Source organism: Lingula anatina, chromosome 5 (genome assembly GCF_051362555.1).
Source record: "Lingula anatina isolate TDL-2025a chromosome 5, LinAna3.0, whole genome shotgun sequence".
Classification (NCBI taxonomy): Eukaryota; Metazoa; Brachiopoda; class Lingulata; order Lingulida; family Lingulidae; genus Lingula; species Lingula anatina.
This window is the reverse complement of record NC_141771.1, coordinates 81,464-225,642: the sequence shown is the minus strand read 5'-3', so window position 1 is coordinate 225,642 and position 144,179 is coordinate 81,464. Positions and strand designations below refer to the sequence as shown.

The 144,179-nt window shown below is 38.9% G+C and overlaps 9 protein-coding genes across 18 annotated transcripts in view; 3 read left to right on the top strand and 6 right to left on the bottom strand.

Moving 5' to 3' along the window:
* Positions 1-4,038: 4,038 nt before the first annotated feature.
* Positions 4,039-8,658, bottom strand: LOC147761421 (uncharacterized). The gene has a single exon (XM_087014244.1). It carries the CDS (start codon positions 6,751-6,753, stop codon positions 4,414-4,416), a length of 2,340 nt encoding a protein of 779 aa, XP_086870370.1. The 5' UTR covers positions 6,754-8,658; the 3' UTR covers positions 4,039-4,413.
* A 23,272-nt stretch (positions 8,659-31,930) lies between these two features.
* LOC106181612 (testis-specific serine/threonine-protein kinase 3) lies at positions 31,931-36,192 on the bottom strand. The gene is made up of 4 exons (XM_013566064.2): positions 35,812-36,192; positions 34,678-34,826; positions 33,962-34,169; positions 31,931-32,781 (listed from the first exon to the last, which is right to left on the bottom strand). The coding sequence occupies exons 1-4, from the start codon at positions 36,082-36,084 to the stop codon at positions 32,356-32,358; spliced, it is 1,056 nt and encodes a 351-aa protein (XP_013421518.2). The 5' UTR covers positions 36,085-36,192; the 3' UTR covers positions 31,931-32,355.
* Positions 36,193-38,136: 1,944 nt separating this feature from the next.
* On the bottom strand, positions 38,137-41,211 carry LOC106181610 (testis-specific serine/threonine-protein kinase 1-like). The gene is made up of 4 exons (XM_013566062.3): positions 40,439-41,211; positions 39,551-39,699; positions 39,166-39,373; positions 38,137-38,976 (listed from the first exon to the last, which is right to left on the bottom strand). Exons 1-4 carry the CDS (start codon positions 40,709-40,711, stop codon positions 38,746-38,748), a joined length of 861 nt encoding a protein of 286 aa, XP_013421516.3. The 5' UTR covers positions 40,712-41,211; the 3' UTR covers positions 38,137-38,745.
* Positions 41,212-41,355: 144 nt separating this feature from the next.
* On the bottom strand, positions 41,356-74,448 carry LOC106181615 (uncharacterized). 3 transcript variants are annotated; one of them, XM_013566065.3, is made up of 13 exons: positions 74,235-74,442; positions 69,950-70,044; positions 60,360-60,459; positions 58,828-59,492; positions 54,243-54,338; positions 52,729-52,806; positions 51,882-52,041; positions 51,423-51,544; positions 48,249-48,323; positions 47,852-47,998; positions 47,494-47,604; positions 46,754-46,852; positions 41,356-46,327 (listed from the first exon to the last, which is right to left on the bottom strand). In XM_013566065.3, exons 2-13 carry the CDS (start codon positions 70,034-70,036, stop codon positions 44,903-44,905), a joined length of 3,165 nt encoding a protein of 1,054 aa, XP_013421519.2. In that variant the 5' UTR covers positions 70,037-70,044; positions 74,235-74,442; the 3' UTR covers positions 41,356-44,902. The 3 variants fall into 3 exon arrangements, with proteins under 3 accessions (XP_013421519.2, XP_013421520.2, XP_086868823.1); XM_013566066.3 differs by lacking the exon at positions 54,243-54,338 and having other exon boundaries at positions 74,235-74,448; XM_087012697.1 differs by lacking the exons at positions 69,950-70,044; positions 74,235-74,442 and adding an exon at positions 62,282-62,763.
* Positions 74,449-75,811: 1,363 nt separating this feature from the next.
* On the bottom strand, positions 75,812-83,592 carry LOC147761420 (uncharacterized). Of its 3 annotated transcripts, XR_015334547.1 has the most exons (5): positions 83,374-83,592; positions 82,998-83,072; positions 76,419-82,846; positions 76,043-76,117; positions 75,812-75,891 (listed from the first exon to the last, which is right to left on the bottom strand). XR_015334547.1 is itself a non-coding variant. In XM_087013429.1 (3 exons), exon 3 carries the CDS (start codon positions 82,150-82,152, stop codon positions 76,831-76,833), a length of 5,322 nt encoding a protein of 1,773 aa, XP_086869555.1. In that variant the 5' UTR covers positions 82,153-82,846; positions 82,998-83,072; positions 83,374-83,592; the 3' UTR covers positions 76,215-76,830. The 3 variants fall into 3 exon arrangements, 1 of the variants encoding a protein (XP_086869555.1); XR_015334546.1 differs by lacking the exon at positions 75,812-75,891 and having other exon boundaries at positions 75,898-76,117; XM_087013429.1 differs by lacking the exons at positions 75,812-75,891; positions 76,043-76,117 and having other exon boundaries at positions 76,215-82,846.
* Positions 83,593-83,995: 403 nt separating this feature from the next.
* LOC106181609 (pre-mRNA-processing factor 40 homolog A) lies at positions 83,996-102,515 on the top strand. Of its 5 annotated transcripts, none has more exons than XM_087013194.1 (24): positions 83,996-84,018; positions 84,327-84,371; positions 84,916-85,006; positions 85,587-85,673; positions 87,884-87,952; positions 89,398-89,498; positions 89,743-89,853; positions 90,163-90,283; positions 90,786-91,146; positions 92,553-92,655; positions 92,946-93,083; positions 95,602-95,693; positions 95,924-96,032; positions 96,350-96,500; positions 96,685-96,818; positions 97,087-97,293; positions 97,782-97,898; positions 98,232-98,288; positions 98,660-98,740; positions 99,223-99,447; positions 100,094-100,205; positions 100,879-100,946; positions 101,249-101,356; positions 101,704-102,515. In XM_087013194.1, the coding sequence occupies exons 1-24, from the start codon at positions 84,016-84,018 to the stop codon at positions 101,794-101,796; spliced, it is 2,784 nt and encodes a 927-aa protein (XP_086869320.1). In that variant the 5' UTR covers positions 83,996-84,015; the 3' UTR covers positions 101,797-102,515. The 5 variants fall into 5 exon arrangements, with proteins under 5 accessions (XP_086869320.1, XP_086869321.1, XP_086869319.1 ...); XM_087013195.1 differs by lacking the exon at positions 83,996-84,018 and adding an exon at positions 84,027-84,056; XM_087013193.1 differs by lacking the exon at positions 83,996-84,018 and having other exon boundaries at positions 100,882-100,946.
* A 936-nt stretch (positions 102,516-103,451) lies between these two features.
* LOC106181617 (ceramide kinase-like protein) lies at positions 103,452-119,531 on the top strand. 2 transcript variants are annotated; one of them, XM_087013338.1, is made up of 13 exons: positions 103,452-103,755; positions 104,227-104,505; positions 104,735-104,866; positions 106,697-106,760; positions 108,275-108,417; positions 108,847-108,921; positions 109,799-109,979; positions 112,242-112,325; positions 113,757-113,947; positions 114,405-114,616; positions 115,191-115,526; positions 115,933-116,120; positions 116,516-119,531. In XM_087013338.1, exons 1-13 carry the CDS (start codon positions 103,560-103,562, stop codon positions 116,607-116,609), a joined length of 2,175 nt encoding a protein of 724 aa, XP_086869464.1. In that variant the 5' UTR covers positions 103,452-103,559; the 3' UTR covers positions 116,610-119,531. The 2 variants fall into 2 exon arrangements, with proteins under 2 accessions (XP_086869464.1, XP_086869465.1); XM_087013339.1 differs by having other exon boundaries at positions 103,453-103,755; positions 113,835-113,947.
* Positions 108,964-109,704, bottom strand: LOC147761419 (uncharacterized; the record flags this gene model as incomplete). The annotated part of the gene is given in 2 exon segments (XM_087012402.1): positions 108,964-109,029; positions 109,552-109,704. Coding segments are annotated over 2 exon segments (219 nt in total), but the record flags the coding sequence as incomplete, so codon positions are not given.
* Positions 119,532-133,991: 14,460 nt separating the features above from the next.
* Positions 133,992-144,179, top strand: part of LOC147761418 (uncharacterized) — a 66,177-nt gene continuing 55,989 nt past the window's right edge. The window contains exons 1-4 of the mRNA XM_087013143.1: positions 133,992-134,091; positions 134,938-135,018; positions 135,619-135,826; positions 137,054-137,277. Coding sequence (XP_086869269.1) covers positions 133,992-134,091; positions 134,938-135,018; positions 135,619-135,826; positions 137,054-137,277 — 613 coding nt within the window. The remainder of the gene's footprint in view (positions 134,092-134,937; positions 135,019-135,618; positions 135,827-137,053; positions 137,278-144,179) is intronic.

The following is a 144,179-nucleotide window of genomic DNA, read 5'->3' as shown; positions in this document are numbered from 1 at the left end:
TGATGTCCCACCCGTACTAGTGTACTGCGAGAAGGTATTGTGCAGTAAAGGTGACCTCCTATGACAAGGTAAACAACACCATGTAAGTCTACAGGTCAGACTGAGATCGGTCGGCCCAACTCCAGTGGGAAGACGCCTGCAGTGTGCACGTTTAACCTACTGGTACATGTATTCCCACATGTACTTTTATTTTGTTATCAGGAAGCCGAGCACTTTAATTAAGGCACCGTCGTGTGATTTCTACGAATCAATCTTACTGTTACCGGTCATTCATTCACGTTTTTTTTTTTTCAGTTTTTTCTTTTAGTTATTAATGTATCTTTTAACAATAACTACTGCGTCAGGGGATCTGGTGACAGATCTCACAAATTTTCCCTTTGTACATTTATAGTTAAACAAGGCTAACAAGACTAGAGAACAAGACTAAATCCTGATTATTTTGACCTAATACAACAACTGTCTTCGTATTTACTAAATCAGTAAAAAACATCCATTTCTTCCTCTCATTTGTAAACTTTTAAGGTTTGAGTATACTACCAAAGACGGTTTGAGTATACTACCACAGAAAGAAAGAGAGAAAGATAAAAAGATGGAATAAAAGAAAAAACTTAAAATAGCAGTGAAGTAGAAACTCATGTATATCCCTCTGCTGAAAAAATCTAATTCTTTCAACTTGAGTTCAGCTTTCAGTAACCTTTCTGTCCGTCATACGTCGGAAGCCAGATCTCCACACGTAATAAGACACGAAAACGATTTTAACTTATTTGATACGAATCACTGGTTTCAGGAAGTAAAAGGATCGTCCGCTTGGTCAATGCATGTTCACATCAGAGCAAACGTAGACCAACGATAGACTAGTTGACGTCACCTGGAGAATAAAGAAAATAGGAACCAGCTAGCTATTTGAGTGGCACCATATAACATATATCAGGTTGAAGTCAGCCAAAGGTTTTTAAAAAGGAAACATTTCTGTTGTTGCTTGTACGCTTTAATTTTTTTCCAAGATCTTGGTTGCTTAATTAGGCTCCGAGTTATGTGTGAAGGCAATACGTTATAAAGATAACATTTCGATGTCGCCGTCACTTCACAGGATGCGCCTACCACAGGTAAAGGAAGGTGAATATATCTTTCTTCACTTAAACATATGTTTTCAGTCGTTTCCATTATGCTGTATTTCATCGAAAACGCACACGGACACGAGCAAACAAAATCAGGTGCACACAAACGAATAATCACAGACATGCACACACACACACACACACACACACACACACACACACACACTGCTGAAGACAGAAAAACATTGCCAGTAAGCATATTGGAGCCAAAGAACATCCTTAGCCCCCCCCTCCTCCCCCCCCCCTCCTCCCCCCCCCCCCCCCCCCCCCCCCCCCCCACTCCCCAAACATACACTGCCCCTATGGGCCTCGGTCAACCAGTAAATCACTGAAATCAACAAACTTTCGCAGTCCTCTGTGGCATTTGTCTGATTTGTCAAACATCTTAGTTAATCAAGTCACCGTCACCCTGTGGTTAACACGGATTAAGCCACAATCCCAGTATGAGGAGGGACGCAGGTGGCGCAGGGCTGATCTTCTCATCAATCTCTCCACATAAACCGTGTTCCAGAGAGTTATTTATAGCTATGACTAAGAACAGAGTTAATTAAGTGACGGTTTTGGTCTCATTGTTTGCAGGGTTGGAGCACAGCCATGCTCATTTCTGAGGCAATTTAAAATAGAAACTGACTAAATAACTCTGATACTGACTAAACAACATCATGAAACAACTCGATAGCTATTTCCGGTTTAATTTTGAAACTGGTGGAACCCACCTCGAGCGAATCCATCGAAGCAAGGTGGGTTAATTACTGTATCACTCATCTGAGTTTGAAACTTTAATCAGTCTTGGACCAATCTTCAGAAAAAGACAAAAAAGGTAAACGGTCCTAAAATTCTAGTGTGTATTGTCGGCTACAGCACCCTGCCATGAGGCGGAACATCGTGGAACACCGTGGAAGAACATTAATTGTGTGTTGTGTGTGGTATATGTGTGTGATGTAAGTGTGTGGTATATGTGTGTGGTATATGTGTGTGATGTAAGTGTGTGGTACATGTGTGTGATGTAAGTGTGTGGTATATGTGTGTGATGTAAGTGTGTGGTACATGTGTGTGATGTAAGTGTGTGGTACATGTGTGTGATGTAAGTGTGTGGTATATGTGTGTGATGTAAGTGTGTGGTATATGTGTGTGATGTAAGTGTGTGGTATATGTGTGTGATGTAAGTGTGTGGTACATGTGTGTGATGTAAGTGTGTGGTATATGTGTGTGTGATGTAAGTGTGTGGTATATGTGTGTGATGTAAGTGTGTGGTATATGTGTGTGATGTAAGTGTGTGGTATATGTGTGTGATGTAAGTGTGTGGTACATGTGTGTGATGTAAGTGTGTGGTATATATGTGTGTGATGTAAGTGTGTGGTATATGTGTGTGATGTAAGTGTGTGGTATATGTGTGTGGTATATGTGTGTGGTACATGTGTGTGATGTAAGTGTGTGGTACATGTGTGTGATGTAAGTGTGTGGTATATGTGTGTGGTATATGTGTGTGATGTAAGTGTGTGGTATATGTGTGTGGTATATGTGTGTGATGTAAGTGTGTGGTATATGTGTGTGATGTAAGTGTGTGGTATATGTGTGTGATGTAAGTGTGTGGTATATGTGTGTGGTATATGTGTGTGGTATATGTGTGTGATGTAAGTGTGTGGTACATGTGTGTGATGTAAGTGTGTGGTATATATGTGTGTGATGTAAGTGTGTGGTATATGTGTGTGATGTAAGTGTGTGGTATATGTGTGTGGTATATGTGTGTGGTACATGTGTGTGATGTAAGTGTGTGGTACATGTGTGTGATGTAAGTGTGTGGTATATGTGTGTGATGTAAGTGTGTGGTATATGTGTGTGATGTAAGTGTGTGGTATATGTGTGTGATGTAAGTGTGTGGTACATGTGTGTGGTGTAAGTGTGTGGTACATGTGTGTGGTATATGTGTGTGGTATATGTGTGCGGTGTATGTGTGTGGTATATGTGTGCGGTGTATGTGTGTGGTATATGTGTGCGGTGTATGTGTGCGGTGTATGTGTACAGTGGGTAAAGGTAAGATGCCAGAGGCGTAGTCACGCTTGTACACGGTTCACACACGAACTTACTAAAAAGCCATTAGAGACAAAAATAAAAATATCTGAAAGTGAACAAACATTCAAATATAGTAATCTCTTCAATGCATCTCCAGATGGTACGTCTGGCTAAGGGATGCATTAAGGATCATTTCACCAGCGGCGTATCACCATGTTTTCTTTTTGCAGTCTTACAAGACGATTTCAATGGTTATTTTTACATATCTCTAAATAAAAAAGTCATCAATCAACATGGTGTCTTTGTGTTGCAAATGTAAAAGACAAGTGTGACAATGGAATGCAAATAGTTACATTAAAAAAAAATCCCAATCTGATTTACACGTATTGAGACATACAGGGCGTATTTCCCGTTGACTGATTATCTCTATATGTTCTTAGCATGGCAGGACAATTGTACAATATCATTAGACGTCAAGTCAACGATATTCAAGATCGTACGTGGGGACTTGTGTTCTAACGACAGTTAATGTTCAACATTCGTTTGACATAAACCGAAAATCTCAATAACCGTTTTTCCTTGGAAGGCAATGGGGAAGACGGAATATACATTTATCATGACTTTGGCATCAATAAATAAATTAATAGATAGATAGATAGATAGATAGATAGATGGATGGATAGATAGGTATAGCGTTTGGAATGAATTTCAGAATTGAAGTTAACATTGCCAATAATATGTAAAAAGACGAATCATCCCATATCTTTCAAGAACGACTGGTACTTGGCTCTAACATCTCGTCATCTATACATGTCTTTAAAAGTTTTACTTTAACTATAATTTGAGCAATTACTGAATGTATCTGAAAAAAGCTCATATATAAAGGAATGTGCAACCAGATTTTGTCTTAAATAATTCTTTATTTTTATTTCATTGCTATATTTATATTTCCTTCTCCTCGATGTGACATTATATATACATGTTTTAACGATAATTTTCTACAATGTTCCATTCGTGATGACTGAACACCATCTGATTCACGTTTACCAAGTTCAATCATTCTGGATCAAAGTTTGAGGTTTAGTCATTTCAACATTTTCCGGCAAGCACAATATACACGTCCTCAGAACATTTCATATCACAGAAGAAAAATTGAAGTGAAGCGATACAACCTTAACTCAGTTGAATTCAATCAATTAAAGTAAATATGACGGGGAAGGGAATGTGGAATAACGAAGGGGAAAAGTATGTATATTATTAAGGCCCCGTTCTATACATCTCGTCACCGTTTCCTGCATCCCCCCAGAGCACGCACTCTGCGGACGAATCTCTTGCAGTCGTACTTAAATTTCGAGTGAATAAAAGTATAAAGTATTGGGTTCACCGCATTGTTGATATAAAACAGGTGGTTGAGTAAACGGTCTATCATCCGCTGCCACCAGTCCTCTAACAAGAAGTCTTCTTTGATCACGCGTGCGAATCTCAAAAACCAAAATGGCAGCCAAGACACGATGAAAACGAGCGCGATGATGAACAGAAGCTTCGTGCCCCTTGGCCCAAGAGATTTGTTGGTAGTTTTGTTGATCTTGAGGATTTTTGTTGTGGAGTTTGTTCTGTTTAGGGATGCCCTGTGCTCACTGCAGGGACTTTTCAACCCGTTCTGTGCGTCATCTAAGGGACACGGCTGGAGAAAAGTGAAGTCAGGGTCAGTTTTTATACTTTCTCTTCTCTTGATTTTGTCTCTGTCAACAATACAGCAGCCACGGCTCGAAGTAATTGAAGCACAGGTTTGTTCTCTTCTGAGGTTATTTATACTACCATTCACAAGCACAGAATCAGAGTTTCTTTTCTTTAAGGTGCCCTCAATACTAACGTCGCCGTCATGGGCATTGTGAGGACATTCTTCAATGAACACTTGGTCGTTTAAAACCCCGGCCATTTCCTTTGGAAACAGAGCCTTATATTCATTACTTTGCCTCATATTTCTGTAAGACTGATCGCTCTCGTTTTCTTGCGAGATCTCGCGGTATTGTTCATCCACAAAGTCACGTGTGTCATCTTGAAGGGTAAAATTCACGTCCGCGTTTGTTTCACACTTAAAATCTCCGTAACAAACGTGTTCAGGTTTATCGTTGCTATCCAAAATCTGGGGAACGGATGTTCTAGAATTATGACAAAGTCGTTTTAGGGCACTATTTATACGACCCGGCACAAAACGATTTTCGTCAGCCATTTCCGTGGCGCTTCCTTTGTCATTTGGATTCGGCTTTTCTGAACCTTTATCTGGCACATTCATCGTGTGCGTGCGAGTCCCGAACTGTTTCTCTTGTGTTTCGGGAATTGGGTTCTTTATGAGTTTGTTCTTTGAAACATTATCTGAACTTTCTATGGAACATGTATCGTCCTCTACTTTGTTAGAGTTGAGTCTTTTATCCCTTCCGCTTACCAGCCTCCTTTTAGACATGGAGGGAAAACGAAAGAAAGTGAACGAAGCTCTGCCTCTTACAACCTGTGTATTATAACCATTGGAGTCTGCAGTTACCTCGATTTGTTTTGGATTGTTTTCGCACGTGATAGTTTTCCCATTGGAGGTGTCGTAACCTGCAGGGGTCGGGCGCGTGTTCTCCAATTCCTGTGATGAGGGGAGAGGGGGAGTAACAGTGCCGTTAGACATCAACGCAGCGTGGCGCTTAACTTGGGGTTTGAAGTTGGAGGAAGTTGAGTTAAGCTTCCACGATGTTCTCTTAAGATTGATAAACGGAGAGTCGACGTCAGCGCTGCTGTAACTGCTGGACGACTGATGCTTGCGTCGCACGGTCACGCGCTGAAGATCCTCTACTGACCGCACGCTGCTCTTCTGTAACTTTTCATGCCGGCGCAGAAACATTCCAATTTTGGTGTATATCAAGCAGGCAAGACCAAAGCACGCCACAAACACGGTGGTCTCCAGGGAGTTATAAATGGTGGTAGAGATGTCATTGTGATATCGGTCACTAAAGTCACACATGTACGCCTCTACCTGAACGTGGCCAAAATGACCATCTAGACGGTAATAGACGGTGTGGATGCCATAGAACTCCAATATGGGGAGACTGGCCACCGTGCCCACCACCATACTGACGTACAGTAATATTCGCGTCCGTCTGATGGCGGTAGCAAATTGCATCGGTCGACACACGGCGTAGAACCTGTCTATGGAGACGCATGTGAGCACGAACCCTTGAGTGGTGACTGAGGAGTGCAAGAGGAACTCAAATATCTTACACAGCACGATGTCCGTCTGGTAAAAGCCTTGGAACTGTTTATAGATGAGATAGGGGTGAAGCACGAGGCACGCCATGAGGTCAAGGACACCTAAGGTAAACATATAGTAATTGGCCGTGGACTTATGTTTTTTGGCGCCATATACAAGGACTACCACAGTGTTTCCTATGGCCCCCGTCACCATGATGAAGGCCATGAAGGCCACTGCTGGCATGTAGCACGCCTCGTCGATGTGTTCCGGTTTGTGGCCATGTACTGAGGTGTGGTTCCCGCCCAGCCAGGAAGAACCGCTGCTGTTTTGGAGGGAAATGTGACCCGTGTTTTGAACAGTCCCAGGAAAATGGTGCAGTTTTGCCATGCTTCGAGTGTAAAATTCCCAGAGCTAGAGAAGTTATTGCTGTCTCTCAGTCAGAAGGTAACGGTAGAAACGTACACTGAGCTATGTGTTGAGCAATTACTGAATAATGTACACTTGCAGGTCTTTTTCCATGTTAATCTATGTAAACTCTGCATGTCATTGGTTAACAAAATCCTGGTGATGGCTCTGACGTCTTGCCGATGTCCATTTTATAAGATATTGTTCAACATGGTGAGGAATGTCATTAAAGAAGTAATAAATGGGAAACCTTTTATTAAAATCTGCCAGTCAATTGCTGGTTTTAGTCTCCAATGTTCATTAATGAAAGTGGCCTCAATTCCCTCTGATGTGAGTTTATGAAATCGTCAAATGAAATCGTCAATGCTTTCCCTACAAAAATACCAAATACGGTGATCCACAGAACCCTACATATTATCACTGTTATATACACGACTTCCAGAAGTGATAATGAAGGGAAAACAATTTTTTGCCTACCTTAAAGTCAATAGATTAGTTTCTTAAATAGCCATCAGTCAACATCTGTTCGAAGTTCAGAGAGCAAGAATAAATAAGTTATAAAGTTAAAGAAGTTGACGTAGTTATGTCACATCTATGACGTAATTTAAGTCTTGGTGTCTGAGACGACGCAGGAGCAGGTAGATGTAACAGTTGAGTCATATATATCGTGGTTGATTAGGAATGAACTAATGCCGTTTTTCTTGTAGAGCCGCTGAAAATGTCCGCTGTGACAGTCAATGATAATTTTCTCATATTTTATCGACCTTTTATGACCCGCTGCAGTGTTATTTGTATTTAAATCTTATGTCCCAAGTCTGCAGGTGCCCTGTTAGTCCTCCTAAACAGTTTTACCACACGTGCCCCTCTCTCCTGTTATCTTATAACGGATGTCCAGTGATGGCGGACTAGAGGCGGAGGTACCGTAACTGCTGTCTGTTACAAAGTTTTCTATCATTGTATGGGTCTCTTAGATACATTGTCGTAAAACGTCATATACGGTCCCGATTGTAGTCTAACTGCTGTCTACCAAAAACCTCGTCTTTCGTCCGCTATTCCCCGACTTTGTAAATTCGTTGTCGTGGAAGTGAGCGACCTTCCTTTACAGAAGCAATGCGTAAATGAATGTTCCAAAAATATAATAGAGAAGCTGCCACTTCCCCTGCGCAAAATTACTTTGAAAATGTCATCCACGGTTGTAGCATTTAGGTCTTTCCTTTTTATTGCATTGAATCCTTAGAAGCTGCCTCGGCGTTCGTCGCTTTTTCTGCAGGAACTGTCGTCAGTTTAACAGATATCGGTAATTGGTGTATCACGCGGTAAGAAGGTGTTTTAATCAACGGAGAAGCTGACAAGAAGAAAGGATTACAGGTTTTCAATTGAGTAACTGACTTGTAACTGATGATTGGTTGACAACAGTGGTGATGTATTCGACGTCTCAGTTCAATGTAAAGATGGTCCAGTCAGGAGCCGGAAGTGATGTGCTGTGCTGTTACTAAGAACTCAATAATGACTGGGTGTTGCTTCATGAGGAAGATATAACATCTGAAAAAAAATGCAGAAACAAATGTCAGTATCGGCACCCAGCAATAAACATTTTTATTTCAGATATCAAGAAAATATATATGACAGCCACTATAATTTATTGTTCTTCAAAGCATTTGAAAGGGAAAATAGCAATCTGTGTACGTATAAGTAATTTTAAAAAATTAAGAATATGAAACATACAGGACAGCGCCAAGACGAGCATACAACATGAAAACATTGCAAAATTAAGAAAAGGGGAGCAAGATTTAGAAAACCAACGAAGAAGTTGAAAATGAAATATATTCTCTGCTGAAATGCCTCATTCACAAAATGCATAGGGAAGGTTTAGAACTAGGCCCTACATCAACCAGCTGACTTGAAACAATGAGAACGTCTCCCATTATAATACGATATGCATCAAACGAAGATTAATATTCTAAACAATAATGTGAAGAAAACACCACCTCAGTAACTAAGGTAAATAACCATACACGTATACTGTAATGAAGATAATGTTTGAAAGAAATGTTTGCGTAAATCTTTTTTTAACGTTGGAGTAGTTTTATTACCTAAGTTACATAATATATTGTTAGGTCATAGTTATTGTAAAATGTACTCCAAAAAATAAATGAATAAATAATTAAGCAAAGCGTACACTGGTATTTTCAAATGCCAGAGCGCAACTACATGTATAGGAGTATAAATTGTATACCCTTAACTTTCATTTCTATTTTATAACCTTCTTTTCTATCAAGCAAAATCTGAAAACACTGACGTAAAGCTTTTCCTATGACGGGCGACACCAATGGCTCTTAACATTTAAGCTGAGGGAGAAGTCCTTATAAGGTTGCCAGCATAATTCAACAAAATTTCACTTGGCGCTACCTTATTGAATTGCCTCCAGCACATATTAGTTCTGACCAGGGAATTATATCGGATATAATTCCCTGTTCTGACGAAGCAGTTGGTATTATGGCCAAGTTGTATCCAATACAATAACTCTATAATATACTATGGATAGACAGTGGCGGGGATCTCAAGCGTTCAGTCTTCATGCTGACTGCTATAGACTCTTTCCAGTTGATTAATTATCACTTTGGGACAACTGCCAGGGGCATTAAACACACATGATAGCAATATGAACATTATATCTTAATTCATAAAAAATCTTTGTCATGTACCGTTTGTTCATTGGGGTCTGCTTAGCTTTCAGATATAGTTTCAGTATGGTGGCGGTGGTAGTGACAATGAAAGCTTATAAACTGATCATATATTAGAGGTCTTAGAAGATATATTTCTACCAGAAGCCAAGACATGTTTAAAAAAGCAAGAAAGACACTGACAGCAGTAAACAAGGATGCAGAAGAAGACAACCTGCCATTCACAGTAGTTTTATCTTACAACTGTTCTTGGTTTTAGAGATGTATATAGTTGTTAAGGGATAATGTAATCCTTTATTCTCATCCAGGTACCGAAAATGAGTTGACGTCACATTCAGACCTAACGTCAGTTAGTCAGCTGTAAAGAAATCAAGTAGATGAAGCATTGCCCTGCGTCTTAAGTGCTTGACCGTTTGTACCACCGGTTTTAAATGGGAAATACATGGCCAAAATACGGAAGGGTACATGACTGACCTGACCAAGCTGCCAAGTGTTTGGACAGCGTTTTGTAATCATGAAGTGAAACACACTTAACGAAGAATAAACCGACAAGCCCAAAGCAGACGCGGGGCAATCATCGTCTGCAAGTTGCTGTTTCATTGCTATTAACAGTAACTTCTGCGTTTTAAGTATCGCAATGTGGAGAAGAAATACAGAAGTGATTAAAAGTTTTAAAAGACAGATTGAATGTGTTCCACATCCAACATCACCGCATGGTTTTCTCTGTATCTTCCCCAGCATGTGAACTGGTATAATTTCTATAATGTATTGAGAATGCATTGGTTTTATCACATTAAGCAAAGACCGTAGAACGGTAAATTAACTACATCATATTTAAGCATGGACTTGTCATATATGGGAACCGAAATCGTAACATAAAAAGAAAGATAATAAAGAATATTATGGGATCAATAACAGAAACATCGAAGACTGAGAGTCGGGAAACTTCCATTGTTTTGTGTGCCAATTTAGGCATTATTTCATTAGTTTGCGAATCACTCGAGCGTCCTAAGATCTTTCATTTAAGCAGCGTTTATGGCTTCTTACGGTAGACCAATTTAGATAGAGTGAATGGAAAGTATGCACCGATCAATACGAGTCTATACGCGATGAAAACGTAGACAAAGTACGTATTATGTATAATCACAAGCTCCCAGTATTAACGGTATTGACAGTATTGCCAGTTGGAACGAAAATTGCAAAAAAAGTTTTTTTTTTAACTCGTTAACTCGTTTTTTACGACATTCATATTCTTCTTATCTTTACATATTTAATTTTTTATATATTCACCTGAAAATAAGGGAGAAATAAGAATCTTTTTCACCTAAACACGAAATATAAGTTTGTATCATGCATAAAAGAAACCATGCCACATTATATAAATAGTTGTTCAGTACATAATTAGGACTGGTTGTTTACCGACCTAGGATGCAAAAAGTGTAGGTGAAACCAGAAAATGTTGGTTTAATTTCCTTAAATCTTAATATACTAAAGAGAAGTAGAATGTTCGCTGTTCTGAGATTGATTCAATCAAAACTCTCTCATTTTTGTAGAAAACGTACATGATTATCCTCTCTGTTATAATGTCAGCAAGTGTTGTTTTTGCTCTTTTTTTATTAAATATCATTTCTTGTTATGAAAGTGTGCTGATGAATGTTTAAATATTTTAACACAAGCATAGGAGACTTTATAGTGTGACTCTTATTCTTTATAGATTTCATCAGTTATAGATATTATATTGCGAAATTCGAAACCACTCATTGCGGCTTATAATAGCGAGTGTGGGCAAACGTTCAGCATGTTAATGCATTAAGATAATTTTAAGGGAGTGGAAGTTAAGATGAAACGGGTTTAAGGCATTAAGGGTAAATAGAATAAGATAATCAGTCCATTCGATTCGAAGAGGTTCCTCAATCATTAAGCCCCATGTCTGGAGATGTTTCTGATTTCCCCATCCTGTCTCTAGATGCACATATTCGGCGTTCGCAGTAGCAAATTAGCGGGTCAATGTCAAAATCGGCAATTTTGATAATAAGGTCTGCATGTGTAAGATAGGTTTATAAGGCATGTAGTTAGAAGATACGTTAAGGGTCTACCCAGCAGGCAAATTATGTTGTTTTAACGTTGAAACAATGTTGAACCATAACGTTGAGAAGACATTAGATAAACGTTGAATTTGAAAGTTGTGTCAACCTCAGATAACAACGTTGTATCAACGTCAGAAAACAATGTTATATCAACCCCACCCAACAGGAAATTAGCCTGGATGTGTTTAGCAGTAGGACATGTTTGATGGCTAAATATATGTGGGGTATAAATTTCCAAGGTTTAGATTATATAGGCCCTATAAAGTTCTTTATATATATATATATATATAAGAAATATTATATATATATAAGAAGATAACTACAACCATATATATATATATATATATATATATATATATATATATATATAACAAAGTCACAGTCACCTCAACCTGTCTATCTATAACAGGTTACCAAGAACTGTTAACTCCATCACATTTATCACATTTACAGCAACTTATTCATCCTAGTGTTAGCTGACCTTGCAAGGTATTCAGTTTATTGGAATGTCCCGCAAATGACCCACCGTAACAGCTAAAAATAGGTACTTTTTTAACATATAATTGGCTATATCTTTGTAAATTGTAATCCGATTATTATAATTCTTTTTTTATTTTGCTCCTATACGTACGTATTTCTGAATAACAAGTTAAGAAAATTCACTAGTTAACTAAAGACACAAAACAACTGTCACTTTTACTTTAAAACCCTTTTGTTATTCTTTTGATAAATTTTGTTACAGTATTGATAAACAAAGTATCACGTTTTCAATTATTAATATTTTAAATTACAATCCATAACTGCAAGGTTGTGTCATTGACCAAAATACAACGTTGAGTCAAGGTCACATTATGACGGTGTTTCGACGTGGCTGGATCAACGTTGATTTTACTTTGAATTTAGGTAGATCAACGGCAATTCAACGTATCGACCTGTTTTCAACGTTGATCCAACGCAACTATGCCTGCTGGGTAGGTAAAAGGTTGCTCTTTTGATCAAAACACAAGTGTATTTCGCTCAGTTAGAGGTACATGGATCACCCCCCTTCCTCTAAGAATCCACCCCTGGGATGAATCACTCAGAGACCTGGTCACTAAGCTAGTGACTACAATGTACCTTATGCTTCAGTTGTTTTCTTCGTGTTTTAAAAAGCAAAGAAATGAGACAATTATGTTGTTCCTAGGTCATCCTGACCTGACTTCCTGACAGCTTCAGCTGACTGAGGGAAATATACACTGTGTATGAAAAAACACACCACGTCTTCAAGTACATCAACATAGCAGATCAGTAAGAGCATTCCTTAATCACTGCGATATACCTACAGACGTCCCGCTGCCCAGGTGCAGGTGTCTGCGTCTGCCGGCAGGAAGCCAATTCTCAGAGATACATTAATTCCATTAGATCGTCGCTGGATAGCCTTGGTTTTAGGTCTTGCTAACTATAGGCGATTGTATAAGTAAGAAAAGACAGCGCGGCCAATGTGACATGTCTTAATGTTGAAGATTGGCGTGTCGTGGTTAATGTTTAACGTGATGATGTTTTAACTATAAAAATAGTTGCGTGCCGGCAACCAGCAATCAAAGAACTTCAAGATCATTAGAAACACACGCATCGCAGATTTTGTTTGAAAAAAAAAGAATTGTAGTCGACAACTTGTCTTTACCTAAGGCAATACCTTTGTCTGTGTTGAGTAGAGTAATATCTTTGTCTATATTAAGTAGAGAAATAACTTTGTCTTTATTGAGTAGAGCTCCATTAAAATGTAAAGACTTTTGGAGCCATTGTGCTGTTTCACAAAGACGTCGAAAATCAGCTTTCTATGAGCATTCAATGAATCTACCACGAGAGTGTGAGTGCATAGTATCTCCTGCCTTGTACAGACTAAGAAGATTTCAGTGTAAATCTTAACTAGCAATTTTCATGTTTTAAAATCAATGCAGTGACACAAAACTAGTGGACCAAATTTTAACTGCCTTAACACTTTGTTTTACTCCTACTTACTTATAAAAACAGCAAATTACGTTAGCTTCACGTCATGAGATGCAATAGTTCGTAAAACGCTCTAATTTACACCACGAATACAGCTTAATGCAGTCGGCTGAGTTAAAGATAAGCCATTGGGATTGAGTTTTATTCTAACATGGAACAAACAAATCTTTGAGAAGAGCACTGGATGCTAATTTTTGAGAAATGTATTCAGGTCTAAATGAACAGCGTCAAAACCTCCATGAAATCTTATCAGTCGATACTGTATATTCTGGCATACAAGATATAAGAAACATCATTTCCGCAGTACAATACTGACGCATCATTGTCTGTCGCGGCACAAAGTGCAGACACATCGTAATCTCGGCAGTGAGGAGTATGTGGATCTGTACGGACTGGTTTTATATCTTTATTTTAACCTTCTGAACAGCGGGTTTCCACGTGTTTAATAGTTTGCCGATAGCACAATATTTCTTTTAAATTTAAGTAATGCTTTTAACGGGTTAAGGCCTATTTAATTAAGCCTAGGATTTGATTGCACCTCCTCCCTGTAACCCTCCTTCCCTCCCCATACCTCCCCCCCACCCACCCACCCACCCAACCCGGCACCGCTGCATTGCAATAACTCTGTAATCCAACTAAAGGCCATCAGAACCGCTGGTCAGGGTATTTCAGAGGGGGTGGTTGCAATCAATCAATTATTCCTGCATTAAAGATTATTAACATTGTGTAAGTGATAATTGGTGCAGGCAGAACTGAAGGCATGGCAGTACATGTGGTGTACATTTCTCAATAGAATGAACGATAAATGTATTCAAAGTGATAAGTTGTTAATTTCATAAACCAGTTGTAATTGGCCAGGGTTCTCAGCCAGACAGAAGTAGAGAGCCACTGTGGAACTGGGCAGGCAGTGAGGTGTACGTTAATTATATCTGGTCTGTAACGTTACAGACAACAGCCTAACAACTTCCCCAGGCACCATTCTCAGTGTACTGATCACTGACGCTAGATCTGCTTGACTGCCGCTTGTTGTCCAAAGCCAGGCGTTTGGGCTTTTATTAGTCACCTCCTAGGGTCAGTTCTCTCCTTTCCACATTGATTTCCTTTGATGTTGAAGTTAGCAGTGACTTGAGTCAAACTAGAGCGAGACTTGTGATCCGTTTGCTTTAATTGACTTCTCTATGCTACAATACATCTAGGAAACAGTTCTATTGTAAATGGCTAGCTCTACGTGTGCGAGAACACCATGACTGTCAGTGAGAGGGTGCCAGTGGATTATTTGGTATACATACTGAGAGAAAGTACTCGCATTTAACTGAAAAATACCCCTAAAGCGTATATTGCCGCCTGTTAAAAAAAGTTTACATATTAAAGTATTAGCAATACAATAATGTTGTAACATACAACTAGAGCACCTTGGTGTGAGAGTGTAATATCTCTAGGTATGTATGGACAGGTACATGAAATGCAACGATAGCGCACATGTATATAAAAAACGCACATTTCCAAGTAAAATACTGACATAGGTGTTAAATTGAGATCAAAATTCTACTGATTTCACAGAGAAATACTGGAATAAAACAACTTGCTTTGTTGCACTCAGTCTGGATTCTTCACTATGCAATCTTATAAATGGCTTACGGTGGGGTTTGGTGTCCGACGTCATTTGACATTGAACTAGATACCCTGGGTGTTGGTTTTAGAAACCCTGCTTGGTGTTGCTTATAGATACCCGGGGGCTCGTTATAGATACCCGGGGGCTCGTTATAGATACCTGGGGGAACGTTACAAGGTGATAAGCGACAAAGTAAGTACAGGACAGAAGAGGTAACCTTATAAGATAAAAGTCATTTTTTAAAATTAAGTGATTAAATTTAATTTTAACATTTTTTCGGAACTACACATCTGCGTTGTATGATTATCAGTGATAGGTGGTAGGATAGCACAGATCCTACAAATATATGCACTCCCTCTAATAAACCATATTATGAATGTAGTGTGTATGACAGAAATATTAAGGTAAATACTTAGTTTAATAACACGACCACAATGTATTCACCAAACTGATTCACTACACGCCGGCTTGGAACGCGTGAGAAGACAGGACGCATGAGGGATGAGAGATAAAAAAATATCAGGAAAGATTTATAAATGACGGTTAACCCTACAGAATATCGCTTCGCCCTCTTAGAGGCCTTTTTTCCTTTCTTTTCTTTTCTTTCTTTGGTAATGCTTTAACTTACCTGCGTCTGCTCGGCTTTTAATTCCTTTAATAATATCCCTGAACTCTAACAGCCACTGCAGCAGAATGCCGAGCCCACAATAGTTTCCTAGGAATAACTCTCGATATGACAAGAAACTCGTTACTTTACATGACATATAGCCTGTGTTCTATACTAATTCTATTACGTGGTCTCCAATAGCGAGCAATCCAATAAGCCAGCCGCCCTGAGCTGTGCTAGCTCACTGAGCAGGAGGGTGCGTTAGGGATGTATCAGCTGGCGCATGCGTGGAGAGGAGAGTGCGGGGATATTATCATATCAAAGCGATCAACATTTTTCCCAGGGCGGGCATTTTGATTTTGACAGGGGTACATGTGTTGCCGACGTTGTGTCTATACGTTGTGATGAAGGCATAATCATCTAACTGGGTAGGTGATAGAGAATACTGGGTAGGTGGTAGAGAATACTGGGTACGTGATAGAGAATATTGGGTAGGTGATAGAGAATACACGGCGAAGGTAATCAGGTACCTCATGATCTGACAGGTACGGGCTGTGTGTTCTGGTGACGCTTGTACACACAAACATGCACACACTCGCGTGCGTGCGCGCACGCACACACATATATACACGTGGACACTCACACGTTTGCACTCTCTCTCTCTCTCTCTCTCACACACACACACACACACACACACACACACACACACACACACAAACACGGACATTCACACGTTTGCACTCACACACACACACACACACACACACACGTACACGAACATGCACACACACTATCTAGCCCCATCAGAGCACGATTCCCAAAGCGAAGATTATATCACGCTCATTTTCCCGATGTTGACACTTCGATCGATTTCACGATTTCTATAATAGAAAACATACGCCAGCAGCCTGCACGGGAGGACTAACTTTGTCCAATTTCCGAGTTCTTTTAGATTTATCAGCCCATATTACACGGATCTAGAGTAATTTCACAGGACCTAAAGGTCAGAACACTTTCCATCTGCTCCAATGTAGCCATTAATTAAGTCGCTTGTCAATAGCGACGCCTCAACGCGATATTTGCCTGTTGGACCCCGGAGAAAATCTCTACAGACACCCAATTATCCATGTAAACGGCGTAATGTGGCCTCCATCAGGTTTCTTAAAGGACAGATGCGCGTTCTTGAAAGGTTGGGGCACTTGGGAAGCACATCGAAACAGTGGTATAAAAAAAAAGATTTTCTCTTCATTTTTTCAGAACTCTCCTCTCTCTATAAATTCTCTGATTTCCCTCCATTCCCTCCTAATGTATATTGGAATCACCTCTATACACTGGATTGGAATCGCCTCTATACACTGGGGAATTGAATACGTGTCTGGAGGTTATTAGTTTTTGTTTTAAGATATGAAAAAACATACAGTGTTTTCCTTTCGTAATTTATAAACCTAGCTCCATTTCTTGGTAAGTATGTATTTTTGGTTTGACTTCTGTTCTGCCGTGTCGTACTTGTAAACTTTCATCAACAACGTCATTTGATATAATCAAAACATACTCCATAAAAAAGTATATGGCAGAAACAAAGTATTTTCTATGAGGCCGGCTTAGCTGATTAACTTCTACAATCAAAAAATGATGTGAAGATACTGAGGGCCAAAAAGATGAGCTATAATGCCTCAAAATGCGTACTTTTTGTCAAACATTCTATTTAACAAAATTACACTACACTTAACTATAGACTACGTAGAATACTCAAGTTCGTTCGATAGTTTGGAGTTCGTAACAGTGATGGTAAGACGAAGTTCCACCTGTTTCCATCCACTTGGAGCACTTGCCTGAACCCTGCCATCTGGAAGAGGGGCAAACACGGAGAATTCTGGCCCACTTGATCCCGGATGACCCCGACAACATGCCAGAATTTTTCTCATTACAGGGTGGCTGGTGCGCCCCAGTGGTATTATAGGGGTTAGAGTAAGGAATGCGTGCCTAGTTTTGATATGTTCTCTTAATTCACGGATCATGGAAAGGAATATGCGACCCTTCTCACCTTATACAATTTCAGTGGCATTTTGGTAGTTGATACAAAAATGACGCACCAATCTCATGGTACTGTGTTCATTAACTACTGTGCTTATGTACAGCTTCTCTTTGAACTGACATACCATTGTGACTCCAGTATATATAAATATATCTGGTGTTTACAGCCGGGAGCAGCCTAAGATTAGCCGCATTATGGCTTATGCCAACAAAGTGCATGCAAACATGAATAGAGCTAGAAATCGTTCAGTTAATCATGGTGAAATAAAGTGATAATAGACCTCATCAAGGACGCCATATCCTGACGAGAATCATTTGTCCGGCAAAATCATTCACTTTATGTATACTTAAAATAATTTCGAATAATCTGGAATATAAAAAACACAGGTATCTGCCTCTCGCTCTCCTCGGGTGTCAAATATGCTGGGGATTAATATAATGCAGGCAATTATTTCCAGATACGTAACATACGACACGATCTGCCGGCCTTGTTAAAGTCTCCTACATTAAATAACAAAGTGAGAAGTGAGGGAGATGATAGAGAAATGGTCACCCTAGCGGAAATTGGCCAGCAATCTCAAAGAGTCCTTTAGGGCGTATGTTTCCCAAAGAGATTCCCAAAGAGTCCTGTATAATTCCTCTAGCACCAGAACAAAAGTGCTTTCACCCAGCTTTACATCATCAAAATGATGATCTAAACAGCAATATTAAGTATTTAGGTCTAGACCCTTTTTTTCTGCAATTAAACCAATTCATTTTCTGCCTGCTGGTTCCTCCTCAACAGTTTGAATGCGATCCTCAATGTCGTTTGTATTAGACATCGGACACATACATTATTGAAGGAGTCCAGAGAGCAAGATTCGACTGCTGAAGAAAACAATTATATAATACACACACACACACACACACACACACACACAGCGAGAGTTCATTACAGATTACGTAACAGACAGTGAGGTCACTTTCATTTTACATATATTAAAATGCTAAGCACCTTCTCCAAGGTCAAATAAAGAAGAAACAAATATCCAGCCTCATCAGTATCGGCTCTAAATGTACGCTAGGAAAAAACTCTACAAGGTCATTTTCACAAAATCTACAAGGACCGCAAACCAGAACTGATTGCAATATTAATCCCATTTTAACTTGTTTGTGACACTGACTGCAAACCGCAGCGCTGTCCATGGACACGAAGGAGACTGGTAGGTTACAAGGTAAGAACATGCTTCCCTTCAAACCACAACTGCCTACAGCTGGCCTTGGAAAAATACAACATGACATATCATCAACAATTATTTCATAAACTGACGTCAGTCAAGGTAGCCACAACTGCCATTTAAGATATATTTGCCAAGAAAACAATAAGCTCTGGGCCTTATTACATTTCTTCAACAAGGTTTTATTCAATGAACGCGTTCGATTAACGAGTATTGATTCTCACCACAGCTACGGAAGAGATCTTGTATGGGAAAGAAATACTATTTACTAACTTCCAAGGAAAATATATCGAGATTTGTCACAGTCTCTACAAAATGCAAAATCCTCCATTGTGTGTCGCCTTAACTTCCTGGGAATGAAGAAATTGCAAATTATAATGTCAGTATATTTGTTGCAGTCTATGCCTCAACCTGTAATCAGCAGTCTTTGATATGGTTCTTGCGGAGTAGGCTTTAGAAATAACCATAGCCATTGTTGTTGGAAAGAGTGGGAAGGTCCAACAATTAACTTTTATGATGATTTTCGATAAATCACTTTCTAGAATATCGAAAAGCACTTCTGTTTATTAGCAGCATTTCCACATGCCATATCCTGGCCATATCCTCTTTACACGCTAGTTATTTAGACAGATGCTTTACTGTCCACGACTCAATAAATGAAAAGTCCACCAGGAATCTCGACTTTATAGATTTCAACCTGGTAATAACATACATGTAGTATGAGAAACAGAAGCTCATTCACAATAAAATGTTTGTCAATTTTAAATGCAGTGGAAGCGTTTTTAATCAAAACATAGCAAGTCCATATCGGCATTTTATGATTTGTATAAGACAGCACCATTAAACTGAGTTAGTGGTAAGACAATAAGTCCAAATTCAAGAAAATTGGTGAGGGTAACAGTCCCCAAAGATTGCATGACTTTTGTTCGTAGAGAACAAATATCAGAAGAATATAAAATATAGAAGAATGCGTCAGGAAAGTGCTGAATGAATGAAATAAATGTAGTTACCATTGAACTTTAATGGAATATTTCGAGCCAGGCAGATAAACGTGTTTGAACAACATTTTATAGACCAAACAGGGCTGTTACTACATGTAACAAACCAGACGCCTGGTAGTTTTAACTGAACTGTCAAAGAGAGAGAGAGAGAGTTTACTCACCTTGTTTTTCTTGAGCACCCACTGGAAATAAAGCTGGAGTAAATCAAACCATTACATATATAGCCAATAGTCTATTGATACGCCTTGAATAAACTAAAACCACATGTCATTTCACATTTTCTTACTCGTGCTGTAATACACACTACAATCGATTGAGTTCTGTCCTTAAATGATTCCCCTTTGTGAAGCGGTCTAGTTACGTAGGGAATAAGTTGACGTACCGCAAACTTCCCCCTGGTTATGTGATGATTAAAAAAATATCTTCCTACAGGTATGTCCTTGCCACCGATTGTGGACTTTTAGATCAATTATAGAATGTGGCGTGAGTTTTCGGTGAGGCGTCACTGATTTCCGAGATTTCTGCGGAGTCGAAAGTAATTTTGCTAATTAGAATAGCGTTCGTGTATTTTGTTAAGCCGCAAGCAAAGATTATGTATGGAATCGGTTGTCACGCCACAATGGTTCAGTTTACACCACGCAAGGAAATGTCAAATTAAACTTTAATAGTGAACCGTGCTTAAAGTGAACATAACCTGGTGGTCTTGCCGTGTACTTTAGACGACAGTTTTCAATAAGTACATCACGGTGCTTGTCACACACACAACTGAATTCTGGCAACACAAGAGCAATTACACCACAGAATACGAATCTTAAAAAGCTGTCGGTATATCTTAATATCAGCAATAACAACGGGAAAATGTTTTTAGACATATTTTATTACTTTTGTATATAAAACTCTGTGCTAAAAAGAGGAACCAGATTCCTATCGTGAATAAAGTTATGTTAATTGTGCGATATGCCTGACTTGAGATACAAAATGACACAGTTGTTTTGTATGCTGGAATATCTTTATTATGCTTATTATGCTATACCACTGAGTTGGCTTCATTAAATGACTGGCATTGTCAGCCCTCCCCCCCCCCCCAAAAAAAAAAAAAAAAATAGATCATAAAACAATCAAATCTCATAACAGGCCATCTTTTAGTAGATCCTGTTATACATGTATTTCTCCATCGTGTAAAACGTCATTCTGAATCCACCCGAGGACGCCGCAGTAGAGAGCTACTGGTTAATTGCTGCTCCCTCAGTCACCGACTTGGTACAGAAACCATCAAAATAATGTCTGCGTAATAAACCAGGCTAATTTACGATACAATGAAAAGAGTAGCAGTGTGTGCGTTAGAAGTCACCTCTTTTTTGCCAACTTTATTGAACTATTGATCATTGTATCAACTCCCCTAATAAGGTCACCTTTGAGAAAGAGACGATTTCCGCTATGAATTATTGGCCACAGTTGGCACGGGAATGTAAATACAATATAGTTCACCATGACGTGGTAATTGCGCTCAATTTGTCAATTAACTGCTACAGAAAGTGGAAAACGAACTTCCCACCTTATATTAGGTAACCACACAAGATACAGGCTGGGGTTCGAAGATGGGGTTTTGGTTAACCCGATAAGTTATTTTATTTCATTTTATTTTTGTTTTGAGTCAATTTAAATTCACAATATTTATTAAGATAGAGAACCTATGTATAGAATGTATCAGTGTGATGTTAAATATTGCTATCATACATATATGTAGATGTAAAGGCCCGCCAGTATACATGTATATGCAGTTGATTAAAAGTACTATTAGAATCAAATAATACACTGCTAATTGGTTGATATAGGTGATATAGTATGACATAGATATAAGTTTAAACACTGCTCATTGATTGTAGTAGGGGAAAAGCATAGCTCAGTACTAGTGTTATTAAAAGTTTTTTTTTTTTTTTTTTTTTTTTGTTTTTTTATCATAAACAAAAGGTTTTCATTCAACTCCAGTGAGTCCACACCATACATACCACTATGCTTACATTGCCCATTCACATGTAATAATAACATAGATTTTTGCCCCCGGTATCAGAACACGTACATTGCATATAAGTAAACGTCAACAAAAGTAGTTAATTACCCTGTATTGCGTCCTCTACGTGACTCTGCTGCGTCTGTGTATCAACCCATCAATCAATCAATCCAGTTTTTGCCACTCTGCCATCATGCAGGTTGAAACGAAACTAAATATAAAATCAGATTGTTTTTATTATTATTCATTTAACTTTCATCCCATAACATAACATAACATAACCGGGTGTAGAACGTGTCTGGAGATCCACAGCCGAGACCATATACCGTAGGTGTATTAACCCCCTCCACACCTTATACACGTGAACGACTTGACGCTGCCATGCCACGGAACAGTTTTCAGAGGAACTCCCAATGTTTATCATGGAAATGTAAATAACATTAGTAAACATCTCTTCCCGCCAAGACTGTTTACTTACAGCTCCAGGAAAAACAAGTCTGACGCTGCCCAGATGAGTGCGGAACATGAGCCCTCATTATCAGCGCTTGGACATGTATTGACTTTATAAATGTGCTTCGATCAGTGCAAGAAAGATACCAGCTACTTATCAAGCACTATATACCATCCTACGGTTTCTTTGAGTTGTCAGATGCAAGTTGGAGAGTAACTCACGTTTTATAAACGTTTGTTTACTCGAGATTCTGGCGAATGGTTTGTTTCTGCACGAGTGCCATACTATTACATGTACGTGTCTACTCGAACACGAAGACTGCCATAGGTCCCATATTTAGACCGGTGCTGGTTCGTACCCGGTTGGCGCCACTACCCGCAGTGTAAACATGACTTCACCCGCGTCAGAGTCAGGGTAAGATGTGGGCACGCGGTCAGTGGTAAAAATTCTGTCCAAAAGAGGGCACCAGGATATACGTAGTAAACCGTGTTGTTCTTGCTAGTGTGGTACCATTCATTAAACCATAGACAACTGGAGTCTGTCGATCCATATTCAAAAATAACAGCAGGCTCTTTAAGAGAAGAAAGAAGAAAAGAGAAGACTCATAGCATTGCCTACCTATAAATATGTACATTAAACGCGAACGCGGACAGAGAGATTCAGTTGTTCATGTCTAGTCGTGTATTTGAATTATCTAGATAATTTTAAAATTTGAACAGAGCAGATTCAAAATTTATAAATGGGTTTTAACCATATTTAAACCAAGGGGAAGACAGCAAGACCTTTCAGAAGTCATGAAGTCTGCCCAGAACCCTTCACTCTGGAAATACCACTATATATATAGGGCCTATATGCCTTCTCCTATGCCAAAGAAAAGAAATAGATTTGACAGAGATAATATAACGGCAGTGATTAAAAGCACATGCTGTATAAAGTAACAAGAAAAGCGAAATCCAAAAAATAAAAAATAGACCCTAACGCTGAATGCTATCAAAAGTACCACAATAAAGACTCATAAACTTTCACAAAAGAAAAAAATGAAAAGGGCAACTGCTGCGTGCCAAGACTTGTTACTGTGCGCTATTGTTATAAAGCCCTGAGACCCGAGAACTAACCGCAGACTTATTACAGCGGCTGTCATTTTTTCATAAGTGCACGAGTAGTAACATGTTGTTTGTTAGAGAAGTGTGTATGTACCATACGCGCGGGCTACCATTCCTCTACACACGTACCAGTGCCCTCTCTCTCTCTCTCTCACACACACACACACACACACACACAAACACTAACACACACACACACACAAACACTAACACACACACACACAAACACACACACACACACAAACACACACACACACACAAACACTAACACGTACACACACTAACACACACAAACACTAACACACACACACACAAACACTAACACGTACACACACTAACACACACACAAACACAACCACACACACACACACAAACACACACACACACACACAAACACTAACACGTACACACACACACACACACACAAACACTAACACACACACACAAACACTAACACACACACACACACAAACACTAACACGTACACACACTAACACACACAAACACTAACACACACACACAAACACTAACACGTACACACACTAACACACACACACACACAACCACACACACACACACAAACACACACACACACACACAAACACTAACACGTACACACACACACACACAAACACTAACACACACACACACTAACACTAACACACACACACACTAACACTAACACACACGCACAAACACTAACACACACAAACACTAACACGTACACACACTAATGTTCCGTGTAAACACTGATATTTTAATAAGGAATCGTGTTTGCTCTGGACATTTAACTGTCCTCACTGAAATGAACAAAATACACAAATTTTCATACAATACAATACAATACATACAATACAATACAATACAATACAATACAATACAATACAATGCAATGCAATACAATACAATACAATACAATGCAATGCAATGCAATACAATACAATACAATGTCGATACAATAATTGATTACATATTTTCCCTGCGATTTTACTAGATCTAAAACATTAAACCAAATTTTCTATTGTGGCGATATTTGATTTAAAACATACCATTAATTGTTACCAACAAAATGCCGACGTTTTATTGAAACAAAATCAGGTCTTATTCCTGTCTTGGATGCATCCGGGTATCCAACATTCCAATTTAAATGTGGCTACAGTCATCAGTGTCTTATTGAGTGAAACGCAGTATTCTTCTTCGCATCGTATTCGTCTCAGTATGTGGTGGTACTTATGATATTTCAAGTAGTAGTAGGCCTATTACAAAGCGTATATTAGCCTCTTCTTTTTTGTCTTGATTTTAACCTGTCGGAATTTCATTTCCTATAAACTCTTATTGATTTCAACTCTACACTGGCGGAATACTCCATATGAGAAGTTTCTGTCGCAATTCCAATTTCTTAACAGAAAACTGAAGAATCATTAATTGCTGATTTTTAGTTTGTAGGTCAATAGAGTCCGCCTATGAGTTAAAACCAGCAACTTTTAAAAATGCACAAAAATGTCAGTCTCCGAATACACGTATGATGCCTACACCTGGAGACTCTTCAGAAAAACCGAATAGCACCTTAAGTTTTAGCAGATAATCTAATTTTACTACATTATCTGCGTTGTCGTAGTGTCCCATACATTGGTGAGCCAATTTTTACAAGTAAAATCGCCGAGACCAGGGGGAGTGGAACCTAATTCAGTTCGCGCTCTTTTCTCTAGCTGTGCCTTTCAGTAAATGGATTTCAGCCTCTAGGTTGTTATCTGTGAAGAAGACATGCACCAGACTTCCCACCTCTTTCCTACCTCGCCTATCTACTTCTCTTTATTAAAAACAATATACAAGGCAACATAGGCCTACATGACACTTCAGGAAATATTACACTTGCCTTTATTATTTTAATAAAACGTTAAAACGTTCTCTCTATTGTGTCAACATATATCTATGTAACTGACAGCACTCTTAACAAAATGAGCGTCTCCAGGAAATCAAGTGCTATCCTGTTTCTTCTGTTCGTTATCCAATCATTATGTAGTGAAGAGAGCCCCCGTATATCTGTCCACACTGATAATACCAGTCTTATGTAGTGAAGAGATCCCCCGTATATCTGCAGACACTGATGATACCAGTCTTATGTAGTGAAGAGATCCCCCGTATATCTGCAGACACTGATGATACCAGTCTTATGTAGTGAAGAGAACCCCCGTATATCTGCCCACACTGATAATACCAGTCTTATGTAGTGAAGAGATCCCCCGTATATCTGCCCACACTGATAATACCAGTCTTATGTAGTGAAGAGAGCCCCCGTATATCTGCCCACACTGATTATACCAGTCTTATGTAGTGAAGAGATCCCCCGTATATCTGCCCACACTGATGATACCAGTCTGAATAACACGCTAGAGCAGGAAGGAATCAGACAATACAACACTGAGAATACAAATTTGCATGACATCTCGTCTTTATCACCATTTAGCAAATAAAACGTATGAGGGACAGTTTCCACCCTGCTCACAACCATTTTATTTTTTTCCAAGCAACTCTATGCTTTAAGTTTTTATGAGAAGTAAAAAAATCAACCAAATCTTTGTGACCTTCTGCTGTATCCTTTATAATTTATAGTCTTCAACTAAATTCTTAATTACTACTTTTATTTTTTTTAACACAATGCTGCTTTTGCACAGCAAATTATTCCAGAAATTGTAGATATGTTTTATCATAGAAATAGGTTTTATGTATTGATTTTAAAAATAGCTTGTAGTATCCCGCACGAAAATGCAGTAGTAGGCCTATCGAAGTAGCAAAGAAGCATTAACGCAGTAGTGGTGTGGAGCATATTTGCAGTAGAAATGCAGCATAGCCTACTGCAATTCTACTTCAAAAATTACATAGGGTCATACAGAGGAGGAGCATTAATGCAGTAGATTTGCAGCATGATAGAAGCATGTTTCAAATATGCTAATTAGCTCCCCAGTCGAAGCAGATTTGAAGCATGTTTGCAGTAGAATTGTAGTAGTCTACTGCGCTGGAGTATCTACTTCGTTTGCGTGCGGGATTCGCTATCCTTTCATATAAATTACAGCGAAGATTAAATTTATTATTGACAATGCTAACTTGTTGGTGATACCTTTAGATGTAGATACAATGAAATAAATACGTAATCACACACGAAATAACAATTACATCATTAAATTACATCATTAAATCAACCAATGAATAACGTTAAACACACAAGCATAAAGTCTCATTGCGTAACGTCGCTATGTGAACCAGAATTACGTCAAGAACGTGCAGCACATGATGTTCACGTTGTGACGTCACGTAAGCGTTGTATAAACTAGGTTTTGCTTTTGTTTGCGGACGTTGGATCTATACGAACATAATGCCTCTAATATTTCGGAAAAGAATGGACAGACACCTGAGAGCCGGGGGGCCGAGAGTAGGGCCTATGCCTGGCGAGGACTCGACTCAAGTTATTGTTTCGATTGTGCGTTCAGAAATGCAGTTAGACAAACTATTCAGCGTTGAATGGGGGAGAATTACTGCTGACAAAGATCCTTCGCAAACCGGATGTGACGTCACAAAGGACGATATCCCTGCCTATTTGGAGGATGCCCTGGCACCAAGTGGCAGTCGTCTGGCGTTTCGTAATATCAAAAACGAAGCCACGGACTTCATGAAAAAAGCACGTGGACAAGTGCTCAAAAAGGCAGCTCTTCTCAATGAATGGATGAAGCCAGACACGCTGGAAGGAGCAAATAGGAAGCAAAAAAATAACGCGGTAGGACATATGGACATGCGTGTTAGATTGAATTGTAACTCGAATGCAGGGAGTTCTGAAGTTAGAGGGCAGGAAGGTATAAAATTCAGACTTCCTCGTCCTTATCTACGCCATCGGCCAGAAGAATGGACTTGGTCCTTAGACACAAGACGGTCCGCACTCATTGCTCCAAAGTCTTGTAACAAAGTGGACGATGAATTGGTCACGTTGTTAGGCGATGACAATAAGGTAGAATTTCCTAAATTTATTCCTATTCAAGTTGACAATCCAGCCTTTGACCCCTTAGATACCAGGGCTCTGTTCCGTCCTTTAGACACTCTGAGCGTCTTGCAAACTCACGCCAAGGAGTCCGGAGCCTTGGCGCAGGAAGTCCTTCTCTGTGGTACGCATCCTTCTAAGAGTGTTCAATCTCCACAGTTAACGTCCACTGGTAGTCAGTCGCATATTGGTGGCAGCAAAAGTGACACTCTTCTGAGCACGCCCCCTTCAAAATGGCGGGAGACGTGGGGTTGCGCACCTTTAAAGGATAATTGGCGCCCCCCATCGTCAATCTACGATCAGAGATTTGATTGGAGGATAAATGAATCTTACTGTAAGATAGCCACGTGTCTTGAAGCCTGCTTCAACGCTGCTGTGTACATTCAAGCGACGGAAAACGACACCACACGCGGACTGCAGGCAGTAAAACACTACCTTGTTGTAGCCGCTTTAAGACGCTTCTTTTCCCCATTTGATGAGGCTGAGGTACAGTTTGTCCCAAATTTGCTGGCAACAGCCACCTCTCTGCTGTCTAACGAACATATGGTAGCAAAATTCGACTACGCTTACAGCAACTTGAACATGTACAGAGCTGTGCTTGCTTTACGGACAAAAGACGCAAGTGCACTTGTTCGGCATCCTGACCTTTGTTTTTTACATACCTTGGCGGCCATCTTGGAAATCGACATAAAGGAACTGCTGATACTCACAGTGCAGTTTGATGACATTCCGTTTGGAACTGAAGTTTAGATTCGAATAATAGGAAAATGCGGATAACTTGCCATTGATATTTGGTCATGTAAGGAATCCACTGCTATTCCCATATTATATGTAACATTTCCTTGTTTTATGTATCTGTTTAAGACGTCTTAATGTTCGTGGCATAGATGTTATCATCAACTGTTATAAGCTAAACGTACTTTTGATGTTATTTTATTTGATATAAGTAAGGAAGAAATAATGTTGTTACAAGTCTGATATAAATTAAATTTGAGAATTACAAACACTGTCTATTAAGTGTACTGTACCAGTACATTAGTACACTATCATATGTCAATAAAAAGTTAGAAACAAAATCGTTAATATCTTAAAATACGAACACATGGTTTCTCCACGCGCGTAACCCCCCCCCCCCCCCCCGGTCATTGGAATATAGAGCAAAATAACCCTTCTTTATATAGCAAACACTTTGATTTACCCATTCTTTATAGAAAACACTTGATATAGACTCTACCCGTCCTTTATAGAAAACACTTGTTATACCCATCCTTTATAGAAAACACTTGTTATACCCGTCATTTATAGAAAACACTTGTTATACCCATCCTTTATAGAAAACACTTGTTATACCCGTCCTTTATAGAAAACACTTGATATACCCATCCTTTATAGAAAACACTTGATATACCCATCCTTTATAGAAAACACTTGTTATACCCGTCCTTTATGGAAAACACTTGATATACCCGTCCTTTATAGAAAACACTTGTTATACCCATCCTTTATAGAAAAAAACTTGTTATACCCGTCCTTTATAGAAAACACTTGTAATACCCATCCTTTATAGAAAACACTTGTTATACCCATCCTTTATAGAAAAAAACTTGTTATACCCATCTTTTATAGAAAACACTTGTTATACCCGTCCTTTATAGAAAACACTTGTTATACCCATCCTTTATAGAAAACACTTGTTATACCCATCCTTTATAGAAAAAAACTTGTTATACCCATCCTTTATAGAAAACACTTGTTATACCCGTCCTTTATAGAAAACACTTGTTATACCCATCCTTTATAGAAAACACTTGTTATACCCGTCCTTTATAGAAAACACCTGTTATACCCATCCTTTATAGAAAACACTTGTTATACCCGTCCTTTATAGAAAACACTTGTTATACCCGTCTTTTATAGAAAACACTTGTTATACCCGTCCTTTATAGAAAACACTTGTTATACCCGTCCTTTATAGAAAACACTTGTTATACCCGTCCTTTATAGAAAACACTTGTTATACCCATCCTTTATAGAAAACACTTGTTATACCCGTCCTTTATAGAAAACACTTGTTATATCCTTCCTTTATAGAAAACACCTGTTATACCCGTCTTTTATAGAAAACACTTGTTATACCCGTCCTTTATAGAAAACACCTGTTATACCCGTCCTTTATAGAAAACACTTGTTATACATGTTCTTTATAGAAAACACTTGTTATACCCATCCTTTATAGAAAACACTTGTTATACCCATCCTTTATAGAAAACACTTGTTATACCCGTCCTTTATAGAAAACACATGTTATACCCGTCCTTTATAGAAAACACTTGTTATACCCGTCCTTTATAGAAAACACTTGTTATACCCATCCTTTATAGAAAACACTTGATATACCCGTCCTTTATAGAAAACACTTGTTATACCCGTCCTTTATAGAAAACACTTGTTATACCCATCCTTTATAGAAAACACTTGTTATACATGTCCTTTATAGAAAACACTTGTTATACCCATCTTTTATAGAAAACACTTGTTATACATGTCTTTCATAGAAAACACTTGATATACCCGTCCTTTATAGAAAACACTTGATATACCCATCCTTTGTAGAAAACACTTGTTATACCCATCCTTTATAGAAAACACTTGTTATACCCGTCCTTTATAGAAAACACTTGTTATACCCATCCTTTAAAGAAAACAGTTGATATACCCATCCTTTATAGAAAACACTTGTTATACATGTTCTTTATAGAAAACACTTGTTATACCCATCCTTTATAGAAAACACTTGTTATACCCATCCTTTATAGAAAACACTTGTTATACCCGTCCTTTATAGAAAACACTTGATATACCCATCCTTTATAGAAAACACTTGTTATACCCGTCCTTTATAGCAAATGCCTGGCTGTCTCATATTTCAGAAACACCACTTCTGTCAGGTGCAACCTTTTGTAAATTGCATCATTGTTCATATATTCTAATAGTTTCTGCCTCTGATGAAAACGTCATAGTCTCTGCTGTCGTCTGGCGGCATGGCAGCCTCAATACCGCATACAAAGACAGACGACAAAAAACGGTAACTAAGCATCCTTTTTGTTTCATTCATTAAGCATGCGTACGATAAAACTCTGCGAGTGGTCTGATCCACTCGTTAAATATTCATGGTTAAAATGAGACAATAACGAACGAGAGAACTAACTAGCGACAGCTTCTTGAAACGGCACTCATAAATAACGAGAGGCTAACGAGAGCTTTGTGAGACGGGTCTCTGATAAAATTTGAGAGATTTAATATAGAGACCATAGAAGTAAAGATATGCAAAAAAGAAAAAAAATGGAGAGAGGGGTATAATCCAGACGGTTTTCTAGAGGTAGCGTCCCGCAAAACTTCACATTTACTTTATATTGCTCTATCTTGACAGAAACATGCAAAAATAAATATTTCTGTCGTAACGAATTTAATTTAGTATGGATACGTTATGATTTAAGTAAAAGCCAAAGATATTTACAAAAGAAATATGCTTTTATGCTTTTAAGTTATTTCTTAAGATGATAACTAAAAATTATAGTGCTATATAACGCAATGCTATGTGTAATTCACCCTCCCATTTAAATTTTTTGTAATAGTGCTCGATTTACAATGTGAATATAAACTGCAAGTTGCGTTTTAAGCATTATGAGAAAAACGCTTCAACTTTCACGACATAATTAGGACTGACAAATGTCGTCATACGGAGGGCAAATTCGGGGAGTGGAAGTGAAAAGGAAAGATTTCAAATGGTGTGTGTTATATTTACATAACCTTGTCATAATCAGAATATTCATCAACACTCGCAATATGTCTTATATGTTTAATAAGTAATATAACTAATGTAAATATAACTAATGCGATGATTTTTGTCATAACACTGCACCAGCACATTTCCCATTATTTGTGGAAGTTGCTGTCCCCTTGATTCTTCTACTAAGATAAATTATTTTATTCATTGGTGATATGCCTTAGAATCATCGTGCTTTGATGTTGATTTAAGAATGACATTGTAACAATTGTGTAATAAGGGATGCTATATGAGAGAGCATCCTTCCGGTTTGTTTTATTAGAACCAATCGCGAATAAAATAGGTAAAGAAAAGATACCAAAATGTAGATGAGGTGGTAAATGTACACACTGATATCAATACACGCTATTATCCAGGGTTTTATTTGTTGTCAATGCTATAGGGGGCCAATTTAGGCCTATACAGACATTTGTCAGTTCCTGCGTCATAGTTCTTTTATTGCCAGGCATGGTAAGTTGCTTTCATTATCAAATATATACCAGTAAGAGCCAAATAATAATTTATTTTAATTTTATTATCATTATATAAGATAAGGCAGCGCGGTTTCCAACTTAACACTTGTCCCATGGTTTTAGTTTATATTACGAATAACTTTGCACGATTCATTTCAGTACTGAGAGACAGAATTTCCTGTTTAATGTAATGTTCGTTGGGGTCAATTTTGTCAGTTGATAATTGCATCAGCTGCGACATAGCTGTGTAGAACACAATTGTCAGATTGGAACATCCGGCCACAATGAGTTTACAATGATATCCTGGTTTGTATTGCTTTGAGAACTAAAGGTAAAACTCTTGATCTTGAGACGAGCTTTTTCCTAAGCATTTCCCCATTTTGATGAGACCACGGAGACCATAGATCAAAACAGTGTAAAAACGGTGACAGTTGCCTGGGTTATGATAATAAAATGCTATTACTCCGTGGATAACCCTTTCATATCGGCTGCCAGCTCACTAGAGACACCTTGCCTCGCCGTCGTATCAGAAGTATCCTTACTGGAAGATGCTACGTTGTTATTCACAGTATCTAGCTTTTTGGCCATCTGCTGAACAATGTTGCGTTCATTTTTATTGGGTTTTGACCGCTGCTCAACTTTGTTTTGGGGTCCGGACTTCTTTTGTTTCTCGTTTAGCAGAGCACGTGCCCCTGCCATCCACTCACTAGCTCGTATATCAGCTATGGTCGCACGTCTTGTCACGTCAGCAGTCAGCGCGTGATGTATAAGGCTCTGACAGGGGGTGGTCACGCGGACACCCCTAGGAAACCTCACATGTCTCTCCAGCTGTTCCCTGATCATCCGTTTAATGTTGGAATCGTCGTAAGGCATGGAACCCGTTACCTGACAACAACAAAAAGAATATATATATATATATATATATATATATATATATATATATATATATATATATATATATATCATTTTGAAGAGATGATTAAGGACTTTTACTTAAAATCATAATATAACTATTTAAGGAAGAGAGAGAGAGAGAGAGAGAGACACCCAAACCCAATATAAAGGTGCATTTCACATGCTGAAGTGTCAAAAAATAAAAATGAATGAATTCAAAATTGTATACAATATTTCAAAACATAGGCTATATGTGTATAGAACAAAAATCCACGACTGTCTCAACTGAAATTCAATTTTTAAATTTTACCATGTCTTTAACATTACGCAAAGAGCCCTATATGGTAACGTATGTTCCAAAAACCGTAGGGTAACGTATGTTCTTGCCATTTAATTTTCATTTTTATGCCGCGTTCCGATATATTTTTTAACGGTTCAGTAATGGTAAATTAGACATGACGTAAGGACGTTTTTATAAATATTTAAACTGTATCTCAAGGGGCTTTGCGTCATCAGTTATACTAGTAGGTAACGTATGTTCCCTAGAAAAATTGTCAAAATGTTTCATTTTGTTCAAGTACTTGTGTGCAAGAGATACAATGTTTTCTTTTGCTGACCGAACAATATATTGTGGTTCCATGATAGTTTGACATTTCTGATATAATATTTGTATTATGAAGGGAAATTTTTTTATTAAATGCTTATTTTACTGTCGGTAGGGTGTATTTTCCCCATTTTTTAAATATTCTGTGACAGGCAAACTAAAGTCGCTCAAAAACAATTAACTGCTCTATACAGAAGATTATTATAATTTTTAGCAACGTTATACTTGTAGGAGATAAATCAATGAACAAACCAGTGATGACTGAATTTTCAAAGTGAGTAGAACGTTTCACAGTTGGACGTTTTGTATTTGTGACAGTAACGTATGTTCCCTTTTGGGGTTAAACGATGAATTATTTTTAATTATTCATGGTTCCAGGAGAGTGAAACTTTAATACAAGCTTCTTCATGTGGGACCCTAAAATAATCAAACACAGTTAGCAATCTGTGCAGTAAATATTTTTAATAACATGCTTGTGACATCAATTGCACCTCTATATTGGGTTTGGGTGGAGAGAGAGAGAGAGAGAGAGAGAGAGAGAGAGAGAGAGAAATGCTAGTATTTTACCATGATATATAAAACGACTCCCATACTCCAAATATCATAAGCCGGCATGTTATACGGGTGTCCCTGTAGTATCTCTGGGGCGGCGTATGCAGCACTGCCGCAGAAAGTCCGGCTGAACTCGCCGTCAGTAAAAGTCCGAGCAAAGCCAAAGTCAGACAGCTTGATGTTGTTATGTACGTCGATCAGAATATTCTCACATTTAAGATCCCTAAAATATAAAAACATGTTAGCTTTCATTTCCACTTTATTAATAAGTAGAAATGAAAACATGTTATCTTTTATTTCCACTTAGTAACAAAGTTCAAAAAGAACAATGATCTGAAGTATTCACAGTTTCAAACTTTTAAAAATTAAAATCTAGATCTTACTCTTAGACCCCATTTCCATAGATTTAAGATCGATCTATCCCTGTGGGGAGTCTCACTAAATTACTGTCAGCTTAGCCGGCTTAAGCGTCTGTCCCGCCTACTAAAAACTGTAAAGGGGTAATTAACTATGGTGCGCGCTCTGCTGACTGCGTGAACCCCCAGGGAGTTAGGTAGATATAAATCTTAATCCTTGGATCGATCTAAATCTCTGGGAATGCACCCTTAGAAATGTAAAGAGTTGTCTAGTCCACTTTAAACTGTATCACAAGATCAGTGACGTTCAGAGCACAGAAGACGCGTGCGTCCATTTTATCTCCAGAGTAGTCTGATATAGCAGTCACTACCTACCTGTGAGTAACACCGTTACAATGCAGATAATCTACCGCGTCTACAAATTCTAGAAACATGATTTTAGCTGTTTCCTCTGGAATGGCGCCTCGTAACCGGATAAATTCTAGCAAATCACCGTGGCCTGCAATCTCCATGCTGATGAATACCTAAAACAAAGATTATAAATGATTGTTTTATCCCACCCGCAGAATGACCATCTCTTGCATCTATATGAGGTTTGAGTGGTTTCCGGGTTTCCACTATATTGCTTTAAACTCTATTGACTGTAAACAAAAGACAAAAGGGGTTTCGATATTTGGGATCACTCACAAGAGGTGGAAATATTTCTGTCTCGAGGAAATAAAATTAACGTTTTAACGTTTTGCCTCCTATGAATTTTTAGACCGGCAAGTATAAAGATGGTGTGGATAAAAACTTTGTTTGGTTAAAATCCCAAATTGATTGTCCAGACCACATCTATACCAGGCCAATACCTCACTCTAAACTCTAGTTTCAACCCCCCTCCCCCCCCCCCCCCTCACATGACGTTAATGTTTAAACGTTAGTCAAAATTTGCAATTTCTCAGAACGATTTTAGAATCAGAATTATTGCGGCGGTTACAGCACCCGCGTCTTTATGAAAGAAAAGAAGGAAAAAAAAACAGGGAAAAAAGACCACCTTGAAACATAGTCTGAAGACTTAAGAATGCCACAAATCTCCCCGTCTCTCTTTTTTATTTTATGTATGTATTTATTTATTTATTTAATTTTGTTAGAAAAGATTGTCAGTAACAGGTAAAAAAGATCGAAAAATTAATGTTGTGATAAACATGGATTGTAACACTTTTTACATCCTGACTTTCCATATATTCTAAATTTGCGTCAGTTCACTCAGGTTTGGTCTAATTTTTTTTCCACAATTCTTAATTTGGTCTGAGTTGATTGTGATCGTATATACGTTACTTAGTTTTAATTATATATCATTAGAAGAATAACTATTGTTTTAATGATTTAAAAAGCGTGCTTTAAAAATGATAAAAAAAGAAATGTTAACAAGCTTTAAAGTAGGTAAAAAAAGCAAAAGTGTTTTCTTAAGCATTGAGGACGGATAAGTGAAAAGAATTTGCGGCATGTGTAAGCTAAAGGTCTTACCTTCTGGCCGAATTCCATGATGTCAAACGTTTTGATAATATTTGGATGATCAAGTTTTTGTATAATTTCTAGTTCTCTTGGGAGAAAACGGGCTAAAAAGTCGCGAGGCGCTCTTCTTCTGTTGATGATCTTCATTGCTACACGACGATTGTAATTCTTGCTGAAAGCGGCGCGGACCTTCGCATAAGATCCTTCTCCCAAAACCTCCCCAAGAACATAACCTCTCTCTTTGAGTTGTTCCTCTGCCCGGCCTTCTGGGTCCCTAAACGCCATTATGATCGCGGTTTATTTACTTTACTGCGCATTCATGTTGTATCCTTGATAGAAATATTCCAGCCGACGTCTGCGATGTTCCTTCTTGTCGGCTGGACTTCTGAAACAAGACGTCGTCCTGGAGACGAAGACGTCGTTCTCCTATTGGCTGCAAAACAATGCAGGGTGAGGTTTTATTTCTCGTCTTTGCGGTTTTTAAATTACTGGTATCATAATTATATGTTTTATGAACTATTGCTATTGAAAAATAATGTATTAAAAGTCTCTCACATTTAGAAAGCTAATTTTAATGCTTTTTTATGGATACGGAATACTGTGAGAGTGAAATTTGTTCCTTAGTGTCGGAATGCTGATAAGTGACGTCACAATTACGACTCCAATTTTTGTCATAAGAAATGTTGATCAGCGCTAGCCTCGCTTTCAGTCGAAAAACCTGGCGCCACTTAGCTTTTTCTAATCTTGGAAAAGTAAAACAAAGTCAATATTTGTCCATGTCCAAATGGACATCCTATCTTTATTCTTGATTTGTAAAAGTTATTATATTTTTCTCTGATAAAGGGAGTCGATTCTTGTAGGATTTTAACATCTATACATAATAAAATACATACTATAGATGTAAATACTCAAAATGCGTTTTTATGTTTTGTTCTAAGTAAGTCATAATAATAATGCATAACAATACTACTAAAAAGATGTAATACCCTATCCAAGCTTTCGGCCCCTAGGCCTTCTTCATCATTTTTGAAATCCCTGAAGATCTTCATAGATGCATTATTATGATAAGTTATATATTTTTCAAAGATCTATACGGTGATTTGGTATCTTGTTTAGCTTCGCTTCTGAGTCACCTCCATGTGCATCGTGCATATATTCAAAATCTGTGGTGATTTTAACCAAAAAAGGCTAGGGGTATTTATTAAATGATCATGATAAGTGAAAAAGAAGGCGCGGTTGGGATATCCTTAGCAGCCATCACGTGACGGCAGAGGTTATGGAGGTTTCCCTGGCAACGGAGTTAAAGGGCGACTACTGTTGACATTAGCGAAGACATGAGCGAATAGACTGTCGTGTGTTGGGAAATAGTTCTGAAATAGCTATTATATCACGTTTGTTTCCTATATAATATTACTAACACAAACTCGTATCAGTAGATCAACTTTTATTGAAACCCGTAATTTGTGACGTATATGTTTTAGGCAAGCTGGTCCAGTTACTTGTCACTTTTTTGTAAAGTCTACTTGATATTTCAATGGAAAATGGCTTGTGCACAAATGCATTATTGAAATATATTATAACATTATTTATTCATTTATCAATTCGAAATTGCAGTACTATCGCAAAGTTCAATAAACATTATCAATCTGACAATATAGGGCAGTCATGTAAGGTTAGCTACACCGCTTCCAGATTTTTTGGGGATTTTCGAACCGAGTCTGTTTTACTTCCTATGAATCTAAACACATAATGCAAGCTTGAAAATTATGGTAACAAAAGTGATACTATAATCGCATTCGCATCATATTAAATGTCCAGCGAAGGGCATTCTTCAGAATGAGTACGTATCTATTGACATGTATGTCCAAAGCACATTAAAAGGACTCCGATTGTTATCAGTCATGATCACGCATTTGTCAGCCTCGGAAACTAAAGTTATATTTAACTGTTAACTGTAAAATACTTCCCATTCTCTCTCTCTCTCTCTCTCTCACTCTCTCCTCACACGAACGCACGCACGAACACACACACACACACACGTGCGCGCGAGGGAGGGTGTAACTGCAGCACGTGCAGTAATTACAGGTTAGAGTACATCATAGTGAGATGTGTTCATGTGTCACATGACACACAGGTATAAAAGTTCAGTTCAGCAACACGGGTCTCCCCGGACCATATTGTTTTATGTTTAAATCAGTTTGATTCAGTTTTAGCTCACATCAGTATCAGTTTCTATCAGTTTTCAACAGTTTTTCTGCAGCGAAATACAATATATCCACTTCAAGAAAGTTTTCGAGTTTTTTTACGGTACGGTCATAGCAACAGAGGGGGCGTGGCAACCTTTCTGCGTTTATTCATAATAAGATAAGTCTGAAACACTTTACCATCAATGATAGCTCCAGATGAAGATGAAATACGGACATCAGTGTTCTTTTCTTGAAACAGTAGCTCTAGGCCTTCATTGAATATCATGAGTATATTTCTAAGTACGTTTACTTCTGTTCATTAAGGAAACACAAAAGCTGTTTTTGCATGTCTTGAGCGCACTCATCATTTTCATAGAAAACATCAAATACTTCTTTCGATTCATTTTTTACAACAAAATGATTATTTAGTCTAGTAAATTATGACATGATTGAATTAGTTCCTTTACCGTTAGATTTTGTTTGCTTGAATGTGTGACAAAAATATGAGGAAGAAACAGGATTTTCTGCCGGCTTACTTTCCTTGCACTCACAAGATAGATTACATTCCGACACTTATCTTTCACAAGCCATTTTCAGGTCACCTAAAAAAACAGGTTTCGTTGAAAACCATTTTCCAGAGTTTTCATTAAAAGACACTTTTGTTGAACTTTTTTTAGTTTAACAAAAATCCCACTAAGAAAGAGTTACTTCAAGCATTGCTGACTTTGAAATTACATCCTGGCTATATATGAAATAATTACTATTCCACTGGTTTATCTTTTTTTGGAGATCGGACATCTTTCAACCAATCACTGGCGAGAATGTCTTGTGTCGTAGCACGCTGTGTGACGTCAGCAGTTAGCATGTGATGAATAAGGCTCCTGCAGGGGGGCGCAACGCGAGCACCCCTAGGGAACCTCACGCGTCTCTCCAGCTGTTCCTTGATCATACGTCTGACGCTGGAATCGTCGTACGGCATGGAGCCCGTTACCTGAAGAAAGTCGGTTTCCAATATTTGTAAACATATATCTAATTAATTGAGGCTTTCCTTAATATTTGTTACCACCGCATGAGAATACTGAGGTGAACGTCCAACAATATAAAGTACGTTTCCTTAAAGATCCAGAGGGGAGAGACAGAGAGAGAGAGAGAGAGAGAGAGAGAGATGCTAGTATTTTACCATGATATATAAAACGACTCCCATACTCCATATATCATAGGCCGGCATGTTATACGGGTGTCCCTGTAATATCTCTGGGGCGGCGTATGCAGCACTGCCGCAGAAAGTCCGGCTGAACTCGCCGTCAGTAAAAGTCCGAGCAAAGCCGAAGTCAGACAGCTTGATGTTGTTGCGGGTGTCAATCAGAATATTCTCACATTTAAGATCCCTGAAGAAAAGTTAAACTTCTCATTTTTCAGTTATTATATTTATTTCATGCAATTATCTACCATTCAAACGATTATGGAGTGTCTCTAAAAATGATTAGTGTTGGTCACTACATTGTCGATTGCTCACTTCATCTGTAACGTGAAACAACGTCTAGAAAACATATCCTTCTACCCACCTGTGCGTCAAGTTATTACTATGCAAATAATCTACGGCCTCTACAAATTCTAGAAACATGAGTTTTGCAGTTTCTTCCGGCACCGAGCCTCGTAGCCGAATGTATTCCAACAGGTCTCCGTGGCCCGCGATCTCCATACATATGTACACCTAAAACTCAGAGATATCGCTCCTTTTAATACTACTGGAAACATGATTTCTATTTAGTGTTACTGCAAGTAACTAAACGACGTATCATGGGCAGCTCTGAAGATAGAGGTGTCAGTATCTATTGAAATTATAAGAGAATTTTATTGAAACATAACCTCAATCATGACAAATACATGTATAAGGTGGCAAAAAAAAACATTAATTTTAAAGGTCAATAACTTCATTGGCACATTTAGGAAAAATGTTTTAAATACTGATAATTTTATGACTGTACATTCCTTAATTTTGAAAGACCGAAAAAAAAAAAAAAAAAGCCTATGGGTGCTGAATGCCGGGCGCCGAATGCTCAAACGCCGAGCTTTTCAAAGTGTTTTTTTACTTCATGATAATATCAAAACTGTTTCACTTTAAAACTTGAAATTTTCAGGGTTGACCAATAATCAAGTATCAACAATTTGTGAAAAAAATTAAGTATTGACATTTTAACATCCGCTCACTATGTGCTGACTTTTTACAATTACACAGATCATAATGATCGTCTTAAGAATGCTTCACCTCTAGCGACAATCATACATGTATATTGACCTTTATTTTTATGACATTTGTGAGAAAATAATTGATATAGGATGAAAAGGTGACGTAGTATTTTCCTCAGTTCCGCAGTACTAATATTATCTTATTATTGAAAGCGAACAGATATAGATTTTATGACATGGTGTTTTTATTCGGACGATTTTACCTTCGGCCCTAGCTCTATGACGTCGAACACCTTTATAATGTTGGGGTGGTCAAGCTTTTGTATAATCTCCAGTTCACGGGAAAGAAAACGGACCACAAAATTTCGAGGTGCTTTACGTTTGTTGATGATTTTCACTGCTGCACGGCAGTTATGATTTCTACTATAAGCGTTCCGGACTTTCGCATAGGACCCTTCACCTAAAACGTCCCCAAGAATATATCCTTTGTCTTTGAGGTGTTCATCTGCTCGGTCTTCTTCGCCTCTTATTGCCATTATCAACTTTTTTCATTGATCTGCCATCTTGTTCTTAGAAGGCAAACTTTCCAGCCGACTTGTACGGTGTTTCTTCTTGTCGGCTGGATTTTTTATGCGAAGCGTCGTCCTGGCAACCAAAACGACGTTCCCGATTGGTTACTGAACAATGCCATCAAAATCATTTACTTAACAAGATATATGTCAAGTTCTTTGGGCATGTAATTTGGAAAGGAGCCGTTCGAGATATTTCGGGGTAAATAAGACAGAAACCTCAACCGATCATGGATTCTTTAAGATGACATATGGAGTTAGCAGGGGTTGACTTGCAGGCGAAGAATATTATGACAGTGACGTCACAATCTGTCCTTCAAAGGTTAGCTGACGTAATACACAGCGACGTCAATCCGACTTTTATAAATAGTTTGGCCGACGTGACGCAGCGCAAGAGACTTCTAAAATACTGATAGATCTACTTCAAAGTAAAGCTATCACATTCACGTATTTTACTAATCTACCGCCTGACCAATCTTGGATGTCAGGAAATAGTGTGAGAAAAGGAATAATTTACTCACCATCCCAAAATCATAGAAAACAAGGACAGAGTACACTTAAATATGATATCAAATATTCTGAGATCAAGATTACAACAGAACACAAGAACCTATAGGAATTATTTTATTCATAAATCTTGGTTTATACACGCGCGAAGCACCTAGAGTGTAGCATCATGACATCATTTCTATATAAGACCTAGCATGTACATGTATACCGTACACGGCATACTAGGGGTCTATAGGTTAGATCTGCTCTGTGTATAGCTTTCAATGTACACTAGTAGAAAACTAGACTACGCTTTTCTACAGTAACCTTAAAATGTACAATAAACATCCACAGGGGTATTAAAGATGCCCATTCAAGATTTTAAACTATTAACACAGACAAATCAAAGATATTGAATTGCATTCAGTAAGTGCGATCTGATCGTCATCTTTTCCTAAAAGACAGATCTCGTATACAGACGTATCACGGTGTGGTCTCATTTCTCGACTTCAAGCACAGATCGACTTTCACACAATCATTTTACCTATGTCACAAACAAGCAATTGCTCGATATTATAATTAATTTCAAACTAAAAGTAAATAAAAAATTACACTGTACAAAAATCAAGATATCGTTAACGACTAATCACATCTTCGCGCAGATTATTGCACATTAGTAAGTTAAGCGAAAAGATCACTCTATTGCCATGAGATTCGGGTCAACCCAAAAACACTTTCCCCGAAAAAAAGAAACTATTCTGAATAACTTCAATGGTATACAGAAACTGTCGACTTAATTTACTATATGCTGCTCACCCAGTATTCCCCTACTTATACCAATAAATGGAGCTTGACATCTCCATGGAAATCCCAAATTTAGTATAATGATGTAAAAAATTAATTTCTTTAAACTTAAAACAATTGTGATAATTAATCACTCCAGTCTTTATACTATCTGTCTTCATCCTATTAAAATCCCATCTTAGTACAGTTTTATTACAGACTGTGAGCTAATATCAGCTTTAAAATAACATCTCTGAACATTACACAAGATAAAAATATGGCAAAAAGAACACTGATAAGACAAGCTGTAATGTGAATGTCCAGTGATGATATAACATAGGATGTATGTTATAGTCTTAAAAACACACTGATATGTTACAAAACTACTAAAACAATACTTTGAGTATTTCAAATACACTGTTCAACATTGTACAATAAATGAACTAACAATGAATATTTTAGAAAAAACTTAGCCAACTAGTACTAAGCAGTGAACATAAAAAGTTCAAAAGTGTCAGTTATTAGTGGTATGAGTGTTGTATTAAAAAGAACCATTCAGAGACCTTCATACTACACCTCCTCTGAGACATGGTATATTCAAGCAGCAGAGTAGAGAATTTAAAGGTTAGAACAACGCATCAGCAGTCTCACTGAGATAAACCGTAAAAAGGTTTCTTATAATGGCAGTTAAGTTTAATGTAAATGCAAAAAGACAGATTATAAAGAAATACAAGCTGGTTCCGGAGTTGGCAATGCTGAAGTAAGTTCAGGAAAACAGTTAGCCAGCCAGCCCCATACCAACTACCAGACAGGTACCTACTGCCTTTTGAACTGAGAAAAGATGGAGACTCAAGTTGAGCTTATGCTCAGAAAGCAAAACGTATAAAAAACTTTGACCACCTACTTCTTCATTACTTCAAAATAATAATAATAATAATAAAAACATTTTATATATCAAAATATTCCAGGCAGTGTACAGACAACATTGTAATACAATTCAACTAAAAATAAAATGCTAAAGCTGGATATCTGATTCTGTATCATGATACGTCTTTTGGCTGGCAATTCAGTCACTCCCATGCATTATTTAGTATCTATGGCACAAGTTGATGAAAATATATATATCAAGTTAGATACACAAAAAAATCAGTCAGGTAAATATGGCAATACTTTGAGTTAGTTAGCACTGTATATAAAAGTAGTATAAATGTTTCCGCAATAAGGAACTGTCCCTGTGACAAAAAATTGATAGATTAATTCTTACAGTGGGCAAGACTGATATGGCTTCTTGACAGAAAGTTCTCATTTTGGTTTTCTGAGTTTATTTAGTTAAAGGGATGTTAAAGCTTTTCCTAGTATTGTCAGTAATTCATTAGTAAAGCTGCAAGGCAGAAATCACCATTTTTGTGGGGAGAGCTACGGCACTGCATCATACACAATAATATCATCTATAGGTGGCACTGTGTTCAAGACAGGACTGACAAGTTTCAGGCTTGTCTTACATTTCAGCAGTTTTCAGTTCAAATTTAGGGCATTCCATTATTAAAAGAATTGCCATATCCGGTCTTATCTTTAAATAAGAAGGATTACAGTGTATGTATTTTAGGTTTTAAAAAACCAACTCCAACAGTATAATCTTTCTTACAATATAAAGAGGAGCATCCACATACCTGGCATGATAAAGAGATCATAGCATATAGAATACCTTGTTAATAAAGAAAAAGTTTGTCTTCAAAAGGGCAGAAATAACCACCACCTCCTTGAAATACATACAGTTTTTATCATGATATTAAAGTTTGCTTTGTATCCTTAAAAACTAAAATAGTTTTGGAGGATACAAAGCAAACTTTAATATCATGATAAAAACTGTGATCCCCACCTCTTAATTCAAGAAGTGTTCTACTATTACATTCCAAATGCTTAACTGATTTGTTGTTACCTTGTTCTATGGTATCTTAACAATATATGCAACTGAACACAGGCAAGCTGAAAAGTAAATTGTTAACAAGCAGTTTAAGTAAAAACAGCCACTGAAACTCTCTGCTAAAATGACAGACAGGAGACAAGGACACCGTGTATCCACTAGGACAACTGTTGAAACCCTGCTCACAGGTCAAAGATGAGACACGGACACCGTGTATCCACTAGGACAACTGTTGAAACCCTGCTCACAGGTCAAAGATGAGACACGGACACCGTGTATCCACTAGGACAACTGTTGAAACCCTGCTCACAGGTCAAAGATAAGACACAGACACCGTGTATCCACTAGGACAACTGTTGAAACCCTGCTCACAGGTCAAAGATGAGACACGGACACCGTGTATCCACTAGGACAACTGTTGAAACCCTGCTCACAGGTCAAAGATAAGACACGGACACCGTGTATCCACTAGGACAACTGTTGAAACCCTGCTCACAGGTCAAAGATGAGACACGGACACCGTGTATCCACTAGGACAACTGTTGAAACCCTGCTCACAGGTCAAAGATGAGACACGGACACCGTGTATCCACTAGGACAACTGTTGAAACCCTGCTCACAGGTCAAAGATGAGACACGGACACCGTGTATCCACTAGGACAACTGTTGAAACCCTGCTCACAGGTCAAAGATGAGACACGGACACCGTGTATCCACTAGGACAACTGTTGAAACCCTGCTCACAGGTCAAAGATAAGACACGGACACCGTGTATCCACTAGGACAACTGTTGAAACCCTGCTCACAGGTCAAAGATAAGACACGGACACCGTGTATCCACTAGGACAACTGTTGAAACCCTGCTCACAGGTCAAAGATGAGACACGGACACTGTAGTCACTATGACACCTGCTGAAATTATCTGCTCAGAGTTCAAAGAGGAGGCAAGGACACTGTAATAACTAAGACAACTGTGTTTTCTCACTCCTCTTGGGTGGGGGTGGTGGCTTCTTCTTCCCTGGGGTAGGTGACTGGTGGAGCAGTTCAGGTGGAGGTGGTGGAAGGTCCTCCATATTGCTGTGTCCCTCCCCTGCTGGGGGTCTGCTCCCCAGGGTCTGTACTCTGTCCCCAGGGTATTTCCCAGCAGCAGCAGCAGCAGACCGTGCTAAGGCACTCTTCAGGTCAGCCATGAAGGGAGAGTTGAGGGCTGCCTTGGCTGCTACAGGGGGTGGTGGTTTGGTGTCAGACTGGACAGAGGACTGACCACACTGAGGGGGTTCTCCACCACCCCCTGCTGCCACCTTGGGTTTAGGTTTAGGCAGGACAGGTGGCGGGGGTTTTCCCTGGTCTGACTGCTCACTGCTAGGTGGCACTGGTGAGATATCTCTCCTGACAGGAGCAGGGGGAGGCACCTTTCCCTTGGGTTTCTTAGCCACTGGTGGGGGCTGGCCTGGGCTAGCAGCCTCTGCCTCTCCTGATTGGTGAACCACGCGCTCCTCTTGTAAAGTGGCTCCTCCTATCCTCGTGGAAACATCCTGACGTGAACCCCTGGGAGAAGAATGAGTTGAACCAAGAGGTGAAGAATCGGGGCTGCTTTTTGGAGATTTCTTCTTCAGCTCAGCTATGAGGGCAAGCTTGGGCTGTGACTTTAAATGACTATGAATGGATGTTCTTGTCCCTCCTGCAGCCTCCGTGGCCAGGGGTGGTGGTGGTGGGGGTGGTGGGGGTGGGAGCTCATCCATGCTGGGCGCTGTGGGCAATCCTCCCTCTATGTATGGAAGACTAAGGTCAGGAGGCGGTGGCGGGAAGTCTGGTGTCACTGGCTCCTCCTGGTGGCTGGTATGTTGCTGTTGTAATCTGTTGGCTGCCCCACTAACATTATTGAGATGCCTTGTGGTGTCAGTGGTCACAGGAATCCTAGCACTACTTGTTCTTAACTCACTCTGAGCCTGGTCACTGTCACTATATGTCCTGCTATGTGAGTCACGCTTCACAGGACCACCTTCAATGTGCACTGACCCCCGCTCAATGTCCATTAAATTCTGACCACTGTACTGGACACTGACCGGGGCTGAAATCCTCTGGTCATACTGGACACTTGAACGGGGACTGGAGGCCGTCCAGGACATAGAAGATGATCCTCGATCACCATGACTACCATGACTAGATGAGGAGCGTGAGGAATCTGAAGAGGATTTTGAGCTGATGCTGTCACGGTGACTGCGAAGGAGAGTGCCTGGCTGCTGGTAGATCTCCTGAAGTCTCTGCTCTTCATTCTTTACCTGCTGTAACATGTAGTTGCCTGGTGTGAGTTCCAGCAGTTTGGAATTCCAGTCTCTGAACTCTGACACAGACTGGTTGTAATTCAGCAGGAGCTGCTTGCCAAACTGAAAATATTCAAATAATGATAGCATTAGATCTGAAGAAAAAACTTACCTTTACATGTAATCATATCAGTTAGTGATTACAGTCTACTTTTCTGTTAAATCACAAAAATAAAATAACAGGAATAATAATTTATTCAGTCACAATTGCCAAGCAACTCAGTAAACATATTCAGAAAAGTTACAGTCAACACAGCACAACTTATACATTCAAAACGGTCCCACCACAAGCATTCCACTGTCACATTAAGAGCAGTTACAGTCAACATAGCACAGCTTATACATTCAAAACAGTCCCACCACAAGCAGTTACCACTGTCACATTAAGGACAGTGATATCTAACACAAGCACAGCTAGCACATTCTGTTCAGTCACATCTAAAACAATCAACCATCTCAACCACAGCATCATCCTAGCCTAGGCCTAACCTTGGCAATCCTGATAGCTGTCATCCACCGTACTAAGGTCTCTGCATCCTCTGTGCAGATATATTTGATATATTTACATTTCTTCTGAATCTGGGGATGCTGAAATATTAAGCTAAGAGTTGGAAAATTGATGTACAATACTATTTATTAGAAAAACAACCAAAAAAAAAAAAAAAAAAAACAAACAAAAAAAAAAAAACAACATTTCAAAATAATTTAAATTTAAATTTAAATTAAAGGTTTATTGAAGAAAACGGGTGAATATACATATTATTTACACATAAGGATATTGATTTCTCAAATATAATGTAGTATGTAAGTGTCTGTATATCATTTTGTATGTAAAATATTATCACTCCAAGTGAACATCAAATATAATGTAGTAAGTGTCTGTATATCATTTTGTATGTAAAATATTATCACTCCAAGTGAACATCAAATATAATGTAGTATGCAAGTGTCTGTATATCATTTTGTATGTAAAATATTATCACTTCAAGTGAACATCAAATATAATGTCGTATTAATGTAATATCATCAAGCTAGTTATAGAACTGCCCTGTGAATAAATATGATTGATGTTCACTTGGAGACATCTCCTTACTCATTAAATATAAACACTTTTGAAGTAGAATATCTGCAGTCTGATGTAATCATATGTATTCACAGGGCAGTTCTATAACTAGCCTGTAGATATCTCCTTACTCATTAAATATAAACACTGCAATCTGATGCCTCACCTTGAGAGCAAACCCAAACTCTGTGGGAGCTCTGTACTTCTTCTTCCAGTCCAGTCCTGTGTACAGCTCAACATACTCAAACTGGCACAAACATACCAGGTCCTTGGAGGACTGAAACCAAACAGAGAAGAACAGCTTACACAATTTGTTGGCACACCTAACACAACCTTACATCATAATTATCACATTTAACACCTTAACATTATGTACTGTCACAGCTATTATAATGTACTGCCACAGCTAACACAATGTGCTGTCACATCTAACACAATGTACTTTCACTCACATCTAACACAATCATCGAATGTCATCATTTACATAATTTTCTGCTGTCACAGCTAACACAATGTAAACTAACCTTACTCTTTCCCTTGGAGTTGACATATATACCAGAGGACCTCAGGATACAGAAGTGTTTCCTCCAAACTTTTTTGCCTTCTGCCTTGATATACATCATTCCTTCCATCTCAGGAACTTTGGTACCCGTGGAATCTGACAAGAATTCCTAAAGTAAGAGATGATGCAAAACCATATTATACCATAATTGTCATTATATATTTATTTATTACTGGTTTCTGAGTAATATGACAAAGTCATTGTAAAGATCACTTGTGACTTTCAAGGTTGGTTCCTGTTTGTTTTTATATCTTTGCACTGAAAATATTGATTTAAAAAAATTGGCTTCTATCTTTAAGATATGTAACTTCAACAACCAGTCATAACCCCATTCCATATTAATGTTGATCATAAGATACCTTTATCAAGTTAATCCTGCCTTTTTCATCCAGTGAGCAGCTCTGTGCCTGGGCTGTACCTACCAGCAGGAAGTCCTGAAACAGTTACACAAAAATTACAAGGTATTTAGCTATTATAAAATAGGTTCTTCCAACAACAGCTACAATTTTGCCATCTTTTTATTATAATTACAATTATAACATTTAAATATAGCTTTAATTTCTAAGATAACGGTGTCCTGCAAGTCATTGAAATATTATCATTCCTAACAACAACACATAAAGCTATGGAGGAGTATTGTAGGTCATCAAAATATTAGACTCTCACAGTGGTAATAACTCTGATTTAAGCAAAATTAGAAGATGTATATTTCTGAAGAATTATTATAACTTAAAGTGAACTAGAGGATCAGAGAGGCGATACCGCCTCCGAATATTGTACCACCAGCTGGAGCAAGCGCATTCATATAGACCCCCACATATACAAAATAAGGAACACAGCCACCAGTCTTGTGCTTGACAAGCTGTAAAAATGCAATCAACAAGAATTTTCAAAATATGCAAAAAATATATATATTACTAAAAATGGTACAATCAAAGTTAAGTTCATCGCAAGGTAGGTCAAAGGTCAATTCCAAGGTCACAGTAAATTGCCAGTATATGACTTCCTATTCAACTTCAATAGTAACTATGGGCCTATCTCTGCCAGGTTTGGAGTTAAAAGAGAAAGAAATTAGCAGAGTTCAGTTCATGATAATAAGTAGGTCAAAGGTCAATTTCAAGGTCACACTTAGATTGCCAGTATATGACTTCCTATTCACGTTCAATAGTAACTATGGACCTATCTCTGCCAGTTTTGGAGATAAAGGGGAAGCAAACTATGCAAAGTTCAGTTCATGGTGAAAAGTAGGTCAAAGGTCAATTTTAAGGTCACATTTAGATTGCCAGTATATGACTTCCTATTCAACTTCAATAGTAACTATGGACCTATCTCTGCCAGTTTTGGAGATAAAAGGGAAGCAAAATTTGCAAAGTTCAGTTCATGGTGAAAAGTAGGTCAAAGGTCAATTTTAAGGTCACATTTAGATTGCCAGTATATGACTTCCTATTCAAGTTCAATAGAAACTATGGACCTATCTCTGCCAGTTTTGGAGATAAAAGGAAGCAAAATTTGCAAAGTTCAGTTCATGGTGAAAAGTAGGTCAAAGGTCAATTTTAAGGTCACATTTAGATTGCAAGTATATGACTTCCTATTCAAGTTCAATAGTAACTATGGACCTATCTCTGCCAGTTTTGGAGATAAAAGGGAAGCAAAATTTGCAAAGTTCAGTTCATGGTGAAAAGTAGGTCAAAGGTCAATTTTAAGGTCACATTTAGATTGCCAGTATATGACTTCCTATTCAACTTCAATAGTAACTATGGACCTATCTCTGCCAGTTTTGTAGATAAAAGGGAAGCAAAATTTGCAAAGTTCAGTTCATGGTGAAAAGTAGGTCAAAGGTCAATTTTAAGGTCACATTTAGATTGCCAGTATATGACTTCCTATTCAAGTTCAATAGAAACTATGGACCTATCTCTGCCAGTTTTGGAGATAAAAAGGAAGCAAAATTTGCAAAGTTCAGTTCATGGTGAAAAGTAGGTCAAAGGTCAATTTTAAGGTCACATTTAGATTGCCAGTGTATGACTTCCTATTCAAGTTCAATAGTAACTATGGACCTATCTCTGCCAGTTTTGGAGATATAAGGGACTAAATGTTATAATTTTGGAGTTACCATAATGTGCCATAAATTTCCTACAAAAAAAATTAATTAAAATAAAGAAAAGGTCATTTTGGTCAAAATTCTTGAAATGGGAGGTGCTCTGAAGTTCCAGATGTTCAAATTTGATGAAATGATGTCATTTTTGACCACAAGTTGTCTGCTTTGCCAAGCCTTATGTTTTATTTTTCCGGAGTTCAAAATTTATTATCCATTACTGTACTGCACATTTTGCTTTCACCACCAATATGTACTTTTTGATACAGCGTAACTCGAAAACCGTATGGAATACAAAAAAACGGAGACCACCTCCAGTGTTGGGCTTTACATGCTCTACAAAATGCAAAAAAGAATGGGTGTCTAGCATTAACGGTTCCCGAATTAGAGACAGTTTTCAGTTTCGATATCTTATGGCCGCTACTCCCGTGAAAATGCACCGATTGACCCCAAATTCACGGAGATGAAAGATGACCTGAAGGGTAACACTTTCCATTAATATTATTAGTTAAGTCTGTGTGGTGTCTGAATAAGACCGCAAATAATTTTTTTTTCGGCAAAAATTTTGTTTTTTTGAAAATTTTTGCCCGTTTGACCTTAAAATAAAGGTCAAAGGTCAAATCCAAGGGCATATTTGAAATCTACACCTATGACTTTTGGAAAGCTGTCTGTAGAAATTTTTCCCATAATTCCTTCTGTAGGGGAGATAATTAGCATTTAATTTTGCCATTTTTGGACAAGGGTGCATTGCAATGAGTGCCACACCTAGACCCCAATACCGACAAAGCCCAAATTTTACGTGGAACGAGTTGAGATTATAGGTGACCTAAATCCAAGAGATGGGTATGGAGGCCCTTACCGTCTAGGAGGAGAAGCGGTAACGGTGACTTGGCGGCGGAGCCGCAGGAGCCGCAGGAGCCGGCGGAACATACGGGTCGGGACTAAAACCATGTGTACCGCCAGCGCCTACGCTGGTGGTACAATAACATAGCTGATTATTTTCTTTGCAAAATAATTTAGTATGTTTTCCAGAAATATAAAACTACTACGTGATGGACTGATGACATATGACATATGGTAGCTGGTCAGCCTTAGTTACCAGAATTATAAACCTATTATGTGATATGACATATGATAGCTGGTCAGCCTTAGTTACCAGAATTATAAACCTATTATGTGATATGACATATGCTAGCTGGTCAGCCTTAGTTACCAGAATTATAAACCTATTATGTGATATGACATATGGTAGCTGGTCAGCCTTAGTTACCAGAATTATAAACTTATTATGTGATATGACATATGGTAGCTGGTCAGCCTTAGTTACCAGAATTATAAACTTATTATGTGATATGACATATGGGAGCTGGTCAGCCTTAGTTACCAGAATTATAAACCTATTATGTGATATGACATATGATAGCTGGTCAGCTTTAGTTACCTCTGGGTGTCTGAACAACTCATATTTATCTGTCCTCTGTAAGAACATCAGTTTATTCTTAGAGTCTCTGGACCAAGACAATAGGTGCTCCACCAGCAAGTAGTGATCCTCCAGGAGCCGCTCTGAAGACCAACATACACAGTATTATAACATTTTCTTGGTACCAATCACTGTTTATAACAGTCAGTTGTTAAGGAAACAGGGGAGACATCTTTGTTTTAACACTCTCACAGCAGGAAGATAGGACATCTTCTCTGCCTACACCTGGCTCAGGTAAGGTCAGTTATCATATACCTGACATTTTCTTATTTCATAAAATCTGACCTCTGACTAGTTATCTCTTCTCATTTTTACATAACACAAAAAACAAAACAAACAAAAAATAAACAAAAACATAAATTAAACACTTTGATAGACTGAGAGAGAGAGAGAGAGAAAGAGAGAGAGAGAGAGACTGACCCATGAGCAGGTCTGGCATTCTCTCCACCACTGCCCAGTTAAGATTAGGTTTACAGTGGTTCTTGGCTATCAGCATGTTGACCACCTGACCACAAGTCATCTTCTCATCCACCAGAATGGTCTTGCTGCTGCCATCTGCTGCATGGGCCTGGACAAACAGCTGAAATGGGACAACAGTGGAAATATAGTTTTACTTTATCTTTTCATATGGCAAACATTATCAAACTTTTAGATAAATAATTTAATTATCACTAAAATTATATTATTATACAGAATTTGTGTTGTTTTTACTGCATAGAATAGAATTCTAGGCTGTTTTTCAGTGTTGTTGTTACCACTCAATAGAAAGGTTCTAATTTTAAGATATTATGACTTAAAAATGCAGTATCTGTAAAATACACAATACACTCCATTGAATAGATCAGGTAATTACTGTAATGATAGTTAGCACATTTGAATTGTTTAGATATAGAGTAATTAAATATTGTGGTGGATACACTGCATAGCGTTTGGGAGAGATAAAGGATATCAACCAGCCACATAGCTCACTCACATGGAATACATGGGACCAGTAGTTGATATTGACATACTGAACCAAACTGATTCAATCAAACCAAAGACTGTCTCCAGCCAGTTGCAGCCTAAAACTGACTGTATAGACCACGCACAAGAAATAGCACGGTTTACAGCTCTCTTTGTATTTAGTACCCATATAGACTTAAGTTGTAAATTCTAAGTTCTCTCTAGTGTTTTCTGCTACATCAACTAGAGCCATGAGATGAACAGGTTTTGATTTATTTCACCATCTCCTTAGAAATGCCAAGTTTGAATTCAGAACACTGTGTACCTTTTTCACACTGGCTTCCTTTATCTTCTCCAGAGCTATCTTGATCTTCTCTGACTTCAGCCTAGCAGCTTGTTCTGCCTGAAATAAACATATATGTACACTAGTTAACACATGGACAGACATGGACATTATTTAAAGACATGTGACTTCATAAAAGATGTGACCATGTTTTTACCATAACCTTGTTTAAATGGATCATGTATACTTCAGAAGTGAATTATAAACCAAGTATGGATTCCTTAACCAACTAGTATATATATTTGTTGTGATCTTTGTTATATATGTAAAACCATGTGTACCAGGATATTCTGAAATATTACACCCACTGCTTTACTCTGAACCACATCTTTAAATGAAACATCTTCAAGCTTCTTCACTTAGTCATAACCAAACCCTACCCATTACTTATTTAATGCATCGTCACATTTCAATTAATAAATTATGAATAATTAGGTTACCCTATAAGTTAATTGTTACAAATAAACTGTGCTTTTATAAAATATAAGTGATAAGTTTAAGTTGGTAATTTAGAGAGCAGCAGTTCATCTTTCCATCAGCTGGGATACAGCACTGCTCTAATGTTGGCATAAAATGCAATAAAACTCTGTTTGGCAGAAAAACTGAACATCTGATGTCTGATTAAGACCTGTTGAGACAAACACTACATTCTGGACTTAATTTAGGTCTAAAGGCATCATCAGACTGCAAGATCACCAAGAGACCCCACTGTGTACTAGAATGTCACATGCCTGATACATCACTACCACCACCTTCCAGTACCTATCTAACTGATTTATGGTCCAAAAGAGTCCAGTGTGAACTGATTTATGGTCCAAAAGAGTCCAGTGTGAACTGTCCTAAAGAAACCCTCTGTATACCAATGCTCCCTCCAAGGTTTCTCCACCAGAGGTCTCTCCTAGCTGGGATAAAACTTCATAAAAGACCCCTGACAGATTTATGATGACCAGGCAGAAAACCTGCCTTAGCAGCCTTTACCTCAAACTTTGAATATTTAGTACTGAAAATATTTATCTTTCTTAGAAAACAAGAAAAATGTTCTGCCATATAAAAAAACTGCACATAGCACAGTTGAAATCATTTATTAACCATCTTTCAATATTCATCTATCTATCTATCTATCTATCTATCTATCTATCTATCTATCTATCTATCTCTTTCTTTCTTTCTTTCTTTCTTTCTTTACATAATATCAAATTAATAATTTCTCTATCTAATCAGCTATCCATTTATTAAAATATTTATTTATGCTGTGTATTCGGGAAATAAAGTAATACATAGTATTATGGTTAGACCTTGCAGTAAACTTAATATGCATATATTCTATCAATACATATAACTTGTCATAAATTCACTACTTGTGTAGGTGTAATGGATTATACTACTACAATACAGCACCATATCATTATGTTACAGTAGGTGTAATGGATTATATTAAGTACTAAAATACAGCACCGCGTCAAGGTGAACTGCAGAGGTGTGTACCATGCACTTACTGGGGGGACGTTTGCTTGCTTCAATTCTTCTTGCACGCTATCAAGTCGTGCACGCACATTGGGATCATGCATCATCGCATCAATACACAGTGACACCTAGTGTATAAAGCAATCACATGGAAAGCACAAATGATAAGATAGGACAGTTAGAAGCAGGATACTGTGGAAGGAATTAGAACACCGTAATGACTCCATCTTTTCAATGGAGAAAATTGTGAATTTGTCAGATTCTGTATTTTTGAAGTAATAAATTCCTAAAATTAGAAAATTCTAATTGAGTGATAGCAACACAATTGAAAAGCAGACTACCTATTAGTTCTAAATAGTCAAAACACCAAAATATTCCATAAAAATTCATTTTTAATGATTCCAAAATCATGTATCTGAAAAATTGATAATTTTTCCTATTGAAATGATAGAGCCATTACTGTAAATATTGTGGAAGGAGTTAGAATACACACAAGCCTGTCATCTCAATAGAGCTAGGGCCCATGTCCACACTGACAACTTTAGAATACACACAAGCCTGTCATCTCAACAGAGCTGGGGCCCATGTCCACACTGACAACTTTAGAATACACACAAGCCTGTCATCTCAATAGAGCTGGGGCCCATGTCCACACTGACAACTTTAGAATACACACAAACCTGTCATCTCAATAGAGCTGGGGCCCATGTCCACACTGACAACTTTAGAATACACACAAGCCTGTCATCTCAATAGAGCTGGGGCCCATGTCCACACTGACAACTTTAGAATACACACAAGCCTGTCATCTCAATAGAGCTAGGGCCCATGTCCACACTGACAACTTTAGAATACACACAAGCCTGTCATCTCAACAGAGCTGGGGCCCATGTCCACACTGACAACTTTAGAATACACACAAGCCTGTCATCTCAATAGAGCTGGGGCCCATGTCCACACTGACAACTTTAGAATACACATAAACCTGTCATCTCAATAGAGCTGGGGCCCATGTCCACACTGACAACTTTAGAATACACACAATACCAAATTTTATTAGGAAAACAGAAGACTTTGACAATTTTAAATCTCTTTTAAAGACCCACTTTTTTAATTCTGTCTATATCTCTTAGATTTTATTTTAATATATATATGTTTTTTTTTTTTTTTTTTAATAAGATTGATTTTTAGTAGTGTAAATTTTAAATGGTTTCCAATGAGAGTTTATGATTAAAATATTGTAGTCATTTTAATGATTTTAGTATATTAGCCATTATTGTAAGGCGCCTTGAGATAGAATGTAAGGCGCCATATAAGAATATTATTATTATTATTATTATTATTATTATTATTATTATTATTATTATTATTATTAAGCCTGTCATCTCAATAGAGCTAGGGCCCATGTCCACACTGACAACTTTAGAATACACACAAGCCTGTCATCTCAACAGAGCTGGGGCCCATGTCCACACTGACAACTTTAGAATACACACAAGCCTGTCATCTCAATAGAGCTGGGGCCCATGTCCACACTGACAACTTTAGAATACACACAAACCTGTCATCTCAATAGAGCTGGGGCCCATGTCCACACTGACAACTTTAGAATACACACAAGCCTGTCATCTCAATAGAGCTGGGGCCCATGTCCACACTGACAACTTTAGAATACACACAAGCCTGTCATCTCAATAGAGCTAGGGCCCATGTCCACACTGACAACTTTAGAATACACACAAGCCTGTCATCTCAACAGAGCTGGGGCCCATGTCCACACTGACAACTTTAGAATACACACAAGCCTGTCATCTCAATAGAGCTGGGGCCCATGTCCACACTGACAACTTCTCATACTTCAAATATGCTATATATTAAATCTTAAGTAAAACTGAAATCAAATTTAGATCAATTAATGAAGATTGATCTAGTAAAGACGGATTGATAGACGAATAAATATTTCTTGACTTGATTCTTGATTTCTAAAATATTTAGAATTACAAATGAAAATAAATGTCCCCTTGTGCACCATTCAAATTTAATACAATCAAAAAAGTTTTGAGCTCCTCATTTTATCTAAACAAGTGAAATACCAAGACTGAAAATGGCATATCTATGTAGCTTTTTTCTTTATTCTGAATCAGCCTTGAAGCAATTAAAGATCACAATATGTTGCATGTTAATGCTTTTCTTAACCATCTTAATCTAATGAATCATCTCTTAAACAATGGGGAGTATTATAACTTTTACCCAGTACACTGTTACTGTGACCTTATGATAGAACATATGAGTACAGTTGTAGTGTAGACAGGTTGAACTGATATTATACTTGTATCCAGTACACTGTTACTGTGACCTTATGATAGAACATATGAGTACAGTTGTAGTGTAGACAGGTTGGACTGATATTATACTTGTATCCAGTACACTGTTACTGTGACCTTATGATAGAACATATGAGTACAGTTGTAGTGTAGACAGGTTGAACTGATATTATACTTGTATCCAGTACACTGTTACTGTGACCTTATGATAGAACATATGAGTACAGTTGTAGTGTAGACAGGTTGAACTGATATCATACTTGTATCCAGTACACTGTTACTGTGACCTTATGATAGAACATATGAGTACAGTTGTAGTGTAGACAGGTTGGACTGATATTATACTTGTATCCAGTACACTGTTACTGTGACCTTATGATAGAACATATGAGTACAGTTGTAGTGTAGACAGGTTGGACTGATATTATACTTGTATCCAGTACACTGTTACTGTGACCTTATGATAGAACATATGAGTACAGTTGTAGTGTAGACAGGTTGAACTGATATCATACTTGTATCCAGTACACTGTTACTGTGACCTTATGATAGAACATATGAGTACAGTTGTAGTGTAGACAGGTTGGACTGATATTATACTTGTATCCAGTACACTGTTACTGTGACCTTATGATAGAACATATGAGTACAGTTGTAGTGTAGACAGGTTGGACTGATATTATACTTGTATCCAGTACACTGTTACTGTGACCTTATGATAGAACATATGAGTACAGTTGTAGTGTAGACAGGTTGAACTGATATCATACTTGTATCCAGTACACTGTTACTGTGACCTTATGATAGAACATATGAGTACAGTTGTAGTGTAGACAGGTTGGACTGATATTATACTTGTATCCAGTACACTGTTACTGTGACCTTATGATAGAACACATGAGTACAGTTGTAGTGTAGACAGGTTGAACTGATATCATACTTGTATCCAGTACACTGTTACTGTGACCTTATGATAGAACATATGAGTACAGTTGTAGTGTAGACAGGTTGGACTGATATTATACTTGTATCCAGTACACTGTTACTGTGACCTTATGATAGAACATATGAGTACAGTTGTAGTGTAGACAGGTTGGACTGATATTGTACTTCTAGGTGCATGAGGTAACAGGTTGAATGCAATATTCTATTTCAGATCTGACTCCCTCTCGAATTGTGGACAAGATTTGTTATTTATTTCTTGTCAACTCCAATGTGGCAAACAGGCTTGCATGCAGAGAAACTAGATCAAGGTCAAGTTAAGAGCAAGACAATAGGACAGTTAGAAAGACATGCAAAATATCACAATGAATAAATTCCCTACAGTTCACACACACAACTGCTGAGGGTAGACTTGGCTTTTTGTGTTAGCATTTTAATATTAATTATGCATTTCCAACTGTTAATTAAAAATTAATATAAATATTTTAGGCCAATCACTGGTAATAAATGTCCCAAACATTCTTTCTGGATATAAAATTCAGTATATAAGTCACATTATAAGTCAGCTGTTCTGTGTGAAAAATACAAACCAAAACTGATTGATACATGCAGAAACTTGAACCATACTTGAAATAAAACAAATTATTAAATTTGTAAAAATCATTAAAACATTCATTCTGATAGCCAAATAAAAGTGAGCTACAAGAACTAAAAATTACAACATCTAGCAAATATGAAGAACAAATCAAGAAATAAACATAATTATCAAAGATGCACAATGCCTGACAAGTATCATCAAAATGACATCATTTAATCATAACTCAAATAATATTTGATTTACTTCCAATTACACAGTAATGACCTTCTAGCACGGAATGAGATCATGTGACCAGCACTCCACTATCCAGCCTCTATGTCATCTTCAGAGAGTCTTACATGGAGCCAGCTTATGATTACTTGATGTCATTTTGTACTTTATAACATTCACATTAAGTTATTATAAGAAGGTTTAACCGATATCCATTTTCCATGCATTATATATGGAAATTACTAGATCTCTTCAATGGGAAGAAAATTGTAAATTTCAAGGACCAATACTGTATTTTTTAAGTCATGATTTCTTAGAACTAGACAGATTGAATGTTTGCAACAAAATTAAAAAGCAGGCCACTTTATAAATCTATCCTAGGTAGTAAAGCACCACAAATGCTATGTACAAATATAATTTTGTGATTATAAAATTACATCTGAAGTTTGATATTTTTTGTCCATTGAAAAGATTGAGTAATTACCATAAGTAATAAATCTCTATCAGAAGAGTACCAATGGAAGACAACAAAGTAGAACAAACCTCTGTTGGAGTGACCTGAACACCCGAGGACCCACTACTCATGGTCGCCATGGATGTATTAGAATTGGAAGGCGTCACCTCAGAAAATACAGAATCTCGCTCTTCTGCTTTCTTCTCCACCTCAGATGATACGCTGACTCTGATAGGCTGACCTGTTGCCATGGTAACAGATGAGACTGGCGACACAGGAAGCGTGAGTGTTGAAGGCGTTTGCGGTTCCCAAATAGAGTCTCCATCACCACCACTGTTTTCTTGTTCGCTACTCACATAGTGACTACTTCCTTTTTGTCCTGAACTGTATAGTAACTTAGCCCCCGATTGGCTGCCCTCCTTTTTAGGGCTAGAGATATGTTCTACATGTGTTTGGCCGACATGTCCATTATTCTTCACACAATGCTGTGATTGGTCAGATAAGTTCTCATTAGTTTCTGATTGTCCAGTGGGTTTTGACGTCAAGCTTTCTATCTGAGAGTCCAGCTCTGCTAATTCAGCTTGAGTGGAGTTGAAGAGCTGATCAAAGTCCACTGTCACCTTACTTTCCTGTGTGTGTTTAGTTGGCTGAGCTGTTTCCAGAGAGTGGCTAAGTTCTGTTTGAGCAGAAGACAGTTGAGTCTCCAGTAGACACAGCTCTCCTAACAGAGCATCTAAATCAGAGTCTGGGTTCTCTGAAAACAACACACACAAACAATAGGCTAACATGATTTAGACAGCTAACAGGCTTATAGCAGAATTTGTAATTGTAAACAACTGGTTTATTCAGATATTAATATTATTATTATCATTATTATCATATATGTGAAATATTTAATAGCTACAAAGCAACAAAAAAGTTAAGTGATGACTGCACTGTGTTCCTTTTTTCACATGTGTGTGTGTGTGTATGTGTGTGTGTGTGTGTGTGTGTGTATGTGTGTGTGTATGTGTGTGTGCAGCATGTGCATGTGTATGTATACTTGTGTGTATATGTGGGTGTGTGTGTGTGTTGATACATGTCTGTGTATGCAAGCATGCTCTCTACATTTCTGATTCAAAGTGGGGAAAAAAATCCCTATATGTGTGTATGAGGGTATGCCTGAGGGTATATGTGTGTATGAGGGTATTCCTGAGGGTATATGTGTGTATGAGGGTATTCCTGAGGGTATATGTGTGTATGAGGGTATATGTGTGTATGAGGGTATTCCTGAGGGTATATGTGTGTATGAGGGTATGCCTGAGGGTAATATGTGTGTATGAGGGTATGCCTGAGGGTATATGTGTGTATGAGGGTATGCCTGAGGGTATATGTGTGTATGAGGGTATGCCTGAGGGTATATGTGTGTATGAGGGTATGCCTGAGGGTATATGTGTGTATGAGGGTATGCCTGAGGGTATATATGTGTGTATGAGGGTATATGTGTGTATGAGGGTATGCCTGAGGGTATATGTGTGTATGAGGGTATGCCTGAGGGTATATGTGTGTATGAGGATATGCCTGAATGTATATGTGTGTATGAGGGTATGCCTGAACTTGGACTAATTGACTGTTGACTTGCCTTCCAAGTTGATGATGGAGAATCGGAATGTGTCCAGCTTGTCTGCCTTGGGGGTCATCACTGTTTTCTTGGGTTCCGTGTCACCTGATCTGTCCAAATCCTACAAATACACAGACCAAGACAACATATTAATGACTCAATTGATGATCTCAAGTAAGAGAAAAAAAAACTCAATTTTAGGCTATTAAATCATTTCTAGATAATTTTCACTTGCAATTTATTTGAAACAAGGCAGCAAAGCTATCAAATTTTCATACATAGAACAGAAAAAAATGACAATGATGCACAAAATAGGATTGTTGTCAATTTTGATGCAATTATTACATACGCTTAACACAAAAATGCCAAAATGTGAAAAATGAAAAAACTCATAAAAAACTCTAGAAATTCAAGAAAAAGAATCCAATGAGGCTGCTTTTCCAGATAACTTTTTATCCTATGAATTATTTTTTAAGTTTGAGAAGATATTAATTTACATCTGGCCATGTCATTTCTTCACCTCATGACCCTAACTTACTTCAATTAATCTTTTCTCTTTACTAGTATGAACTTGTTGAAAACTCTATGCCCTCCTCATGTTTATAAACTTACTTGTAACCTTGGCCTCCATCTTAGAACAGAGTAACATGACTTTAAAATAGTGTCACTGTCAACAGGAAAACAGGCAGAACCTTGGACCAGGACATATTTTACACAAAAACAAACTCACATGCTGACAAACTATACATTTAAACTATAATTCTACGGTGAGAAATGATAGCTTGGCATACACAGTTTCTGAAGTGGGAAGTGAATTGCTGTGGTTTTCCTCATCCAATGTCAGAACTGTGCCAATACTTCCTATCTATCCCAAGTTATATTCACTAAAAGGCACCCTAAAGGCCACCGTGGTTTTTATTGTACAACATATTGGTTTTAGCAGTTTTTGACAACTTGCATGGGTTTGTTTGATCTCACATGTTGCAACAGTCTAAAATTAATCTCTGCAACTCAGGGTTTAAATATCTATCTATCTGCTGTTCTATCACTGCATTGCAGTTGTTTTATCCTACTAAGTCTGGGATGAAAGGTGAGCCTTTTTTTTGTACAAAATTGCTGTCTAGATGCTGATCTTTGTTGCACATGTGTATGTATTCCATACACACAAAATGCGACTGCTGAAACGATAACCTTAGATTCAATGCATATATCTTGTCTTGCATGGAGAGAGGAAAAATCTTTACATGCTTCCTTTTTGTAGACTATCATTTTTTCTTAACATCCACAATCTCCCCATGAAGAGAGATGCAAGTTTTATCTTCATCAAAGTAGCTGCTTCTTTTGAAATGTCATAATGGTTTCCATCTTACACCAATATATATATATATCTTCTGGACGACCAACATAAAGTATCCTTGTAAATGCTATGGGGGAAATACCCTGATTTAACTAAAAAGTTACCCAAGTGACCATCATACCAATATCAAGAGCCTGGGTGTGGAGTAACTTAACCTTGAGAGGAAAAGAAAATGCTTTGTTGGAAAACATGGCATTAAAATCTATTTCTATCAATTTCTGAAATTATCCTCTTGTCATTTGTGAAGTTGATCCCTGAAATCTATTATTAATGAACATAAAAGCAAGTTATTATTTTCATCAGATATGGAACAAATCACTTCATGTTTATTGTCTGTTATCAATAATTATAACTATAATCCAATCATGATAAAGTGGTTTACAAAAATTAAAAAAAAAAAAAAAAAAAAAAAAAAAACTTATATTTAAGTAAATTACAACAGAAGCTGCTCATGTTAGGTTAAAAAAGGGATATGTACCAGTATATACAGTAATATCCTTACAAACTCAGATTATATCTGATTCTCTTAGGGCTTGTTCAGAACCAAGTAACTAGCTGATGCCGGAACAAATATGCCCAAACCTACTTTACAGCTTGCCAAGTTATCCTGGTGGGGCATCTATTAAGGGGTTACATGGCAACCTTTCAAGTGGTTTGGCCGTATTTGATGTACAGATCAGTTAGTCTGTGGATCAACTTGGTACTGAACAGATCCTGACAGGCTCAGTGTATCTGATATCAGTGTATTTGATGTGCAGATCAGTTAGTTTGTGGATCAACTTGGTTGTGAACAGGTCTTGGCAGGCTCAGTGTACCTGATATCAGTGTATTTGATGCATAGATCACTTAGTTTGTGGATCAACTTGGTTCTGAACAGGCCCTGACAGGCTCAGTGTATCTGATATCAGTGTATTTGATGTGTAGATCACTTAGTTTGTGGATCAACTTGGTACTGAACAGGCCCTGACAGACTCAGTGTATCTGATATCCTCTTAGCCTCATTCCTTTCACATAGGGTAAAGAAGAATGTGTGTCTATTGTATTCCAGACTATGACATGGAATTCCTCAGGCTGTATTACAATGATCTTACTCTGTCTGCTTGGCTTAGGTACTTCTTGATATACCACCCCCCCTCCTCTGCCTTACTCTTTCTCTCTCTCTCTCTCTCTTCTTCTTCTTCTTTTAGGTATAAATGTAAATTATTCAACACAACACAGGAAAACAACACTGTACAAGAACTTCTGGCAGCATATCCTGTCTTTCTACAAAGTAAATGTAAATACAGTCAATATGGCTTCCAGGTCAATACACACAAAGACAAATCTCTTTGTTATCTCTCTATCAGTCTATTAATATATATACAGACAGGTGGAGTTATGTGTTCATTATTACTATTGATGTTTTTAACTCCACATATTAAGGACCTGTTCAGAACCAAATTGATTTCTGGACTAACTGATCAGAAGATCAAATATGGCTGACCCAAATGAAAGCTTGCTGATTATAATCCCTTAATAGATTCCCACCAGCCACAACCTTTTAGTGGGTCGGCCGTATTTGATTCACAGCTCAGTTACTAGTAGGCCGCGGTTCAACTTGGTTCTTAACAGGCCCTCAAGGTTCAGAGGTGACCTCAGGGGTCTACCAGTTGTAATTGACTGCTGTTTACCTAGTCTTCAGTTTGGGATGATTACACCCTAAGAGACACGGAACTGGTGGCTGTTATATGTCACTTACAGGAAGAGACAGTGATATGATTGGTGACACTAATTTGTAATATTGATTACTGATATTTAGTATCTTCATAGTGGATGGATGTGTGTATATATATATATATATATATATATATATATATATATATATATATAGCATAGCTACTAGTATGAGTACAGTAAGTCACTGCCTGGGTAAAGAATGGCAGACACACCAACAGGACACACTAGCAGTGATGAAGTGGCTTAGTATATAATACATATAAGGTGTTGATAACAATACTGTACTCAAATACCTGATGTCCACTATCATGCCATGACAAAGACAGGTTACCTAAGGTATATATGTACATGATATCTATTTGATCTTAGAAATGTTCAATGTTCTGCTATCCACTATCATATGCCATGACAAAGACAGGTTATGTAAGGTATATGTACACAATATACATTTGGTCTTAGTAATGTTCAATATCAACCCAAAACATTTTAATGGCCACTGAAAATGAATAGAAATCTATGGAACTGAGATTATTCTTGGTGTCTTCTTACCTTACTATTAAAGTCGCTACATTAGAAAACTTAAATCCTTACTGGTAGTTCTTCCAGAGAATTAAGACATTTCTAGAGTCTACAATGGATTACATACTGAACATGAACTGTACGATCACATTCTGGTGTATAACCTAAATTAAAATATCTAAAACATTAACAAGGTTAAATCAAAAATCAATTTTGCTAAATTCCTCACTGATAATTACCATTTTCCTATTTCACTTTATCCAAGCTGTTGGGAAACACAGCAGACAGAATAACACTTTGTGAAAATTCCACATGACCTGACCAAAACAATGGGCTACCAGTGATGAGTCTATAATCAAATCCGTTGTAAGACTTTAGCCGGAGACATGAGATTGAGTCACATTCACATTGATGCCAATATTTTCTCTCCCCCCTCACATTTACTTCTTTTTTTATCCTTTTTTTCTTAATTCATTTTATTTATTATATTTTACACAAACACAGACTAGGATAATATTCAGTTTGCCCCCTTTTACTTTCTGTTCAAGAGGCCCAATCATTTGATCTAGATGGAGTAAGAAGAACAGTTTCCAATCTTTGTCTATCTCTCTACTGCACACATACTAGTATTAGTATACAGCTGGCACTTCTGCTGTCTGTGAGTACTAGTATATCAGCTACTAGGCCAGGTGTGTCGGCTTAACATACTTGGGAAAGAGTAAATTCTGATTGGTAATTCTGAATAAAAGATTTATTGAAATGTGCATGTGTGTGTGTGTGTGTGTGTGTGTGTGTGTGTGTGTGTATGTGTGTGTGTTTTCTGTACATATGCAGAGATGCTATCCTTGTAACATTAATTCAAGATTACTGAGAGAGAGAGAGAGAGAGAGTGTGGGGGGAGAGAGAGAGTGAGAGAGCTAGAGAGGGGGGGGAGCCATAATGAACACAACTCCAGCTGTCAGGTGTGTTGGTGTAACATAATAATTTGTACATCAGCTAAGCATCCGCAGACTACATAAACATTGTATGGAACACCTGGCATAGCAGCTGTCTAGAGAGAGAGAGAGAGAGAGCTAGAGAGAGAGAGTGAGAGCTAGAGAGAGAGAGAGAGAGAGAGAGAGAGCTAGAGAGAGAGAGAGAGAGAGAGAGAGAGTGAGAGCTAGAGAGAGAGAGAGAGAGAGAGAGCTAGAGAGAGAGAGAGATAGGAGAGAGAGAGCTAGGTAGGGACCATTCAGATTGAGAACAGCCGAGTGTTAGCTAGGCCATGACCTAAATATGGCGGACCTACATGAAAGGAAGAATGCTTACCAGTAATCCTGTAATGGTCTCTCCACCTTTCACATGCTTCTCCACACGTCGTCCCTGCTGGGGCACATTAATTAAATCTCATCTCAATTCAACTGGTTGAGGGACAATGCATGGGGAGTTGTGTGAGAGGCGTGGAGACCATTACAGGATTAAGCGGTCTTCCTTTCATGTAGGTCGTGGCCTTGTTAGCACTCGGCTCTTCTCAATCTGAATGGGGCCATAGAGCTAGCTAGAGAGAGAGAGAGAGAGAGAGAGAGAGAAAGAGAGAGGGAGCTAGAGCAGTAACCTGACTGAGGTAGTTCAACCTCCTCAATAGCTACAAGAACAGATGCAAAAGTTGTGACATTATTTTCATTTCTTTAACCAAGGGTTTGGTCATATATTTTGGCTTTTAGTGCTTATTCTTTATTTTTCTCTATATGTTAAAAGAAACAGTTTCTCTACACACTGGCAACAAAACAGCTGTTTCCATTTTTTAAACATTTACTTAAGTTATCTTTCTTTTTTTATTTTGCAATAAAAAGGTCTGTGGGCACACAGTTGCAGCCTTAATTAACATGGGACAGGAAATGGTCCTACAGCTTTCCATTCCACACCCAGTAATATTGTACACCCTAAGTTATAGAGGAAATAGTTCTAGAGCTTTCCATTCCACACCCAGTGATATTGTACACCCTGAGTTATAGAGGAAATAGTTCTAGAGCTTTCCATTCCACACCCAGTGATATTGTACACCCTGAGTTATAGAGGAAATAGTTCTAGAGCTTTCCATTCCACACCCAGTGATATTGTACACCCTGAGTTATAGAGGAAATAGTTCTACAGCTTTCCATTCCACACCCAGTTATATTGTACACCCTGAGTTATAGAGGAAATAGTTCTACAGCTTTTCATTCCACACCCAGTTATATTGTACACCCTGAGTTATAGAGGAAATAGTTCTACAGCTTTCCATTCCACACCCAGTTATATTGTACACCCTGAGTTATAGAGGAAATAGTTCTATAGCTTTCCATTCCACACCCAGTAATATTGTACACCCTGAGTTATAGAGGAAATAGTTCTACAGCTTTCCATTCCACACCCAGTTATATTGTACACCCTGAGTTATAGAGGAAATAGTTCTACAGCTTTCCATTCCACACCCAGTGATATTGTACACCCTGAGTTATAGAGGAAATAGTTCTACAGCTTTCCATTCCACACCCAGTAATATTGTACACCCTGAGTTATAGAGGAAATAGTTCTACAGCTTTCCATTCCACACCCAGTGATATTGTACACCCTGAGTATTACATATATATATACATCTATTGTCAGAAAGTAGACCACTGTATAACTTGGATATACTAGTCGGGGTGTGCAGCCTCAGTTATAGTTACTGGCCCCTCCTTCAATGACCTAGGATTTATACTATACTGTCTGACTGCTAACTGAGGCCTGGCAATGAACTACTAGTAATGAACAGTGACCACTATCAAGTCAAAACACACATTCAGATCAATTAATGTGTCTAAAAGCAGGCATTATGGTGTAGTATTTCCTCACATACTCTGCTGGTTGGTTTAATGGTATTTTCAGTGGTAGTCATAAGTCTCATTAAGGATTGGACTGTGTCTGCCTACTGAACTAGTACATGAATGTACTGTTACTGTGAATGAAGGTTATTGCCTTTGCTTGGAAATTAAACACTTACAGTGCCCTATCTATTACACTCTTTTGCATGTATTGTCACTTTATGCATGTGTGCGTATGTATTTCTGTACAGTATGTATGCTAGAGATGTTATATTGAGGACTGGACACATAGACATACAGCCAGAATAAGTGCACGTATACTTACATACTTCATACTAGACTAGTAGTACACACACACACATGCAACATACATATGAATACACGCATGCATACACACACATATGTGCATACATACATACATACATACATACCTACATACTAACACATACATTAGTATTCAGGATAAGTGCAATATATATATATATATATATATATATATATATATATATATATATATATATATATATATATATATGTATGCATGCACACACGCACAAGCATACACGTACTCCATACTAGCATGCACGCACACACATATACATGCACACACACACACACACACACACACATTAGTGTTCAGGATAAGTGCAATATGTATGTTCCAAGTGACAGATGGCCCTTATACAGTGTATCTGGTTATTATCTGGTCATTATCATGCCATTTGTTCCAATAGTGTGCTGTACTACTACTAGTACTGTATATTAAGCCAAACAATAACACTGAACATAATTTATATATATTAACTATGCTTAAGTTCAAAGTAAATGAAAAAATTGCCCTTTTTTCCATGGAATTGCTCTAGCATTATTCCAACAAAAATTTACTACTTATCACTGATTAAGATGGTAAGAGGAGAAAACTTTGTTACAAAAATTTTAAACCTAAACTGCCTGCCTCACTACATGTAGGAACTGTCCTCATCTTACACCTGAGGACAGCTTCCTAGTGAGTTCCTGTTAAACTGGGACTGTGTGGACAATAGTTTTCATTCTTCTACTGGCAACAATAGTTCATTTATTTTAATTTAAAAATATATACATGTGGCCTTTTCATTGGTAAAATGCTCTCAGACCAATAATGCCAGATGGACTTCACAGTAGTCAGCAGTCTACCAGTACTAGTACGCAAGCTCCATGACTGCAGGAAAAGAATCATTGACAGATCTACAACCATCAATGTCCTCATTATCTTGAGGTGTTAACAGGGATATTTGTCAGGTAATCAAGACTGTTGACATTAACTGTCCAGGTGAGCAGACAGTGTTAACACCTGGTCTGAGTGACAGCTCACCTGGCCTCTGCTACCTAACGCTACCTGAAGCTACGTGAAGCTGCCAGCCACAGTCTATTACCAGGCATAAATCTGTGATGTCTGGACCTGAGCTTGGAGGCTATAGTGCCTCTTTATATCTAGTGTAAAATTCTACAATATTCTTACTAGTACTAATCCAAGATCTACATCATTTCAAAAATATCTCATTGTTGATGTAAGTGTAACAGCTCATTATCAAAACATTGGATCTAAGATTTCATTTATTTTAACCAATCTACATATTGCCTGTAAGTGTGTTATGCAGATTTCAGATTTTTTCTCTATCCAAACTGATATATTCACCAAATAATATCCTGCTCTCTAATTAATCCTACATACATAATATACCTCTCAAACAGATGATATAAAACAACCTTAAATGATCTGCTGCTGCTGCTGGCAGTGTTGTCTCTCAAGTCTATCCAACATCACTATTGATCTGCCCTTCATCAGCAGATTAAAACACCACATGCCCTCATTTCTTTGTCTTTTTGCCTAAATTTTCTCTAAACAATATATTTTTATTTCTATGTTTAGACTGGCTAATTACCAAAAAGGACTAACAATTATTAATATGTATTATCTGACAGTCATATCCAAACTTAATCATCAGACAGCTGTGAGAAAAGTAGATCTATGCCTCCAGGAGAATGGCTGGGAAACTGGTAACCCTACCATAATTCTTATGCAGCGCAAGGCAAATCAAATCAAATGTGTTGGATACAGCTATTCCAGACATGGCAGTCAGTGATCAATGCCAAGCTTAGCCATAATGGAATAGAACAAAAATAAAATTATCCAGACCCTTGAAGACCTGTCTATAATACAGACATGCTGAAGCTGTAGGTCCGAGCAGTCATGACCGGGAAAATTTGTCTGGACCAGTAAAAAATTGGACTTGGTCGGTCCAAAAGACCGACAAGAGTTTTAAGAACCACAATTTTGAATTTGCATTCGTCATTAGATATATTTCACCAATAAAATTATATAAAACCCAAAGCATTTTTCCCCTCCATTTCAAACCTATCACATCCACAAACAAAGTAAGCTACCTAATCATACTGGTGATATGTCTCAAACGAATAGGGTGATTTTCGGTCCGACAAAAATTCATTTGGTCTGGCAAATTTTTTCATTACTGCCGGTCCAAATGTCCGGCCATTCTGAAAAGTTTTCAGCACGTCTGTAATATTAACTGGTGAACTTCTATACAAAGGGTCTCAATAATCTATTATTGTGTTTTGTTCTTATAAAATTGGACAACAGGTAAAAAAACATCCAAATGTTCAATCATTATGCTACACTATAGCATTCCACCTGCAATTTATGTATCCTCCAGGCCTACCCAGACGCGACACCGCTCTTGCCTAGTATGCGATGTGATAGTGATGATTCTCAGCGGGGTTGAAAAGCATTGCATCACCACTCAAAATTTGTTCAGGGTATGATACTGTGTAATGCGATCTGATACACACCTTGAAAATGGGTAGTGTGGTCTGATCTACCGGTGAATTCTGGATCATTCGGTGCTGAGTCTGGTAGTTGGGTAGACCTGATCCTCTATCCCCATCCATTTCTGGGGAGTTATGATTTGATCTCTCTACCACTTCTACTGTTATGTCATAATTTGATCACTCTACCACTTCTACTGTTATATATCCTCTATCCCCATCCATTTCTGGGGGGTCATGATTTGATCACTCTTTCTAATGTATAATGATGATGTGACATGCAATTTTTAATCACATCTACAACACATTTCTAGCATCATAGCTGACACAATTTCCGTGTCTCACCTAACACACTGACAGTCTGTACTCACCAGACTCAGTGTTTCCAGCTGTCCAAGCCAAGCTCCCAACTCATCCTCCTGCCCTTCCACATCACTGTCATCACTGGTACTCTCCATTGAGGGATCTGAAAGTAAAATCAGGGTACTTGACACAACCAGATAACAATCCACTGTCACAGCTAACACAATCAGTCACCACACCTAACACACTGTCACAGCAAACAGTAACACAATCAGTCACCATATCTAATACATTGTCACAGCTAACACAATCAGTCACCACACCTAACACACTGTCACAGCTTACACAATCAGTCACCACACCTAAAACACTGTCACAGCTTACACAATCAGTCACCACACCTAACACACTGTCACAGCTAACACAATCAGTCATCATATCTAACACACTGTCACAGCTAACACAATCAGTGAGTCACCACATCTAACACACTGTCACAGCTAACACAATCAGTCATCACATCTAACACACTGTCACAGCTAACACAATCAGTCACCACATCTAACACACTGTCACAGCTAACACAATCAGTCACTACACCTAACACACTGTCACAGCTAACACAATCAGTCACCACACCTAACACACTGTCACAGCTAACACAATCAGTCACCACATCTAACACACTGTCACAGCTAACACAATCAGTCACTACACAGGCAGCTTACAAACTACTTACCAAATTTGATTCTTTTTGGGGCCAATAAAAAGGAAGAAATATTTCTAGAAATTGATCCAGGAAGCTTCCTTGTTGATACATCATATTCTTTTATATAACTGAACAGGGAACTTATAAAGTATTTCAGAAAAAAAAAAGAATCTTTCACATCTCCTGCCAGATATATCCTGTGCATTAATTCTCTGTGCCAGAAATCTTCCTGATAAAAATGCATCCTGAATATCATGTAACAATACTGATGATGGCAAGTACAAATTCATTTATCATCTCTCATTTAGCATGAGACAAGAATCAATATCTTGGTTCTATACGAGTCCATATGTGAATCTCTGTCAAAGATAGGTATACCAGTACATGTTACACTGAAACTTGAATTTTTTTTAACTTTAAAAAATGAGCTGAAAGTTTCACCCTTGTAAAATTCAACATGTTTACAAAGTCCTAAAATGTACTATTACTCTCTATTTTGTTCAATTATCTTTTATCTATAGCTGGACGCTTTATCTACAGCAGGACTGCTATCACCAAACCAAATGTTGTCAGTTGAACAAAATATTTACAATACACCATGCTCAACTGAGCCTGAGACAAGTATGTACTCAAAGAAGGAGAAAAAGAAAAAAGTTTGTAATCTTCATTACCCTTCAATTTAATTTAACCCCAATGTGATATTCCATGCACCCAGGATATGTGCCTTATTCAGGCTAAAGTGTAGCAGGAATGCTATGCTGCCTGTAAAGACAAAGGTCTGTTATAAATATTGACAAAATGATCAATCAGTCTCCCACATGTACAGACATCATACCATGCCTCACTGTGCTGGCTATAGACCAGATAGATGTACTATAGTCTATATACACAGAATATGTGAAGACTGTTCTACTTGGATTCACTGTGCTGGCTATAGACAGATAGAGTGTACTATAGTCTATATACACAGAATATGTGAAGACTGTTCTACTTGGATTCACTGTGCTATCTATAGACAGATAGAGTGTACTATAGTCTATATGTACACAGAATATGTGAAGACAGTTCTACTTGGATTCAATGTGCTGGCTATAGACCAGATAGATGTACTATAGTCTATATACACAGAATATGTGAAGACTGTTCTACTTGGATTCACTGTGCTATCTATAGACAGATAGAGTGTACTATAGTCTATATGTACACAGAATATGTGAAGACAGTTCTACTTGGATTCAATGTGCTGGCTATAGACAGATGGAGTGTACTATAGTCTATATACGCAGAATATGTGAAGACTGTTCTACTTGGATTCACTGTGCTGGCTATAGACCAGATAGAGTGTACTATAGTCTATATACACAGAATATGTGAAGACTGTTCTACTTGGATTCACTGTGCTGTCTATAGACAGATAGAGTGTACTATAGTCTATATGTACACAGAATATGTTAAGACAGTTCTACTTGGATTCAATGTGCTGGCTATAGACCAGATAGAGTGTACTATAGTCTATATGTACACAGAATATGTGAAGACTATTCTACTTTGATTTGCTGTGCTGGCTATAGACAGATAGAGTGTACTATAGTCTATATGTACACAGAATATGTGAAGACTATTCTACTTTGATTTGCTGTGCTGGCTATAGACCAGATAGAGTGTACTATAGTCTATATGTACACAGAATATGTGAAGACTATTCTACTTTGATTTGCTGTGCTGGCTATAGACCAGATAGAGTGTACTATAGTCTATATGTACACAGAATATGTGAAGACTATTCTACTTTGATTTGCTGTGCTGGCTATAGACCAGATAGAGTGTACTATAGTCTATATGTACACAGAATATGTGAAGACTATTCTACTTTGATTTGCTGTGCTGGCTATAGACCAGATAGAGTGTACTATAGTCTATATATGTACACAGAATATGTGAAGACTATTCTACTTTGATTTGCTGTGCTGGCTATAGACTAGATAGAGTGTACTATAGTCTATATGTACACAGAATATGTGAAGACTATTCTACTTTGATTTGCTGTGCTGGCTATAGACCAGATAGAGTGTACTATAGTCTATATGTACACAGAATATGTGAAGACTATTCTACTTGGATTCACTGTGCTGGCTATAGACAGATAGAGTTTACTATAGCCTATATACACACAATATGTGAAGACTGTTCTACTTGGATTCACTGTGCTGGCTATAGACAGATAGAGTGTACTATAGTCTATATGTACACAGAATATGTGAAGACTATTCTACTTGGATTCACTGTGCTGGCTATAGACAGATAGAGTTTACTATAGTCTATATACACACAATATGTGAAGACTGTTCTACTTGGATTCACTGTGCTGGCTATAGACAGATAGAGTGTACTATAGTCTATATACACACAATATGTGAAGACTGTTCTACTTGGATTCACTGTGCTGGCTATAGACAGATAGAGTGTACTATAGTCTATATGTACAGAGGATGTTAAGACTCTCGGTGACATGTATACCTTAATTGCTCGATACTTCTAATAAGGGGGAAAAATGTTAAAATTACAGATATGTCATAATTTCTTACAATTATATCAGTCCCATGAGTAGTAACAACAAAATTAAAAAGCAGGCTACGATATAGTTCTATTCGATGCAATGGATGCACTAAAAATGCCAAATAGAAATATAATTTTTGTGACTATTAAATTATGTATCTGAAAGTTTTTTGTTTTTTTTAATTTGAAAAGATCAAGTAATTACTGATGTAGATTTAAACCAAATGGGAAATATATTTGGACTGGGTAGGGCAAAATGTAAAATATTTCAACCATTTTGCCAATAATATCAGTAATTTTGTTCATCTTTCTGTTCTGAAATAAGTTTTGTTTTCCTAGTGGATAAATAAATAGTGGGTGAAAAGGGTTGTATGTGAACATGGCTATGCACCCAATCAAATGTATTTTGGTTAAACGAAAAGAAAAAAAAATTAAATATCTGAAATGGTAGCAAAATAATTGCATGTGCACATTGCTTATTAGAAGTGCAAAATAAAGGTCAATGTGGATAATCATATTATGTTGTGACAGGCATTTTCAAGGGTCAATAAAGAGGTGAACATACTATGGTGATAGTTTATCCAATATTGATCAGCTTACAGTTTATTCTAATTCAGCACAGTGATACCGGCATTTTGCGGTGATTTCTTCAATGAAATCACCATAAACTGGATGTACAGATAATAACAAAATGCTCTTAAAAGCTCTACTAAAATTATTCATATTACTCTGTTCTTTCCATTTTCACGTAAAGAAAAAACAGAATTCTGAGATACGCACTTCCCTTGCGAACACTGAGACGCTACTCTTCATATGACTTCAGTTCAAATAAAGTATTATAAAAGTGAGCGTTTATCAGCCGGCAGACGATACCTTCCATTTAGAGTAAACTATCACACAACCCGCTGAGCTACAGACTCCGCGGCCAGGCAGACGATAACACCGACATCTGACGAATCGGCATTTTCTATGCAATATTCTGAACTAGACACTAGACTAGGATTATTTAGAAGGAAATTCAGTTCATCTACGCTCCAAATTAGTAAAAACACAAAATTCATATAATCGTTGTGAGAAATAATACTCACCCGAATTAAACTATCCACGAAAAGAGTCTATATATCCTGTTTTCTGAAAATTTCATGATTTAATTCGAGAGGAGATAAGAGTGTTTCCTGAGAGAGAAGATGATTCATCTCTACTTCCGGTTGCTTCTGTTCTCCGCAGTGAATGGAACTCTGACCTCTGATTGTCTGCATTGTGTTAGCTGTGATCACAGACACTTGGCACATCCGATGCGCAATTAAGAAGAGCACTCCTTAGTGACTGTCTCCTTAGATTTCTGCGTAATTGTCACTGTTGTCAGATAAATTACCATCTCTATTTGAAAACATTTTAAGACAAAGGTCGTGTGATTTTTAAAAGTCAAGTGAAAATAGGGAGTGTTCAGATAAACCCAACATTCTAGCTGGATCTATATCCAACCCAGCTGGAGATTGTACGGTAGATCCTAAGCGCAGTCACTATAACCAAGGAGTTATAACAATTATAACTCCTTGCTATGACTGACTTCAATGTCTGACACGTCTCCTCGAGCTCTAGGGTGTAGTTAAGTAATTAAGTACTCAAGGAGGCGTGTCGGAAACACTTCACGAGAGTCCGCCGCGCGGAGTTGGATCGATCTAGCTGGTACAATGTTTGAATCTGAATGTGGTCATAGTAACTCAGTTGACATTTTGCATAAAAAATTTTTACACACTATTTCAGACAAAGTTATAAAAGGACCAATTAAATAAGCAAAATACATAAAATCATTTTAAAACTATAAAAACAGGGAAAATGAGGTTTTGCTTTTCTGTGAAAATCAGAAATTGACCAAAAGTATGAGCAAAATAGGCCCTGCATCACTATATTTTAGTAAGTTTATTCTATATTTCTATTTTATTCTTGGATGGATATGGCCAAATATATTTGGTACACATCTGAGAGAATTAATGTGAATAAAGATCGAGGACCACACTTGAATTTTTAATATAGAAGTTTCATAAATCAATAGAAATGTTTTACACAAAGACTGAAAAAATATGGACACTGAATATTTGTTACAAAATTTTTAATTTACACAAGAAAATATTTATAATTATTTGATCTCATTGAATCCAGCTTCTAAATTAATGCATAATCAAGATACACAGCTTTTTTTCTTTTAATAAGGATGCGAGACTTCAAAGCTTCTCAGCTTCCAGGGCCGTAGCCTCCGGGGGGGGGGGGGGGGGGGGGGGGGGGGGCAGGCGGGGCAGCTGCCCCCCCCTGGAAATTGGGGTGCAAAAAAAATAATCGCAAAGGTAAAAAAAATAATTGCAAAGTTGGTATCAATTCTGTGAGAAAAGGCACTCATGGCCACTAGACAATCATCAACAATCTGTTTACAAAGGTGCACTGTTTTTAGCCAACTCAGTTCATGCCAAAAAGCTCACCCTCCCTGAGGGAGCTATCCCCCAGGCCAATTGGCGTGTTGTGTTGAAAAAATGACTGTACTTATGGCAAAATGAACCCACAATTTCTGACTTCTGATTGACCAATAAATAACAGTTAAAATGCACCAGAATGCAGTATTATACATACAGTTTTTAAAAATTTTCCACACTGTGGGAGGGGGACACCCTGTAGCCACTTGCAATACTCACACACAACAACAACAGCTTTGCGTCGTTTTTACTGATTTATTAAACCTTAAACCGTCAACTGAAAAGAATAATTGAAATAAAATATGAAAATCATCTCATATTCTTGCCCTAGTTCTTTTATATAATGCTATTAAGTCGCTTAAATAACATCTTTACTTAACAGTTGCATGTTATCCTATCTTTATCTCCAAAATATAAGTAACTCTTACCGACTTTGGGCTATTCTAGTGTAATGCAAGCGACTGGGTTCTAAATGATTGTGTAGTAAATCTCATCTGGCGCAACTAACACAATGGAAAAAATACGCTTTTAAAAAATAACATTGATTACGAACATAAAACAAACAATCTTTAACTCGCAACTAGTACAGCTACATTCTCGTTTCTAAACAATACACTACACTTTACTGAACTTTCTTTACTCCAATACTGAAAGGCACAGTGATTGTGTTACATGTACTGTGCATTGTACATCAGACCGGCATTTCTAACGCTACTCAAAGTTGCAGTTTACAATGGAAAACTAATTTTATCTTCTCGCAATTATCTTTAAATGAACTTTCATAACTTAAAATTAATTGCTAACCTTATGGGCCAGATTCCTGTTACAAAAACACTTGTAATTACGGCTGTCTCAGCATTTAATATCAGCCGATCTCATTCCACATGGAATCACATTCTATCCCATCATTATCATAAGCGCGCTAAAAACAATTGTTACTCAACACCGATGCGACAAACAAGTGAGTAGCGCGTCCGAAGTAAAGAAATAAGATTTATCTATAAAACACTGCTCTGGCAGTAACACTCCCCAGCCAAAATCTAATTGATTTTCTATACAAACAAACAAAACTAACTTACACATGAAACAATGTAACTGGTAAACTGTAACTATTAACTCACTATACAATAGCTTTGGTACTCCCAAATAACATTAGATCTTCACTTATAAGTTCTTGAACATCATGTATCACAAAACCATACTCGAACCTCATAACTTACAACTTATCCCCTTCTAACAACAAAACTAGTTTATGGATTGGACGTTCTAATATAGTAGACGTAGAGGAGGGGATGCCTTTGGCAGAAAGATCAGGATTCCCCAAAAGAATCTTCACTCTGCGAACTAATCCATCCTCATCTATGCTCGCCTCTGTCACTCTGGCAAGTCGCCAGTCTCCTCTGTATAATCCTTCATCTTTGAGCAAAACAATGTCTCCCACTCCTAGGTTTCTTCGTTTCCCATTCCACTTTGTTCGTTGTTGCAGATTAAGAAGGTATTCCTTCCTCCAGCGACTCCAGAAATTATCCGCTAACACTTGTACTTGGCGCCATCTTTGCCTTGCATACAGGTGCTCAGGTCTAAACTCTCCCAATGGCAATATTACCTTTGGCTTCATTGTCAACAAATGGTTCGCAGTAAGTGATTCTGGACCAAGTGGATCATGTAGGTTCTGTACGGTCAAAGGTCGACAGTTAATAATGGCCATGACTTCATATAGGAAGGTTCTTAAGGTGGTTGTGTCAATACGAGAACCATGTTGCTCCAACATTGCTGCTAGTATACTTCTGATGGTTCTAATGTGTCGCTCCCACACACCTCCCATATGGCTTGAATGTGGGCTGTTAAACACAAAATCACACTTGTTCTCAATCATAAATTTCTTCAACTCGTCATTTTTGATCTCTTCTAGTGATTTATCTAAAAGCACTCTTGCTCCGATAAAATTTGATCCCTGATCACATCTGATTTGCTGTATGGGACCCCTCAAAGCTATCACACATCTTAAAGCATTTATGAAACTATCTGTCGTCATGTCATCCAGGCATTCGATGTGTACTGCTCTCGACGCCATGCAGGTCACTATCAATCCATATCGCTTAACTTCACGGCGACCTTCTTTCACAGAGAAGGGGCCAAAGCAATCAATGCCGCAGTAACTGAATGGGGGTGAAGGTTCTGTTCGATCCCTTGGTAAATCTGACATCCTCTGTTCTTCACTTTTGCCCCTGTTTTTTCTACAGGTTACGCATCTGTGTATTGCAGAAGCAACCGTCTTGCCTATACCAATGATATAGTACCCTTGGCAACGTATCTCATTCAGAGTAAAACCTCTTCCCTGGTGGGCTACCTTCTGATGGCAATGACGCACAATTAGGTCTACAATATGTCCTGACTTTGGCAAAATTACAGGGTGTTGTACTTCGTAAGACAGTGAGGATCGTGTCAGACGTCCTCCTACTCGCAGGGTTCCTTCTTCGTCAATATAAGGATCCAGCTTGGAGAGAGGGTTTTTCTTCGGAAGCGATCCATCTTTGATTTGCCTAATTTCGTCTTGGAACCGTTCAGCCTGAAGCAGCTTAAGAATAGTAAGTTCTGCCTTTCGTCGGTCAGCAGACAATGATGAACCCATTTTGAGTAGACGTTTTCTAATGGTTGTCACTGCTGTAATGGCATTGGTCCAGGATGAAAATCTATTGAACTTCTGTGTAAATGTTCCTGCCTTTTCTGTAGTCTCCACTGCATTTACTGTTGCTTTCTTCAACTCTGGATCATTTGGATCAACCTCTGGATTTTCCTCTACCATGCTTAGAACTGGGTTTCTCAGGAATTCTGGGCCTTTAAACCAATTTGATGCCATCAGTTCCTCTGGATACAGCCCTCTAGAAGCATGGTCGGCCGGGTTATCATTGGTTGGCACGTAGTGCCACTGACTAGGGTCAGAAGCGTTTTGAATCGTCTGAATCCTGTTGGCTACGAAGACATGAAATCTTCTTACATTGTTCTTCAAATATCCTAGCACTATCTTGGAGTCTGTCCAGAAATACTCCTTGAGGTTTTCATAGGTTATTTCAGACTTCAGCAGAGTACTCATCTTGGTCGACATTGTGGCTGCTGTAAGCTCTAATCTCGGAATTGTAGTAATCTTGAGTGGCGCGACTCGAGATTTGCCCAACATGATACAGCAGTGGCACTCGTTTTTGTTATTCACTACTCGAAGGTAGGAGCATTGGCCATATCCTCTGGTACTTGCGTCCGAAAAGTGGTGTATCTCTGCTGTGACAATTTTTCCAAAGTCTTGGGGAATATAGCATCTTGATAAATGAATTTCTGCTAGCTTTGGCAATTCACGCAGCCATTTCTCCCATCTTGGTCTGAGTTCTTCTGATATTGGATCATCCCAGCTGGCTTTGGTCGCACACATCTCCTGCAGTATCTGTTTGCCTAATAGGATAAATGGTGCTATACAACCCAAGGGATCATAGACAGAGGCAACAGTCGAAAGAATTCCTCTTCTAGTCATCGGTCTTTCATTCAGTGTTAACTGAAATCTGAGCTGGTCGCTATGGGTATCCCACTGAATTCCCAATACTCTCTCTGTGGCAGGTAAAGGCAAATCAACAGTGGTGCTCTGTGCCCCTCTTTCTGATACGGGAATACTCTCCAAAACTTCTTGGTTGTTGCTAATAAACTTGTGAAGTCTTATATTTGCTTTCTGAAATAGCTGACGTACGCCTTCAATAAGCTGCTTTGCCTCCTCAGCAGAATCAATGCTTAATAACAAGTCGTCTACGTAAAGGCAATTACCAGCTACCCAGCAAACCTTCTCATCAAATTCTTCTCCATAGTCTTCAACCAGTTGTTTCAAAGCAAAGTAAGCACACGCAGGGGAACTGGCAGCTCCAAACAGGTGAACTGTCATCCTAAATAGCTTAGGTGTGCCTTCTAGGTCTCCATCCCACCACAGGAACTGGAAGTAGTTACGATCTCGTGGGTCTACCTTGAACCGATAAAACATTCGTTCTATGTCTCCTACAACGGCTACTGATCCCTCTCTGAATCTCAGGAGACATCCTATCAGACTGTTGGTGAGGTCTGGACCTGAGATGAGGTTCTCATTCAGGTTAATGTTCTTATATCTCGCTGCGCAGTCAAATACTACCCTGAGCTTTCCTTTACGTTTATGGTAAACTCCATGGTGCGGCACGACCCATCTGTGTCCTCCAGCTACATCTTTGTCTGGAACAGGTTCAGCTTCTCCGCTTTCTATCATCGCGTCCATGAACTTCTTATATTCGGCGGCAAATTCTTTGTCTGCAAATTTCTTTCTCAGATGCTCAAGTCTTCTCATGGCCATGGGCATGTTGTCAGGCAACTGTGGGGCATCAGTTCTAAATGGTAGAGGCATGGTATAGAAATTGTCTTGGTCTTGATAGATTGTGTCTTTCATCTTCTTTAAGAACTTCAAGTCATCCTGGGACAAGGACTCTTCTGACTTGTGCTCATCCCTGAAGTCCGCTTCCAGTAACTGAATTATCTCTGGCTCAGTTACTGTCTCTTTAACCTTTGTTCTGTGGACAAAAGTCACTTCTCCTCTATCATCGACTCTCAAATCCTTTTGTATTTCTTTCCTCATCACTCTGTGACTGAGGTGATATTCATCTGTGTCTTCTCGTCCGGTCCTTCCCACGACGCTCCATCCCAGGGGTGTCTGTACTCCATAGGGTTCCTCGTTTGCTCCTACTCTGACACTAAGGGGTACCAATGCACGAGAGCAGTTGTAACCTATAAGTAAACCTGCGTCGCAATTCTGGAGCGGTGCAATTTGGCTCTGTATATTTTGCAGATGATTCCATCTTCTTGCATCCGATGGTCTAGGTACATGTTTCTTGTTGAATGGTATGTTTTCTCTTGTATAACAGGTTGGTAGTGCTATAGTTTCTGTTAAGTTAAAACCTCTTACAGTCAATCCTGGAACCTTTGAAGTTTTGACTACATAGCTGGAGTTGACTGTTGAAATCCTGATACTTGTAGGTACGCTTTCTGCATTCAGCTTGGCTGCTAACTCATCGCTAATGAATGTAACATCACTTTGACTATCTAGAAGAGCATATGTCAGGATTTCATTCCCGGAATTTCCTACAGATACATAGACTGGAATTGTCATTGAACTGATAGCTCCCTCTTGGCAAGTACTTGACAATGTTCTTACATGTTGATCTTCTGGGTGTAGGGCTTCGTAGTCCCCATGTAGTATGGCAGGGTGTTTACGACCACATCTACTGCATTGTTCCTTCCTTTTACACTCCTTGGCTAAGTGACCGTTTCTAAGGCAGCTTAGGCAAAGACCTCTTTTCTTTATAAACTCCATTCTTTCTTGTGGCGTTTTTCTTTCGAAGTTTCGGCATTCTCTGATGTCGTGTCCTATTTTCTCACAGAATGTACAGGCATTTTTCGTGACAGGAGGCGTTGGTATAGCTTGATCGCTCGTCTTCGTCATAAGGCTGGTGGAAATGGGGGTTTTCTTGCTAAATGCAGTTTCAGCTGGTCTCATAACAGGGTTATTTACAATGTCGGATTCCTTTTTTACAAACTCTACAAACCTCTTGAAGCTTGGGAAACCTTGTGATTCTTCGACAATTCGGGCCCATCTTCGTGTGATCCATTCAGGTAGTTTCTGAAGTAACTTCCTATTTTCCCGACAGTCGTCCAGGATCTTCAACTCTCCTACATGATCTGTTGCTGCTAAACACTGCCTGAGAAAATCTGATAGTTTTCTAAGTCCCTTACTGTCTCTGCTGTTAATCTTGGGCCACTTTTCTAATTTGTCTCTGAAAGCCTCTGCTATCAAAAATTTATCACCATATCTATCTTCAAGTATCTCAAGGGCTTCAATGTAAGCCTCTTCTGAATCTAAGTAAAACAAATGATCCACTGTCTCTTTAGCTTCTCCTCTGAGGTACCTCTTTAGGTAGTACAGCCTCTCACTGGGTGGGATGTTTCTGCTTTCTATTAGAGTCTTGAATGCTAGTCGCCATGTTACATATGTTAGATAATTTCCCTCAAATACAGGTGGCTCTGGAATCGGTAATCTACTCAGGCTCAACTTCTCTAAGGCCCTCAAAACATCATGGCTATAGCTGCTGTCTGACTCCTTCTTAGTAGTATCTTCACCTCCCAATGCTTTCCTAAAGATTTCTTCCCTTTTCTTGCTTTCATTCAGTTCTGATTCTAACAAGAGCCGCTTTCTTCTCTGCTCTAAACGTATCTGTTGCTCTTCTATTTCTTGCTGTGCTGTAAGGTACTTCAGCCTTTCCTTCAAAGCAGCCTGTCTAGCTTCTTCTTCTAACTGTCGCTCCTTAAAAGATACGTTTGAGCCGGCTTGACTGACGGAGTCATCTGGATCTAATTCCTCAATTAGTCTTCTTCTCAAATCATCTTTAGGCGATATGTTTCTGAATGTTACTTCTTGGTCAGTTGGTGTCTGAGAAGGAACTGTCCTAGTGCTGGGAGTCTTGGTAATGGTAGCTGCATCCATTTTTAATGTCAAGCAGTGAGCAGGTATTCTTAGAAAGGTGGGAGGGGGCAGGTGGTATGGGCAGCGTAACTTATTTGGATTCAAATAAACTTATCTACACTACACAAGTCAAGTAAATTTCAAAATGTAGTCAGTTTCTCTATAAGTAATAAGCTAGCTAAAACATTTGAACATCAACAGCAAACATGTCAAATTGCCGAGTATCTTAATTTTAACAAACAAATAAATTAATAATCATATGTATATTTAGATAGCCAATAATATATTCAGCTACACTGAGGTCTACTAGTATTTATAGTTATCTGTGGATATGAAATCAAGTGTCAACATATACTCGAGAAAGTCTCAATTTCAGCTTTATTGCAAGCTGCGGATTGGATCTTAGCTCAATTTCCTTAATTACAGTCCCACCAGTAACTGCTAGTACTTGACTGGGCCGGGTCATCTAAATAATGGCTGTTGACTGGCTCCAGGCATCTCAGATATCTAGAGTTACCACAGGTTGGAAATAGGTCATAAATTCTGTCTTCTTGGTTCGGTTGTTCGGTACGGGCCGTCTCAGGGCTTTAGTTGCGGACTATTGGTATGGGCTATCTCAAATCCCAGTCGTTGACTGTAGCCACTTGCAATACTCACACACAACAACAACAGCTTTGCGTCGTTTTTACTGATTTATTAAACCTTAAACCGTCAACTGAAAAGAATAATTGAAATAAAATATGAAAATCATCTCATATTCTTGCCCTAGTTCTTTTATATAATGCTATTAAGTCGCTTAAATAACATCTTTACTTAACAGTTGCATGTTATCCTATCTTTATCTCCAAAATATAAGTAACTCTTACCGACTTTGGGCTATTCTAGTGTAATGCAAGCGACTGGGTTCTAAATGATTGTGTAGTAAATCTCATCTGGCGCAACTAACACAATGGAAAAAATACGCTTTTAAAAAATAACATTGATTACGAACATAAAACAAACAATCTTTAACTCGCAACTAGTACAGCTACATTCTCGTTTCTAAACAATACACTACACTTTACTGAACTTTCTTTACTCCAATACTGAAAGGCACAGTGATTGTGTTACATGTACTGTGCATTGTACATCAGACCGGCATTTCTAACGCTACTCAAAGTTGCAGTTTACAATGGAAAACTAATTTTATCTTCTCGCAATTATCTTTAAATGAACTTTCATAACTTAAAATTAATTGCTAACCTTATGGGCCAGATTCCTGTTACAAAAACACTTGTAATTACGGCTGTCTCAGCATTTAATATCAGCCGATCTCATTCCACATGGAATCACATTCTATCCCATCATTATCATAAGCGCGCTAAAAACAATTGTTACTCAACACCGATGCGACAAACAAGTGAGTAGCGCGTCCGAAGTAAAGAAATAAGATTTATCTATAAAACACTGCTCTGGCAGTAACACACCCCCTCCCACACCCTCCCCTCTCGGGGGCTTCGCCCTCTCGTGTCCGCTTACTGCCCCCCTGGCATTTTGCTCAGGCTACGGCCCTGGCTTCTGGACGGTACAAAATTGTTTAAAAAATCAATTTTTGTCTTTTAAATCTGTTAAGCAACGTTACATGTTTAAAGGTCAATTACTGAATATAAAATAGGAAGCTTAGGGACAATATATACCGAACGTGGTGATTAAGGTTGTGTTAAAAAAGCCGATCCAGGTATATCGCATTATGTGACTTCTTTAAAATAAAATAAAAAAGGGAAGAAAAAAAGAAATCCCTTTCGCTTTCGGTTTATAATGTGGGCTAACGTACCGAAAATGAGGCCAAATTATGGAGAGTCCTTTTATTTTTACCGGTCTTCCCACAATGCATTGCGAAACAACATGGTGAGCGTGCGTACTGCATTGAGTGAAGTCTTGATTATGTTAGGGTGCATTTTTAAATGGTTCAAGCTTCGATTTATTTAGTTAATATCTTAAATACGTCTTTACATTTTCTGCATCACTATGAAATAAGTCTGTTGTTATTTTTTTGTGCTAGAAACTTGTATTTGTACAGTTTACCATCGCCATTGGAAGTTGTCAACACTCGCAAGTTCGCAACAGTAGACTTGGCGTTGAAATTTAGGGTATATTGGTTTAAATTTGTTTGATGATAACGTGTTTGATGTTTGCCTTACTCTGTTTAACTCCAGGATCAAGGACAAGGTCCTCCTCCAATGATGAGGCCTCCTTTTGGGGTGAGTTCTTTTGTTACAATTTTCCACGAAAAGGTTTAAAGATGATTGTGTCAAATTCTAAATATTTGTGTCATTCGAAGATATTATTATAGTTTTCAGAAAAGTTCATCTTTCTTTTCTGTTAAATTTTCATTTTCTGAAATCATCAAAGTATTTTCAATTTGGTCCTGTATTGGGTCTTGATGAGTGACCTCTGTTGTTGATATGACTCATTTGTTTGAATAATTAATGTACTTTATTGCTGAATAAATTTGCAGTACTATATTTGGTTATACATTTCCTATTTGTTATTTTGCTAAATATTTTGCAAATGTTCCTATTGAAGCCATTCTTTTCAGTTCTCTTGGCTTTCTCTCAGATGAATGTTGTTTATTTTTTTACCAAAAATTAAATTATGTTCACAGAAAACAATTAATCAGAAAGCAGCAAAATGTTTCCTATTTTCCTATCCAGAATTAAAAAGGTTTATTATCTTACAGAGAGTGGGTTCTATTAATTTATTATAAATTGACCAAGTATAAAAACTGGCTGTTTTCTATTTCAGATGCCTCCTCCTGGACAAGGTCCTCCAGGGTCAGGATACCCAGGGATGCCCCCTATGGGGGGTCCTAACCCTCAGGGCTATATGCCTCCAGGTATGTTGCTCCTCTGTATATTATAACAGATTTTTAGAGTGCTCAACTTAAGATTTCTCCACAAAAAATTAATACCTAAAGGGGATTTTCCTGAAAATAGCAACATTTTCTCCAACTAACCAAAATTTACCTCCCCTTTCCTGACACTCGCCATAATTCTGTAACAATCTGGGAAGTTGATTAATATGTAATTTTAAAATTAATAAATGCGTGTTTATGACCTTATACTTTGTCAGTCTCAGTCTAAGAATATTCAGTTTGGCTAATTAAAGTTGCTTAATCTCTGAAAATATCTAGAAATTGCTTTTTATGTACAGACGCAGTCTGTACGTATAGTCGTCATTTCTTTTAAAGTTTATTACTTACCATATATTAGTCTTAAGATGTTTTCAGGGACAATTGAAGAATAAATAAACAAAGGTGTATATTCCAGTAGGTATTAGTTAACAAAGTGTAAATCACTTATTAGTACTATAATTTCTTTTCGGTGACAAGTTTTTCTCAAGTTGTAGTAAGTCCTTGTAAATAGACAGTTTTTTTATTGTGTATTTTTTTACTGTATTTTTTTTTGTAACTCCAGGTTACGGAGGTCCTCCCGGCGGTATGCCACCCCCAGGGTACCCAGCCAACATGCCACCCCCTAATTTTTCTGCCCCACCCACTTCAGGTATGTCAGCTAAATAATAATATAATGTCAGTTTTGTTTCAATTTATATTAAAACCATAAAGGGATAAAATTTTACTAAAGCAAGCAATGTTTGCTTGGTACTTTTATGATATCATTGTCAGACCATATGGTAAGTCAAAATCTAAGACTTGTCCATTATATTCTTATACTTAAGTTATTAGTACCACCAGCGTGTACGCTGGCGGTACTCATGGTTTTAGTCCCGACCCGTCTCGTACAGCTCCGCCGGCTCCGCCGGCTCCTGCGGCTCCGCAGGATGACGTGGGATACAAGTCACCGTTACCGCTTCTCCTCCTAGACCGCAAGGACCTGTGTCCCCATCTCTTGGATTTAGGTCACATATAATCTCACCTTGAACACCCAGGTTTTTTTGTCTCAGTTGGTGCATTGACCTGGGCGTGACGCTTGTTGAAACGCACCCTTGTCAAAATGTTTGAAAATTCAATGCTAAATATCTTCCAGACTGATGGAATTATGGGAAAAATTTCTACAGATGGCTGACCGAAAGTCATATGTGAGGATTTCAAATATGCCCTTGGATTTGACCTTTGACCTTTATTTCAAGGTCAAATGGGCCAAAATTTTCTAAAAATAGGAATTTTTTGCGAGAAAATTTTTATTTCAGCCCATTTTCAGAAACTAAACAGATCTTACCTATAATATTATGGGCAGGTGTTACCCTTAGGGTCATCTTTCATTTTCGTGAGTTTGGGGTCAATCGGTGCATTTTCATGGTAGCAGCGGCCATTAGATGCCGAAACTGAAAACTCTCTCTAATTCTGGTACCGTTAATGCTAGAGACCTCTTGTTTTATGCATTTTGTAGAACTTGTCAAGGGCAACACTGGGGGTAGTGTCTATTTTTTTTGTTTTCAATACGGCTTAGGCATTGCACTATATCAAAAAGTTCAACATCCTAAATTCAGTGGTGAAAATAAAATGTGAAATCCTCAAAAATTAGCAGAGATATGCCCATAGTTACTTTTGAACTTGAATAGGAAGTCATATACTGGTAATCTAACTGTAAAATTGAAATTGACCTTTGACCTACTTTTCATGATGAACTGCACTTTGCAAGTTTTCTGATCTTTATATCTCCAAAACTGGCAAAGATACGCCCATAGTTACTATTGAACTTGAATAGGAAGTCATATAATGGCAATCTAACTGTGATCCTGAAATTGACATTTGACCTAATTTTCACCATGAACTGAACTTTGCAAATTTTCCAGCCCTTATATCTCTAAAACTGGCAGAGATACATCCATAGTTACTGTTGAACTTGAGTGGGAAGTCATATACCGGCAATCTAACTGTGACCTTGAAATTGACCTGTGACCTACTTTTCACCATGAACTGAACTTTGAAAAATTTCTCTCCCTTATATCTCGAAATCTGGCAGAGATAAGCCCATAGCTACTATTAAACCTAAATAGGAAGTCATATACCGGCAATCTAACTGTGACCTTGAAATTGACCTTTGACCTACTTTTTATGATGAACTGTACTTTGCATGTTTTCTGGCCTTAACATTTCCAAAATTGGCAAGGAAATGCCCATAGTTACTATTGAACTTGAATAGAAAGTCATGTACTGTGACCTTGAAATTGACTTACTTTTTCATCATGAACTGAACTTTGCATATTTTCTTGTCCCTCACATCTTCAAAACAAGCAGAGATATGCCCAGTGTTGCCCCTAGGTTTTCTCTTTTGTCAGCATATATGCAACACTGATAACTCATTTCAAGGAAAACCAATAGGCCTATTGTCCAGAAAATCACAGGAGTGATCAATGTTAGGAAAATACAGGCCAATTGGAAAATCTGCTTGATTGGACCATTTTTATGTTATATTTTTTCTATTTTTTTTTCATAATACTACTTTGAGAATTCTTGTTTATTGCATAGAGCTTGTCAAGGACAAGACTGGTTGTGGTGTCCCTTTTTTTTGGGGGGGGGGTTCCATTCGAATGCGCTCACTCCAGCTGGTGGTACACTATCCGGAGGCGGTATCGCCTCTCTGATCCTCTAGTTGAAATTTCTTCTCCTTCCCAATTTCAAAAGGTTTAGAAAGGCTGTGAGTGTGGGATTATGATAATATTGTACTTTTTATTTTTTTTCTAATGAGACATTTGACAATAATTTTGCATCATTAGTGTCATTGTTATCCTGTGTTTTCATGTGTTTAAGGAGGGGCCAATAACTCTGCTGTCATATCAGCTCCGCCCACTAATACAGCTGGACAGCCACAGACTGGAGGTAAGTTAATCATCTTAGCCCCGCCCACTAATACAGCTGGACAACTGTAGACTGGAGGTAAGTTAATCATCTTAGCACCTCCCACTAATACAGCTGGACAGCCACAGACTGGAGGTAAGTCAATCATCTTAGCTCCGCCCACTAATACAGCTGGACAGCCACAGACTGGAGGTAAGTTAATCATCTTAGCTCCGCCCACTAATACAGCTGGACAACTGTAGACTGGAGGTAAGTTAATCATCTTAGCACCTCCCACTAATACAGCTGGACAGCCACAGACTGGAGGTAAGTCAATCATCTTAGCCCCGCCCACTAATACGGCTGGACTTTGTAACTCGAAAGCATTGTGTACTGCAAATAGCAATATCACACAGAGGCTACAATATATCATGTGGCGCGAGTGTGGGCAAGTTATGGAATCAAGACGCCCGGCTGGGTCGCAATGCGCGATGCTTTCAAGTTACGGGGCCCTGGACAACTGTAGACTGGAGGTAAGTTAATCATCTTAGCACCGCCAACCATGCTCTGCCTACTGACTGGTCATTCAGATAGTAGTAATCTTGCCCAGTGGAGCTAAGCTTCTGATCTGAGAGATCATATCAGGAAACTTAACAAGTTCACTTGAAGATGATTGTGAAATCGTTGAGACATTGGAGAGTTTATGTTACTCATGCTTTATTTTAAATGTTCAGTTCAGTAACCATTCACATCGCTTATGTCAGTACAGTAAATGGACTAGTCAGCAGGTCAGCATGTCAGCATGACAGCAAGCAAGCAAGGTACATAATCTAGGAAAGAAAACAATAAATAAATAAAATGAATAAATACATAAAGAAATAAATAAATACAGGAAACTATAATTTACTAGATATATTGAACATTACATTACATTAAATCGGTTATATATAGCGAGACTTGAAATTTGCTATATCTATACAATGAACACAAATGATATGAAGTTTACCTTATAATGCAATAATCATAATTAAAACATTATATACTGAATTACAGGAAGGGTTTACAGTTGATAATTAAACCAATGCATTCTCATATTTACCATTTATCGTATTTCATATTAATGGCCACACCCTATCAGGTGCTCTATCTTATATACCTATTTTTTCACCTTTATAATTTATACAGAAAACTTACAAATACACTATGCAAACACATTTGATAGTATAAACACTTACATTATGATTTCTCCCTTTGAACTGGTACAATACACTTTACTACGTTGGGAAATACGGTTAACTGCAGGAGAGACCCTTCTTGTACAGATTCTTTAGCGTTATGACTCAGTAACATTCAAATAAGCGCGCTACTCACGCAAGTAATGAAAACTACTCACAACTGTTATAGCTAAAACAAGGAATCTGTACTTACACCTTGTTTATATAAAACAGGGAATCTGGCACTTACAATGATATTTTGTTTTATATCAGGTTTCCAGACCATGCCCCAACAGATGGCAACACAGTCTTCACTTCCTGTGGAGATGTCACCTGCAGGTACTCTGGCAGAGAGTGGACCCATGCCACCAAAGGTACACACCAGTCTTAATGCACTCATTGTTATTTATAGCAAAGGTTAAATGGATGTGTTAAAGAAAGCTCTTTGTTTGCTTGTTGTTCCCAGATAATGTAATTATTGTGAAGCTGTTTTAAGGGCTATATGCTGTTACAAAAGCATCAAAAGATGATGAGAACTATCCCCCTTAGCTTGGACTTATGAAGATGGAAGTTGTTATAAATGGTAAAATGTAAGACAGTATAATTTTTATATTTCAGAAATCCAATTGGACAGAACACAAGGCTCCAGATGGAAGGACATATTTTTATAATGCCACCACGAAGCAATCTTCCTGGGAAAAACCAGATGAACTGAAGACACCTGCTGAGGTGAACTACCGCTCTCAGTTTGTGGCTCTAGAAAAAACAATCCATGTAAAAATGGCCTTTGAGATCTAATCCATTAAATTTTCTGAAGGCTGAATTTTTCATTTTTTGCCCTGTATTCTGAAAGAAAAAAAACATTTTGAAAGTTGCTGATCATGTTAAGGAAAGGACAAATATTTATACAGTAAATAACAAAAATCAAACAATAGAAAAAATCAACCCAAGGAAGACAGCAGCAAGGTTTATTTCCATAACAGATATAATTGTAAATTCCTATATCTGGGAGATATCACAATATTTATTGTATTACAGCTGCTGTACTCCAAGTGTCCATGGAAGGAACACAAAGCAGACAGTGGCAAGGTATATTTCCATAACAGCCAGAACAAGGAGTCCAGGTGGACCAAACCTAAAGAACTTGAGGACATTGAGTGTAAGGATGACTGTCAGCTGAAATCAACCCTTCCTGATTTTTACTTTAGTGAAAAAATTCTTTAAATTGGCCATTGTTTCTTTTAACCTGGCCAAAGTGGATTATATTTAGCATTTGATGAAAATTCTGTGCTAGTGTCAGGAAAAGATTTTTTACTTTAAGTATATGAAATCGGATACGATGACCCCCCCCCCCCCCCCCCCCCATGGAATCTTTACACTTATTATTTTTATTAAATAGCTTTGCTGCTAAATACTGGACAAATAACTGCTATGTTATAAAATTCTCCTCTCTAACTGTAATCAAGACTTTGACCCAACTTTATCAGAAGCAAATAATTGTCATTAAAATTAGGCCATGTTCAGTGCTTGTATCTTAAAGATTTGTCCAGTACAATTTCAAAGCAGTTACTTAATAAATATTGTGAAGTTTCATGGGTGTAAACTGGAGGAAAGCGGTTTTAATTGCAATTTTCTAATGTATAAATTTTGTTAACTGTCAGTGCTGGTCAAGACGAGATCAGAGACAGATCTAAGGAAGATAGCCGACCAGGTCCTAAACCAGGGGATGACCATTGCCCAGGTTCTAGCCACTGCCCAGTCCCAGACTGCACCTGCCGCCGTCCCCACTGTCACACCACATATACCCATACCAACACCAGTGGTGCCGGCGCAGACACCAGCAGCAGTGGTGGCTCCACCTAGTGTCACCACAGCACCGCCAGCTGCAAAAGCTGCCAAGGCTGCCAGCAATATTCAGCCATCCTCTGCTATAGAACAAGCCATGCAGGCTACTCTGGCCAGTATAGAGCTGCCGCCATTGCCTACAAAACCCTCTGAACCCAAGGAGGAGAGCTCGAGCAGGTAAGATCACCAGAGGGGAAGGGGGAGGGATGCAGCTCAAGCAGGTAAGATCATCAGTGGGGAAGGGGGAGGGATGCAGCTCAAGCAGGTAAGATCACCAGTGGGGAAGGGAGAGGGATGCAGCTCAAGCAGGTAAGATCACCAGTGGGGAAGGGAGAGGGATGCAGCTCAAGCAGGTAAGATCACCAGTGGGGAAGGGAGAGGGATGCAGCTCAAGCAGGTAAGATCACCAGAGGGGAAGGGGGGGCAGCTCAAGCAGGTAAAATCACCAGTGGGGAAGGGGGGCAGCTCAAGCAGGTAATATCACCAGTGGGGAAAGAGGGGGGCAGCTCAAGCAGGTAAAATCACCAGTGGGGAAGGGGGGGGGCAGCTCAAGCAGGTAAAATCACCAGTGGGGAGGGGGGGGGGTCAGCTCAAGCAGGTAATATCACCAGTGGGGAAGGGGGGGGGGGGGGGCAGCTCAAGCAGGTAAAATCACCAGTGGGGAAGGGGGGGGCAGCTCGAGCAGGTAATATCACCAGTGGGGAAGGGGGGGCAGCTCAAGAAGGTAAGATCACCAGTGGGGAAGGGGTGGGGGCTGCTCAAGCAGGTAAGATCACCAGTGGGGAAGGGAGAAGATAATAACATGCAGAACATGCCATGAATGCTGTAAAAATCACTTTGTCACAGAGTGATGTTTTGTTTTCAGATGAATTGCAAGGTATTGAGGATGCTTTAATATTTTGGCTTGACCAAGAATTAAAAAAGAAATTGCAAGGTATTGAGGATGCTTTATTATTTTGGCTTGACCAAGAATTAAAAAAGAAATTGCAAGGTATTGAGGATGCTTTATTATTTTGGCTTGACCAAGAATTAAAAAAGAAATTGCAAGGTATTGAGGATGCTTTATTATTTTGGCTTGACCCAGAATTAAAAAAGAAATTGCAAGGTATTGAGGATGCTTTATTATTTTGACTTGACCAAGAATTAAAAAAGAAATTGCAAGGTATTGAGGATGCTTTATTATTTTGGCTTGACCCAGAATTAAAAAAGAAATTGCAAGGTATTGAGGATGCTTTATTATTTTGGCTTGACCAAGAATTAAAAAAGAAATTGCAAGGTATTGAGGATGCTTTATTATTTTGACTTGACCAAGAATTAAAAAAGAAATTGCAAGGTATTGAGGATGCTTTATTATTTTGGCTTGACCCAGAATTAAAAAAGAAATTGCAAGGTATTGAGGATGCTTTATTATTTTGGCTTGACCAAGAATTAAAAAAAAAATTAGAAACAATAATGGGTTTGTGAATTATGAATTCACAGAATTTTGCTAAGGTGGCAGTTTCACATAAACTTGGTTCCTGTGTTTTGTGAAGTAGAAATGATATGGCAGGTGATAAACATATAATATTCCCTGTTGTTTTTAGTGGAGAATCTGAGGATGAAGACAAACCAGTGGAAACAAAGCCCATTTCCTTCAAGAATAAGAAAGAAGCCATTGAAGCTTTCAAGACTCTTCTCAAAGAGAAAGTAAGAATGTTTACATAATTTTGAATCACTGAATGTTTATGTTAACTAAAAGATTAACTTCACTTGGATTGTTTTGTACTTGATGTGTTTACTTTGGTAATTGCTAAATTGTTGTGACACTCCAGTCATCTTTTGTTGAGTGAATGGTTTGTGATTGGGTTTTTCTGTTTATAAAGAGTGTCAAAATTATTTCACCCTGAGTAACATGGTTATCTATATTCATAACCCCATATATTGATATTGTGTTGTACCCTGTGTATCATGTGTTATATATATTTCCCACTGTATAGGACGTCCCCTCCAATACCACTTGGGAACAGGTGATGAAGTTGATCATCAATGACCCCAGATATGGTGCCCTGAAACACCTGAATGAAAAGAAGCAGGCATTTAATGCATACAAGACACAGAGAAGCAAGGAAGAAAAGGTAGGCACCCTCTCCTAGCTAAGTAACTACCAAGAAAAAATAATATTATAAATTGTCAATGTTTTATAAGCTGGTGTATTCTTACCACAAAGTACCTAGTTCAAGCTTGTTAACTTGTGTCAAACCATGTTATATCAGGGTTTCCGTTAGCGCAATATTTGTGCGTCCCTGACGCTTTTTTATCAAAATTGACCCCCATTTTTAAATGTATTGCGTCCATTTGACGCACATTTATCTAATTTATCCGGCCAGTTTTCAAACTGGCTGGGAATGTGTAAATACAAGGAATACGTTTTTGTTTCCTTTCTGGACGATATTTTTACTTCATTCGAAGAGACGGGATGAAAATTCCGGGGAGTTCCCAGCTAATTATACATAATTTATTAACCTCAGTTTCACTCACATATACTATTTTGTGACTGGCTGAGATTGGGGATGACGTAATATACAGTCTCGTTTTCGTTTCCGTGATACCCTTACACCACAAAATGGCCGCACACATGTGCTCACGCTTTTCGCGTTTTTTACAGACTTGTTCCTCTGTTTTTTCATTATCAGTTGTGCACAGTAGTCATGGCTAAGCGTTTTGTTTAAAAAATGACGTTGTTGAACTTAAAATACTTCGTTGGTGCACAGCGTAGCAAAAATGAAAACGAAGTGAGGAAGAGAAACGGATTGATATTGAAATTGGAAAGAAGGTGGGCCCCAGCGGACTTATAATCTGGAGGAGAGGAAAAAGATGTGTGGAGTTAATATTATTATCAACAGCAACATAAATCTTACTGCTTTATTACGGGTTCTGAAAATTATCGAGCATATGTATGTCTCTTCTTCCCGTCTATCATACACCTGGACCAGTAGTGGTTTCTTTAGACGTATATGGACAGATACAGATGTATGTACCGGTACATGCACCCTACAGTTCACGACCACTAGTTGGAGAAAGTGCACATGAACTCGATGAAGGCTCACATTTTGAATTTCTTGTTATCAGAAAGAAATAAAATGAAGAAGGAATTTAGACTCAGGGTGGACAGTCCCTATCAAAGTTTCAATTGTATGAAAGCGACTGCCTTACTTATACCCCCTTTACACTGGACGGCGTCCTTTCTGCGTCCTCTCTGCGAACATGAAATTTGGCATCGCTGTGGTCTTAATAAAGAGGCACGAGCATTAATTTTGTATCAGAATGAATGCTCAATGATCGGCCAGTTGTCGGCACGTAAAATATTATAATTTTTAAACTCTCAAATGGGGCCGGACTGCTGGACGCAGAAAGGACGCCGTCCAGTGTAAAGGGGGCTTTATCGGTTTCACAATGCATATTATGTTATTGTCAAAAACAACGGGTGAACTAGTTTTCTGATTAACGGACGTTTTTATTTTATATGTTTGATATTACTGGCTACACATTCTTCATTGTATTTTTTTAGTCCTTGTGTCAATTTACAACGCATTTTTCATTAAATAAAATAAAACTTGTTATGCAAATAATTTTTTGTCTATATTTTTTCTACAAGTTTATATATATATATTAATATTAGTATTAATATTAATATTAATCTGACAGAATTTTCAAGCTTGTCAGACCGAATGGGCCTTTGATAAAGTCTGTAAAATTTGTAAATGTCAATAAAATTCAGAAAGTTCCATTAGTGACATTCTTTAAATGGCCTACACCTACAGCTTTCACATGGTATGGTCTGTCATTGATAGGGATGGTCTGGTGGCAGAGTACCCCATAAATAACACTTATGACTTTTGTTGTTTTTATTGCTTGTAATATTTATTTCAATGTTATTTCAAACTTATGAATTCTTGACCCCTAAATTTTGAAAATGACCCCCATTTTTAAAAAGTGGGGGTCAAAATGACCCTGGCATGCAAAATCTAGTGGAAACCCTGTTATATGTTACATGACGTGTAGAGTTCTTTTACAACAGGTATATAACAGGGCTTCCAGGTCATGATGTTGTCATAGTAACTGGTATTAATAGTGTCAGAGATGTTCTGCTTTAAAGAGATTACTGTGAGGTGGATTGTCCTTTAAATTGCAGTCACTCATGTTTCTTGGACAACCTTCATTATCCCACTTCCTCTTCTTGGACAACCTTCATTATTCCACTTCCTCTTCTTGGACAACCTTCATTATCCCACTTCCTCTTCTTGGACTTCATGATCATTAACTGACAAGTGACAAAATCTGTCTAGTTAACAATGTACAGGGCCATGAAAGTCCGAAGCAATAGTGATGAAAAAAAAAAAATCTTCTTAAACTTTCACTGTCATCACATATTTCTGTGGTAGGTATTTGGATAAATATGTCTAGTTGACTACTAATGTTAAGATTACTATAAATATGTCTAGTTGACTACTCAAGTTAAGATTACTATAAATATGTCTAATTGACTACTCAAGTTATGAATACTGTAAATATGTCTTGTTGACTACTAATGTCAAGATTACTAATGCATTTTTTTGTGTTAGGAAGATCTTGTTCAGTTGTATCTTTTTCCAGGAACAAGAAAGGTTGCGGGCCAAACAAGCAAAGGAGGATTTAGAAAACTTCTTGTTGCACACAGACAAAATTCATTCCACAATCAAATACAGGTATGTGTATTATTTGAAGAGAAAGGACTGTTATACAAAAAGGAAAAATATGCTAAAGAGTCAAAGAATTAAGTTTTTTTTCTTTAAATATGAAAAAGAGAAAATATCTTCTCATATAAAGACTGCAGACAACGCTGTCCATAATGTGCTGAACGTTGAAATGCAAACAGTTCAATTTAACAGAATGTGTTCAGTAAGTCTTAGGTTAATTTCAATTATTGATTGATTAGGCGTGCAGACCAGCTATTTGCTGAGCTGGAGATATGGAAGAATGTTCCTGACAGAGACAGGAGAGATATCTATGAGGACGTCATTCATGTCATTGCCAAAAGAGAAAAGGTGAAAAAATGTCTTTCTCTAGATGTTCTGTAAAATGTATAGAACTTTGTGATAAGGTGTCAGATCTTGAAAAAAAAGGAAGAGAAAATATCAAGTACATATAAATAATTTGTAAGGTTTATGTTTTAAAAGACGGGCAGACATTTGTTGTGCAGCTGTCCACTTTTGTAGGATGACAAGTTGTGAAAGGATGACTGTTTTACTTCATTGTGCTGCTTATTTTGTTATAAGTTGAAAGGATGATTTTACTGAATTAATATTGTTCTGCTTTGAAAGCATGTTTGTATTGAATAAATATTGTGCTACTTTGCTCTCAGGAAGAAGCTAAAACTCTGCGTAAGAGGAACATCAAGGTGTTCAATGAAATCTTGGACAACATGCCCAGTTTGACCTATAGGACCACATGGTCAGAGGGTCAGGCTCTCTTACTAGACAACCCCACCTTTACAGATGACACAGACCTGCAAAGTAAGTGCTTCAATCACAGTACTAGTGTTTACCTTAGAATAACTGAAACAAGACATGGATAAGGATGACGCACTGATGTGTTTTGAGGACAGCTACTATATTATTATTGTTGTTGTTGTTTATTTATTTATTTATTTATTTATTTATTTATTATTATTATTATTATTATTATGAACCTTTGCAGACATGGACAAGGAAGATGCATTGGTGTGTTTTGAGGACCACATCCGTATGCTGGAGCAGGAATATGATGATGAGAGGGAACGAGACAGAAGGAGAATTAAACGACAGCAAAGAAAGAACAGAGAAGCGCTCCTTGTAAGTTGTCATATATAGAATTATAATATTATGACCTGAGAGAGAGAGAGAGTGTAGAGAGAGGTAGAGAGATGTGACACTGGGTACATAGAAATGAAGAAAGCACCAGAAAAAGTGAAACTGGACACTAATTAAAATTACTCCTTGAGGAAGTACTGTACACTTCCACTTTTTCTCCGTGCCTTGCAGGTATTCTTTGATGGACACTAATTAAAATATCTCCTTGAGGAAGTACTGTACAGTTCCACTATTTCTTCATGCCTTACAGGTATTCTTAGATGAGCTTCATGACAACGGCAAGTTAAACTCTATGTCCCTGTGGATGGATCTGTACTCTACAATCAGCACTGATGCCAGGTTTGACAACATTCTGGGGCAGCCAGGGTCCACCCCCCTGGACCTGTTCAAGTTCTATGTGGAAGATTTAAAGGCCAGGTTTCATGATGAGAAGAAGATTATTAAAGAGATTTTGAAGGTTTGTGTGGAGGAGAAAATAGTGCATTTTTAACACATTAACATTGATATTTATTCTTTTTTTTTTTTTTTTTTTTTTTTACATTTCATGCCATCTGTGCCACATATTTTGTGATGTATGGTGAAGCTGTTTCTATCATTTAAAAAACCTAAAGACAGTGTGGACAAATACGTTTTATTTTATACATTAAGGCTTACATTTACGTTTTATTCATTTTGTATCTCCCCCCCCCCCCCAAAAAAAAAAAAAGGGGATGGGTGATTTACACCACAATAACATAGTAGCACTAATGTCTGTTTTATTATCATCATGTCTTTCTCAAGACATCAGTTTGTGTTAAGTTAACAAAAGAAGGACAAAAAACGCAAAAAATCAAGATCTAGTGGCACACAGTGAATAAGGTATCACTTGCTTTGAAACATTGACAGTTTTATATATGAAGTAATGAGTAAACATGCAAGAGAAAAAAAGGAGATTTTCAATTGCAGGAGAAGGGCTTCCTGATCAATGTAGAGACAACCTATGAAGATTTTGTGAAGTCGCTAAAGTCAGACAGCAGGTCCAAAACTCTGGATGCTGGCAATGTTAAACTGACCTATAATAGTGTAAGTATATATTGGATTTCATAAAGTATAGAGTGTAGAGTATAAAACCACATGACTACAGATAGCTCATCATTTCACTTGTACTAGTTTGACAGTTCAGTGCAAATGGCATGAAGAGTTTATTGATATGAGTGCAGGTAATGAGTAAATGAAGAGGACAGGGGTTTGAGAATACATTAACTTGTATTAATTAAAATAAATGACATGCAAACTGTAGTAATGAATTATGAGAAAACAGACAAACTTTTTGTTCAAATTAATACTCCATTTCAGGTCATATAGTGTGAATTAATTGCCCCAGTTTCTGTATGTACAATTGTATATCTCTTTCAGTTAATAGAAAAAGCTGAAGCCAGAGAGAAAGAGAGAATGAAGGAAGAAAGTAGAAAGGTGAGAGTGGGAAGTTGTCAGGAAATAGTCAGGAACAATGAAAGGAAAAAAAATGAGGGTTGAAAAGTTTAATGACATTGTGATATTAAAAACTTTGTGAAATAAACATTGTGATATTGGTTACGTTTGACAACAATTTTTGATGAGGGTCTACGTTTTCTTGGCTTGTACAGTTTACCTATGATAGATGTAAATGAGAGTTCATAATTGTTTTTCTATGCTGTTACAATTTGCCTATAGCCGTTAATAAGGGTCATTAGTTATAAATTATTGTGTGTGTGTGTGTGGGGGGGGGGGTCTACAAAAGTGCATGATTATGAGTTATTTTTAATTAATTAATTAATCTATTTATTTTGTTTCTGTATTTCTAGCAAAAGAAGTTGGAGAATGCGTTCAAGTCGATGCTGAAGCAGGCGACGCCCCCTTTGGAACCCACCACACAGTGGGAAGATGTGAGTGCGAACAGTTCTTGGAGAGGAGACATTTTAGTTATTAACTTAATTAGAATATAAGATAATATTCTTTAGATACTGTAAAATGCTTATATGTAAGCTCCATAACTGATTTTTTATTAAAATGATTATTAGTAGGAAAGTGATCATGAAATTTCCTTCTGGCTAAGTAAAGTATCATATTAAAACTTGCTGCCATTCACAAGCTATGATATTAGATTTTAAGGTTGAAATGTTAAACATGTCACTGAATGTTTCTTTATAAGAGTTATGTACAGCTGTACTGTCATGACCAGTCCTCTTTATAAGAGTTGTGTACAGCTGTACTGTCATGGCCAGTCCTCTTTATAAGAGTTGTGTACAGCTGTACTGTCATGGCCAGTCCTCTTTATAAGAGTTCTGTACAGCTGTACTGTCATGGCCAGTCCTCTTTATAAGAGTTCTGTACAGCTGTACTGTCATGGCCAGTCCTCTTTGTTCAGGTACGTGAAAGATTTGAAGCAGATTCCAACTTTCAAATCATCAATCCAGAGTCTGAGAGGATAAGGCTATATAAGGAGTTCATAGCAGCCTTGGAGGAGGCCTGTATGCACCACCACCGCTCATATCCCAAGAAAAAGAAGACAAAGAAACACCGCAGCAAGAGGTCTAGGTCAAGGTCACAGGACAAGGATGTGGACAAGGACAAAGAGAGAGACAAAGAGAGGGTGAGGTTGTAATTAGTAAAGAGAGGGTGAGGTTGTAATTACTGAGATCTCGTGTTGAGAAGATAGCTGTAGTTCCTACTCAAGTTATGCTCATTATTAAATTACACTGTGTCTCAAAAGTCATTTATTATTTTTCAGGGATAAGTATTGGGATTTCTTGTTTATTTGAATGAAGGGAACTGTACAAGCCCACATTTTTTCTAACCTCACCATGGTATACACGGGAGATCACTGGTTATGCAATTTTTTCAGTCAAGTATTCCATTGAATCATAATAATTGAACTTGGCAAATGTGGCATTTCCGTCCAAACACACTAGAGATGTTTCAGAATTATATATCAATCTTTTTTCTGGACCTTGCATGGTAAAATCCAACAACTCACTGACATTGCCACTTTTATCCAAGTGATACCACAACATGGGTTAGTTCTTGAATTTTACCATTTCAGTGCTGGAACATGATTGATATATATTCCTGATTCTAATTCTACAGGATGATGAAAACATTTACACATTCAAGGTGTTTGTTTGCCCTTTAGTGTGCATGTATTCATTTTAAAAATATGGTAGATGAATTATTGATTAGCAAAACTGTTATACTCCAGGCTATGATGCTTACATTGTCTGTTGTTCTTTGTATTTTAGTCAGAGTCTGAAGAAGAAGAACGTCGACACAGAAAGAAGAAAAAGAGGTCAAGGTCAGAATCCAGGTCACCCTCACCACCACCTAGGTCAGAGTCCAGGTCTCCATCACCAGGTAAGGGGGAAGGGGTGGGCAGAGAGAGGCAGACAGACACTGATTTACTAAACAACTGATACATGGACCTGACTGACTGTCTGAGAGACATGTATTGAGGGAGAGAGAGAGAGAGAGAGAGAGAGAGAGAGATAGTGGGGGGGAGAGAGAGAGAGAGAGAGAGTGGGGAGAGAGAGAGAGAGGAGGAGAGAGAGAGAAAGTGGGGGAGAAAGAGAGAGAGAGAGTGGGGGGGGAGAGAGAGAGAGAGAGAGAGAGAGTGGGGGAGAGAGAGAGAGATAGTGGGGAGAGAGAGAGAGTGGGGGAGAGAGAGAGAGGGAGAGAGAGAGAGACAGAGAGAGAGTGGGGGGGGAGAGAGAGAGAGAGTGGGGGGGAGAGAGAGAGAGAGAGAGAGAGAGAGAGAGAGTGGGGGGGGGAGAGAGAGAGAGAGAAGGGGGAGAGAGAAAGAGACAGAGAGAGTGGGGGGGGGGGGGGGGAGAGGAAGAGAGCTGTGGAGGTTCCATGGTAACTTCTGTTGTAAGGCACTTTGATATTGCTAATTCCAGTGCTAGGTTTAATATTGGAACATCCTTTTTGTCCAAAAAATAAAAGTATTTTGTGTATGTAAAACTTCCCCAATAATATAGGACAGTCAGCTGATATATTGAAAAGATAAATTGATCAGTGAATTTTTCAGAAGAAACAGAGAGAAAGAAGCCAAAGAAGCACAAGAAAAAGAAGAAGAAGAAGCATGCATCTAGATCTGTAAGTGGAAAAAGCTGTTGTACAGCTTTTTATTTAGTTATATTAAAACATTTTAGTTGGCTTGGGTAGGGGTAAAGGAGTTAGTCTTGGGCAGTGGTAAATTGATGGAGGTTAATTAGTCTTGGATAGTGGTAATGATGACTGCAAAAGGGGTTAAACCTGTTGCATGAATTGGGTAAAACTGGTATTATCATTTTTTTTCAAACATACTACTCAAAAGTATTCTGGTGAGATTATGTTGCAAGTTTTGGTGTTGAAGAATACCTAAATTTCTTCATCATATTCAAAAATTTTAATTGTAGCCATCTCGGTCGCCATCAGAGGAGGAGGAGGGTGAGAGGAGAGACACAGACAGAGGGTCAGGCAGGAGAAAACAAGATGCACACTCTCCAGAATATAAGAAAGAAAAGGTGAGACAAATACTGGCATGCTTCATGAGCTTTTATACTTTTATAGCCCTTAAAGTGAAATTTATCGACAAAGGAGAACAATTTTTTATCACTGTCATCATATGACTAAAATCACTGCTGATCTTATTATGATTCAAATCATTGTTGTTTTCATTAGTTATTGCCAGTTTATTATTGATAGAGAAAATTATAACTTTTGCTCAAAATCTGGATGGGAACAAATTGTATTTGTGTACAGTATTAAACACATTTGTGTTGGACTCAGGCCACAGACACTGGAGACAGATGGTGGTTGATATATAGTATGTGAGAGTATTTTAATTCACAGTGAATTTCTCTATTTGCAGACGGGCTGGGATACATCAGAGAGTGATCTTAGTGAGGGAGAACTGGAGAAGAAGCGTAGGCAGTTGCTGAAACAACTGGAGGACGATGGTTGAAGATAAAAAAACAGACAGATCATACAAGACTGTAGACAGAAACAGGATTGGATTTACAAAGAGTTAAGAGGTGGCAGAAAAGAGAAATGGACGTCCTTGTCTAGAAAACTGTTATAGAGTTCACTGGAAGACATGGACCTAGTGCATGTTCTCTTAAACTGATACTTACCATGTGAGAAATGATGGTTGTTTCTGTTTGTTTACATTATGTACTGCCTGTGGATGATGCAGTGAGAAGACATTTTTTACCAGTAATTTCATCAATATTCAGAATGTAATGGTTATCTGTTCTGAAGATTAAAATGTCTGCCTTATTCTGTTTATAGAATGGAGAGAGACTGAAAATGTTACATTTAGTTTACATTTAGTAGAGTGAACAAAAAAGGTCATGACCATTTTGTAGCGTTTTTTGTTTGAGAAAAATGTGATTAAACCATTCAACTGCATCTTGTCTAATACTAAAAATGACTGAAATCACCTTATTTTCTGTCAGTAATATGTGCCTCTTGGGAAGATGTTGCCATGTAAAACTTTGGAACTTGTATAAATAATTGCTTCCATGAATGTATCACGATGTATGGTTCCAAATAAAGAGACAGAGTGTAAGATGTTAAACACATAAAACTAAAACATTTCTCATTTAACTTTTGTAACAAGTCATACTTTTTATCAGTTTTAAAAGATGTATGAGATGCATGAATAAATATGAGAAACAATAATCAGCTGGTAAAACTTGCCACCCCTCTGCCATCTTCACACAACTTTGAATCACATTATGACATACAACCTGGAAGTTGATGCTGGAGAGAAGATGAAGTAAAATGTGAAAAACACCCAAGTGTGGGCTAAGGACATTCTCACTTTACTTTGATTTTCAAAGAGATATGGTGAGAGTCAACTCGGAAAGAAAGATAAACTCACTGTGTCAAAAACGGTTTAACTAAAACAATAACATATAATGTCCAAGAGATAAATAAAAATAAGTTGGGTTGGTTTTGTGTTTAAATCACAAAAAAAAGAGACTCAAAGGATCACCCAAAAAGCTAGGATGAAGGTAGTAAAAACACTTGACACAGTTAAATGAATTCTCTGATTTATACAATAATAGATTTTTCAAACAGCCTCACCCTATTATTATCACTCCAATGTCCACCTACTGCGAAGATACCCTCATCCCCTTAGGAAGGTGTCTTAATTGTGGGACATTTATTATTGGGATTTTTAGTTGTGGTACATGAAGGGAATATTATTGTGACTTGAGGTACAACTACTTTTTCATGTCACCAAATTGAAAATGCTTCTCTTCATTTACATACAGGTACATTCAAAAATTTCTTTCACAAGTAGAAAAAAAAATATATACATAACCAAGGAGTTACAACAGTAACTGTTGTAACTCCTTGTATAACAATGAATAAAATTAAGCGGTCTTTATTTTTGAGCAAGATATATTTTTTTATCTGTCGGACTGAATGATAATTGAAATAATAAATCAAACTTATAAAATTGTTTAAAGGTCATGTTTGATAACGATTTTAGTGTTAGACTTTGTAACTTTGCATTGATGAGAAAGGAGAGAGTTCAACACAAAAGCGCATCTTGCTCTTCCGATAAATGAGGTAATTTTTCTCAACTCCAAATAATTCCCAATGAAAAATATTTGTCCATTCAGTGCGGGACAGTTGGTGTTCATCAAACAAAATCCCTGAAACAAAATGACCTAGCTAATCAAGAACTGTACAGTTTTTAAAATAAAACCAGGAATGGATGTTACGGAGGAATACCTGGCCACGGCGTCAGAGAAGATCAATTACTCTCAGAAGGATCGGGGAGTAGAAGCGAGCGCCCGACGAGCACCAGAGGACGACTTAAAGGGTATTTTCTGTGTGGAAGAGGTGAGCTGTGACGTCGTGTTGACAGACAGCCGGGTGACATGGGTGCCTCTAGGTGCCGGGAAAAGTAAGAACGCTTTAACTTCTTTAGAGCATACATTTAAACCATATCCTTCAGTAATCAGTATTTTAAGATTTGTTCATGTATTTAGAGGAAGTGAAAAACTCGGTCACATTTTTTTTACTAAGTAATTGCATAACCGTGATTACGTTTAATTTTCACGTTAACATTCCTATTTATGGTTTCTGATATCTAATATCATATTTATGGCCTCTGATATCTAACCCATGAAAGATAGAGGTGCACATAAAATAAGTTTGAATTAAATGGCCACCAGCTGGTGCATCCGCTGCAGTGCGGGGGGGGGGGGGGTCTCTAAATTCTGCTTACCTATTACCTCCTCAAGATGTGACCTCCTAAAACACCTGTCATTCTAGCACAAAATAAACACATTTATCACTCCTATACAGGAACATAAATGAGAGACTATTAAGTACTTGTTTTAAGATACACAGTGTATTTTTTTTTAATTTAAAGTTGAAAAAAAGAAGTCAAAGAAGAAAAAGTTGGACACAGGGCCAGTGAAGTCAGATCGAAGCTCTGGCTACCTGCTCCTCCAGGATGTGTTGGTGGTGAAAATCCAACGGCAAAAAAATGTTACCCGCGGTCCATCACAGGGTGTGTGTCAGGGAGTGGCACTGTTTACTTATGAGAAGAAAGACAGTAACAAGCTGCGTGAGCGTGTGATACTGTTGGGACATCCCAGTGAAGATATCTGTCACACTTGGGCCAACAGGATAGAACAGGTGTTAGAAGGTAGGTGAACTAATGTCCCTCTGTCTGGCTTTGTCTGTCTGTCCTTTATATTGTGGGTTGTTTCTTATCATCTTTCATTCATTTGGTATATTTTCAGTAGGTAATTACTATCAAAGTGGATTTTTTGAAACTTAATAAAAAAAAAACTGTATTAATATGACCATGACTTATTATTTTTAGTTATCGAAAGCCTAATGTGCTTGACTTCTGATGTAATTATTGTAACCAGGTTATGTGAGACGCCCCAAGAGGATAAAGATGTTCTTGCAGCCCTTTGCTGGCCTGAGAGTGGGAAGGAAAGTGTTCAGAGAGAAAATCTGCCCAATGCTCTTGCTTGCCAAGACCAAATCAGATGTCAAAGGTAGGTCAAGTTAAAGGGTTCTTGCTTCCTTTGATCACTTTTCCTTCCTTGATCCTCTACCCCATCTCTGACTTCACCTCTTTCTCTTCCTCTCCCTTCTCTTCTCCTTTCCCTCCATCTCTCCCGCTATCTCTCCCACTATCTGTCAGCTTGTGTACACATCAAATGTATTAAGACTGTTGTTGGTTATTAATATGTCATGGAGGCATTTTGTTTTTGAAGTTCAGATGGAACCTAATTTACTTATTTTGATTTTTATCAAGCAATGAAAAGATAATCATTATATTTGCACAATCTGTTTACTACTAAGAAGGTCTCCGAAAAGGGGTTTGGTTTGCGAACTCTCTGTTTACTCTATTATTAAAGAGTATTCCACCTGTTAATTGGTTTGTTTGCCCAGCTGAAAGATTATTTGGAATTGCTGACTTTCATATTTACAAACAAACAAAAGCTGTTTGGATAAGTTGAAAGATATGCAGGAGAAAGATAAGAGGGAGATTTGAGAGCCTGGTGGCATGGAGTCGGGGTTCTGTTGTACAAGATCATACCAGTATGTTTAGGCAACTTTGTAAAGTTTACTTGGCAATGTTGGTGTAAAGGCATTTCAAGAGCAATATAGGCCTCATTGCATGTAGTTGACATAATGTATATAGATAGGCTATTGCCACCACTGAGAATAAAACTCATAGTTAAAATTAGAAGACTTTGTGAAAGAGGCTTAACTATGAAAGCAAAAATTTGTCCAGAGTTCAGTCAGCTTATTCAGGTCACCATAAAGTTCAGTGAGTTTATTGGGGTCACCATAGATGTCAGTTGCCCTTCTAGCTCTGAGGTCATCATAGAGTTCAGTTACCCTTCTAGTATATAGGTCACCATAGAGTTCAGTTTCCCTTCTAGTACTGAGGTCACCATAGAGTTCAGTTACCCTTCTAGTACTGAGGTCACCATAGAGTTCAGTTACCCGTCTAGTACTGAGGTCACCATAGAGTTCAGTTACCCTTCTAATACCATGGTCACCATAGAGTTCAGTTACCCTTCTAGTACCGAGGTCACCATAGAGTTCAGTTACCCTTCTAGTACTGAGGTCACCATAGAGTTCAGTTACCCTTCTAATACCATGGTCACCATAGAGTTCAGTTACCCTTCTAGTACTGAGGTCACCATAGAGTTCAGTGAGTTTATTGGGGTCACCATAGATGTCAGTGGCCCTTCTAGCTCTGAGGTCACCATAGAGTTCAGTTACCCTTCTAGTATATAGGTCACCATAGAGTTCAGTTTCCCTTCTAGTACTGAGGTCACCATAGAGTTCAGTTACCCTTCTAGTACTGAGGTCACCATAGAGTTCAGTTACCCGTCTAGTACTGAGGTCACCATAGAGTTCAGTTACCCTTCTAATACCATGGTCACCATAGAGTTCAGTTACCCTTCTAGTACCGAGGTCACCATAGAGTTCAGTTACCCTTCTAGTACTGAGGTCACCATAGAGTTCAGTTACCCTTCTAGTACTAGTACTGAGGTCACCATAGAGTTCAGTTACCCTTCTAATACCATGGTCACCATAGAGTTCAGTTACCCTTCTAGTACTGAGGTCACCATAGAGTTCAGTTACCCTTCTAGTACTGAGGTCACCATGGAGTTCAGTTACCCTTCTAGTACTGAGGTCACCATGGAATACTGTTTTCATATTGTCCTCCCAGTGTACCTTCATGTCTGGAGTCCTCACTTCGTTTCATATATGTTAGATATGTAAGCCAAAGGTAGTTGTCTGAACATATTTTAAAATATTTTGATAATTATTATTTATTATGAAATATTATTATCTATCTTCAGAGATTTATCACAAAGAACAGATAAAACAGGAGATGGTTCATCTTGAGTTGGACAGTTATGACTGGTGAGCATTTTAAATAATAATTATAATGTATGTCATTTCATCCTTGTAGTGCATATTACATACAATATACATCATTTTATTCTATACTGTCTGTTTTTAATTATACATTAGGTATCATTTCATCCATTTAGTGTATATTATACTATTATTGATTTTGGCTGAGGTCACCTCACTGCTATATTTGACCTGAAGTTTGGTGGTCTTAGTAGTGAGGTGACCAAAGCACAAAGGCATAACTGTTTTAATACAAGTTTTGAAAACAAGACACATTGAGAATTCTAACTTATATAGTACAGAAATGCATGGTAGTGTAAAAATAATAATAAAACAGACCCACCACAGTACAATTTAATAAATGAGATAAAAATATGAAACTTGTTAAGCAGTTTAAGTACCTCCAGTTCATTACCATGCAAATCTGTCCACTCTTAATGTTATACATCCCAGTGTTATTATTCCAGTTTTATAGTTATACATCCCAGTGTTACAATATACATCCCAGTGTTATAGTTGTACATCCCAGTGTTATATATCCCAGTTTTATAGTTATTTGTCCCAGTATTAATTTTATATGCCCTAGTCATATATATATATATATATATATATATATATATATATATATATATATATATATATATATATATATATATATATATATATATCCCAGTGTCATAGTGATTTATCCCAGTGCTAAAGTTATATATCCCAGTGTAATTGGTCCAGTGTTATAGTTATACATCCCGGTGTTATGGATATACATCCCGGTATTATGTATCCCAGTGTTATAGTTATACATCCCGGAGTTATGGTTATACATCCCGGTGTTATGTATCCCAGTGTTATAGTTATACATCCCAGTGTTATAGTTATACATTCCAGTGTTATGTATCCCAGTGTTATAGTTATACATCCCAGTGTTATAGTTATACATTCCAGTGTTATATATCCCAGTGTTATAGTTATATATCCCAGTGTTATAGTTATACATTCCAGTGTTATATATCCCAGTGTTATAGTTATATATCCCATTGTTATAGTTATACATCCCAGTGTTATAGTTATACATCCCAGTGTTATAGTTATACATTCCAGTGTTATATATCCCAGTGTCATAGTAAAATATCCCAGTGTTATTGTTATATATACCAGTGTTATTGTTATATATACCAGTGTTATTGTTTCAGTGTTATAGCCGTGGGTGGTGATGGCACAGTCAGTGAAGTGGATAATGGTTTATTGTTATATATCTTAGTGTTATAGTGATATATCCCAGTGTTATTGTTATATATCTTAGTGTTATTGTTTCAGTGTTATAGCCATGGGTGGTGATGGCACAGTCAGTGAGGTGGACAATGGTTTATTGTTATATATCCCAGTGTTATTGTTTCAGTGTTATAGCCATGGGTGGTGAGGGCACAGTCAGTGAAGTGGACAATCGTTTATTGTTATTTATCTTAGTGTTATAGTGATATATCCCAGTGTTATTGTTATATATCTTAGTGTTATTTTTTCAGTGTTATAGCCATGGGTGGTGATGGCACAGTCAGTGAAGTGGTCAATGGTTTATTGCGGAGGTCACAGACAGAAGAAGGGATTGATTTAAAGCCTGGTGTCAACCCAGCCAAGGCTTGTTTACCCTTTGGCATTGTTCCTATAGGTATGATACAACAGTGTAGATTTATATATTAAATACCCTGATTCACAAAAAATCATTTGTCGGCTTTCTTACTATAATCTTTGTTGCCAGGTATGTTTTTCTTAGCAGCTTAGCAGCTAGTCAACTTCTACTGGAACTGCCTAAACTCTAAGGTAGTCAGCAAAGCCCAACTAAAACTCAGTAAATGAGAGTTTAATCAACAAAAAATTGAAAGAACATACAATTTTCATGGTATTGTGTTTTAATATCTTTGAATGTAACTGAAATTTATTGACTGCTAGACGTTCGATGGCATAGTCAAAGACAAGCTAAATTATGTTTTACTGTTACTTTGATATTGAATTGAATTTATCAAAGTTTAACTAATCCATAAAGTTCAAAAACAAACTTCTTATTTAATCTTGATAATATTGGATCTATATATTCCAGGGACAACCAACCATATAGCACACTCAGTTTTGGGGATAGATGACCCGGTGACTGCAATGTACCATATTTTATATGGTAAGTAAGTAAAGTGGTGTTGACCCAAAGACCAAAGACACATTGTATAACCTGCCCTGTATATCATATATTTTATATGATACATTTTATAACCTGCCCTGTATATCTGATATTTTATATGACACATTGATAACCTGCCCTGTATATCTGATATTTTATATGACACATTGTATAACCTGCCCTGTATATCTGATATTTTATATGATACATTGTATAACCTGCCCTGTATATCTGATATTTTATATGATACATTGTATAACCTGCCCTGTATATCTGATATTTTATATGACACATTGTATAACCTGCCCTGTATATCTGATATTTTATATGACACATTGTATAACCTGCCCTGTATATCTGATATTTTATATGACACATTGAATAACCTGCCCTGTATATCTGATATTTTATATGACACATTGTATAACCTGCTCTGTATATCTGATATTTTATATGACACATTATATAACCTGCCCTGTATGTATTTGATATTTTATATGACACATTGTATAACCTGCTTTGTATATCTGATATTTTATATGACACATTATATAACCTGCCCTGTATATATTTGATATTTTATATGACACATTGTATAACCTGCCCTGTATATCTGATATTTTATATTACACATTGTATAACCTGCCCTGTATATCTGATATTTTATATTACACATTGAATAACCTGCCCTGTATATCTGATATTTTATATGACACATTGTATAACCTGCCCTGTATATCTGATATTTTATATGACACATTGTATAACCTGTCCTGTATATCTGATATTTTATATTACACATTGTATAACCTGCCATGTATATCTGATATTTTATATTACACATTGTATAACCTGCCATGTATATCTGATTTTCCAGGAAATACAACCCCCCTTGACATATGTGCAGTATACAGCAATGACAAGTTCTATCAATGGGCCTTCAACTCCCAGTACGGGTTTGCCGGGAATATCTTGGATTTTTCCCAGCGATACAGGAAACTGGGAAGCAAAAGAATAGATGCAGCTTTTCTAAAAGCTCTGACAAAATCAAAATTAAAGTAAGTTACTTAGCAGAGGATAATGTTACCTTCGTATCACTTAATAAACAGGTTAAATGGGCTTTGGCAATACACTTTCAAAGCTATATCATTGTTATTCTGTAGCCCTTTGCTGGAGGGGAAGTTACTGCAGTTGTGGTCCTCTCTTGAATGTTCAGATTGCTTAAGTTAATTACTTTTACTCAATTGAATTATAAGCTGACCTTTAATGAAGTATAGATTTACATTTTGCACTGTCTAAAAACTTTGCTGGTGCTTGTGCTAATGCCTCTTTATAGTGATCTCATTCTGAACATTTGCTAACACAGACACACCTCACACAATTACTACTAAAACAATCACATCTAACACAATTACAACTAAAACAATCACATCTAGCACAATTACTACTAAAACAATCACATCTAACACAGTTACAACTAAAACAATCACACCTAACACAATTACTACTAAAACAATCACATCTAACACAATTACAACTAAAACAATCACATCTAACACAGTTACAACAAAAACAATCACACCTAACACAATTACTACTAAAACAATCACATCTAACACAATTACTACTAAAACAATCACATCTTACACAGCTACAACTAGAACAATCACATCTTACACAGCTACAACTAAAACAATCACATCTAACACAGCTACAACTAGAACAATCACATCTAACACAGCTACAACTAAAACAATCACATCTAACACAGTTACAACTAAAACAATCGCATCTAACAGCTACAACTAAAATAATCGCATGTAACACAGCTACAACTAAAACAATCACATGTAACACATAAACAACTAAAACAGTCACATGTAACACTATTACAACTAAAACAATCACATCTAACACAGCTACAACTTAAAACAGTCACATGTTACACAAACAACTAAAACAGTCACATGTAACACATAAACAGCTAAGACACTCACCCCAAACCTATTTCCTAAAATAGTAACAATTAATACAGTTACAGCTAAAGCAGTCACATCTGCCTCAGTTACAAGTACAATGGTCACATCTAACACATTAAGAACTAAAACAGTAATACCGAACACAATTACAGCTAAAACAACCACATCTTAAACTAAACCTGTCACATCTTACACAGGTGAATATCCAACACAACCATACTGAGCACTGCCAGTCACATCTAACACAGCAGAATATCCAACACAACCATACTGAGCACTGCCAGTCACATCTAACACAGCAGAATATCCAACACAACCATACTGAGCACTGCCAGTCACATCTAACACAGCAGAATATCCAACACAACCATACTGAGCACTGCCAGTCACACCTAACATAGTTGAATATCCAACACAACCATATTTGCACAGCCAGTCACACCTAACACAGTTGATTATCCAACACAACCACACTGAGTGCAGCCAGTCACGTCTAACACAGTTGAATATCCAACACAACCACACTGAGCACAACCAGTCACACCTAACACAGTTCAATATCCAACACAACCACACTGAGCACAGCCAGTCACGTCTAACACAGTTGAATATACAATACAACCACACTGAGCACTGCCAGTCACATCTAACACAGCAGAATATCCAACACAACCATAATGAGCACAGCCAGTCACACCTAACATAGTTGAATATCCAACACAACCATATTTGCACAGCCAGTCACACCTAACACAGTTGATTATCCAACACAACCACACTGAGTGCAGCCAGTCACGTCTAACACAGTTGAATATCCAACACAACCACACTGAGCACAACCAGTCACACCTAACACAGTTCAATATCCAACACAACCACACTGAGCACAGCCAGTCACGTCTAACACAGTTGAATATACAATACAACCACACTGAGCACAGCCAGTCACACGTAACACAGTTTAATATCCAACACAACCACACTGAGCACAGCCAGTCACACCTAACACAGTTGAATATCCAGCACAACCTCACTGAGCACAGCCAGTCACATCTAACACAGTTGAATATCCAACACAGCCACACTGAGCACAGCCAGTCACACCTAACACAGTTCAATATCCAACACAACCACACTGAGTGCAGCCAGTCACATCTAACACAGTTGAATATCCAACACAGCCACACTGAGCACAGCCAGTCACACTTAACACAGTTCAATATCCAGCACAACCTCACTGAGCGCAGCCAGTCACACTTAACACAGTTGAATATCCAACACAACCATACTTAGCACAGCCAGTCTTCCATTGATATTCCACTGTGTTCTGTATAATTCCAGACCATATGACTGTGAGATCCAGTTTATTCCTAGTCCTAATGCAGCCACCAGTCATCCCAAGGATGGTACTCCATGTACAACAGGGTAAGATACAGATATCTATCTAACATTTCTTATCACATTTATCACAAACACAAAGGAAGAGGATAAGATACAGATATTTATCTAACACCTCTTATCACATTTATCACAAACACAAAGGAGGAGGGTAAGATATAGATATCTAACATCTCTTATCACATTTATCACAAACAAAGGAAGAGGGTAAGATATAGATATATATCTAACATCTCTTATCACATTTATCACAAACACAAAGGAAGAGGATAAGATATAGATATTTATCTAACACCTCTTATCACATTTATCACAAAGGAGGAGGGTAAGATATAGATATCTAACATCTCTTATCACATTTATCACAAACACAAAGGAACAGGGTAAAATATAGATATCTAACATCTCTTATCACATTTATCACAAACAAAGGAAGAGGGTAAGATATAGATATATATCTAACATCTCTTATCACATTTATCACAAACACAAAGGAAGAGGATAAGATATAGATATTTATCTAACACCTCTTATCACATTTATCACAAACACAAAGGAGGAGGGTAAGATATAGATATCTAACATCTCTTATCACATTTATCACAAACACAAAGGAACAGGGTAAAATATAGATATCTAACATCTCTTATCACATTTATCACAAACACAAAGGAAGACGGTAAGATATAGAAATATATCTAATATCTCTTATCACATTCATCACAAACACAAAGGAAGAGGGTAAGATACAGGAATCTATCTAAAATCTCTTATTACATTTATCACAAACACAAAGGAACAGGGTAAGATATAGATATCTAACATCTCTTATCGCATTTATCACAAACACAAAGGAAGAGGGTAAGATATAGATATATATCTAATATCTCTTATCACATTTATCACAAACACAAAGGAACAGGGTAAGATATAGATATCTAACACCTCTTATCACATTTATCACAAACACAAAGGAAGAGGGTAAGATATAGAAATATATCTAATATCTCTTATCACATTCATCACAAACACAAAGGAAGAGGGTAAGATACAGGAATCTATCTAACACCTCTTATCACATTTATCACAAACACAAAGGAACAGGGTAAGATATAGATATCTAACATCTCTTATCACATTTATCACAAACACAAAGAAACAGGGTAAGATATAGATATATATCTAACACCTCTTATCACATTTATCACAAACACAAAAGAACAGGTGTTCTGTATGTCTAGGTACCACACCCTCCAGTCCTAGAGGTAGTGGTATTGAACTGAGTTCACTGGTCTATTCCAGGTGTTCTATATGTCTAGGTACCACACCCTCCAGTCCTAGAGGTAGTGGTATTGAACTGAGTTCACTGGTCTATTCCAGGTGTTCTATATGTCTAGGTACCACAGCCTCCAGTCGTAGAGGTAGTGGTATTGAACTGAGTTCACTGGTCTATTCCAGGTGTTCTATATGTCTAGGTGCCAGAGCCTCCAGTCCTAGAGGTACTGGTATTGAACTGAGTTCACTGGTCTATTCCAGGTGTTCTATATGTCTAGGTACCACAGCCTCCAGTCCAAGAGGTAGTGTTTATACAGACTCTCTGCATGAATATGACCCTCTAGCTGTCTCTGGGACTAGTAGCACAATAATAGGTGAGTAACACTGGGTTCCCATACCAAGATCGGTCTAACAGGATTAGTCCAAGGGGTTTCTTGCTAAATTGCTTGTAGCTTAAGTAGCTAAGATGTCTGGCATGCCTACTTAAGCTGCTAAACAATATTCAATTACCCCCTAGCAGCTTCAATGGGCGTGACAGACATTTAAATCACTTTAGTTGATAGGAATTTAGCGAGAATCCCCTCTGAGATAGATTGATCCAAAGTTAGTACAATAGGGTCTCGGAATAGTTCCTTAGTTCAATCTATATTTGGCTGTCTCAATGACAGGTAGCCCAATAACAGGTGTCTGAATTAATATATAATTTCATTTGATTAAAGTATATAGCAAGATTTTATTTTATTTAATTTATGAATAGAACATGTCTTATTTTTCTTATATGATTCAAAATTTTAGTAGTTATTTGATGTATTATCTGTTTATTACTATTAGATCTCACCAAAGAGAGTCCCTGGCACTCTACTAAAGGTGCCTATCTGAGTGTGTGTCTGTTCACAGTCCCTGCACTGTGTGAGTGGGCACCTATGGGACTGTGCAAATACACCCATCTCGCAGACGGCTGCGCAGACTTGGTGCTGGTCAGGAATGTGGAGAGAAAAGAGTTCCTGCGATACCTTAAGCGACATGGAGGCCCAAAGAACCAGGTCAGTTAATTAAGAAGAAAGTGATGTGATTGGGACAGATCTTACGAATATTGCTCTCTTGAGAGGGTAGCAAATAAAACGGTGTCTGTCACGAGTAACAGTTTCCATCCTGCGCATATCTTTTTCAATTTTATTTACAGGCAACTCCAGGCTATAATTTTTTAAAGGTAGTAAACGATAAAATTTTGAATGCAGCTTTTGGCCGTGTTCCTTTTTAATAGTAAGTCTTAAACTTTTTTACTGACATAGCTTATGTGCTTTTTTTAATACAAGGACGCTTTTACAAAAGCATTTTATTCCAGATTGTTTATTTTATAGATTTGATTGGCTAAATAAACCTTATATTTAGCCATTTAGAACTTGTAAAAATAAGTAGTGGACATCTTATTTCAGCCTATTGTGATAACAGCAAAAATCTTTCATTTATTTTCAAGTCAGAATGACTTAAAACTCTGCTTTTGCCTATAGCTGTCTTGGTGCCTGGCCCAAAATCTTGTCACATCATCACTACCAGACACGTAGCACCAGTGCTCAGTACACATGTAGCCTTATTGAACATGTCAACTATTTCCAGCTTGACTTCCCATTCGTTGAATGCTACCGTGTAAAGGAGGTCAAGTTCCGTCCTCGTATGGGGGCTACATGGAAGCACACAGACCATGACTACGACGACTTGGAGTACGAAGTGCTACGTAAGAGCACGCAGTCTACCAGGCTGGCACCTATCAGTGAACAGATGAATGTGGTGGATGATCTCCATGACGACCATAGTGACCAGGATGTGGAAGATGTGGAAGATATTCCTGTGGATAGTGATGAAGATGCAGAGTCGTTAGGAGATGGAAGTGTCTCAACTACAAGGTCAAGGTCAAAACCCAGCAGTGCTAATGTTTCTCTGGATGGATCCAATGTGAGTTGTTAAAAATAGTTCACGTGGATTGTGCTATCTAAAGCCTTTCGTCTTAAGCATTCTGTTTTAAGGGACTGACCATTTGATTGACCGGCTGTTATGTAGCGTGATCTCCTAAATGGAGTACTGGGCATGGCATGATTATTTTAACCAAAGCTAGTTTCCATTTACTGATGCTTTACTGATAGTCCATCATATTTCTACTGCATTTTAAAGTTTCAGGCAAACTTGGGGGAAAACCACCGCTGCCCTCTGTAATGTGCTTACATGGTTAACCTCACAGTACAGAATGAATACAGTGGAATTGCTAAAGGTGGAATGTCCCCTGTGTATAGGCCTGAAGTATTCTACTGCATATAGTTTCTCACAAAATTTTTATTAACATCTTTCAATTGCTACGTTTCAGGTTGAGGTTCCTCGCCAGGCCAGCTCTGCCCCTTCCTACCGTCCCTCTAAATATGAGGTCAACATGGAGAAGTACAGGAAGAAGCAGAGAGAGAAAGAGGAGAAAGCCAGGATCAAGGAGACCAGGAAGATGACCAGTGTTTGGAATGTGGACAATGAACTAAGAGAGCAGTTGGACTTGGACTTCAGGTGGGTGTCACTGATGGCTTCTTGTCTATCATTTCTGTCACTTGTTTGGTCTAATAGCACGAGGGCCAGCCTGGCTTATCTTGATTGTTTCCTTTTGAAAGGGTTAGCAGTGCTTTGTAGCTCCAATGGCAGAGGTTCCTTTCTCCCCATGAGAGAGAAAACTTATTCTCTTGATAGATCACATCCAGCTAGAATTGGCCTTATAGAATTATCACTGAAACCATTTTAAATTTGTGTTTAAAGCATTTTTTTATCAGAACAATGCCTGTGTGGACTACCAGATGGCAGCACAATGGCTACTGTGATCAAGACAAGCCAACATTTTATTTGTGGTTTATTATTATTGTGACCTGAATAAAATTGGCAAATTTTAAAACTCTTTCAATTGTTTTCAGAGTTCACCCTCACCTGCTTATGGTGTATGGGCAGGGTGTGAGTCCTGACACAGAGTTTGAGGAGAACAGGCTGGGCTGTATACCAAGGTTCTGACCTATATTGGCTGTATACCAAGGTTCTGACCTATATTAGCTGTATACCAAGGTTCTGACCTATATTGGTGTCATACATTCCTGATGTGGATAAATATATTAAAGTACCAAGATACATTTCTTATGTTGAATACAGATATTAAGGTTTCAAGATGCATTCCTGATGTGGATATTACATGTATTTAGGTCTTGGAAGTGAATTTAGGGTAAATCGATTGAAAGGCAAATTTCAGAATGAGAAATTTGAGAAGATACCATACTAGGTTTGAGATTTTTATGTATATTCCAAGGTCATCAGTCTCTACTGATAGTTTTTGACAAGCTTCAGGTTTCAGTACAAAGTGAGAGCTGCTCAGGAAATGATTGATAAAATGTTAGACGCAAAGTTTGTAATCCTACATCCAGTTTTCAAATTTTAATATACATTCCATTTATGCATAAAAAAATGTGATATTTTGAAAATAAAAAAACATGATTACCCAAACTGTAAATTTTAATTATATCAACTACTCTATTTATCTATTCATGCTGGTCTGTACAACATATTGAAGATAGCTATTTGCATTGCTCTTTGATTAAGTGTCAGACATTAGTGTAGATAAGAAAGAAAAGGCTTATATATATATATATATATATATATATATATATATATATATATATATATATATATATATATATATGCTAGGACAATTTTTACTCAAGAACTTACTGTGATTTTGATGACTTTATTTTAAATTGAAATTTTTTGTCAGCCACATTTTCTTTCTGATTTGTGGCAGCTTTTTTTGCTACGCCATGTGATAATTGTTATTTAGATTTTTTTGTTAAATGAGCCTATAAAGCCACACAATGCAGGTTTGTTTGAATAGACATACAGGTCAATGGGTAATTAAGTTGGTCCAAAAAAAAAAACACAAATGTGTATGTTGTCCGTCCTGATCAAAAACTGCAATCTTTTATTATGATTCATGTCGTTAGTGTTTTGAATGTAACATTTGTGACCACCAAGATGTCATATATCATATGGCTGAGATAACCAGAAGTAGACTGTAGATGTCACATATCATATGGCTGAGATAACCAGAAGTAGACTGTATAGGATGTCACATATCATATGGCTGAGATAACCAGAAGTAGACTGTAGATGTCATATGTTGTGCTCTGTAACTGGAGGATATAGAAGCTACTTTAGGAATGTAACTTGAAGACATCTACAGAGTATTAAGATGTGGTTTATGGTTTATTTTGATTGCATGCTGTTTTGAGTCTTCCATCCATTTTGTATACAGACACTGCATGTGTTGATACATTCTCATCATTGTCTGTTCGTCTTGTCGATGTATGTGTCTTTATACATTCTTATCATTGTGTGTGTCTATGTTGGCACATTCTGAAGCATCAAACCTTTTCACTGCCAACCCAAATTCTGTTTTACTTTAAATTTACTGAGTAGCATTGTTTGCTTTAAAAAGATTCATTTGAAATATCAGCATGGTTAGAATATTTTCAAATAAGTTTTTAAAATGTATTTAGGTGATATTTCTCAATCCATTATTATGTTTTACAATTCACATGTTTACGTGTATGTTAAGCAGGATGCTTTTGAAAATTGGCATGAGTGAACGTTATTATTTTAAAAAAACTATTATTGCAAATTTTTCTCATTGTGGTGACTGTGTTTGCCAGCTATGTTGTTTAGTTCTGTTTTATTGCTCAAATGTATGTGGAATTGTTTTTATATTTTGAGCATTGTTATGCTGTATGTAAAATTGATAGATTTTAAAGGTCAAGCATTCATGCTTAAAGACATATGCGTTAGAATCTACAAAGATAATTTTATTTGGATTGTACTTTTATGTAGGTTATCGTGTAGTTTAAAGATGCATACAAAGCCAATTTTTCGTCACAAAAAACGACCAAATGCAAGCATATAGTTTCTAGTAGTATAACTAAGAAAATTACCAAAAGGCAGTGTTTAATTTTACCCGAAAATGATGTTTGAACGGATTTTTCTGCCAGCATTCTATGCTGTATGTCAATGGGGAAGAAAAGTAGGTCACGAAAGTAGGTTAAATTTCTGATCAGAAATTTAAAGAAAGGAGCAGTCTAAAGCTCTTTTATGGCTGATCGAGTGATCTGTTCAGTTTATCCCTTGGCATGTCCAATTTATTTGAGTAGTATAAGAAACTAGTAGAAGTGGTTTACATGTGTTACTGGGATTCCACTGCTCGGTTCGTATGTACCTTTAAGGTACAGTTAAAGCGATGGAGCTTGGTCTCCCAGTAACGCATATAAACCGTTTTTACTAGTTTTTGTATGACTAAAACAAAGCTGACCCGCCAAGGTATATATCATCAGCCAAAAGAGCTTTTACTGAGTAACTGCACCTTCTTCAAAATGTGGTCGTTAATTGACCTACTTTTCTGACCTACTTCTACCCCGTTTAAAGACAGCACAGAAAGCGGACTTAACAATCCATTTAAATATCCTTTTATTGGGTAATAGGGAACTATGGCATCTTCTGCTGTTTCTTTAATTAATACTACACATGTACATGTATGTATAACTGTATGTTAGCGTTTTGTCGACTTTAAAGCAAGAAGTGGCCTCAGATGCATCTTTAATTACTATGTTTTTGCAAGGCAAAGTTGGAAAAATTCCACAAATAGTTACAAATTTCTCTGTCCGCCCATCTCTCCACTCTAAGTATGTGTTACGTGATGTTTTACCATAATCTGTGCGCTTTTCCATGTACTGTGTGCAGATCTTTGTTTTAGATGCAGCTGTTAATATTGCCAGGTTTAAGGCTTTGTGTACACACTCCTATAACCTCCAATGATTTGCTGAAGTGAATTAACAAAAACAAAGCACTGGAAGAAAACATCGTGGTGAAGAATGTCTAATAAAATCGTGTCAAAATGAATGGAATGGTTGCTTTAATTTGTCTTGTTATGCCCAGACCTGCCTTCTCTGCTTGGATATAAAGTATTCATAATACCAATACAGCTATTAGTATACAAATATAATTAATGATAATACAATCATTTAGTCTTCTAATTGAATTGACTGTAGCTGCACTCAGTCAAGAAAGTCTCACACAGATTGATTTGGTTTATTCAATTTATTCTCATAATCAACTATAAAACTGAAAAAAAACAAGGCAACAAAGCTGTCAAATGTACAGACAAAAATCAGAAAATAAAGATGCAGAATATAGATCATTTTGTCAATTTTGATGCAATAATCAATCATACAGCACAGTCAGTGAACACTAAGTTTTAATCATGCACAACAGGTAACATGATCAATAAGATTACAGTTTCAGGACCGTGAGAGTTCAAATTCACATAATGAAAATCCCAATATGTGAAAAATTATGACAGTGTATAAAACAATATTACATAATGTTTAACGGTATTAACACCAATATGATAGCTTATGTGGAAATACAGAAAATGTACAAAGCTGCAGGTGGATGGGAGTTAAGTCACATTTGAAAATGCCAGTGTTTGAAAAATAAATTTAAAAAAATTAAAAAAGAAAACATCAAAAAATATTTCAATTAAGTCGCTATTCAAACTTTTAATCCAGCTGTATTAACATGATATGAACATGATATGAATAACACCACAGTTTGCGGATAATAAAGCAGTTATTCATCTATAGCATTAATGTAGGCATTACACAAAATAGTTTTTTTCTCCTGTAATCTTATTTGCAATATTAAACAACATTTACCTGCATAATTACCACTGATTATTAATAATGTGACACAAATAATTTAGACTTTCACAAACTGTATCTGACAGAGAGCTTAACTGATGGGAGTTTACAGGGAAATCTCAACATGTGGGTTTTATGTAATCTCATTTAACGGCCACTTGAAACTTAATTAGACAAGTGACTTAACAGCTCTGAACTTAGCTAGTGATTACCCAAGGGACAGTTACAGACTGACCCTCTGCTGATCACCCAATGTTGCAATAAAACTTTAAATATTATGTTAAAAAATTCATACAGAACTGCATTGTGACCAAACAGAAAGCAATCACACTGATTTTCCAACACAAACTGCACTACAGTCCTATGAATTTTTTCTATAAGATTGAGAATCATAAGTAACATGGTTTTCCCTTAATGGTCATTGTGGCAGCAGTGTTCAAAATAGGGTTTTCCTCAACTTTTATGCAATATAACATAATGCTTAACAGCATAATGACCATCAATTTTTAATAATAAAATAAAGTATCATGGGTATTCAGAAAATGTGACTAGCAAAGGTCTTGAAGCTCATGGAAGTTCAAAGTCACGCCTTGAAAATGCCAATATATAAAAAATGAAAATTATATCACAAAATCCTTTATAACTTCCAGAAAAATCTGCCAATCAGACTCGTTTTCCAGCTTTAGCTGTATTTAAGTCCTATGTTACTTTCCTTTAAGTTTGAGAAGAGTTAGTGACATGGTTTTCCTTTAATGGTCACTATGGAGGCAGTGCCCATAATACGGTTTTCTTCAATTTTGATGCAATATTACATAATGCTTAACAGCATATAATCACCACCATTATTTAATAATGCACTGCAGGTAACATGAATATCTAAAAAATAAGACTAGCAAAGGTCAAGTCACGCCTTGAAAATGCCAATTTGTACACAAGAGAGAACTGTACTGAAATGCATTTCTTTGCATTTTCAACACTAATTTACTATCATTTTTATATGATCAACTGAGAAAATTGTTGACATAAGAAAAAATCAATAGAACAATTTTAAATGTCCAATTTCCTCCATTCTGAAATTCTGAACAAAGTGAATGATTGAATCTGACAAACTGAATGATATGAGTTTATTTCCACTTAATTACGCAATACACAATAACGGGTTTACCATCATTTTTATATAATCAACTAACAATGTTGTTCAGATGCAGAGAATGTCAATAGAATACTTTTACATATCTAATTAGTTCAATAATGAGACTATTAACATGCCTAAGAATTAAATCTGAGGAAAAAACATTTATATACAAAAAAGACAGAACTTCATCAAAACTGAACCATCAAGCTTATTTTCAAACTCAACCTGTATTTTAGTAAGATTGATCACTCCCGTGAGTTGCAAGGCAATAGGCTTATCAGTTTTCCTTGAAATGTCTTATCAGGGTTGCATATATGGTGAAGAAAGAAAAAAAAAAACAGCATAACTTTTTATGAAAATGGCCCGATCATGCTGATTATTGAACTTGGCCTGCATTTAATGAATATTCATCAGTTCTGTAAGTTTCAAGGCCAAAGGTAAAATCACGTTATCAGTTTGGATATATGCTGAATAAAGTGAAAAAACAGCATAACTTCCATAAAAATGGCCTGATCATGCTGATATTCGAACTGATACACATCTGTGTCCGTACATAAAAAAACAGGTAACAAAAGTGTAACGTCAAATGTAGAAAAACTGAAATCAAAAATTAAAAAATACAAGAAAAATAACCCAAGAATTATACTGAAAAATACACTAAGTACGTACGAAAGTACAAGAAAAAGTATAAACAGAAACGTTGCGAAGATCCGAAGCCGAAGTAGTTAACGTTAGCTTTGATATAGTTTACCTTGTCCTCCGACGAAGTGAGCTAATATCGTTATAAAAGGATAGACAGAAACGTTGTAAAGACCCAAAGCCGAAGAAGTTTACATTAGTGTGAATTACATGTAGTTTAGCTTGTTCCCCAAGTGAGCTAATCCACTGTATCGTTAGAGACTTCCCTGTCCTGTTCCGTGTTTGAAAGTAAAGTGAAAAGGAAGAAAGAGGAAGCCTAACATTGACTGTGAAATGAGAACAGTTCAGTGCAGGGTGTGGTCCAGGCATGTGGTTAGGTGTGTGCGGTGACCTGTAACGTTATAATTAGTAGAGCGAGAGACACACAGAGAGAGAGAGAGAGAGAGAGAGAGAGAGAGAGAAAACAAAGGAGGGCAAAATAGAAAGAACGGAAAATGCACTTTGCGTGAATAATAAACAAGTAAAGGACAAGTAAAGGAAAATAATAACAATAAATAAATAAATAAATATCCCCCAAAAAATGAAAACAAAGAAGTGTCGTGGGCAGTTACACTGACATTTAATAATTTACGAAAATTTAACACAATTTCCTTTTTTTCTGGTGATATGAGTTTTAAATGGTATTTGCATAAATGGTAAACAGTATTTTGGCAAAGCTAAGCTTGTTGACTTCACATTAATATCACTAGTCCAGGATTGGTGCATGTTGTAGTAGACGTCTGTAAAGCCTCTCTTCTGGTCCTCAAATCAAGTTCGGTCCCTTGGCTCTAAACTGTTTACCAGAGGCTCTGTTCTGGTCCTACACCTGTTAATGTCCATCATGACGTGTTCTAACGTGTTCCACAAACGTGTCTTTGGATGACTCTATTATGGTCTCTAATATTTGAGGTTTAAAACTTTGAGAGGCTACCAAAAAACGTACGTAAACTGAATGTTGGAAAGAAATGCATTTCAATTATTTAAATTGTATTATATTTGCTATAATATATTCTCAGATTTTTTAAAGAACAGAAAAGTTTTGCTGCGTGACTACCTTTAGGATGCTTAATACTACTACAATGTTTATGGCGTTCTCTGCTTCTTGTTTTGACAGTTACATTCGAGGGTGATTGTGCATGTGTGTGTGTGTGGGGGGGGGGGTACTCACTCACTCACTCGTTCTTTATTCCGTTTCAAGTTAGTATAAGCTCTTATTTTCATATGGACGCGTTTATTCCCGTGAATTTCCTAAATGTCCACTGGACTGTCAAGAACTAAAGTGATTCAGAGCTTATATAGGCACAGTATAATGGATTTTTACTGCATACGTTTTATAAATCGATTAATACTGCAATTTATGTAAAGAGCTCCCTATGAAGGATAGTCTAGCTACTTTATTCATTTACGCATTTTGTTTCAGTTTTTTTTTCAATTTTCAGGATTTAGGGTTTAGGTATGGTCACTATAAAAATACCAAAATGTAGGCGTTTTGTGCAAGTAGTAGAAATGGATTATATTATTTTCGAATCAGCGGATCTAAAATAAACAATGTTTATTAATAAACGTGCAATATATTCGTAATTATAGCCTGTTTGACTGCATTTAAACTAAGACGCAAGTGAACATTATGTGTGTTTGATTGACGGGGCTGGTTTAGAGATGTGCTGCATACCTTGTTGGTATTTATACCTAGGCTTTCACAAGCTATATATGTTTAAGTGATGTTTTGCTACTGGATGGCAACTTACATGTAGCATCCCAATTGTACTGCTTTAGGAGCGTACAGTGAAGGGAATATCATGAAATCCCAGTGATCTGACCAAAGACATTGTGGCGATTTGATCGACTAATGGTAGAGGACAGATCCAGTATAACTACGTAGTATAAGTATGCATACCAATGCAATTTACTGTTACACAACGCCGTACTCCCTTGGGCAAAATTAAAGGCTAACATTTCAACCTGTAAGACTGGAAACTCGGTAGTCTGGCTCGGGCAATAAAATCTTACTATCTCCACATCTGGTTTCTATCAAGCGCGTTCAGAGCTTCAGAGCTTAGGACAAACATATTGCTCCTCGGGCCATGAAATCTGGAGAGGGGGAATAAAGGAACATGTCTTCTCAATATGGAAATCTATATATATATTTGGTAATTTCCTTTGTAACATTTACGAACACTGTAAAATACCCTTTCTCAAATTAATATGATGTTCACACATTTCTGTAAATATCCTGAATTGAAATACTAATTTTAAATGTCAGATTTATGACGAGGGAGAGAGAGGTCAAGACATTCTGTAAATAAATGTCCCGAACTAGGGGAGAGTGTTATAAACTAAACACATCTTGGCAATAACCCGTAGCCAGTTAGACTGCTGAGTGGTTTACTTATTATGATAAACATTATTGTTTATATTTTATTAATATGAAATAATTTTACTGTTTGCAGGTATACCTGTTTGGAACCTGTACTCTGCGCCATATAATAGCAATGGTGCAAAATAGTGATATTGTAAAATCCTGCAATAAAATTTTCTTCAAATATTAAATTTTATTAAATGGTTGAATACAACATTAGTTATAGAACAGTAATAGAATTCAGTATAATGATACTGAATTGTTGTAAAGACATGTAAGGAAGCAGGGTTACCATATGTGCTCGGAATTTTGTCGGAGAGGGAAATTTCTCGAGCTTGTTCACTGCCCTGTGAAGCCATATTTTGTGGCCTGAGATGCCGTATCCGTTACTTCGTGACCTGACCTGTCAAAAGCACGTCTGGGCGCTCTTTTCATCTTTCAATTCTTCCACATTAATCAAGATACGCAGTATCAATTACAAGTGCCCGGGGAGGGGGGGGGGGGGAGAGGGAGCATGAAGGGAATAAATAATTATAAGTAGTATCCTTGCGACACAAGGTTACTCTGCAATTTATATCTTTCCATTTATGCTGTGAAATAATAGCCAGGTAGTCCGTTGATCTTGCTAATCAACCAAATGACCGTTAGTTGAGTTGCTTAACTGCAAGTAATTAATCCCCTCCCCTCCCCCGAACGTCATACTGGCAGGTTTCCAAATGAAGACTATACCGCAGAAAAAGTTTGGGGCCCAAAAGAGAGTCAGCCAAGGGCACGTTTGGGGAACACGTTAGAACACGTCATAATGGACATTAACAGGTGTAAAACCATAACAGAGCCTCTGGTAAACAGTTTAGAACCAAGGGACCGAACTTGATTTGAGGACCAGAAGAGAGGCTTTACAGACGTCTTTAAGGGGTTTAATGCCTACAATTGGCAAGACCTTATCTCCAGATCAATGTAAGATTTAATATTAAATTTAATTTTCTCATTATCTCAGTAAAATATATAACTGGATGAATCAGAACATTCACTTTGATATGAGAATACGTTGCTCGTACGCTGGGAATACGCTAGGCAAACGGCGAGCACACGAAATTGACGTTAGGAATACGTAACAGTTACGCCTTTAGTGCGGCTTGTTGTTAGAAGTAGCGTATGGAACGTATCTCTTACGATTAATTAACGTATGTTCCCATTTGTCCAGCGTATATCAACATATTCGTTGAGTATGGAAGCGATTGCGGAATGTATTTGATGTTTACCTATCGTCTGGTTATTGCGTGAGAAACCGTGCGGTTTGTCACAGTGGTACGATCAGAGTTCAGTTTCCACAGCTGGTCCAGATGGAGGTGACGATTTTATAATACCAGTTGGATTTTATAATACCAGTTGGATTTTATCCAGTTTGCAGTTCAAAATTATTAACCAAACAGAAGTACGCTGCCCAATCATTTCCCACATGCTTATATGCGTTATTCATTGCATTTATATGTATACATATACGGTACTCAAATGCTAATTAAAACTTATACAGGTATATAGCCTACATGCTTATCAAACGCTCACATGCGGTTCTTATACCAGGCCTACCCAACTACCAGACTCGGCACCTACGGATCCAGAATAAACCGGTATATCAGACCACACTACCCGTTTTCAAGGTGTGTGTCAGATCGCATTACAGAGTATCAGCCACCACACCGATTTTGCCTGGTGCGCTATGTGATAGCCATGATCCTAAGCGGGGTTGGAAAGTAGTGCATCTCATCTAGATTCATGCGCTGCTGCAATCCCTGTTTATGCTAAAAATCTGACAATACCGCAATTTTTTAACATAAAATTTAGGTTCGACCATAGCCAATGATGTTTTGTAAATAAGAACTTGCAAACTTATATATTAATTTAGAAAAATATACCTAATTTTGATAGCGGAAGCATATTCTGTCGGGGTTAAATAAAATTATGCGATTTTTTCACCGACTACCGTCTGTCGCCATGTTGTTGTATTCATACGACTCCTACTTGACGAAAACGAGGCGCGATACCCGGATGACAGGTAGGCCTACAAAATTTGTGATGGGGTATGATACTCTGTAATGCGATCTGACACACACCTTGAAAACGGGTAGTGTGGTCTGATATACCGGTTTATTCTGGATCCGTAGGTGCCGAGTCTGGTAGTTGGGTAGGCCTGTAGGCCTATACGTTACATATAATATACGCCACACTTACGACGACATACCTTGACAGACGCTTTTACTGTTTATGTTACTCATACGATATTCAAACGCAAGTCATACGGTGTAAATACGCTTTCAATTTCTACGCTGCCATACTTTCATTCTCAAAAGCTGGAAAAAGGATAATTTCATACGTTCAAAGTTGTGCGTATAATGAATTTGATATACAATATACTCATATGGACCTCTGTCCACTGTAGTGCGACAGAGCAGGCGTACATTTGTAACTCTTCATTATAACCTAAAGCATAGATTATATTTGGCATGCGGAGTAAGTAATGTACAAGTACATGTATCCCTTTTCATGCAGCGTCTGAGCCACGGCAGACGGTGCTTTTGCAAAATCGTGCGGATTTATGACATCTGTGACCTCTACGTTTTTTTCAAGCTAAAACTTTTGACAAATTGAGCTATGTTAATCCGTAGTTTGTAGGATAATCGTTGATGGCATTGCAGTTTCCGTATGGGCAATGTTTAGTTGACTGGCGGTGATCGTAACAATGTTTGAATCAGTTGCTGGTCTGTTTTCTTTCCTCCTTTGGATGTATTAGGAGGCATAACAAAAGCAAAGATGTTAAAAACTTTGTGTTATTTGCTTGCACGGATTTGAAGTTGTGCTTTTCCTGAATCTGACCTGAAATTCGCCACGTGTTGATCTTCAAGGAAGCCGTACGGTCAATGGTCAGACTGAAAGGGCTCCGTACGATTAATTTTGCCTTCGTGACCTAAAAGTTATATCGGCGAAAGAGCACAGCATCTGCTCGTACTGTACACTTTCTCGCCGTAGCCCGGAGACACTTATAATGCCATAAAAATCGCACGGAAAATCGTTTGCGATTTCATCGCACGGCGTCCATGGCAAATGTAATCTAGGTTTAAGGGTAAGTGCGTCATGTATAAGGGCGAGCCGAGATGAATGAGATTAGGGGAAACCCACCAATTTCTCCATTACAGACCTTAATGATGGACATGCCTCTAGGACAGTTGTTGGTCAGTTGTTCATACGCGTAACCACTAGTAAACTGCCCACAACATAACCACCAGACATCCTTGCTCGAGACAATACTGTGTGTGTGTGGTGTACAGATATGAACATAGCCACCAGGCATCCGGCCTCGGGATAAAACTGTGTGTGTGGTGTACAGGTATCAACACTCCTTACAATGACGGCGGGCGGCGGAACAAAACATGTCCGGCCAAAAGAGTTTATAATGAAACCAAAACAAATTATAGACATTAAAACATGCAAATAATATCTGCCTATGCGAGGAGATTCGTGTAACAATTGTATTTTATTGTAGTATCTTAGCAATACATTTAACATGTATTGAATGCAAATATAAATATGTAGTGTTAAAATTGACCAAGATTCGGTCACTGGAAAAAAAGCTTTAAAATAAATATTAAAGAAAATATTGATAATTATATATAGTGCCATTCTTTTCAAAAGCTACGAGTTCATGACCAGACGCAGTTCACTGAAGTGGGTATAAACATCATGATTAAAAAGTGTTCCCAATCGTTCAGTCCGAAATTTATTAAGCTATAAATGTTAAGATTCCCAAGGTATTTTTCAATGGTACGAGTGTAAAAGTAAAATAAGTTAGTACGAATTCCGAGGTGGGCGATTCACTGATGTTCATTGCTTCATCGTTTGTTAGGTCAGGGTGTTTTAATACCAAATGCTATCTTTGGATGTTCTCTGGGGACTAAAAATGTTCCGCGGCAATTCTGGCGTTGCGTCGTGGCAACCATACCCGAGCACTGGTCTAAAGCTGGTTTCAAAAATTTCTGTGAGATCACTTTTCTTCAGACCCGCTTGTTTTTCCATGCACAAGATACACAGTCTGGACCCTGCTTTGGAAAGAACTTTATTCCATTTGTATGTTCAGTTTAAGATAAAAACTACAAGAAGTTTTGCATGCCTATACCATCAATGGTGAGATAATCAGGTACAACTGGATTTATAATAAAACAGTCCAGCAGTATTTTAAGGATTAATCAGCATATTATTCTGCTTTGTCTATTCCTATTACACACACCCCTACTAGCAAAAATAGTATCACTCCTTCGGCACTTTTGTACATTGCTTCAAGGGCACCCATAGTTTTAATTTACTATTACATAAAAACTAGGCAACCGATCATCGTGTAAATTGGGTATGAGTAATAGATCATTGACCTACCTAGCGTAACTATTAAAGTAATCCAACACCAATTATTTTAATATGCGGTTACCCAAACGAGAGGAATGCATTTTTACCATTCGATGTAAGGGGCAGTTGTTTTGACCCGCCCAATTGCTCCGAGAACCACTCAGATGCTTAGACAGCATCATTGCCTGGGTAAGACCGACCGAAAGAAGCCGTACCCAGAGAAAAAAAATGACATTTAGGAACTTGTCTGCAACATCCTCAAGAACAGGGCAAACAGTGTTTCTGACTTAACCGTCAGAAGACGTCTGCACAATCGCCAATATTTTGGCGGGTTTCCGTCATGAGACCGATGATCACTGACAGAAATTTGAACTGTTTACGTCAGGTGGTATACCGAAACTCTGGCACAGACACCAGTGGGCGATGATGGTATTCTCAGATGAAATCAGGTTTAGCGTTGTCACAATTTATGGACGCGTAGGGTTTGGAGACCAGCTGGTAAGAAGTTACTTTCGAATTGGCAACTACATTGTAGGGGAGGTGACAGCTAGTAGTCAACGATAACCTTAAAACAGACCCTTGCATCCAAGTACTGGAAAGGAACTTAAGAAGTTCGGTGGAGAATATCTTGGGGACCATGACCACCCATTTGTTTCAGCATGAGAATGAGCTACTCGCCGATGCAACAGTATGCTAATTATTTGAATACCAGATCCAGACGCATCTAAATCAGAACCTCATAAAGAATGCTTGGGATATCCTTGGAAATGGATAACTGAGGGATGACTCTGCAAAACAAAAATGATCTCATACCATCTTTGCACCGTATGAGGAACGCTAAACTAAACTTTTAGACTCCAAGCATAGATAGGTCAGGTGCGTCCTCCAACCCAGAGGCTACTGTAGAGAATAATAAATGTGGCTTAGATGTATTTACAATAGTTTACATATTCATTGGTTGTATAATCATTAAATTTTTGTGAAAAAATTCCATTTAGAAGGTGAATAAAGAAGATTGGTTCATGGTTTTCTGTACCACTTTACGCATTGCCTTAATTAAGGGTGACACTTATTTGACAGGGGAGTATACATGTACATAAATGTAGATCTAATGCTGCTACAGGGTGGTTATATATGTCTTGTTTCTTGTTTAATATACCATGTGGGGTCATCCATGGACTGAACTGCATGTTAAAAAAACATACCATGTCATAAGTCATTGTTGTAAATAAGAGATTTTACACTTTGGGCCACGCCTCCATGGCTATGACACCATTGTGACACAACTGGACCATGCTTTGTCTGTATTTAGTAAACAAACATGGGTCCATCTGAGTAACACTGGCGGTATTTCATAGCTGCAAAGTTTGGGTTACAGAATATCATGGCCTAGGCCCTATAAGGTATTTTTTCTAAAATCCAATAGTAAACCTTTGGTTTGTGCCCCAAGATTGTCTATCGCCTAGGTCCAGGTGTCGAATAACTCTATAAAGACCGTTGTAGTGGAAGAACGTTTTATGGTATTTCTATATATACGGGCCCATAAGTAAAACAAATGCTACTCCTTGCTTAAAATAGGTTTTAGGCATACCGCTACCAAATGATTTTCAATACTAAGTGTTGGCTTACTTTTGGGAAGTGGCACAACAAAGGCGCACTTCCAAATGTTGGCGTGGTTGTAATGTTCCAGATGCAAATATGGGTGTACCAAAATTCCAGCAAAACTGTTAGGGATCCAACACGGTGTGTTATCTAGGCCAGCTGATTTATTTGTATCAATAGAAATAAAACATATTCCCTTTTTGTCCATTGAATTGGTAGTTTGAGGGAATGTACACACAGAACCACTAAGATAAAGTGAAATACCTTACACAGGGCCGCTAAATTTTGTGGAATTCCGGTTAAGAAACAAGAACACGTCTAGACGCATTTGTTGATGTGAGACGATGATTTTCGCCAAGGAAGTTTGAACTGCTTTACTACAAACATAAAGGAGGGGAAGCATTTTTGACACCCCTGTTTATCTTTAAATGTATCTGATCTGCTGGAAGCAAAACTTTACATATACAATTTTTATTACACCGTGCTATCACGTGCCATGACGTCATCCCTCTGTAGTAGAAAACTGCTGCCCATGTTATCTTGCTATCCTACAGTGCATACAACAGTCGCAGCTACTCTGTAAGACACCATTTCTATGCAACCAACTGTGTCAGCATAAATGATGAGATGGGCGGCTGTTTTCTTGACATTGGTTCTGGCACTGGATGTATTCTGCGGAGGTACTGTAAACACTGTGTGTAGTATAGAATGTGCACTATAGATAAGTTAAAATCACTTCTAGAACTTTGAACTAGCTTAACTCAGCTATGTGTCTCTCAGTGACTTTGTGGACTGTTGTGATGTATCTGTAATTTATTAAGGAAAAGAAGAGAAAATATATCTTCTTGGCAAACTGCTCAGATCATCTGATCAGTTAATTAATAGATTTGGTTCCAAAAGGATTAATTCAATAATTATTCAATAATTATGGTCACCATAACTGAAACCAGGTCATATCATAATGCGGAGGGGGGGGGGGGGGGGGGTAAATCTTATTTAATACGGTATAAGTCTGATTTTTTAAAAAATATTGACTGTGATACCATGAAATATATTACCATATTCCATGAATCTGACCCGCCTGCTGGAGTCCACTGCTTTTTGTTCCATTGCACATCTTAACCTGAATAGATTAGTGATGAGAAAGTGAACAAAGGCGAACAGAATGACCACACAACATAAGAATGAAATGTGCAAGGTCCTTTACATATAAAATTACAATATTTAAACATAACCATAGCATTTTGAGATGTCAGTATGGTTATAAGAAAGCAACAGGTATCGGCAGTTTACCATAGGTAGAGACAAACTGGTGTTGTGAAGTAAAAGAGATTCTCAGACTTTCTGAGAGTATGGAGAGCAAGTTTCTGTACCAATCAAACGTTAATACTGGAAACATCAAAATATTTTAGGAACAATGTCGCATAAAACGAAAAAAACAATATGTTTAATTTCCTAAACTCAGAACATTAAAACATTAAGGAAAGCTCTAAAACCTGAAATAATACTTACAAATAGAATTAAACAGAAAGGGAAAATCACTCCTGAGTCAATTTCAAATACGGATTTTATCGTTTTATGTAGATGTATAAAAACACACCGGCAAATGAAACAATCTGCTAAATCTTTTTAAAATGAATAAAAGAAAAATGTTCTGTAATTAGTATAAAAAAGCAAAATTCCGTTTATATATTGCACTACATTATATACATTTCAGTGCAGTTAACAATACAGTTTTGGTGAATTTTTACAACGGACGACTGGTCATTTTGGGCCATGTCCGGTCTGTATGTTGACGATCTCACCCCCCCCTCCCCCTCCCGGGAGGATACAGTGTCTTAGGTACAAAAACAATTAATTTGTTAAGTTGGGGCTTCAAACAAACAAATACATTATTTACTTGGTATGTTTTATGGACGAAAAAAAAACTCGCAGTATTTATATCTACAATAAATGATTATATAGGTAGTGTATTATAACCCTGAAGTGTTGTGTGGGAAAGGTTTCTAAACAATGTAACCCGTCACACTAAAATAAATTAATGACATGATTTAGTAACACTAAAAGTTTGGTGTATTTTCATTGGATATTTTCTGTTAGATAAGTCGTAATATCTTGGGTTATTTAATCTTTACTCTTATGTCACCTGAAACACGTGCCCCTCACCCCCCCAAGGGAACTGCTACATGACTAAGGTGCAGAGCGTACTTATGCACCTATATGGTGAGCCATTCGAGGCACACTAAAATCGATCGAATCACGGCATAAATAATCCCAGCATCTGCACTATATTTCCACATTTGCGGCAACAAAAGTCAAGATATGTAGGTTATATAGTTGCTCGATTCACACATTATTTTAAGAGCACTGTTTAAAGAGCCAAACAATAAGAATTTTCAACGAACTCAACGTGGGTGTTCCACCCCCTTGACCTCAGTGGCCGAGGGACAGTTCGCATGAGATCTGATAAAAACATATATCTATTTATATCTATTTATATTTATATTTTAAGTTGAAACACGGTTTAATAAATACAGCAACATGCCTACTTTGAATATGTCTTAAATATGATAAAATATGCTACAAAACGATAACATAACATAAAGAACTGAACGAGCACCTGTCGCCACCGTCAATTCAATCTGAGTGCGCGATTTTGACAATGACACGCTTATATAAGGTGTGTGTGTGTGTGTGTGTGTGTGTGTGTGTGCGTGCGTGTATTGAATAGTATGACAGCTTTGTACGCCTGCTACATGCTTATTATTATTTTTTTGTGGGGGGGGGGGGGGGGGTCGTGGAAAGGGGGTTCACTTTTCTAAACCACATTTTTCATGTGTACACATGTAGCCAGAGGATTTGGGGAGGGGGTACTTGGGGGTACACTTTACCACATTGGGCATACGTGTACAAGTACATATATAATTTGGCTGAGATACAGGGGGACACTGGGGGGAGGGGGTACTTGGGGGTACACTTTACCACATTGGGCATACGTGTACAAGTACATATATAATTTGGTTGAGGTACAGTGGGGACACTGGGGAGGGGGGTACTTTTCTCAACCACATTACTCATGCGTGCACATCTAGGCGTAGGGTATGGGTTGGGTACCGGGGTATTGGGAGGGGGGCAATTTTTTTCTCAACCATATACGTCTTACATGTACGCTCAGGACAAAATGGAGTCAAGCTGACCCATTATAACTAGCGGATATGAAAGTGTTTATATCCTGTATTTTATTTGTATACTGTTCTTTTTATTTTTTTCTCTTTAGCAACTCAAAAAACGTGCATCATAACACCACGTCACTAGAAATGCAACTACTAAAAACGGAGACTAATGGACTGTCTCTGTATGTTTGTATCTATGGGTGGGTAACCCCATCCTCCGTCCACTGTGTACTGCCCAGTCCAAACACACTGCTATTCAGTTCACATACGCTTTTGATAATTCACTGAAAACTAAATAATGACGATTTCAACCTAATAATGACGATTCTTCTTGCAGCCAAAGAAGAAGAAAAAGAAGCGAAACTTCCAGAGGACCAAGAACATGTCGTAGTAAATAAGAATAAACCCAAACCGAAAGGTAAACCTTTATAGCTCAGTCACATTTGTGATTTTCATTAGGTACATATAGGCGTAGGATATGGGTTGGGTACCGGGGTATTGGGAGGGGGGCAATTTTTTTCTCAACCATATACGTCTTACATGTACGCTCAGGACAAAATGGAGTCAGGCTGACCCATTATAACTAGCGGATATGAAAGTGTTTATATCCTATATTTTATTTGTATACTGTTCTTTTTATTTTTTTCTCTTTAGCAACTCAAAAAACGTGCATCATAACACCACGTCACTTGAAATGCAACTTACTACATTGGGCATACGTGTACAAGTACATATATAATTTAGTTGAGGTACGGGGGGGACACTGGGGGGTACTTGGGGGGTACACTTTACCACATTGGGCATACGTGTACAAGTACATATATAATTTGGTTGAGGTACAGGGGGGACACTGGGGGGTACTTGGGGGTACACTTTACCACATTGGGCATACGTGTACAAGTGCATATATAATTTGGTTGAGGTACGGGGGGGGGGACTTGGGGGCACTTTTCTCAACCACATTACTCATACATGCACATGTAGGCGTACGATATGGGTTGATTCTTTTTATTTTTTTATTTTTTCTCTTTAGCAACTCAAAACGTGCATCGTAACACCACGTCACTAGAAATGCAACTACTAAAAACGGAGACTAATGGACTGTCTCTGTATATTTGTATCTATGGGTGGGTAACCCCATCCTCCGTCCACTTTGTACTGCCCAGTCCAAACACACTGCTATTCAATTCACATACGCTTCTGATAATTCGTTGAAAGCTAAATAATGACGATTTCAACCTAATAATGACGATTCTTCTTGCAGCCAAAGAAGAAGAAAAAGAAGCGAAACTTCCAGAGGACCAAGAACATGTCGTAGTAAATAAGAAGAAACCCAAACCGAAAGGTAAACCTTTATAGCTCAGTCACATTTGTGATTATCGTAAGGTGCAACTAAGATAAAATATGAGATTAAAACCGCTTGCTAGTGTTCTGGTATGTTTTCGTTTTCAAGTGACAATACGTCTGAGGAGCTTTCTTCTATTTGGGCGACGAGTGAACATTAAATGATTGACACTGGTTGTTGTTGTCAGCATTGGATTAAGATCTTCAAAGCGATTTACACGTAACTATTTTGACCTCGATTCTGGAAGGTAATATTAATGCGTTATTCAACCTAAAAGTATTCAACGGTGTCCGTATTTCAAGCATGTTCCTAAATTTGATTCATAGCTAAATTTTGCGCGATTCCGGACACGGCGTCGTGGGTTCACTCGTCTAAGCTATTGTGGTATTGCCTCCAAGCCATTGTGTTTTTCCGTTTGAATTTTGAAGGGATTGACATGGCTGTCCATTGTTTACACACCCCCTTTTATTCACAAAATAGGGATTAAAACATTTCAAACGTTATCAAACCAAAATACAACGGAAACTTAATTACGACTTCCGCTGTATATTTGTGTGTGTGCGAGCATTGTCAAGAAACCGCCGTCTTACTTCACTTCAGCGTGCAAAGGGGGACCGCCGGGCACTGAGAATTGGTTTAAGAGCACGGATGGGTCCAAATGCCTCCAATTCTTCAAGGGTAATAACGGCGAGATGTGGGATTATCCTGCCGCTGCCAGGTTCTGTAGCCAGCAGGTGGTCACTGCCAGACTGGCCTCCATACATAACCAGAACGAGCAAGACGTGGCCCAGAGCTTGATCAAAGGAAAGTTAGTAGTTTTTAGTTTTACATATCTTATAACAAATGTTGCCACGTTACGACATTGTCCCGGGATGTCTAGTGTAAAACAAATCAGAAGTCAAAAAAGAAAAAAAAAACGGAAATGTCCGGCAGAGCTTCTATGGACTTCCAAAGTGTTGAGAAGTTTTCGCTATGTTTGGCGCATGGTAATATGACCCCTACCCTATTACAGCTTTGTCCACAGGATTTATTATTATAATTACTTTAAAATGACAAACTAACTTCGTTGTGTTTGAAACTATGGCGAAAGAACATATATGGCCACACGTCCACATCTGCTGACTACTCATGGTTAGTCCAACAAACATTCGTTTTTATCCATTCATTTTGAATGTATTGTTAATCATATTATTTCTTCCTTAGCTGTCTGAGGATTTTGTAAGGTTTTCATCACTTTCGTATGTGTTCATGCCTGTGTGAGAAACTGTTTCAGACACCAAAAAGTAAATGTTTTAGTCATCCAGTAAAAGAAGAATCAGGGCTATGTTGGAGTCAAATCCTGGAACTGACGTTAAGCAACCGACCTTAAGACCGTCCACCAGGTAATAGCCTGCCTGGACTGACCACCTCATTTAAATAACCTACCTGGACTGACCACCTCATTTAAATAACCTACCTGGACTGACCACCTCATTTAAATAACCTGCCTGGACTGACCACCTCATTTTAATAACCTGCCTGAACTGACCACCTCATTTTAATAACCTACCTGGATTGACCACCTCATTTAAATAACCTACCTGAACTGACCACCTCACTTTAATAACCTGTCTGGACTGACCACCTCATTTTAATAACCTACCTGGACTGACCACCTCATTTTAATAACCTGCCTGGAATGGCCACCATTTTAATAGTCTGCCTGGAATTGCCACCATTTTAATAGTCTGCCTGGAATGGCCACCATTTTAATAGTCTACCTGGAATGGCCACCATTTTAATAGTCTGCCTGGACTGACCACCTCATTTTAATAACCTACCTGGACTGACCACCTCATTTTAATAACCTACCTGAACTGAGCACCTCATTTTAATAACCTGCCTGGCATGGCCACCATTTTAATAGCCTGCATGGACTGGCCAACTCATGGAGTGACTTACGATAAGATATTCCTGGCGAAATGTGCAACTTTATTGTCTAGAACTCTAATGTTAATAAAGGCAACTGAAATATTAAAACTCATTGCTTTTGCAGAGACAAACTTTCCATCACATGGATAGGGCTGAGTAGACAAAACAGGACCGACTGGGAGTGGATAGACGGGAATGCCATGTGTTATCAAAACTGGGACGGCTTTGGAGGCGGTACACCACGCAACCTACCGGGGCGAGAGTGCGGCGCCATTGTTATCAAAAAGAACAAACAACAAGAGCCCGGATGGAGAGATAAACGTTGCGACAAGATTGGCAACGTACTGTGTGAAGTACAGGTAGTCCATTCCCTTATATATACACATATTTTATACATGAAGTTCATTTCATTAAGTTTATATATCACAGATATGTTTTTTATGCAATGGATATGTTATCATAGACAATCAATCTCCATGCTGAGTGTGTGCAGTGGAGACCTGACGGATATCACTATGTTTCTACCAGACACTAGTGATCAGCAGATCAGTTGTCAGTGAAACCTCTAAAACTTATGGGGATATATCTCCATTAAGACAGCTGGCCCAATGGAACGGAATATGACACCATTTGGAATTTGATGAATTGAATCAGCTGATAATTTTACGTAAACAACATATCTTTTTTTTAGGAAACTGTTCAATCTCGATTGTAATTGGTTTTATGTGAGAATTAGCCTTTTTGATTTAGAATCTTAATCTTTATTATATATATATATATATATATATATATATATATATATATATATATATATATTTGACATATCTCGGTTATTGTGTTCCTAAGTAATTTTTTAATGTAAAGACTACTGAACATCTGGATTTACGACTTGAGATTATTATAATGATAATTATAAAAAGAGGACGCTGAAATCCCTTCTTTCAAATCTCGCGTTGAGAATATGTCGTATGCCAAATGACATTGATATATCGAACAAAACCCAGTGACTTTTATTAAAAAATAACCTATTGTCCATTGCTTAACTCGCCAAGATATCTTCACAATTGTGAAGTGGTATATCAGCCATATGTAAAACAGTGCATTTACACGGTATCTACACACAGGAAAACAAACGTGATATGAAAATCACAAAAATACGTTCCGAACAACATTTGATACAAATATAGCAGTCACTTGCTTAACCCGCCAAGATATCTTTACAAATGCAGAGTGGTATATCAGCTTGTCTAAAATCCTAAACAGTGTAGTTATATTGCAACGTTCCGAACAACACATTTGATAAAAAATATAGCAGTCACTTTTAGTAATGTTAGACATTGGTTTAACATTTTCTCTTCCGGAAACGCTTCTTACACAGGACATCATTACACAAAAACAAACAAACAAAACAAGATGGCTGATGAAGAAAAGCTGTTATGCACTCCATCACACACGACTGCCAAAATAGCGGCTTAAAGCTAGAGAGTTCTTAGAAGCCAGGTAGAACAGCTTTACTTTGGTAAAGGTTTGAGTGAACACCGCTTTACCTGGTACTGCAAGCAGACGGCTCAGATTACAATCAAATTGGTATGAGGATTTCTGTCATTTTAGGTCGACGATCCATGTAATAATAATTGCAGTCCAAACGCGACATGCAAACCAGACTGTTTTGGATACCATTGTGTTTGCATACCTGGCTTCACCGGCGACGGCACAGCGTGTGCCGACGTAGATGAGTGTGCCCTGGCCGCCGATGACTGCGCTGGGAATGCCACCTGCGCCAACACCGTGGGCAGTTTCACCTGCACCTGCCTGGCTGGCTTCACCGGCGACGGCACAGCGTGTGCCGACGTAGATGAGTGTGCCCTGGCCGCCGATGACTGCGCTGAGAATGCCACCTGCGCCAACACCGTGGGCAGTTTCACCTGCACCTGCCTGGCTGGCTTCACCGGCGACGGCACAGCGTGTGCCGACGTAGATGAGTGTGCCCTGGCCGCCGATGACTGCGCTGAGAATGCCACCTGCGCCAACACCGTGGGCAGTTTCACCTGCACCTGCCTGGCTGGCTTCACCGGCGACGGCACAGCGTGTGCCGACGTAGATGAGTGTGCCCTGGCCGCCGATGACTGCGCTGAGAATGCCACCTGCGCCAACACCGTGGGCAGTTTCACCTGCACCTGCCTGGCTGGCTTCACCGGCGACGGCACAGCGTGTGCCGACGTAGATGAGTGTGCCCTGGCCGCCGATGACTGCGCTGAGAATGCCACCTGCGCCAACACCGTGGGCAGTTTCACCTGCACCTGCCTGGCTGGCTTCACCGGCGACGGCACAGCGTGTGCCGACGTAGATGAGTGTGCCCTGGCCGCCGATGACTGCGCTGAGAATGCCACCTGCGCCAACACCGTGGGCAGTTTCACCTGCACCTGCCTGGCTGGCTTCACCGGCGACGGCACAGCGTGTGCCGACGTAGATGAGTGTGCCCTGGCCGCCGATGACTGCGCTGAGAATGCCACCTGCGCCAACACCGTGGGCAGTTTCACCTGCACCTGCCTGGCTGGCTTCACCGGCGACGGCACAGCGTGTGCCGACGTAGATGAGTGTGCCCTGGCCGCCGATGACTGCGCTGAGAATGCCACCTGCGCCAACACCGTGGGCAGTTTCACCTGCACCTGCCTGGCTGGCTTCACCGGCGACGGCACAGCGTGTGCCGACGTAGATGAGTGTGCCCTGGCCGCCGATGACTGCGCTGAGAATGCCACCTGCGCCAACACCGTGGGCAGTTTCACCTGCACCTGCCTGGCTGGCTTCACCGGCGACGGCACAGCGTGTGCCGACGTAGATGAGTGTGCCCTGGCCGCCGATGACTGCGCTGAGAATGCCACCTGCGCCAACACCGTGGGCAGTTTCACCTGCACCTGCCTGGCTGGCTTCACCGGCGACGGCACAGCGTGTGCCGACGTAGATGAGTGTGCCCTGGCCGCCGATGACTGCGCTGAGAATGCCACCTGCGCCAACACCGTGGGCAGTTTCACCTGCACCTGCCTGGCTGGCTTCACCGGCGACGGCACAGCGTGTGCCGACGTAGATGAGTGTGCCCTGGCCGCCGATGACTGCGCTGAGAATGCCACCTGCGCCAACACCGTGGGCAGTTTCACCTGCACCTGCCTGGCTGGCTTCACCGGCGACGGCACAGCGTGTGCCGACGTAGATGAGTGTGCCCTGGCCGCCGATGACTGCGCTGAGAATGCCACCTGCGCCAACACCGTGGGCAGTTTCACCTGCACCTGCCTGGCTGGCTTCACCGGCGACGGCACAGCGTGTGCCGACGTAGATGAGTGTGCCCTGGCCGCCGATGACTGCGCTGAGAATGCCACCTGCGCCAACACCGTGGGCAGTTTCACCTGCACCTGCCTGGCTGGCTTCACCGGCGACGGCACAGCGTGTGCCGACGTAGATGAGTGTGCCCTGGCCGCCGATGACTGCGCTGAGAATGCCACCTGCGCCAACACCGTGGGCAGTTTCACCTGCACCTGCCTGGCTGGCTTCACCGGCGACGGCACAGCGTGTGCCGACGTAGATGAGTGTGCCCTGGCCGCCGATGACTGCGCTGAGAATGCCACCTGCGCCAACACCGTGGGCAGTTTCACCTGCACCTGCCTGGCTGGCTTCACCGGCGACGGCACAGCGTGTGCCGACGTAGATGAGTGTGCCCTGGCCGCCGATGACTGCGCTGAGAATGCCACCTGCGCCAACACCGTGGGCAGTTTCACCTGCACCTGCCTGGCTGGCTTCACCGGCGACGGCACAGCGTGTGCCGACGTAGATGAGTGTGCCCTGGCCGCCGATGACTGCGCTGAGAATGCCACCTGCGCCAACACCGTGGGCAGTTTCACCTGCACCTGCCTGGCTGGCTTCACCGGCGACGGCACAGCGTGTGCCGACGTAGATGAGTGTGCCCTGGCCGCCGATGACTGCGCTGAGAATGCCACCTGCGCCAACACCGTGGGCAGTTTCACCTGCACCTGCCTGGCTGGCTTCACCGGCGACGGCACAGCGTGTGCCGACGTAGATGAGTGTGCCCTGGCCGCCGATGACTGCGCTGAGAATGCCACCTGCGCCAACACCGTGGGCAGTTTCACCTGCACCTGCCTGGCTGGCTTCACCGGCGACGGCACAGCGTGTGCCGACGTAGATGAGTGTGCCCTGGCCGCCGATGACTGCGCTGAGAATGCCACCTGCGCCAACACCGTGGGCAGTTTCACCTGCACCTGCCTGGCTGGCTTCACCGGCGACGGCACAGCGTGTGCCGACGTAGATGAGTGTGCCCTGGCCGCCGATGACTGCGCTGAGAATGCCACCTGCGCCAACACCGTGGGCAGTTTCACCTGCACCTGCCTGGCTGGCTTCACCGGCGACGGCACAGCGTGTGCCGACGTAGATGAGTGTGCCCTGGCCGCCGATGACTGCGCTGAGAATGCCACCTGCGCCAACACCGTGGGCAGTTTCACCTGCACCTGCCTGGCTGGCTTCACCGGCGACGGCACAGCGTGTGCCGACGTAGATGAGTGTGCCCTGGCCGCCGATGACTGCGCTGAGAATGCCACCTGCGCCAACACCGTGGGCAGTTTCACCTGCACCTGCCTGGCTGGCTTCACCGGCGACGGCACAGCGTGTGCCGACGTAGATGAGTGTGCCCTGGCCGCCGATGACTGCGCTGAGAATGCCACCTGCGCCAACACCGTGGGCAGTTTCACCTGCACCTGCCTGGCTGGCTTCACCGGCGACGGCACAGCGTGTGCCGACGTAGATGAGTGTGCCCTGGCCGCCGATGACTGCGCTGAGAATGCCACCTGCGCCAACACCGTGGGCAGTTTCACCTGCACCTGCCTGGCTGGCTTCACCGGCGACGGCACAGCGTGTGCCGACGTAGATGAGTGTGCCCTGGCCGCCGATGACTGCGCTGAGAATGCCACCTGCGCCAACACCGTGGGCAGTTTCACCTGCACCTGCCTGGCTGGCTTCACCGGCGACGGCACAGCGTGTGCCGACGTAGATGAGTGTGCCCTGGCCGCCGATGACTGCGCTGAGAATGCCACCTGCGCCAACACCGTGGGCAGTTTCACCTGCACCTGCCTGGCTGGCTTCACCGGCGACGGCACAGCGTGTGCCGACGTAGATGAGTGTGCCCTGGCCGCCGATGACTGCGCTGAGAATGCCACCTGCGCCAACACCGTGGGCAGTTTCACCTGCACCTGCCTGGCTGGCTTCACCGGCGACGGCACAGCGTGTGCCGACGTAGATGAGTGTGCCCTGGCCGCCGATGACTGCGCTGAGAATGCCACCTGCGCCAACACCGTGGGCAGTTTCACCTGCACCTGCCTGGCTGGCTTCACCGGCGACGGCACAGCGTGTGCCGACGTAGATGAGTGTGCCCTGGCCGCCGATGACTGCGCTGAGAATGCCACCTGCGCCAACACCGTGGGCAGTTTCACCTGCACCTGCCTGGCTGGCTTCACCGGCGACGGCACAGCGTGTGCCGACGTAGATGAGTGTGCCCTGGCCGCCGATGACTGCGCTGAGAATGCCACCTGCGCCAACACCGTGGGCAGTTTCACCTGCACCTGCCTGGCTGGCTTCACCGGCGACGGCACAGCGTGTGCCGACGTAGATGAGTGTGCCCTGGCCGCCGATGACTGCGCTGAGAATGCCACCTGCGCCAACACCGTGGGCAGTTTCACCTGCACCTGCCTGGCTGGCTTCACCGGCGACGGCACAGCGTGTGCCGACGTAGATGAGTGTGCCCTGGCCGCCGATGACTGCGCTGAGAATGCCACCTGCGCCAACACCGTGGGCAGTTTCACCTGCACCTGCCTGGCTGGCTTCACCGGCGACGGCACAGCGTGTGCCGACGTAGATGAGTGTGCCCTGGCCGCCGATGACTGCGCTGAGAATGCCACCTGCGCCAACACCGTGGGCAGTTTCACCTGCACCTGCCTGGCTGGCTTCACCGGCGACGGCACAGCGTGTGCCGACGTAGATGAGTGTGCCCTGGCCGCCGATGACTGCGCTGAGAATGCCACCTGCGCCAACACCGTGGGCAGTTTCACCTGCACCTGCCTGGCTGGCTTCACCGGCGACGGCACAGCGTGTGCCGACGTAGATGAGTGTGCCCTGGCCGCCGATGACTGCGCTGAGAATGCCACCTGCGCCAACACCGTGGGCAGTTTCACCTGCACCTGCCTGGCTGGCTTCACCGGCGACGGCACAGCGTGTGCCGACGTAGATGAGTGTGCCCTGGCCGCCGATGACTGCGCTGAGAATGCCACCTGCGCCAACACCGTGGGCAGTTTCACCTGCACCTGCCTGGCTGGCTTCACCGGCGACGGCACAGCGTGTGCCGACGTAGATGAGTGTGCCCTGGCCGCCGATGACTGCGCTGAGAATGCCACCTGCGCCAACACCGTGGGCAGTTTCACCTGCACCTGCCTGGCTGGCTTCACCGGCGACGGCACAGCGTGTGCCGACGTAGATGAGTGTGCCCTGGCCGCCGATGACTGCGCTGAGAATGCCACCTGCGCCAACACCGTGGGCAGTTTCACCTGCACCTGCCTGGCTGGCTTCACCGGCGACGGCACAGCGTGTGCCGACGTAGATGAGTGTGCCCTGGCCGCCGATGACTGCGCTGAGAATGCCACCTGCGCCAACACCGTGGGCAGTTTCACCTGCACCTGCCTGGCTGGCTTCACCGGCGACGGCACAGCGTGTGCCGACGTAGATGAGTGTGCCCTGGCCGCCGATGACTGCGCTGAGAATGCCACCTGCGCCAACACCGTGGGCAGTTTCACCTGCACCTGCCTGGCTGGCTTCACCGGCGACGGCACAGCGTGTGCCGACGTAGATGAGTGTGCCCTGGCCGCCGATGACTGCGCTGAGAATGCCACCTGCGCCAACACCGTGGGCAGTTTCACCTGCACCTGCCTGGCTGGCTTCACCGGCGACGGCACAGCGTGTGCCGACGTAGATGAGTGTGCCCTGGCCGCCGATGACTGCGCTGAGAATGCCACCTGCGCCAACACCGTGGGCAGTTTCACCTGCACCTGCCTGGCTGGCTTCACCGGCGACGGCACAGCGTGTGCCGACGTAGATGAGTGTGCCCTGGCCGCCGATGACTGCGCTGAGAATGCCACCTGCGCCAACACCGTGGGCAGTTTCACCTGCACCTGCCTGGCTGGCTTCACCGGCGACGGCAC

Coding starts and splice junctions, on each gene's coding strand:
- LOC106181617 (XM_087013338.1), top strand. CDS start 103,560: ATGGATGTTACGGAGGAATACCTGGCCACGGCGTCAGAGAAGATCAAT. Junction 112,326..113,756: donor GGTACTCCATGTACAACAGG/GTAAGATACAGA, acceptor GGTCTATTCCAG/GTGTTCTATATGTCTAGGTG. Junction 113,948..114,404: donor GACTAGTAGCACAATAATAG/GTGAGTAACACT, acceptor TATTACTATTAG/ATCTCACCAAAGAGAGTCCC.
- LOC106181615 (XM_013566065.3), bottom strand. CDS start 70,036: ATGGAGAGTACCAGTGATGACAGTGATGTGGAAGGGCAGGAGGATGAG. Junction 52,807..54,242: donor AGCAAGCAAACGTCCCCCCA/GTAAGTGCATGG, acceptor TGTTTATTTCAG/GCAGAACAAGCTGCTAGGCT. Junction 47,605..47,851: donor ACTCCAAGGGAAAGAGTAAG/GTTAGTTTACAT, acceptor GTTTGGTTTCAG/TCCTCCAAGGACCTGGTATG.
- LOC147761421 (XM_087014244.1), bottom strand. CDS start 6,753: ATGGCAAAACTGCACCATTTTCCTGGGACTGTTCAAAACACGGGTCAC.
- LOC106181612 (XM_013566064.2), bottom strand. CDS start 36,084: ATGGCGTTTAGGGACCCAGAAGGCCGGGCAGAGGAACAACTCAAAGAG. Junction 34,170..34,677: donor TGTAACGGTGTTACTCACAG/GTAGGTAGTGAC, acceptor TTTATATTTTAG/GGATCTTAAATGTGAGAATA. Junction 32,782..33,961: donor GAGTCGTTTTATATATCATG/GTAAAATACTAG, acceptor TGTTGTTGTCAG/GTAACGGGTTCCATGCCTTA.
- LOC106181610 (XM_013566062.3), bottom strand. CDS start 40,711: ATGGCAATAAGAGGCGAAGAAGACCGAGCAGATGAACACCTCAAAGAC. Junction 39,700..40,438: donor TCATAGAGCTAGGGCCGAAG/GTAAAATCGTCC, acceptor TCTGAGTTTTAG/GTGTACATATGTATGGAGAT. Junction 38,977..39,165: donor GAGTCGTTTTATATATCATG/GTAAAATACTAG, acceptor GACTTTCTTCAG/GTAACGGGCTCCATGCCGTA.
- LOC106181609 (XM_087013194.1), top strand. Junction 84,372..84,915: donor TGATGAGGCCTCCTTTTGGG/GTGAGTTCTTTT, acceptor TTTCTATTTCAG/ATGCCTCCTCCTGGACAAGG. Junction 92,656..92,945: donor AGACTCTTCTCAAAGAGAAA/GTAAGAATGTTT, acceptor CCCACTGTATAG/GACGTCCCCTCCAATACCAC.
- LOC147761420 (XM_087013429.1), bottom strand. CDS start 82,152: ATGGATGCAGCTACCATTACCAAGACTCCCAGCACTAGGACAGTTCCT.